General features: G+C 39.6%; 3 protein-coding genes across 3 annotated transcripts; 2 read left to right on the plus strand and 1 right to left on the minus strand.

The window, feature by feature from the left end:
* The first annotated feature begins 11,994 nt into the window (after nt 1–11,994).
* LOC146003372 (pyrokinin-1 receptor-like) lies at nt 11,995–87,128 on the plus strand. Its single transcript, XM_083141653.1, has 4 exons — nt 11,995–12,736; nt 43,556–43,773; nt 75,187–75,399; nt 86,919–87,128. Exons 1-4 carry the CDS (start codon nt 12,046–12,048, stop codon nt 87,126–87,128), a joined length of 1,332 nt encoding a protein of 443 aa, XP_082997779.1. The 5' UTR covers nt 11,995–12,045.
* LOC146003540 (CD151 antigen-like) lies at nt 23,674–40,830 on the minus strand. Its single transcript, XM_083141834.1, has 5 exons — nt 40,771–40,830; nt 37,235–37,423; nt 28,599–28,763; nt 25,813–25,998; nt 23,674–23,819 (listed from the first exon to the last, which is right to left on the minus strand). Exons 1-5 carry the CDS (start codon nt 40,816–40,818, stop codon nt 23,748–23,750), a joined length of 660 nt encoding a protein of 219 aa, XP_082997960.1. The 5' UTR covers nt 40,819–40,830; the 3' UTR covers nt 23,674–23,747.
* Nucleotides 87,129–105,068: 17,940 nt separating the features above from the next.
* Nucleotides 105,069–110,365, plus strand: LOC146003373 (pyrokinin-1 receptor-like). Its single transcript, XM_083141654.1, has 3 exons — nt 105,069–105,816; nt 108,001–108,215; nt 110,240–110,365. The coding sequence occupies exons 1-3, from the start codon at nt 105,069–105,071 to the stop codon at nt 110,363–110,365; spliced, it is 1,089 nt and encodes a 362-aa protein (XP_082997780.1).
* Nucleotides 110,366–144,179: the final 33,814 nt, after the last annotated feature.

Raw genomic sequence — 144,179 nt, forward strand, 5'->3', positions numbered from 1 at the left:
CATATCAAACTTTCCCTTCTATCTGTCCCTGTGACGTAAGTTGCTTCGGATATTGTAACATAGGCTCAGATGTCGTTCAACTCTAATTAATGCTAATGAGAAATGTACCAATTTCTTCTGAGCTTTTCCCTTTGATATCAGAGGCTCGAGATTCATCGCGACGATGAGGATAGGCGAAACTGAAGAAGGAACAAAAAGAAAAAGAAACAGAAAAGAGGACATAAGTTCCTAAGAATTAAGGTTCCTCAGTTATCATTATGTGCAATGGACTTTACATGTGATTGTTTAACTAGATTTACACAATCATAATTGTTTATTGATACATAGATAACTAAGACAGTACAAGTGCATGGGTTTCAGTTTTTAATAGCAGTGTATTTAGGGGTTCATAACTGTTATTATCCATGCCTTCCACACTCATTCTTTTCTGGCACTGGTACTGATTACGAGCATTAGCGACTTATTTTATTTGCTAGCATTTCGGAATGACATTCGAATCTAACAACTAAATATTTAAATCACGGAAGATCTAACACACTGGCCTTAAAGTTCCAAAAGTAAGACGTACAAAGTAGTTGTAGATGTGATAAAGATATAGCCCATGAAGAGTGCAACACACATATCTTTGCCGTTGCGCACGTAACAATTTTCGTTTCGTCTCCCTCTCTCTTAGCATCACGTGTTCTACGCTGCCCGCCAACGCTGCCCGCCAACCTGCTCGCGGTTCACACCTTTCGGCAGGGACGATAATGTGGCAATATAGCACGGCGTAGTGGTTGCTTCTTTCATGCAGTGCATGTTCATTGGCTAGCTAGTAACTAGTGTTGCCAACTGTAATAATGAAGCACTATTTCTGTCACGGAAGGAGAAAGGCAGTTAAAGTGACGGTGAGTTTTGTTGGATTGGAAGCACCATAGTTTTATTTTATACTAAGTATTTGACCTGTTTGACGTTGTGTGTATGTGAAGGTGTGTGTTTGTTAATGAACGTTAAATTCCATAATGCCTCCAGTTTTGTCAAAGTTGAAATCAAAAACCTTGCATAGCCAAGCTCGAGAAAATTCACAAACTGTTCATATTTCATAATTTTGGAATTGTTCAAAAGAAATAAATGATGTGGCTCCATGAACATTTCAACTCTTGGCTCTGGCACGTGTTCTTGTAGAAATTGCATAGAGGAGGCTGTCATTTTTGCTGCCTAATGCGATGCATATTGTTTTCTGTGTTAAAATTGCCATGCTTTGATGGGTGACAAGTTCATAGCAAAAAAAAGCCGCACATATTATCGTCTAAGGCCAATATATATACTTGTTATTGTTGTGGAAGTCGGGATCGTTTGTAAATGTACAACAAAGGCAGCCGACTGTCGCCGATTACAGAGAGGCAATAATACTGCTTAAGGAGGAGTGTTGTGGTCGAATTGTCGCGGTTTGACACGTTCGCATGTTATTAGTTCTCAAAGCAGTGGTAGTGTCGGTCGTGTATTATCTGTCGTTGCAGTTCCGTACCAGTGTAGACGGGTTTTGGGAGTGAACAGTTAGAACGCCACCAGTGCATTAATGCAATGGAAAATAATAAAGTGTTTATTTTGTTTGAAATCACTCAAATAAGGAATCACTAGGAAGAAGTCTTCTTTGCAGCATTTTTGGTAATTGTACGTATGTGTTAGTCCATATTTTGCGAATTTTAAGTCCATATGTATGTAGCTACATACAAAGCCACTTGTTAGTACAAATTAATCCTAGTCCTGGTATAATGCATGACGTTTAAAACTCAACGTTAGATAGACCTGAATTTTCTAATTTTCTTGTACGTAACAGCTGTGCATCGGCGCACTGCAGCGATTTTTTCTATCTGCTCCAATAGCAACACTGCTTCTTGAGTTGTGTCGCGCATCGCACGGCAGAAATATATGTGTTGGGCTCTATGTACCATCACGATTACATACATGATAATGTACGCGTATGTTATGTTTGCATGAGCACTTGAACACTCATGTATATGTTCTAAATTATGTACATATTACATGCACACACACACACACACACACATATTTATTCGAAAAAATCCTTCTTTGATGTTCGAGTATATACACACAATTTACTCTGACACGACGTCTTTCACGTCTGATAACTTTTTTAGATAGTTGGTAACACTGACTCCTAAGGTGTTCCACGGATTGCGTTGAACACAATTGCTGTGCGTGTTGCATCAAACTGGCAGCTAAGGGGCTGTTGGCCACTATGTTGGCCGAAAATGTTCACTGCGCTGTGCGAACACCCTGATGCAAGCGGTAATACTTCTTGCATTCGGCACCAGAGCGCAGCATATACAAGGCATGATTAAGGGGACTCGAGACGGTCTGGACGGTCTGCACTACATAGTTGCACAATGTAGAATTTAATTTTAATTATTTCACTTGATATCGTCGTTAAGTGCATTGTGCGTCGCTGTGTAGCGTTCAATTGCTTGACCCACAGTGAGATTTTTTTTTCTGGTTAATATGTAGAGCCAGTCATCATTCAGGAGCGAGTTCGTGTGCAAATGTATCTATTGAAAACAATACTAGTTAGTGATTTGCCGGAATAGGTGACTAAAGAACACACACTAAACATGTACATTAGGGTGTATCGAAAAAAACTTTTTTTCGAAATGTTAAGGTGGCTAGTGCGGAAAAGTGGCCATTTGTGACCAAAAACATGTCTGATTTTTTTCAGATTTTTTGGAGGTCGTTTAGGTGGCGCGCATCGACCTTGAAGTTTTGATAGTGATTTGGTTATGCAACACGCACAACAATTACACAAAAATGTCATTATTTGGCTATTTCATGACTTTTTTTCTGCATTATGGTCATTTATTGTTTTGTTTATGACAAATATGTTACATTCGTGCCTTAGGGGTGGTTTCGTATGCTGTTTACGTATGCTTTTGGTCAAAAATTGTCAATTTGAGGCTAAAAACTCCATTTTTTCTATTGATGGTTTATAATTGGTTTCGACTTTGTGTTTTATTCGAAAGTTTTCTTTGCCAACCAAGACTTCTTATTTCTGGGTTTTGGTCGGTTATTAAAGCCAGCAGGAGATTTTCAGGATGGGCGAAGAATGCGTTTTGTTGAATGACCCTATTAATCAGATCTCTCAAGTGGTGTGGGAGAAATCGGTCCGTCAGTTATCGATGGTTCCTTCTTGATCCCAAACCACACCGGTGCGTACACCTTCATTATGTAGTATGTGTGGTTTGGGTAGGAACCATCGATAACTGACGGACCCGACACCTCTGGAATTTGATCCACTTGTCCCGATTTCACTATCAAAACTTCAAGGTCGATGCGCGCCACCTAAACGACATCCAAAAAATCTGAAAAAAATCAGACGTGTTTTTGGTCACAAATGGCCACTTTTCCGCACTAGCCACCTTAACATTTCGAAAAAAAGTTTTTTTCGATACACCCTAATGTACATTATTTAGCCACTTATTCGGGCAAATCAGTAAGTAGTCTTGTTTGCAATAGATACATTTACAAAATATATAAATATATCTAAAAGAGACTTGTTATTCTTTTTTCATAGGACAGTTCTTGTAATTAATCAATTCAATGAGCAATGTCACATTGACTGACACTTCAATCATAAGCATCGCAACCGAGTTATTATGGGCGAGGGGATATTCCGTATAATACCCAAAAATCTTACGTACACAAAATACATTTTTTCTAGACTGGACGCGTCCTCCCCTCTGTCCCGCTAACAATGCACTTGCTTCCAATGCTGAACGAATGTCGTTAGTTAACATATATGGTCGGTGTAATAGAAAGTAGATTGCGAAGTATGGTAGTCTTGCGTTGTACATACCTGAGATTGCATGTTATACTAATTAGTTTGCACTAGCCATTACTAATTGTAAATTACGTAATTAAAAGGATGTTAGTTGAATAATAAATTTTGTATTACTTCAAATATAGCGTGATTTTTGGAAGAAAATTGTTGAAAATAAGTTTAACTGTTATTCTCAGTTTTTCAATTGAAGATGAAGTTACAAGGGAGAGGAGTAAATCTCCATTGATTATAACATTTTTATTGTGAACACCCGTATGTGAACCGCACGCGACGCCACTGATTACATAGGTTCTCAAAAAGAGCGAAACGTTTCAAGAAAGTGAGACATAGGAAGAAGAAAAAATATATTACACGAAGAGGTAGGAAGGAGGAGGAATAGAGATAGTGAGTTGGAAGAGTGAGTGAGAGAGGTTATCAGAGAGAGAGAAGGTGAGAAATAGAAGTTAGACACAGAGAGACAATAGAAGAAAAGAAAGAAAAGCAGGAAAGAGAGTGAGAAACAGAGAGAGAAATAAATTTGGGAAACAGGACATGCAGGACAGAGATAAAATGAGACAAACGGAAGAAGCGAGAGAGAGAGAGGGGGAGAGAAAATAGAAGAAAGAGAGATAGAAGGAGACATAAAGATAAAATGATGGAAGCAGAAGAAACAAAAGACATACAATGAGAGAAAGAGCAAACAGGAGAAGTAAGTAGATAGAGAATGGGAGAATAGAATAAGTAAGTAGAGATAGAGCATTAGAGAAGAGGAGAAGTAAGTAGATAGAGAATGGGAGAATAGAATAAGTAAGTAGAGATAGAGCATTAGAGAAGAGGAGAAGTAAGTAGATAGAGAATGAGAGAACAGGAGAAGTAAGAAAAATAGAGAAATAGAAGAAGCAAGAGTGAGAAAGAGAGAAACAGATGAAGCAAGAGTGAGGAAGAGAGAAATAAAATATGCAAGTGTGAGAAAGGGAGCAATAGAAGAAGCAAGTGTGAGAAAGAGAGAAATAGAAGAAGCAAGAGTGAGAAAGAGAGAAACAGAAAAAGCAAGCGTGAGGAAGAGAGAAATAGAAGAAGCAAGAGTGAGAAAGAGAGAAATAGAAGAAGCAAGAGGGAGAAAGAGAGAAATAGAAGAAGCAAGAGTGAGAAAGAGAGAATTAGAAGAAGCAAGTGTGAGAAAGAGAGAAATAGAAGAAGCAAGAGTGAGAAAGAGAGAAATAGAAGAAGCAAGTGTGCGAAAGAGAGAAATAGAAGAAGCAAGAGTGAGAAAGAGAGAAATAGAAGAAGAGGCAAGTGTAAGAGAGAGAGATATAGAAGGAGCAAGAGTGAGGAAGAGAGAAATAGAAGAAACAAGTGTGAGAAAGAGGGAAATAGAAGAAGTAAGAGAGTGAATGGAAATAAGAAAAGAATCGACAAAGAGAGAGAAATGAGAGATATGGAAGAACTAAGAGATATAGATATAGAAGAAGCAAGAGAGAAGGGGAAAAATGAAAAATATAAGAAATGAAACCGACATAGTGAGAGAGAATGAGAGATTTGAAAAAAAATCACCGAAAAGACGAAACACGACGAGTTTCGGTGTCCACGAACTAGTGGTTAACTATGCCATCTTCATATCAAACCTAGGGAGCCTCAAAAATGAACATAAACGTTACGAAAGCACAAGCCACCATTGACCTCTACGACAAAATAGCCTTTCCAAGGATACGCTAGGACGTGTAAATCAACTTGTCCGTTTAAACAGTTGACTCTTGAAACATTGCTATCCACGTGCGGGTAGTTATGCGGCCAAAGACTGCAGTTTCTGGAACATTCTAGAAAAAAGGACACCGGACACGTGCCAGCAAGCGACTACTAACCTACTTCTTTCCGCAAACACACCAGTATCTAAATGGTTTGACGGCTTCGTCTCAAGGGTCGTTCTAAGATCATTCAATCGATAGAAGGCAAATAAATGCCAAAGGTAATGTACATAGAGAGAAAGGATTAAGCAAATTAGCGACTTTCATATATTTTCTTTGTCTAAGAAGTCACCAGTTGTAGTCTGTTAACCGTAAAAGAATGCTAGATGCTCGACTCCACCGTGTATCGAACCCGAGACCCTTTAGTTACAAGACGACGATGACTCTACACCACATGAGTGCATGCAATATAGCCACAGGTTCTAATGGTCACTTGGTTTGATTCATTGATTGATTTGTTGTTTAAAGTCCACTTTATACACAGATAGGCAAATCGGGACTGGACCTATAATTTAAAATGCGATCCGAACCATTGTGCAATGTGCCTCCAATAGGAATCGAACCCGGGACCTCTTGATTTACCAGATGACGACGTTAGCACTACGCCATCGGGGAGGCCCTAGGTCACTTTGCTCTCACACATTTGTACACACAGATATATTCATTCTCTTCTATAAAGGGTGTCCACAAAGACGGCTGTCCGTAGAAATGTTTCTAAGGCAGTCAAAATCAAAGTATTGTTTTCTATTTCGAAATATTACTTCCCCTTCCTATTTCTTGGGTAAATCGTGACGAAGAGGATGAGTGATGAAATGATGATGGGACAAACACAATGATGCACATCTATGCCTTGACAAGGGTTCGAACCTGGGGGCCTCTAGTTTCGTAGCGAGTTACGCTATGCACTCCGCCACGGAGACTGGTTCGAGGAGCGAAAAATTTAAAGAGAGAGAGAGAAAATAAACATTACATAAACAGGTGGAAAGAAGGAGAAGCAATGATTCAGAAGGTAGAATAAAAAGTAAAGGAGAGAGAGAGAAGGAAAATAGATATTACATAAGCAGGTGGAAAGAAGGAGAAGCAATGAATCAGAAGGTGGAATAAAAAATAATGGGGAGAGAGAGAGAGAAATGGAAAATAGATATGACATAAACAGGTAGAAAGAAGGAGAAGCAGTGAATCAGAAGGTAGAATAAAAGGTAAAGGGGAGAGAGAGAGAGAGAGAGAGAGAGAGAGAAATGGAAAATAGATATGACATAAATAGGTAGAAAGAAGGAGAAGCAGTGAATCAGAAGGTAGAATAAAAGGTAAAAGGGAGAGAGAGAGAGAGAGAGAGAAGATAAATTGATATTACAAACAAATAGAAAGAGGGAGAAGTAGTTTTAGTGAGATGGAAGGACGAATTCAAGGTGAAAAATGGACACTATGTCATTATTTCTCCCCTTTCTTCCACTTCTAAATTTTCCGTAACCTCTCTCTTATTGTTTCTAGTAAATCTTTCGTTTTCCTTTCTTCGTTCCGTCCTTCATATCTTTCCTTATTATCGTCTTGTATTTTAATGGTCACGTTTCTTACCGCTCTAGCAAGGAAAAGGTAAACCCTCTGGCCATGTCGTCGAATTTTCACCCCGAAGGGAGAGTGGGCGATGCAATCAGCTGCTTGCCATGCAATCCTGCCCCTGTGTTGCCAAAACTGTGCGATGTTTTTAAACACATCGTCGTCACTCACTTTCAGTCAGTGCCAAATGCTCGTGGCATCATGATGGAGAAAACCGTACACTCTGGCAGAAGCGAAGGAGAAAACAAATGACTGTCTACTTTGGCTCGCTAGTTGGCAGCGGTCTTTCGCTTCATGGCGCGACAGTAACAAAACACGACCATGAAAATGAAGGATGAACTGATGAAATAGCTAAGAGATGAAACATGTACACGGATGTAGAACCTTTTAAAGGATTCGTGCTGAAACCATAGCAGTTTACTAATCTCTAACCACGAAAGGCAGTGAAATTAAGACCTACAGACAAATTTGTAAACATGATCTGATTGAAACATGATTCCGAGAATTAGAAACTTAAATTACAAACAAAATCCATGCTCGGGGCAATAAGGTTTCCGATTCGTTAGCAAGCAATGGTACAAAAGCTGAACACAAGTAAAATTAATATCGCAGAATACAAGTTGCTGAACTCAGTGAAGTGAGCGAAACCTCCCAGGATAATCAAATATTTAACCTAGAACTCGTACTTTCAATTTCCATAGGTTGTGGCCGTTTTCACTTCGCATTCTGTAGCTATCTTTTGTTTTATTAATTAAAGTGGCTTTCTGCAATATTGTTGATAGGAAACATGTAGCAATAAAACATTCCTGCCTTAGACTGAAATACTCTCGCGGGAATTTCCTTTGTTGGAGAGTCGAAACTATAAGAACAATGCTTTGAATGCGTGCGATCTTTTTCATCTGCGCTTTTGCGCTTTTCATAAATTAATTATTAGAGTAATCAGTAGCATGCACACCCGGGGAGATAGGAGGTGAATATCCGTCGTTATCTTTCTCTCTCTTTACAACTATCAATACTTTGATGTGATGGTTAAAATATCTCTATTCCACTAATAAAGTTACATCTTCGCACTATAATGTATAACGTCACTATCATAAAAACTATATTCTGCTTCGTGGATGTGTATTTTAAAGCAATAATAACAATATTTTCACTGATTTGCTCTTCTCTAAACTTTTCAATGGTTCTGCCTCCCTTTCTTCTTCTCTTTACCTCTCTTTCTCTCTATTTTCTTTTCCCCTCTATTTCTATCTCTTCCATTCTGCTGCATAAAAGTTTATTTATATTTCCTTACAATCAGTTGCGTTACAATATTCCTCTCATTCTCTCTCCCCCTGTCTCTCTTTCTCTTCTCACAATATCTCTCTCTCTCTCTCTCTCTCTCTCTCTCTCTCTCTCTCTCTCTCTTACCTGTCTTCTTTCTCTTGTCTCTTTCCACTTCACTTTCTTTCTGTTTATGTCTTCTCCTCTCTTTTATCTTTCCACTATCACTTTCTCTCTTTCTTTTCCTCTCCCTCTCTGTTTATCTGCCTTACCACATATTATCTCTCTCTCTCTTTCCCCTCTGGTTCACTCACCCTCTCTCTCGCTCTCTCTTTTCCCTCTTTTCTCGTTCTCTCTCTCACACACACTTCAATATCTTCTCTCCCCCTCTTTCTTTGTCACTCTTTCCTATCTTTGTCATTCTCTCTTACTCCTCTCGCTTCCATATTTTGTCTCTATCCTGTTTCTTTACCCTCTCACTCTCTTTATTCTTCTAGTTGCCTTCTCTCATACTCCCCTCTGTAGCTCTCACACTCTTTCCTCTCCATTCCTTTCTCATTTTTGCCTCCCTAGTTATTTCTCTCTGTGCTCCTTGTCTCTAATTCCATTGTGTGAAATATGTTCCGAATGCATCTACAATGACGTACTGCCACTTCTACCAGGCCATTCAATCCATTCAATTTCCTGTTTCCTACTCTTTTAATTCCAGGCATATTACAGCCCCGTAATGTCCTTTCCACTCTTAATCGCCTTAACTGTTGAGATCACATTGTTAAATTTAGGTTGACTTTAATGAACCTCATTGTCGGCCTCTTTAAGCTAGAAGGATGTTTTCAGACATTTCGAATTCTTCTCAGACTTCCAGGAAATCCTTGAAATAAATGCGGCCCAGAATGAGTTCGTTCACCTCACATAAGCATCCCTCCATTGTTTACAACTGCTTGGGAAATATATGGAGGGTCCTGCTGGGAAGAAACTACTTAACACGCTTCTTTTGTAGGGCATCGCGAGAGAGGAAAATGGGATGTTTCCTGTGAAGGTATTATGATAATCGATTTCAGAATATCATCAAATGTTCCATCTTTCTCAAGTGAACGCTGTGTATTTATTTGCTTGTTTCGGTCTTTGATGGAGCCTGTTTTTCCAATAATATACTGCCTACATGTTTGTTTTCATTTGCAAAGCTGCTTATCATTCAAGAATTCGCTAGGTACTTTAAAATGAAATCATGAAGAAGGAAATGCAACCGAGGACAGAGATTAAGGTTAAAGGAATACAGAGAGATGTTCGAGAGTAGAGAAGGAAATTTTACAGTAGAATGCGAGAAAGAGATGTACGACCGTAGATAAAGTTGATTGATTGGGTTCATTTTTCTTCGCTTTTCTGACACTTGTGGATAATCACGAAGATAAGGTTGGTTCATAATGTGATAAAATTGATGAAGGGTCACTCATAAAAAAAAACACTGGGCCCAGGCAGGGATTAGAATCCGGGACCCAACTCCGCCATGGATGTTGGCAACCGTATAGAAGGGAATTATAGAGGAGTGAATGCGAGAGGGAACGAAAATAATCATAAAAGTAGAGAGAGAGGAAAAATCGAGAAGGTGAGATAGTGAAAGAGGTGGAAACAGAAAGTGAAAGAGGAAGAGAAAGAGAAAGAAAAATAAAGATATAAATAGAATGAGAGAAGCATGGTAAAACAGAGAAACTGAGAGAGAAGTAGAGGCAGAGAAAGAGGGAAAATAATTAGAGCAAGAAAAGTAAGGAAAAAAGCGAAGAGAAAAAAGGAACAGGAAAGAGAGAGATAGTGTCTATAGAGGTAAGAAAAATAAAAGGGGACAGAGTAAGAAAGAAAGAGAGAGAGAGAGGAAAGGAAATGGTGAGAAATAGCGAAGAGGAATATACAACTAGAGAGAGATAGGAACGGGCAAAGAGAGAGAATGTAAGAGTGGAGTAGAGAAAGTGAAAGAGGGAGAGAGAGAAAGAGAATGGGGAGAGAATGAGATCGAAAAGGGTAGAGAACTAGAGAGTGAGAGTGAGCAAATCAAGAAATAGAGAAACTGAGAGATGAGTATCAATAGTTAGAGAGAAGAGAGTTTCGTTTCCAAATCAGTTACCTTCGGCATCAGATTTCTTGCAAGAACTCCCTACCACTTCCCTGAAAGTAATATCAAACAAATAATATTTGCTTTTCACCTTTCTTTCAATTGTTTTTTTGAGGAAGTATACCGTATTCTATTGCATCACCAGTTTCCCCATTCGAGACTGGGATCAGCCAATCAGAACCAACATTCAATCATGCCGTTCAAACTTTGAGATTACATTATGGGAACAAAATAAAACATAATATTGCTCTACTTTATTCTCTGGCTTTGCTTTGTGAACATTATTGGAATATTTATGAACTCCACTAAGAGTAATGAAATACCGAATGAAAGAAACAGGACTTGATTCTGTTAAAGCTGTTGTGAACGTGAATAGATTTTCTAGTAAGAACGACTGAAAATTATTACTCGAATATTAACTTACACTGCACACGTTTCTTAATACCATACTAGTGAGAAGAGACCTAATTCACTTCCTTGTACAGCATATTTACAAAGGATGCAAAGGATTGTAATATACGTGGATATCAAGGAATTTTTAATATTCTTTTTCCCCCAAGTTTTTTTTATATATTATATTTATCAAATCAGTATTTTCCTCACTAATGCAATCACCTCTTTTTATTACTCTCAATACAGCGCATTCTGATTTTTCCATATATTTTCTCTCTGAATTCATAATTTCATATTTTTTCTTTGCAGGTTGAATGGAATGTTGCAGAGAGAATGCTGTCTTGAGAAGAAGGCAAATATAAATAAGAGAGTTTGAATAGCCATCTGTGTTGGGAAGAAGACACTAATTATGCTGGGGTCCATGAGTTAAAGGTAAAATAAAATTTGAACGGATAATTTTCCAGTGTTGAGAGATGGAAACGTTGAATCTGTAAGTACTGTTCGTGTTATTAGGAGGAACATTGTATCTCCAAGTTCGGCAAAGGTTCGTAGACGAGCGCATTAAATCAACAAGTATTTGCGTGTGTGGAGAGCAAACGGTCCAATCCGCAAGTGGTTACATAGTCGAGAGTAAACGGTCCAATCCGCAAGTGGTTGCACGTGACGAAGCAGAGGAAGCTATCCAATCCGGAAGTGGTTGCAAGGGTCGAACGAGAGGAAACGGTACAGTCCGCAAGTGATTACACGCGTCAAGAGGAAATCGTTCAATCCGAAAGTTGATTGCACATGCAGACTTACTTCGGACCAACGTTGATATTAATCTACAAGGATTAAGTAATTAAAAATAACAAATGTCAAAGCGAGAAGAGCGGCAACACTTTAACAAACATAACACTGTAACAGAAAGAACAATAGATAATTCGAAGTAAGAAAAAAGCAGTGTAAAAACTCGATTCAGATTCCAAGTCATGAAACTGCGAGACAATGCAAACATGGCGTATCTAGGTGAAAACATGGAACAGAACAACACTGCCATCTTTTGGACAGCGAACGAAGATAACTTGACAGAGTCCAATGTTCTGAGAGGAAGCACGTGCGATGACTTAGCAACTGAAGACTTGGGTCCACAGCGGGATCCATTGTTCATTGTCATCCCGATCACGATCATGTACTTGTTAATATTTCTCACAGGACTAGTGGGAAATGTTATTACTTGTCTTGTGATCATGAGGAACAGGTATATGCACACGCCGACCAACTATTACCTTGTCAATTTGGCTGTGTCAGACTTGTTGCTACTGGTGACCGGTATGCCACAGGAAGTGTACTCAATCTGGTCACGGTATCCTTACATTTTCGGTGAACCGTTCTGCGTTCTGCGAGGACTAGTTTCGGAGACTTCGGCCAACGCGACCGTTTTAACGGTCACCGCCTTCACCGTAGAACGGTACGTGGCAATCTGCCATCCTCTGAGGTGCCACACCGGGTCAAAGCTGACGAGGGCCTTCAGGTTCGTCCTGCTCATATGGGTGCTCGCCATATGCTTCGCGATACCGCAAGCGCTCCAGTTCGGACTGGTGTTCAGGAGACCTTGCTTTGGCCCCGATGCAGGGCAGGAAATTGCCGCGTGCGTGGTGAAGAGGATTCTCATCCAGCACTCCTTCGAGATTTCCTCCTGCATGTTCTTCCTGGTTCCAATGACCGTCATCACGGTGCTCTACGTTCTGATTGGTTTTCGTCTGAAGAGGTCCAGCATCACGGCCAGGAAGTGCACTGTCCTGAGCAGGGGAGAAGAGGGCAGCGGGAGGAAGCAAATCCTGACTCCACCGGGGTCAAGACCTGTTGTGAAGATGTTAGGTAAGTGTCCTGTACAGGGTGTACCAGAAGTGATAGCCCAAAATGAAACGGTGAAAAGTAGTAGCAAGAAAGTCTCAGTAAACACTGGGTCGTGAACGAACTGCTTGCGAGATAATTGCGAATGTATAGATAAGGTCCGCCACTGAGTTGATTGTTTGTACCTCCTTGCGCACTCCTAGGTTCCTTTGTTTAAAACTGAACACTGCCGAACATGTAACATACTGTACAGTACAATACTCTTTAGTAATAAAAGTAACAGTAATGTCTAGCGAGGTGAACCTTCTAATTCTGCAATCTTTTAATACGGTAGGACTATGGCATCTCACACGTAAAAAGCACACCATGTTTACAGATAATTTTTGCTTCTACTATCGTGTACTTCTCACCGTTTCAGTTTGCGCTATCACTTCTGGTACACCCTGTGTATTATGCATGTGTATTTTCTGGAGCCTTAAGGGCCTCCCCGATGGCCTAGTGGTAGCGTCGTCGCCTTGTAATCAAGGGGTCCCGGGTTCGAGGCACATAGTGGTTCGAATGCCACTTTAAACTGTAAGTCCAGTCCCGATTAGCCTTACTGTGCTTAATGTGGACTTATAACACCAAATAAATCCAATCAAACCAATCTAGAGCCTTGCGTTACGGTCTAAGGTTTCCGTCCAAGGACAGTTACCTAGAGACTTATTGGGGCGTTGTAATTCCTTACAACTCTATTTTCTCAAGCTATTTAAAACAAGGGGTGGAAACTGCAGTTGCAAAATTTTACAATTAGATTGTTCATTAGGTCAACACAATTTCAATACTTTATTCCAATCCCACATTTTATTAACTGTGCTTGATCTCCTTTGTGTTCTCTCGAAGCAAGACCAGGAAAGTTGACTTTCTCTTGTTAAACAAAGCTTAACATTAAGAGACCATAGGGCAGGGGCAAAAAGTGGCGGGCAACCAAGTAATATAATGAAATGAATAACTGTTGATTTTATTATTTAATTAATGCAAAAATGTTTACTAAAACGGGTTTGGACCAGTAAGGATGCATAGTATTACAGTGTTACTTTCTAAAATAGATCATAGATGTCACCACTTATGTCATGCTTTTCGTAATTTTGTTTCTCAATTATTCTTTCCAATATATCAAATATTCACTGCCATGTTTTGCATGTAGTTTATTGCAAAATAATTTATAACATGTGATACATTGTGCTTTCTTCCGTAAACTGTATTATAAATATACGGGACTATTTTATGTAAATATCTGTGGCATTTCTTTCCTTATGGAAGAGAGAATTCCAAAAACTACGTTATGGAATCGTTGGTATAAATATCATTCATGTGTAAATCATTCAGAGGAAAAGATAACCAGGAAACAAGCACACTTAACTTTCGCAACAACCTATGTAATCGTTCCTTCTTCTTTACTCATACTGTGTAAATACAAAACGCCTAATCCGCACGGTTACTGGTGCTATAGTGTAAATTATACAAATCTAGCCGCTAACTAGTCTTGCACAACCTACCGTTGCGCTTGCGCAGAACATTGTTAAAAGTCTCTGAGGGTGGATAATGCTCAGCGCACATAATTTTTGGATGCGCAGAACGCAGAAATAGCTTATCTTTGTGTCTATCAAGATTTTCTATGCGCAAAATCGTAGAACTCTTTAAGAGTAAAGGAAAATACTACGTAAGCATACAGAAGACTCATAATTGCTGTTGACAGTTCGGAATAGCGTGTTTAAGATCTTGGGGGGAGAATTGATTGATTGATTTGGTGTTTTAAGTTTAAGACTGGACCTACAGTTTAAAGTGGGATCCGAACCACTTGTGCCTCCACCGGGTATCGAACCCGGGACCCCTTGATTACAAGGCGACGACGCTACCACTTCGCATTCGGGGAGGTCTTTGGGGGGGAAGAGATCAAAGGTTCAATTCAATGAATGTATCATAAATTATATCAAGTCTTGTGGTATGACTTGAGGGTATACATGGAGTCCATATACCGGGTGCTTCAGATAAAAATGAGGGGTTACAAACATTTATTTCAAGTAAAGTATTGAACTTAGGTTAATGAAATCAGTCCAGAACGAACGACGAACGCAAGCAGTTTTTTGTACACCTACAAATGTTCAATGTGTGCACCACGGGTGACAGTCACACATCGACACAATAGTCTAGTTATTATCTAACATGCATCAACATTGGCCTGCCGATAGCGCCCATCGCTGCGATGATGGGGCTGCAATTGCAATATCACGTGGCATCGGTGAGACGAATACCCTGTCTTTGATAAAACACCACAAAAAGTCACATGGTCTAAGATTCGGTGACCTTGGGGATCAAAACATTGCATGTGAGTGATGTGAGTGATTTGAGTGTTACCTAGCGGCAGGGATACGAATTCTCAGTTGAACAAAACAGACACGCATAAACTGTTGCTCGTTTGTTCTGGACTGGTTTCATTGACGTAAGTTCAAAATAATTTTTTGTAACCACTCAATTATTTCTGAAACAACCTGTATTTCAGTAGGCAAAACTTTATATATAAAAAGGCCAGATTAGCGAAAAGTATGATAAAATATAGCACATATTATCATAGCTGAGAGCATAAAATATACAAACATCTAGCGGACGATATCATAAAAAATAACTTTAAAATAAAAATATGTGTTATAAAACGTGTTTTCAATAAAGGTCGGTAGGAATGAAATAGGGAAATGTAATTTAGACTGACAAGGTTAGTGGAACGTTGACAATAGAGACCACATTCAAACCATAATTTGGTTAGTTCTCCCACACACGCCAGTTTGAGTGTGAACTGAAATAATGTAAAGGCGTTTTCTAGGGTGTCATGAATACCTTTCAAGCGTTCGGTTTCTTTGCAACAGGTAGATTGTGTGACGGAATGATGAAACTCAATTTTCGATCTTTCAACTTTTCCTCGGGCATAGCTTCCAATGAGATCGTAATGAACTAATGGCCGGTAACACCTTCGCTCTTCCACTCTAGAAAACAGGAAATTGAAGCAAAAACGATCGCCTGGAGGGGGCTGAATTAAAAATTAATGGGTGAAGTGAAATGGGAAAATGCCATCCGAGAGCTAGGATTATGAAAAGCAGAAGATTGCAGCGAGGTTTCTTGTGATTTCGAGTAATTTAATTCCTTTTAAGAGACTTTGCTGTAACTATGTCAGAAACCGAAATGAAAGACGGGGGGAGGGGGTGGGGGGACAAGGCTGGCGTGATGTAATTAAACCAGTTCCAGTTTCGTTCCTCGAAGAAACTAAGGCTCTTCCAGATTTAAGAAAGTCAGTGTGTCAGGTGTATTAAACAGGTCGATATTATTAAAAAAAAAAACATTATTTGTCCCTTTCTATAAAAGCGTAGGAATTAGCTCAAAACCAAGTCAAAATTTGAAAGAAACAAAAATAAAAATGTCATATCAACACTCTCACAGAAGAGCTGGACTGCGTTTCCTTCATGACAATCAAAAATTATCATCGAGAATGTTCGAAAAGGCAGTTTACTGTACCTAGGTATCGGTACCGGATCTACAAATCTTGCCCCGCCGCAAAATATTACCAAAGCCCCCCTCTACCTACCCCCTCTCTCTCTTTCACACACACACACACATGTGGAGGGTGATGTAATATATGACACTGTTTTCTCACACCTGGAAAATGCAGTCCTAACTTTTTCCTGATTAAAGATAGGTTGAAGAAACCTTCAGCGCTGCATTTCCCGTGACATTCTAGCCTGATATGAATGTAGTGTGACTGCCACGCGGGAACCCGAGGTGCGTGATCTATACCGCGTTTGTTAGAACCTGTCCCGTTTCCCGCGCTAGCGATCGCTCGACAGTTTCGGTGCCAATGAGAAACGAGGAAAAAATCGTCTGCTGGGCAGCGAGGAGCGAATGGAAGCCAGAAGAGAGGCGCTTACGTAGACGCTGTTGCGACGTTGCGTATTTTAATTGGCTGCCTGGCTTTGACTTTCCCCAGCACGGAGAAAAGACAGGGACCAGCTAGCGCCGGAACCGGGACAGGTTGTAACAAACGCGGTATAAGGTTGGAATTTTTACGGCTTTGTCCTCGTTTAAAGCTGCTCTACGGCCCACTCAGCCTGAAATCAAATAGTACCAGGGCGGTAAAGGCGGTACTGATCACATCATCTCCAAGATGGCTGACATCGAAAATATGTGGGGCCCACATACCCTGAATGTGCCTTCTTGCACGGTGCTATATGCACAGGGAACTTTAACTTTACATGTTCCTGTTGTATTCGATTCTGCACCCCTGTGTAACTACGTTTATTTTTTCCATACGCATATACGAACCCTCTACTATGTCAATGGCCGAGTGCCCTCTAAAGGCGGCTTACTTGTCTCCGCCCCCCCCCCCTCGCGCTGCGGGGTTTTGCTGTTTGTAGATCCGGCACTGCTATGTATAAGTGTATAAGTTAACTCATGTGGCTGGTTGTATTGTTTTGTGTGTTTTCTGTTGTTTGTAGAGTAGAGTGGTGCAATGTGCGTTTCTCGCTCGAGCGGCAAATAGTTCGCAAGGGCAACGACAGATGGCACACAGAATTGATTGTTCTTCCGCTCGAGCGAAAAACGACCGAACTCGAACCCTATTAGTAAACGTATTTCCGTAATTTGTCTATGGTAGTGAACCCTCAAATATGGATCGTGAAGTAAAAGACGAAGTGAAATTGAAAAAAAAGTGAACTTAATCATCATCTCCATGTTAAAATGCAGTTTTGTGTATCTTACCGAGGTACGTGAAAATGAAATAGATGATTATGGGCTGAAACTGTTTATGCTGACATTTTATGTTTTTCTTTATGTTATTTTATTGTCACATTGAAATTATGTTCCATTGAATGTTAACACTGCATTTTATTATTTCGCAGAATATGATTATCCTTTCCGGTAAGTGAACAATGATGTACACGTACTTCTTGCACTGTGATACGACTATAACACAATTAAGCCTTGTTTCCATGATATGAAAAACTGAATATGCTGGCCAAGGTAGTGATTTATTTTATTTTAAAACATAAACTAAACGTAACGTTTCAACCTTCTGTACAAATGTTGTACCATTTGTACTTTGCACAGAGTCTGAAGAAGACCTTGCTAGAAGGTTGAAACGTTACGTTTAGTTTATGTTTTGGTAAATATCCGATATCGCCCGAACGGATTTCTTCAAATTTACAGGAGAAACTACTTACTGAAATCAGTTTCTGTAGCTTTGTCGAAGTTCTTGGAGGTATTTTCTTTCGCGGAAACTGAAAACTTCACCATAGAATGCTGCAGAACAAGAAATAATCACTTGATAATGTAAGGAACTTGCATTTTCTGTAAAGCGACAACATTATGCCGTTGTTTCCTGCAGATGGCGCGAGCGTCGAAAGTCACGGGGTCTCGCCAGTATTTCCAAACGTTCCTTTTTTTTTACGAGATTTTTTTTAACTATGCTTACTTAACCTAACCCAACCTAACATAACCTTGCCGGAAATGGTCCGTGCGGCTATCGTGAATGGTTTTTGGGGCTATCCGTCAATGGTTCGTGGGGCTATCATGAATGGTTTTTGGGGCTATCCGTCAATGGTTTGTGATGACATAATGAACACGAAAGTAGGTATTTTTCGGTTAAGAAGGTTGAAACGGGACGTTGTCAATCGTTCCACTACGAGCGCAGTACGACCGAGCGTGGGAGATTCGAACGAGTTTAAGCGAGCGAAAGTGGTCCAATGCAATACTCTATTGTAGAGCATGACCAACAAGCGTACATGTAGTTTCAATACTCATCTGCAAGAATAATTTAAATTCCTTCATCTTGACACAAACTCAAAAGACAAATCTCACGATGTGTCATAAGCTTTGGGAGACCATTTTGAACTTGAAAAATAAAATTATTCCCAAGAAGATTGGTTAGCAGAAGCACAATGTAACACCGAGATTATAATTATTATTACCTGTTGACAACAGGAGATCACATTTCATTTATTGTTTATGATGTATCATTTATGTGATCCATACTTTAATAAATAATAACAAAAATTTGTAATTAGGTCTAAACGATATTTCAGGAGGAGTAAACTGACTTCCTTAGGATGTCCCATTTCTGGGGTAAAAATAATATGTCTAAGAATATGTTTCAAAGACATCCCCATTTATTTACTTACAGTTTCACACACAGTACATGACGACCAATTGACGCTGAAACTGCAACAACAGCAAAAACGGTAACAAGATCAAGAAAACGAAGACAGAAGGAAATGGCAAGGAGAAAAATGCACACAGTACTTTGTTAACTAATATATGTGTCCCCTTTTTATTGGAACTGACTGTACACACAAAAAGCAACTGAGGAAGTGATGTCTTACGAGGTTTGGGAATTAATATGTAACCATACATTGAATATTGAAAACATTTGTAAGTTGGGACAATAATATTCGTCCTAAGCAATGAGGGACGCTGATACTTTGTTTTGAACTGTTGTTTTAAGTCCACTTTATGCACAGTAAGGCTAATACGGACTGGACATACAGTTTAAAGTGGGATCCGAACCACTGGGTATCGAACCTAGGACCCCTACATTACTGTTTGACCAGCGATCGGATATCTCCAGTTGGCAAAGTGCCAAGAAAAAAGGGGAAGGCAGGAGAACGCCGTTCGCGGTTGAACAGTGTTACAAATCTGCGAGGATGCTTATCCACCAGAACGTAACTAACCAAAACTGAGGGACATGCACAGAAGTAAAAGATTGTGATTATGACTTCTTTTTAATCACAACCATGCGATTTGTCCTTTTTCCAATTGAAAATAGAAGGATAGTAGGGTAAAGAATTGTAGCCAGTGATGTGCGTCTACGCGTAAACAACGATAGTCTACATTCTACACTTAGACTATTTTATACACGTAGATTACGTAATCTATGTAAACAACATGGCGAAAGGTGATAACTTAGCAAAGGGCGCCGTGGAATTAAAAGAAAATTATACTACCTATCAGTTGCTGATGTGTAAGGATAACTTTTCATACTCTTTCTTCCAAATTCGAACAATTTCTCACCTAGGAAGAAACCTAATGTAGGAAATATTCTAGTGTTTTAGGGAGAAAAGACCACTCTTGGCTCACGACTGCCATCTGTTGTTGTTTTTTTTTCATACTATTATCTTCTTCCATAGTTGATAATAGAAGAGAAGATAAATTTTGTTGTAAATAGGATTCTTTTCATTTCGTTAGGAACCAATACAGTTGAAAATGTCACTTTCCTTTCATGAAACCCTTGAAAATTAATTTTAATGCACTTTAGATTGTCTACGTAGTCTATGTAAAGTACGACCAATGTAATCTACGCGTAGATTACGTATAGACAACGCATGTAGACGTAAACTTATAGTCTACGGCACATCACTGATTCTAATACTTCTTTGTTGCAGAATGCAAGCACATTGTTCACCATCCCTTTGCACGCGCTGTGAAGTGGTTTAACACCAGAACGTTTTGACGGTCCTGCCTCCATCATTGCCAAAGCACATACAGAACTTCGCACACAAACACACTATACAGACACACACACACACACGAACAAACTTCATGTTTCTCCACTTTTTTGTTGCAAACACGCCGTCCCACGGCCAGAGCACTTCCAATATCTTATATGTCAATATTATCCGGTTGGCACCATTGATCTCTTTCCGCACGTGACACTCGCGCTTCAGAGAAGCCGTTCCGCGAACTTCCCCAATTTACAAACGGACTCTGCTACTTCGGTCATGCGCAGAAAACTCGAGAGCTCTCTGATCGCTGGTCAAACAGTACAAGGCGACGGCGTTACCACTACGCCATCGGGGAAGCCGGGACGCTGATTGGGGTGCAAGGGGTGCAAGGGTACCCACTAGGGTGCAGGGAGGTTGCTAAAATTAATCCTCTGGTTACAGCTCCGTTTAGAACCTGCGCTAGATAATATATTCAGCAACAATGCCTGTATATTCGGACCAAAGATGTTGATGCCGTACACTCTATCTTCTTTACTTACAACTAACACCACCAAAAAAAGGTGTCAGAGAGCAAGATGTTTTCCTTTCATTCCCGAATCGTCAAGAAGTTTACCGAGCCGGAGAACTCAAAGGACATAATCACAGAGAAGCTTCGTATCCATGACAACAGGAAAGCAGAGGCGAGATGTACACGTCGGGGGAGAAAAATTGACGTCAGCGGGCACTCAAGGGTGTTATAAATCCTCCTTTCCCTGTCACGGATTTGTCGGCTCAGGAAACTTCACATAAAGAGCTTTTAGGATTCAAACCATTTCCCTTGCAAGGTCAAGCGAGAAAGAAATCAGTTCGTGGTGTCGTATATTTTTTTACTCCTGGCTCTCCAGGCGCGAAAGGCATGTGATAGGTCAAGACGCTGAGACGAGGTAAACACTGCATTTCAATACAGTCCGATGGCTAGATGAAGCAGTGTTGCCAGCTATATGCATATTAACGTACCTCCAAATTTGTTTACCTTGTAAATTAATACTCTGGTCTCTCTTTAATAACGAAACATGCATTATTAAAGAAAATAAATACCTGGGTTGTAAATGAAGTAGTGGCAACACTGTCAAGAAAAGATGACAACACCATGCATATGCTATCAGGCAGTGAGTAATATCAGTTAGAGCCCATGTCGATATGTGAAGTGCCAAAAGTGGTCGGTGCAGCGGGTGCTGTTGCGTATGTACGAGGCTGAAATGAGCACCATTTTCATCACCGCCCTAAAACATGTTTGCCAAAGTAAGACGGCGATTTTGGATCACCAGACATACGGTGGAACATCAACGTTAACAATGACTTTACAAATTGAAAGGATAAGCAAAGGTAAACTGTACTGAGCACATCTCGTAATACGTTAGCAACCGATTGGGAATTTAAAGAAGCAGTGTTGCAAACTTTAGTAAAAAATAATTTCCACATTCAGTAATATTGCTCTACGTTTAAGCAATCACCTGGTGATTAGTACGATGGATTCCCAAGGATGTATTTGAAAACCGGACTAGAACTAGGATAAGTCCATCTCAAGTCAGCAGCGAACGCCCCATGATTGACTAATCTTAATACAGTTAAGTCACAAAAAGTATCGATTTTGTATAATCCAAACATTCGCTGCAATAACAAGATCTTTCGTAACAAGAAGAAAAACACCCTGGATTATTAAGAACAATATTACGACTTCTTATTAGCAAGAAAAAGCAGATAAAATACGGCTAAGAAAGACATAACTATAAGTTCTAACAATTCTCGCAATTTGGTAATTTCCAATACTTAAAATACATCCCCATTTTCGATAAGCAAGAAATGCCGATGTTTAATCTTGAATACTCGTCATCTACACTGTACAATAATTTGCACGTCTGTACCGACTCAAATTTCCTTTGGCTCGCGCTTTTCTGTAATGAATTGGCAATTACAGCTGTATAATTGCCAATAAAGCCAAACGCGCTGTACAAGACATGCGAACTCCTACGCGCAAAAAGTTGGTACAGATTCTCACCGGAAAGAAGGAAGCGAAATGCTTCATCACATTTACCGTTAAACGAAAAGGAATGTCCTGAACCGGAGGCGAAAGACCTGACGAACGATTATGCCCCACCGTCCCGTAATTACCTTTGTTAATTACGATTCCGTGTTCGTGTCATTTAAAACTGACGCGCTGAGATGTTCTACATCCGGAAAGACGACGAGTTTATGGATTGTTTCTGTGGCTTAGAGCTTCAAACAGAGGTTCATGAAAAAGTTAAAGTTAATTTCATTGAATTCCTGTTCGTTGCCAAGAAAGACTGTGGGGTAACTTGTGTCTTTCCTCCCCCAGGAGAAAAGAGAGAGGGGGTGATATCTACCATTGTCGTTAGGTATACACATATTTAAGCGATAAACAGACTTAACAGTGTTTACAGCGCATGGGTAGCATTTGTAGTTACCCAGAATGACTTATTTCCACTATCTGCGCAGACTACCATAACAAATCTTCTTTTCGCGCTTCGGTTCCACGCGTTTCATGTAGTGGGCGTTACACTATTTGATTTATAGAAGCAGACAACAGAAGTTCTGTTGCCACGTTTCTCCGCGTCTCAGTGGGCGTTAAGCTTAGTCCGGCTGAAAAGCTGGAATTTTGGGACGAACGGAGAGATCTCTGTTCTCTTTCAGTGAAGCGGTCAGCTCATTGGTGAGGAGTGTCGAGTAGTTCTCTTACCGCCTTGATTATTGTTCTGATCTAGCAGAACCTTATAATATCTGGAATTACAGATAATGGCTTCTTCTTGTTGTCGAGAGTACAGAAATGTATTTTTCTATTCGTATTTTTGTTACCAGGCTGGGCATCGAACTCTGGAATTCCAGTGGTGAGATTGGAAGTTGAGCACTATTGTTTGCATGTAGAAAAGAAAAAACGTAACTCAAGATGTCTCACTGTCATGAATGGAGAATGACATTAGATAATAGTGGGACGGATCGGATGGTGAGGACGGCGTATGTGAAGTTAAGCTCTTAGTCGGGGTAGGCCATGAACCTGCCTATGAGTCTCCCTGCTCGAAGCTTTGGACGCCATCGTAGTGGCAGATTCCTCCACAATGTCTTCCTGATATGGAAAGTTCAAGCAAGTCTTCGTGTAGCACTCAAGGTGTAATTTAAGTTACTACACGAAGACTCAAATCTTTCCATATCTAGAAGATCCTGGAGGAATGCCTACGTCGACACGTCAACTTTCCTAGCAGGACTTCCCTGAATGTGCCTGGGCTTCCCACATAATATACAATAATCTAGTATCATGTCTTACGGGACGAAGATATATAACTTACTAAAGGAATAGATAACGTTGAGTAGAGAATATACAGTACGGGCAACTTGTATCAGAAATATGATAATCATAAATTATGTAATTCGGTACACAAAAAGTGAAAGTGTAGTACCTTTTATTGCTTCATATTGTACAATAATAAGTGAGTGACATCTATACATATCTACTGGAATCAATTCAAAGATAATTCTTCGCGACGCATTAAACCTCTTTCTATCCCAACACCCAGAATCACCTGCGACATCTGAAAGAGTCAGTATTTGCTATACTACAGAACAATTAAATATTAACTAGTATTTACACACAAAGTTAAGTTAGCATATTATTTCGTTTACGTTTCGGACGGACATCTAGAAACAAGAATCGTCATTGTTAATGTAAAAGTCTAGCCTTTATAGGAAGATCGAAGTTCATGACCAAAGAAACTTCCTTAAAGAACTACAGGAAAAGCAAAATAGGTTTTCTTATCAATCAACATGGTTCTTTCCTATATTTTTTCCTCGTTCTATTTCCACGGTCAAAGGGTCTGTCGTCACGACTTACGATTTGCAGATAAGACGCGGGGGGTCTACTTGTACGTACAATCCTGTATTTCTACATACTTAACATATGGTTGCCAACGGAGACCATCTCAGTTGTGGGAGAACTATGGAGCATATCGTCACATGAGAATCAGAGCAAGTAACTTAAAAATTCAGAGCAATTTTACTCCAAAATTGCTATTTTCGGTTTTCTTTAATCTATCTCCAATTTATTGACTACTTTTCAGAGTCAGGCATAGTCATAACAATACAATATTTCCTCTCTCCTGTAAATTGGAGTCACGTCTCTCTGGTTCTCACACGACGGTATAATCCAATACCACACGTATCTACATTTGCGCCTCGTCAAGGTAACGTCAGATATAGGCACCGGGTCAAGATAAGAACAGAAATAGGAAGAAATAGACATCTGGTCAAGTTAAGGACAGAGATAGGAAAAATAGGCATCTGGTCAAGTTAAGGACAGAGATATTAAGAAATAGGCATCTGGTCAAGTTAAGGACAGAGATAGGAAGAAATAGGCATCTGGTCAAGTCAAGGACAGAGATAGGAAGAAATAGGCATCTGGTCAAGTTAAGGACAGAGATAGGAAGAAATAGGCATCTGGTCAAGTTAAGGACAGAGATAGGAAGAAATAGGCATCTGGTCAAGTTAAGGACAGAGATAGGAAGAAATAGGCATCTGGTCAAGTTAAGGACAGAGATATTAAGAAATAGGCATCTGGTCAAGTTAAGGACAGAGATAGGAAGAAATAGGCATCTGGTCAAGTCAAGGACAGAGATAGGAAGAAATAGGCATCTGGTCAAGTCAAGGACAGAGATAGGAAGAAATAGGCATCTGGTCAAGTCAAGGACAGAGATAGGAAGAAATAGGCATCTGGTCAAGTTAAGGACAGAGATAGGAAGAAATAGGCATCTGGTCAAGTCAAGGACAGAGATAGGAAGAAATAGGCATCTGGTCAAGTTAAGGACAGAGATAGGAAGAAATAGGCATCTGGTCAAGTTAAGGACAGAGATAGGAAGAAATAGGCATCTGGTCAAGTTAAGGACAGAGATATTAAGAAATAGGCATCTGGTCAAGTTAAGGACAGAGATAGGAAGAAATAGGCATCTGGTCAAGTCAAGCACAGAGATAGGAAGAAATAGGCATCTGGTCAAGTCAAGGACAGAGATAGGAAGAAATAGGCATCTGGTCAAGGTAACAACAAAAATAGGAAGGAATCAAAGATTTAGCATTGCAGACAGGTGCCAATAAATACAATAGCATCTTATTATTTCGTTTTAAATGTAGGTTTACACAGATTGAGTAATTTAAACCACTAAAAATCTACTGGGTCGAATTATTCAAGTATACTGCCACATGCAATTTGTCATTTATGAAAAAAAGCATGCTTACATATTAATATCTAAATTTATAAAATGTTCTGCCATCTATTGGCAATCCCAGCCAGCAGGCTGTTATATTTAGCCCCCTAAATTGCTGAGAACATAAGAAACACATTACTTTCCTTACGATTAGTGCATGTTCATATTTTTCTCGACTTAAACACACTCTTACATGGGGGGGGGGGGGAGCTTAAAAGTAAAAGCCCTTAAGGCCCCATACTGAACTCTTAACTTGGAATCATGTATAGCGGGAAGTCGTTCATGTTCAGTCCTGAAACTGAAGTGTTAGATCTATAGAAGTTGAACTTACCTCCAAAACAGTTATAGCAATGCAGAAAATTCCTAGGGTCACGAAACACTGTCCGTAACTGTCTCGAACTATTGGCCAGCAGGGGTCAGTGTAGAGTTTGTCATTCTCTGAGAAGCAGGACACTGGCGGTTCTATTCTAGCCGTGGTCATCCAATCGGTGTAGTTGTTGGTTCCACAACACATAAACTGAAAGAATGACCTAGGATCAGGGCCCGCTTTGGCGAGGGGCAACTGGGACCACTAGCCCGAGGCGCCGTGCGTCAAGAACCCAAATGTACAATAATTGTAATTAAGATCTCGAATTTTTCCACACTTATTGAATCCATGTCCATATTATAGGCCCACGCTAACATCCAGGGGCGATTCTCTGAAGTTAGTATTGTTTTCAGTGGCTGGTGTACGTCGAACTCGAAATGCATTAAATTAAGGTTCATGCATTTTTCGTGCATCAATTCACACAGTTAAACGTGTAGTTTTGATTTCCTTGAAATGATCGTGTCTAGTGGCGGCGATTAGGAGGTGGGGCGAGAGGGGACGTTTGCCCCCTATTTTTTGCCACTTCTGTCCCCGTACTATGCTAAACCTTATCTACGACGAACAGTATACTTTTCTTGTCCCCCCCCAGTTTTGGCACCTTGCTCCCTTCGTTTTTGAACCCATTCGCCGCCACTGATCGTGTCTCAATTGATGCATTTTAGTGCATCACACTGCACAGCAATTGACAAAAGTACCCTTTCTACGTGTAGGCAATATAGACTAGGCGGTAATACATAGACTTGTAAATTATGTAAACATTTGGAGGAGCTTGACAGTGGATGTTCTAAAAATGAAAGAGAATTATCCAACATTTCAATTGTTGAAGAAGTATGAAAAGTACCTTGTACTCTGCTTTACAATTACAAACAATTTTCTTGTAAGTCCAAGAGTGTATTAAAAATTAACGTTTATCTCATTATTGCCACGCTCTTGCTGTCTATATTTCACTTTTTCCTAACAGATGGCGCCCGGAAAATAATGCTGTAAATATGATTGTTCTTATCTAGTTATGAACCTACACGACTTAAAAATGACATTTTATTACAAAATAGTAATAAATTCCTTTCAGTTTCTTTACATTTTCTACGTAAACTGTACGAACTACTTGCAAATGTACTTACGCATAGACAACACATGTAAGACTTATATAGTCTATAGCACATCACTGTGGACATTAAGAAAATATTTGTTAAGCTGTGGATGTCAAAGGGCAGTGCCTCATCACTCCTAATTTTCGAACTACATTATGACGTCACTTCCTATCCTGTATAAATTCGAACTGCGTGCTGAAATCTTGTCACAAAATCGTATCGTGTTTCTACAATTACTAGAAAATAATAATAGATAAGAAACACCAATTCTAGCACAACTGCTAATTTACCCTCATTGAAACCTCGCGATAAAGTTTCTCCAGCGAGGTAATTCCCATTTCCCGACCCGAATTAGTGTGCCGCGTGATAATTCCATGAAATCCAGTCAATGTATGTTGGATCTTAACTCATACCGGCCTCGGATATGAGGATTGTTGTAGAAGGGTGCATTTCGAAAATGATAGCTTGTTCCCTTTCAGGCTACTTCTAAACCTACATGTACTTATATAAGCGTTTATTATTTTGTTTTGTATCACTTCTAAACCTTTTTTTCTTAATTGTTTCTCTTGATGCGAGTGGGATCGTAAAAATAGAGAAAATAAACGACCGTTTCCTTTCGTCCTATTTGTAAACCTATGTGTGTGTGTGTATAACCGTATGTACTTTCTTTTGCATCGCCAGTGATTACATTTTTTGGTAAAACTATCAAAGCCGGGAATTGTCTGTAACTCGTTTATTCTGTAATTGTTGACATTCTTATTCTGCATTGCGAAAGATTGTTTAACAAGGGATTTCGCTTTTTTTAACGAAATTAGTATCTATTGTCGAAATATCGAGTAATTATTGTTCGTTCTTTTCTCGCTTCCTGAACACGCAAAATGGTGGGAAAATCTTGACTAGCGTTGTGTTTCAAACGGCAAAGCAGTGTTTCAACCTTCTTAACAGAAACATTCCCGCATAGCCTCGAAAACCATTCCCGCATAGCCCCAAAAATCATTCCCGCATAGCACCGAAAACCATCACGGTAAGGTTAAGTTAGGTTGCTTTAGGTTGGGCAATATAGTGAAAAAACTGTGTGTTTTGAAACACTTACCGGGGATTAAGTCATCAGATGATCGCAACATCCGGTTCAAGTACATGGATGGAAATGCAAGCAACAGCTCTCGTGCATCGGACGGACATTATTATAGAAAAATACATGATTTAGCGGCCAAATTTATTGGAAAATGCGAGAAAACACTTCTATGACCTTCCGAAATTACACAGAAACTCAATTCCGTAAGTACTTTCTCCTGTAAATTTGAAGAAATCCGATTCCCGGCTTTGATAGTTTTACCAATTTTTTTTCTTTTACCTGTTTGCATCTGTTCCCGTTCTTGATATGCGAGTGGGATCGTGAGAAAAGAGAGAGAGAGAGAGAGTGCAAGAAGAGGATCGTCGACACCCAGTGTCCGGGCAATGCACGCGCGTCCTCCACTTTTAATAAAAGTCAAAAAAATATGCGCTTACATAGGGTCGGGGAATGGGAATTATCTCGCTGGAGAAACTTTATCGCGAGGTTTCAATGAGGGTAAATTAGCAGTTGTGATAGAATTGGTGTTTCTTATCTACTAATAATTGTTATTAGATAAAATTATACTTGATGGAAAATATACTTACATAAGTCTGCAACTCGTCCCATAATTTTCTATCTAGTTTCCTCGACATGGAATTCTTCATTTCCTTGCGGTAGATGTCGCTATGCCGTATCTTGTATTCATAAGCAAGCGCAATGAACCCAGCTACCAATTGTAACATTATTGTTACGCTGAGCAAACCTACAAACTGGAAATAAATATAGTTTTAGCAACAGATGTATAACTCTGGACAGACTTAAAGAAAGTCTAAAAACTATTCTGGATCGTATAACCATCCACGAATAGCCCCAAAAACCATTCACGATAGCACCGAAAACCATCACGGTAAGGTTAAGTTAGGTTGCTTTAGGTTGGGCAATATAGTGAAAAAACTGTGTGTTTGGAAACACTTACCGGGGATTACGTCATCAGATGCTCGCAACATCCGGTTCAAGTACATGGTTGGAAATGCAAGCAATGTAATTGACGAGGGGTATCTACGTGGGTGTCCTTCAGTTTCATCATTTCATCTCTCACAGTCATCGTTCTGATTAACCAAATCGGAATAAAGGCGACGTTAAATAACAAAAATCAAACCAAATAATTTCAGATAGTGTAAAATTCAATAGCATATTTTCTTTCAAACGGGGAACTTGTATTATAGGCTGATCGGAACTGGTCCTACAATTTAAAGTGGTGTCTGAATTTTATTCTCTTTCACCGGGTATCGAACCCAAGACTTCTTGACCACGAGGGGACAGCGTTTTCATTATACCATCGGGAAGACATGCTAACCGGGACAGGACCTACAGTTTAATGTGGGATCCGAACCACTATGTGCATTCACCTGGTATCGAAAGACGAAAGATTGATCTCTTGATTTTCTTACCACTACTTCGTCGGGGAAGACAATATGTAATATCTACTACAAAAACATATAATTATCATCCCCCAGAAAATGAAGAGAGTCCCTTTTAAAATTGATGCGTTTTCTGTTCACATATGAATGGATGACCCCCTCCACAAAGAGAAAACTTTCAAAAGCACACTGTAATGTTAAAAAAAATGCCCCAGACGTAGCATGCAATAATCGCTCGTAACATACGAGTAGCGTATCCCGTGTTACACCCAAGTATCTACTGCACAACGCAGCTCGTGCCGTACAAGAAAGCAATTAAAATTAATAATTGAGTTTTAAGTGTCGTCCCACTCAATAATTGTGCACAAAAACGTCCATATGAATGACCACTCATGGCCATTTTTTCGCAATAAAAAGGCATTTAAAAGATAAAATCGAACGATATTCCACCAGAAGTTTGGGTTATAACATTAACGAATGCCATCAATTTTAAGATTCAGTAGAGTAAAATTTTAAATAGCGTATTTATACATATAATTCACTAAAACTTGTCGCACTTATCAAACCATATTTTAGTAGTTACTAAAGCTAATGTAAAATAATCATATTAAGTTAAGAATAACTTATTTATCACAAACTCAACTCAATTGTTTTAGAATTATAATTCCATTAACATAGCTGAATGGGCAATCGAATTGCTGCAGCTGTTTCACATTTAACTCATTAGATGGCAGTACAGTCTTAGAAAAAAATACCTGGGCCACGGGACGTAGAATTTCGTAACGTCTTAAAGCCTGTTGTTTATGCAACCCAAATAACAAGATATTCGCTTAAGTTTGCCTGGTGATTCTGAGTTCTCGGGAAGGATTGAGCTTTGATAGCATGAGTCACATGACTCGTGCCCCAGCCACAACAAACAGCTGGGTGCTACGATGCCTCCAGAAGAAAATTTCAGGAACTGGTTTCTTGACAAGAGCTACTCGTAAGGAAATACTATTCTTTCAAGTGATATTAGAGTCATTGTCAAGAAGGTTCGCTGAAATTATGGTTCTCATCACAGACCACATGCCACACGTTAATTGTTTAAGTCCAGTTCATGCACTGGACCTACAGATTAAAATGAGATCCGAACCAAATGCCTCTCTATTTGGTATTGAATTCGGAAGCCTTTCATTACATGGCGAAAACGTTACCACTACGACATCGGAGAGGCAATGGAACCCCTTGAGAAAGAGATAAGCGAAAATTGCTACGTGACAAACCATATTTGACCGTAAATTTTAAAAATAAGACAATATTTTGTACTGACAGTTTCGAACCGTGGGAGAGGCATATATTTTTTTGTACCATTGTCCATTTCACGAGTTTATAATTCTTCCTCACCGACACGAGTAACGCGAGTGGTAGAAGAAAAGCGAAGTAAAATAACTGAAACAGAAATAAAAGGAAAAAGCGAAATAAATTTTATTCATAATATTCTGCAGTCACTTGAGTTGCATTCACGGGATGCTACCTTTAAAGAAAGCCGTGGTCTCTTCCTTGTCTTTTTCGCTTCCTTTGTGCTCTTGCTTTCCCCTGTCACGATTGGTCTAAAACTAATTAATGCGACGTTAATTAAACAATCCAAACAACGAAACAATGCACAATCAACTGCACAAAACAACATTCCAAATGTTTTCGAATCGGAAAACAATTGAGATGCTGTAAAATGACTTAAGATGCAGTAATAAAGTGGGAATTCGGTACCGTATAGAATTAAATCGGTAGAGATGTTCGATTTGATTGGATGTTTGTTATTTAGATTTGCTATTCTTTCACTTTTGGCAAATAGCGACGATGAAGATGAGTGATGCTATGATGAAATTGATGAAGGGACACTTACCAAGGACACCCACGCCCAAGTCGAGATTCTAACCAGGGACCCATGGCATCGTAGCGCGCTGTGCTAACCACTCCTCCATGGAGTGGACATTATAGCATATTTTGTGTGCTCAATTGGGATCAATCAATGGAATGAATAGGCATATTATATGATTAATAAATTCATATCATAATACCACGTCATATTATTCGGCACGAAGTAACATCAGAGACATTCAATCTTGCATTTTTGCCTTTCAACTTATTCTTTGAATTCAGGTTAATCACAACAATAAGATAAATTATGAAGCAAATGATAGTGAATGTGGGATATTATTACGAATTACCTGACAGAAACAACATTAAGCAGGCTCGGTGGTCAAGCTCATTAAGTGATTGACATTCGATATCGTCGCCAAAGTTCCCGGGTTTGAGTACCGTCCTTGTCGGGGGTGTTTGACTATTTCGTCATCAATTTCATGTAATGGTCACTCGTCCTTATCGTCGCGATCATCGAACAGGGAATAAAAATTATAAAAATAAATACGATGGTTTTTGAGTTGGTGTTTTTTAAGTCCACTTTATGCACAGCAAGGCTAATCGGGACTGGACCTACAGTTTCAAGTGGGATCCGAACCACTTGTGCCTCCACCAGGTATCGAACCTGGGACCCCTTGATTACAAGGCGACGACGCTACCACTGCGCCATCGGGGAGGCCCTAATAAATACGATGGAAGAGTACTTATTTCATCTCTCACGAAATCTCCTACAAAACCGGAATACATGAAATACATGTATATTCATTCACATACATTTTCGATTTCTATATTTAACTAATCGAGACCGAGAACGGGAGAGCAATTTTCAATTCGACAAACCGAGAGACGGAGAAACTGTCAAGTCTCGTTTCTTCTTGGCACCTCCGTAATCGAGTTGTTCTGTTTGTCATTGGCTTTGTATTGGCAATTATTGTCATTATTCTTCCCCTGCAGGTAAACCATAACGATGAATTATGATGAAATGAAGCAGATAAAAGGGCAAGAACAAGAAAGTCATGCCTGTTCGGGACTCCAACCCAGAACCTTATGTAACGACATTTGAAATTCTGGAGAAGGCGTCCGTGTTTCGCTTGGTTTTCTCTTTCCTCTACTTCTCTTATATTATCATACATGTATAATAAAAATGGATCTGATACGATATGTTGCGATTCATAATTGTGCTGGTTAGATGCTACAGATGTGAACTCCAACCTGAAATATATTATTCCCTTTTGTTTCGTATCTGGTTGAACATGACATTTTCTTACACTGCGACAATTTCTTTCTTAGTTTTGGTTTGGTGCACAGATATGCTAATCTGGACTCGACCTTCAGTTTAAAGTGGGATACTAACCACTATGTGCATCCACCGTGTATCAAACCCGGGATCCACTGATTACAAGGCGATGACGTTATCACTACGCCATCGAGGAGGCTCCATGACAAAATTTTATTCACTTGATCTCTACCATAATTTATTTCAGCATTTACATTTTCGTTTTCTTCTTCTTTTTTATTTTGTTAACTACTCTTATACAACTCTTTTTGCGTCTTCGAATTTCTTCTTGTTTCAGGAAAAAATAATACATGCAGGCTGTATAAAAATCCCCCGTTCAAATAGATAAAACGTTCACTCTCGAGAACTAATTTACATGTTTATCACTAACGTAACCATTAGGAAGGAAACTATTGAAATGTTAACTGATATAACTGCAGATGAAACAATACTTACAGCCACTAACGAAATATCTATTCTTGTGTAGCCTCACAGACAACAAGTATATGGTGAGTCATTCACTCTTGCTGACTACGGGCGAAGGTCACTGAACTAAAGGGTGGTGGCAAGCAAGCAGGCTTCTGCTCTACCAAAGACGAGGTCACGTGTTCCAGTTATCAATGGCGTACGAAATAAGGAGGAACACAGCTATCTGACGTATGTTTTGGTCCCGTCATTGCATTTTATCGTCGTGGCCTTGAAGTTCCCTCAGGGCACTCCTACGTAAAGGCTTCTCAGCTAGAAGGATATCTTCCCCATTGAGTGGAGGAAAAGTGGGTGCGTATTGAGGTCCTTCAACTTTCGTATTCTTTTTCATTTCAGAACCCGTGCTGTATAAAAAAAGGTAAAGTGTTCCCCTGTGCATAGCACCACGCCATGAAGGCGTATAGGGGGTGTGGGGGTAACGCCCCACACTTTCTTGATCCGGTCGTGAGTGAGGGTGATGTGATCAGCATCACGCCCCTGACCGCCTTTACCCCCCAGGGCTGTATCGTCGACTTAATTCAATCTATCCGATGTAGGTTTTAGGTTCTGTTTCTGTTCGGTTATTTCACGTTGTCTTCCTGCTTATGTTATTCGCGACGAAGGTTCTGGATTCGATAATCTGGACAATAACGGGATTGTGTTGGTTGGTTGATTGGTGTCTTAAGCCCACTTTATGTCCTGTTAGGCTAATCGTGAATGGACCTATAGTTTAAAGGGGGATCCGAACCACTATGTTCCTCCACCGAGTATCGAACCCGGGATCCCTTAATTACAAGGCGCCCACGTTCCCACTGCGCCATCGGGGATTGTGTTCGAAACGAATGAATCAAATTTGAGTGATATGATATGCAACCATTGGAAGACTATTGAAAGAAAAGCTATGCGAACCTGCCAGTTTTTCTACTGCAGACAGGAAACCATAAACATGGAAGAGAAGCTTATATTCTATGAAACCTGACGCTATGTGCTCGAATACTGGCTAAATATAATCCATAGAGGCATAGCAACGTTAAACAACCTCTTATATGATACATATAGGTTTAAAATGGTCGAAATACAAAGATTGTGTGCGCCTCACTGATGGCGTAGTGGTAAGGCCTTGTAATCAAGGGGTCTGGGGTACGATACCAGGTGATCGCACATAGTGGTTCGGATCCCACTTTAAACTGTATGCACTTCAGATTAGTCTATCTGTGCCGGTGACTCAGTCGGTAACGCGTCTGACTACCATGCTATAGGCCCCGGGTTCGATTCCCGGCCGGTTCAAGCCCGGGAACTTTTCTAACGTTGGAAGCGGCCCCAGCGCCCACCCAGCGTCGAATGACATGGGTACCTGGGGGAAACCCTGGGGGTAAAGCCGGTCAGGGGCGTGATACTGATCACATCACTCCCACTCACGAACGAATCAAGAAAGTGTGGGGCGGCGTGATGCTGATCACATCACCCCCACTCACGAACGAATCAAGAAAGTGTGGGGCGTTACCCCCACACCCCCTATACGCCTTCATGCCGTAGCTCCAAGCACAGGTGAGAACTTTACCTTTCTTTTTTGCATAAAGTGGACTTACAACAAAATTTAAACTTGCGATAAAGATTATGATAAGGTATTAAAGAATTGGGTCTAACACATTTTTTTATTGTTTACCAATGACATTATTAACTAATATTCTTAATTTCAGTTTCAAGATGAAATCGGCTACGAAATAAAAGGAGTGGGTTCATATTTCTGTTACGAAATTCCACTTTTGTAGTAGACCTGTGCCACACTAAGTTGTGACAATAAACAAATCTGAGACACTTTCAAAGTATTAAATTGCTATCTACGTATTTGGGAAAAATCTTTCAATATAATACTTTTTTGGATGCGTCAAATCATAGTATTTAATTCCTGTTTTAGCAGCTTTAAGAAACCTGATTTTTTTTTGGGGGGGGGTTACAAATGCCCTTTCTGCTCCCGTCAAGTTACGCCTATGACAAACAGGAATTCAAAGTAAAAGACTGTCCCGACTAAATCGGGAGACACGTCTGATAGATTTACAATTGGGAAAATCATAATTAAGTGTGTAGTTGAAAACAACCTATTTTCATATATTGCATGCAGCTCTACTTTTTCTGCAATGTGGATCAAGAACTGGGGACGTGGAGAAGCACAACACTCCACGTAACCAATAGTCACGTGACCCTCTTTGCTTTCCTGTCATGTTGACCTAATCGTGAAACACATTTCTCGGTGTTAAGACAGGCAAAATCACCCAATCATCGAAGGGTGCAATATGTGTTGCCTACCCTCCTGCATTACTTGCTCCTATTAAAGCCTTATGGGGAAGAACTTTTTTCCATGACTGTACATGTTCACGATTTAAAGTGGAAGTTCTTTTATGTAAAAAATAGGCTTTAAAGGAGCTTTTTTTCCTTCCTGGAATCTTGCATTATTGTAATCACCTAACTTAACACAAAATTTTAATAGATGAAATTAAATATACAAATGTTTGTGTGTTAATGGCAAATCTCTTCAGTCAATGCTATTACAGTTTGATGCTTTCACTACGGATTGGCCATTTACGAGTAGACATCTTGAATAACGAATAATCTTCTTATAGCAGTGGTTGGTTCTCGGGAGAGAAATGTCCACACGACAACATCTTTGCAGCAGATGTGTAGAGGAGACTTTATTGTTTATAGCTTTAACGCTCAACAGGAAAATAAGGCTGATTTTGTCACAGACACTGTTATCTTTGTTTCGTAGATTTTGAAACAAAATACTCGTTCGAAATCTAGACTAAATTTGGAGCCGAATCTCCTCTTGAAAGTTTCAAGTGCACAACCAGACATCAAGAAACCGTGTCAGGCTATGCAGGCACGTCCTTCTCACTAGAAACTCTGAGGATTTACAAAAACAAACTCCAAAATTGTGCTTGTTCTTTACTTTTTTTTCAATAACTCTTGCAAAAATATATGAAAATTTGCTTGTTATGTACTCTTAGCATACATGTTTTTCACATTTTTATTTTTGTAACTAATCATAAAGTTTGTAAAACATAGGAACACTAAATAAAATAATAAACGTAGGATTCTAATTTTAATTGTTTACAAACATCTGTTTGCATACAGCCCGAATGCCATTTTGTTCTAGTGCAGATATACGTCTCCAACATATAAAAAACGCCCTAACAAGCATGCAGCCAAAAAAAAAATCCTCAAGACCCACTATTGGGAGATAACCTATGGTGGGGGTTCATTAGACGTTCACTTACGAATAAAGGGAACAATGAGAAAGGTGTTTGAGGACCACTGCTGTATAGGGTATATATTTTCTAGATTGAAACATGGTTGCAGTGAATGTATTGGTGACTGAGAATTGCTGTTGTTGAATGCACAATTGAATCTGCAATTTTTCAGTTCAGATAGGCTAATAGAGACTGGACCTACAGTTTAAATTATGAAGCGAAACACTTAGGCTTGCATCGATACTATAGAGTTGCTATGGAATTCTTACAATCCAGATGTATCCCTGATTGCACGATGTGCTTCGAACCCGGGACCTCTTCATTACAAGGCGACAGGGTTCACACCACACTATCGGGGATAAATTCCTCCTCAGAGTGAAATTCCTAGCAACAATAGACCAGAAACCGTGTCCGAATCCGTTAGGTTGTTGCGCTTATGTGCACCGCCAAAGTCAGAATCAAAAAAGCTCCCGAATATTTCAGTTGCCACATTTCCCGCCAGGTGTGTCGAACGTCGCCCACCGTGGTTTTTGGCTGAGGCGCGCAATACGAAAGCACAAGGTAGATGCCAACCGAACACCATAATGCCTCCACATATTTACTAATAGTAACATGTGATTTCTTCTTTTACAGTCTTTCTAAATACAGTGTTATCGACGAAATGTCCACGTAGCACTTAGTTTTGGTTCGTTCAATAAAGGTCGCCTCTGCTGAGCGTAGCACTAGGGTAAGTTGAAGCGTGCACTTGTATGGGAGAAGTGGAACGCGCTGCAACTCCCCCCATGCCGCTGATTCGGACGATAATGGGATGGGGATTCTGCGGGTGGAACAGGACAGAACAGCAGGTAGCAGCTGCCGATAGGGACACGGTAACAGTTATGGATAAGGAACTTTTAACATTAGCTTCTGCAGCGAAATAGAAGTTCACTCACCCACTGTAGCTTCGGCCTAAACTCAACAATCGCAGCGCAGCTTCCTAGCGCAGCGAACAGGAGCATCAGCCATCCATTGATAATGGTGATGACCAACGGCGAGAGTCTCTCGGACAAGACGATCTCGTGGTAGACTTCGAACTTCGCCAGGAAGTAGCTCCCGATTATCAGCAACACTATCCCAGTCGACTGAAAAGCAAAACAGAATAGCTCCGTTATTAGCAATTCTGTGCCATTCGACTGAAAACAAAATGAAGTGGCTATGTTTTCATCAGCAATGCTCTGTCAGTCGACTGAAAACAAAATAGAGTAGCTCTCATATCAGCAACAGTACGCCAGTCGACTGAAAACAAAAATGAAGTAGCTCTGTTGTTAGTAATATTACATCAGTCACCTGTCAATAAAACAGAGTAGATCTGTTATCAGTAGGGCCTGTGACTTTATGTTATAACATATTTTTCAATTGGCTTCGGATCTGTTATTGGGGTGAGATCTTTACATATCTGATGAAAATCAGCCGAAATAGACAAACTTGACAAAGCATATTTTGACATATTTCACCAATTTCGAGTTTTTACAACATATTTCTTCAATTTTGTTGTAATAAGACATACCTGTATAATTTCGTAATTCTCTCGCACATAATCGGTTATTTTATAATTTTTCTTCGTAGCTTTAGCACAACGGATAGTTCATATTGTCGATGGCAGGATATGGAAATTACGGAGGAAGAAAGGTGCCATTCTTTCTTAGTACAGAACAATAATACCCCACTTTTTTTATCCCGCCGACAATTGATAGCCATGCAAACATTATTGAGGCAAAATGTTCTCTCTCATTGTTGCACGGGAAGTAAAGAAGTTTCATTCTCATTTCTTTGCCTTTTTCGCTTTTCACAAATATCAGTCAAAAGTAAAAATAACATTCGGTATATTACAGCCCTACTCTACTCTATCGGGTATGGGACAAGTTCGAGAGTACTGTTGTGCATATTTTTGACTTTACTGGGAATATTTCTGCATTTTTCTGACATATTTGTAATTTTTCATGACATATTTTCCAATTTATATGACATAATTACATACATATTTTACAGTTTTATAGGACATAAAGTCCCAGGCCCTAGATATCAGCGATATCATTCACTCATAAACAACACAGGTTATAGAATGTATGAATAGATGACTGTAAAAAAGGTAAAGTGCTCCCCTGTGCATAGCACCACGTTATTAAGGCGTATAGGGGGTGGGTCTCACTGCAGAACATGGGCTGCTGTTTTCCTCTGAATACATGAACAAAATTTATATTTACACAAAGTACGTACCTTCTGCTTCGATTTTCCGGTGTTCCTTTTCGGATTACTATTATATTATTCAGCGTAAAAAATGTTTTTCCTGGTACTAAAAGCAACGCATTTGTCAATTCGTTCGCGTCCATATTCTTTAACAACTGTTGCCCTCATTTGTTTCGGGGTCTTCCTATCCGCACAACAGTTTGGCCACCTTGTGTTCCGACGTCATATTCTTTACAGACATTTTCATTTCTTTTGACGAGGAATGCCTACAAGGTTAGGTTAGGTCTGTTAGGTTAGGTTTCATTAGCATACATACATAACCAACATAGTCTTATGTGACAACGGAGGCACCCAGCATTAAATTAACAAGCTTTTTCACGTGTGCTCAAGTGTTGTGCGGTTTCGGGGTCTTCCTATCCGCACAACAGTTTGACCACTTTGTGTTCCGAAGTCATATTCTTTACAGACAGTTTCATTTCTTTTGACGAGGAATGCCTACAAGGTTAGGTTAGGTCTGTTAGGTTAGGTTTCATTAGCATAAATACATAACCAACATAGTCTTATGTGACAACGGAGGCACCCAGCATTAAATTATCAAGCTTTTTCACGTGTGCTCAAGTGTTGTGCGATAAGCTAGACCTTTCGCATAGACATACTATCGTCTGTCATTTCACAGCATTCAAGATGATTCCGTAAAAATGGTTTGGGACTGCACAGGTAGCCTTCCCTTCATTAAAATTTCGGTTATGTTTTGTTATAATACATTATTGATTTGGATTTCCTTACCCTTTTCTTTATTTTCATGCAGGAACGTGATAAACAATGTCGCTTTTTCGATTGTTTCTCCGCTATGCAAACCGTCTAGCATGGACATGTATTTTTCATTTTTTTTCAAATAAAAAAAAATTTCCGCACTTTACAACTTACTTTATTCGATTACTTACTTCAATACCTTTCCAAAAAATTAGGAACCACATTCCTTCTAAGCAGCCCATATTCTGCAGTCTTACCAGGGGGTGTGGCGATAACGCCCAACATTTTCTTGATCCGGTCGTGAGTGGGGGCGATGTGATCAGCATCACGCTCCTGACCGCCTTCCCCCCCCCCCAGGGTTTCCCCCAGGTACCCATGTTATTCGACGCTGGGTGGGCGCCGGGGCCACTTCCAACGTTAGAAAAGTTCCCGGATTTGAACAGGCCGGGGATCGAACCCGGGACCTTTACAAATGTTGAGATATTGAGAGAAAATGTGAGATCAAGGGAAAGAGAGGGAGATAGAGAATAAGCGACAGAGAAAGGATCGACATAGATAGAGGGAAGAGATGAGAGAGGGAGGTAGAATGGGGTATGAGAAGGAAAGAGGAAGACGCAAGACATAGAGCAAGAGAGAGGGAGGAAACGAGAGAGGGGAAGGGAAGTGAGAGAAATAGAAGAGAGAGAGAGATAGAGAGAGACAGGATGGGAGAAGAGCGAGAGGATATGAGAAAGTGAGCAAAAAGGAACAGATGGAGAGAGTAAGAGAAGATTGCACAGAACAGATATGAGGACTAAAAGTGGTAAACGTTGTAAGTGCCAAAAGCGAAAGTGTTGGGAAATCGCATCGTTCAGCACACCAACAGGCGCACACTAGTGACCTCTTTACACGCCCTTTGAACTACTTAGAAGGCTACCAGCCACATTTCACGTTTACCACATTATAAAGCATGGCACATTTCACAGTTTAACGTGGAAAACGGTGTTTGAATTATGGTGGCGCTTACAGCGTTAACCAATTTTAGTCTTCATATGATTGAAAATGAAAATAAGCCAGAGATAAAAATGCAGTGAAACAGCAATTGTAGAACCAGTTGTTGAATCCACATATCTCTTTATTGTAAATACCTTCCTTGAATTTTCCGCAACGCGTGATTCACCTTTACATAAATTATTTGCTGTCTAACTGAGACCATTGTTCCATGCATTGTTGAACCGCGTACCATAGTCCATAACACATGAGCAATTATACAACGATAAGAGAGAAAACAGAACAAGATTTCCTTTCTGACTCTACCAAACAAAACCTATCAAATTTATGAAAACTAATTTGCAAAACAAAATATAGTTATGTTTACGTAATTGCCTACGTATAACCACTCGTAACTCAATACGTGAGAACAACGTAGGGAAATAATATACGTGGTGCAAGCCATAGGGTCACAAGATATACATACGTATTATACATATCTAGCAAACAAAGCACATACCCCAAATAATAAGTTAAGAGCAATAAAAGAACGAGTTAATATAAGCATATTCCCCTGTAACTGCTCCAAACCAGCTTTAGGCTGTTGCTGCGAAACCCAACAATGCGACATATCTACAGTTGCCCTATCTACTGGACAGTTTTGCAAACGATCTAAAAAAACTAAATTCTATGCCTTGTCAGGGGGACCTTTCATTTCGTCATTTTCGTAGGTACAGGAAGACTGGAATAGTACATTGACATAGTTAATCCATGTATAAATATACAACAATTATTACTTAAATTTATACATTAGTCCTGTCCCGCCCTGTGGCAGTGTGGGCTAAGGTGTCAGGCTTCGAGCTTCGGGCTACGAAACGCGCGGTGATTAAGTCTCCTGGGGGAAGGGTAACTAGTTTTCTCCTGAGATTTCGTCCAGTGTGTAGGACTGCCATCGTGACGAAATTGGGGAGCGACGAATGAGTAGCGTAACCCGGTCATGGAAACCTACAACTATAACTGGAGGTTCGTCGTGCTGACCACACGTCACTGCCTGGGCTGCAAGATTTGCCATTACGCAGAGTGCAGAGCTACGGACAGACAAGCCAATCTACTGCACTTGCATTCGAGAAGTAACTGAGTGCGTATTGATACCCGTGTCGTTCTCTTTCGCGCAGTTTTAAGACGAACATGAATCCTGTTTATGTTTTCTTAGAAGCCCCATTATCTCGTTGGAAATCCTAAGATAAGAAGGATGTTTCACAGTGTGTTTTACGTTACGAAATCTCTCCAGCCCGAAAGCAAAAATTTAATTCGTACACTGCCCCTCCCCCTACGCGAGAGAAGGGGCTGTGGCTGTCTGAGAAGATTCTACGTTGCACGAAACATCCACCACAGACAACAGAATTACAAAACATAGTAGGGGAGATTTGAAAGTCGCTCTCCAATTCCACGCGGTAACCATTAGTTCCATTTTTAGAATATAGATGGCAATACTTTCAAAGATATATTATTTGAAGTGAATTTGGCTGTAATTAAACTGAATCCAAGAATGTGGAAAGCAGTTCAATAAATATTTGACGTTTATTATACTTTTTTCTTTCAACTGCAATAGCAACTAATATTGGTTTGCAAAGAACTTTGAGGTTTAGTAAATACCCTACTTTAACTTTTACATTGAGTCCATAAAAGTATAACTGTCAAACCTGTCAACACCTGAAGCGTATTTTTTTATTAAGTGTGTCCAATGAACTCTCGTATTATCACGTATAGTTCTCTTGATTGATCAGAAAATCTGCAAATAAACCCCCACGATATGGTCGTTGTCATGTTGGTTTTTTGTACAAATATAATGTTGTGCATCAAACTCTTCATGCAACACGCTTGAAGAAAATCACTAATTAATTTTTGTTCAAGATCAAATTTGCACAATCCTTCAGAGCATAATTGATTGATTGATTGAGTTGGTGTTTTAAGTCCACTTTATGCACAGTAAGTCTAATCGGGACTGGACCTACAGTTAAAAGTGGGATCCGAACCACTATGTGCCTCCCGCTTCAGGGCATAATATGTACTTTATCATCCTTAACATTTCCAAAAAAAAAAATCGACTGGATTGTTTCTCCCATAAACTTTCACAACACACAGAAAAATCAAAATCACAGATTTTTCAATCACTATGACAGACTGCGAGTCCTGCAGCTGCTTGTCGTCTACATCGTTGATTTGGTGTCAAGTGCATTTGGTGGCTGCACCGTTGGCACTGCGTTCCGGAGCTTTGTACACAGTGTGGTGTATCGCCACGTGCTACGTGCTAACTTATCAAATGAACGTTTAAAGCAGCAGACAAGCATTTGTTGAATCTTTTGAACTTGAACACCGCTATCAGTCTACTTGGTTGAACATTACCTTGCACCAGACAGACATCGGGATACACCTGCACTCCACCTAGTGTCAAAAAGTGCAGCGAACTAGATGGAGCCAGTGTGTCACCCTGCCAGTGCTAGGGTTGCATCCAGACAGTACGAATGGTGCGTTCTGATAAAGTGGTGCACCTCCCTCGAAGATGTGAACCACTTAGTCACAAAGCACCACTGGTTATCTAGTTCACACATACTGTTGAAAATCAACTGTACGGTGATAACAATACCCCGTATTTTTATGTAAGTACAAAATATGTACAAAAATATGTGACAATAATTGATAAAATATGTACCTAAATATGTATTAAGAAAAGGATATGTAACATTAATAGCAATCAAGTGTCCTAGCAATTTCAAGAATTCTGCTAGATATTTTATTTATTTGAACATATTCAACGTAATTTTAAGGACGTAAGTTGTTGAAATTAAAATTTGTATCAAATTCATGAACTCAAAAAAGCACATCAACGTGTACATGTTTAAGAAACCAATTTTGTCAACTATTAATTACTTTTCCCATCGCAAATTATTGTATAATATGTAAATATGTAAGAGCGCTCTTTGTAATTTTCGAAACAAATTGTAAAAAGAAGCATCTACAGAGAACAATCGAATGAAAGGAAACCAATTTCGTCAACTATCAAGATAGGAAAAACTACCGAAATATGTTGTTTTATATAAAGTAAATTAGCAAATATATAAAATATGTAATATGCTGGCAAATATGTAAAAATATGTAACATAAAAATTATGTAAAATCATGTCAGTTTTATAATTCGTTGACATTTTCCTGCTCAAGTTATATATATATCTAGAAATGAATAGAATATGTAATTACATACATATTCTAGTGATAACTGTGTTGAAAATATAACCTTTTTGCAGTTGTTGTTGTGGCGGCGTTCTTCATTTGTTGGGCCCCGTTCCACGCTCAACGCCTATTGGCCATCCACGGATCCAGAGGTTCGACGACCCCTTCTAAGGAAATGCTCAGCGTGTATGACATCATCACCTATTTATCGGGCATCCTGTACTATTTATCAACCACGGTCAACCCGCTGGTGTATCATATAATGTCCCATAAGTTCAGGGAAGCTTTTAAGGTGAGTGATCTCATGTGTGTTTTACTTTGGAAGTAACGACTTACTTATAATTACTTTACTATAGGATAAGAACAGTGTTGGGAAGTAACTAGTTACTTGTAACTCATTTGCATAGAACAGTTACTTCTTTCAGGAATTCTAACTGTTGACTGCCACAATGAAATCAGGTGTTGACTCACCCTTGCCACGATGTTTTTTTTTGTTTCGTTTTGTTGAAAATAATCTTAGCAACAAATAAAATATAATGTTACTTTATTACTAATTATAATTCCGTAATAATTGGCGAGTATCAATATTGATATTAATGGCAACCGAGATAAAATTTTTACTGTATTGCCATGAGTATCAAAATTGATACTCACAAAAATTGGGTCTGATGAAAACTGTTTACACATTTAGTACATTTTAGATATTTCAGGAGAATGATTTTTACATAAAAAATGCGATTTCACAAATAAACAATCACTTTTTTCAAGAATCTGTAACAAAAATTAGATTTTTTTGCTTATGTAATTATAATGATACTCGGTTCCAAGTGCTGGTTGAAATTACAAAGAATTCCCAACAGATAATTGTTATGTAAACCAACAAAAAAATTTTGTCTTCAGTTAGCATAAAAATATTACTTTTGTTTCACTTTATGTAACTCAAAGAAGCACTCTGCACGAAGAAAAATGTTGCAAATATTACATTTTTTGCTCACTTGCTTGCACTTTTTCTGAGCTTCTTTCCTTCCAGAAGCAGCAACCAACTTCTTGTAGCAATTATTGCATTTACTGCGTTTTGGTGCTAAGGAAATAAGATTGTGCTGCTTCTGTTGCGTCTGGGATGGAGATGGCACAATTGTGTGTTTCTTGATAAGTTCCATCACAATACATTGTTTGAAGAAAGTTATTTCCATCTTTCTTCCAGTCACCCTCTTGAACAAAGAAAGTGAGTTGGTTACACTTGTTCCCATTATTATATCAAAGGCTACTCTATACCATTTAAGGCTTCTTCGTAATGCACTTGAATATGAATTCATTTCATCGGCCAGGTCAATCAAAGCTTTGCCTTTATTGTAATCAGCTACAGCAGTTGGCTTCAAAACTGGTCCTCGTCTTTGCTGCACTTAGTGTACTTCATCCCCGTGCTTTGTAGTAATCAGCAGGACGTCTCTTCTGTCTTTCCATTTGAGAACAGTTACCTTCGTTGAACTTCTCAGAGCAATAACCTCACCTTTTTGTAATCTTTTAGTTGTCACTGCTCTTGGCACATACTTCCGATTGGAACGCATAGTTCCCACCAAATGAGTATTTTTTTGTAAAAGTTCATGTGCCAGTGCAATTGAAGGGTATCAATTGTCTGCATACAGAGTTCTACCTAAATGTAGATATGGTTCGGCTAGCTCAAGTACAACTTTACATGATACAGCCATTCCAGGTTTGGCTTCTTTTCCCGCATAAATTTTGTATGCAATAGTATAAGAATCTGCACAACATAATTTGAAAATTTTGATACCATACCTGTGCCTCTTGTTTTTGATATACTGGCGGAACACAATACGACCTAAGAAAGGCACTATAGACCCATCAATGCACATAAATTCTTCAGGTATAACACATTGAGTAAACTTTTGTACCAGTGTTTGTATGAGCCCTTCAATTTTGTACAATCTGCTCCCAGGCTGTGCTGTTGCATTATCTGCACAATGAAACATTTGTAAAAAGCCTCAAATCTATTTCTTGACATTATTTTTGGTACATTGTTATCAAACAGAAGTGAATTGTTTCCAATATGAAGCGATACTAGGCATCTGCACAAGTCCCATCCACATAACTAAACCTAAAAAGTTTCTCATTTCTTCTCGATCTGTGTCGATCCATTTAGTCAAGCAAGAATGTCTTGGCAAATTGTTAGAACTTGAAATTTTTTGCCTTGCATATTTGTTAGTTTCAACAACTAGCAAAACAATCAGATCATTGTCCAAAAATAAACCATAGAAATCTGCTGGAGTTCCATCAATGAGAATTTCAAAGAGATCTGGACTAACCCCAACAGATTCATTGTAGGGATTGTAAAGAAACCGTGCAGTTTCTAACCTGGTCTTTTGGATGACAAGTCAAAATATCGCCGTGACTAGGGTTACCATTATCATCTGATTCAGTATCAGAGTTATAAATGTTTACTGGAGGTTGCAACACTGCTCCTGTAGTGCAAGGACTATTGGCGCTATTATCACTACTGTCTTCGCTTCAACTTGTAGCTACATATGGTGGGTCCAAATCGGAATCATCACCACACTCTATTACGTCGTCACTTTGTGTGTCACTGGAAAATCCTTGAATGACACTTTCTTCTTCTAACATTTGCTTACGTATTTCTGCTTCTTTGTCTTCCATTTTTCAGCACTTCATTTACAGTAATCCTACACAGAAAGGAACCCCCAAGAAACTACCAACGAAGTGAATCTGTGCTTTCCACAGTAAAGAGAACACAAAAGTGGTGCCAAGCAATTACGCTTCTGAGAGCAATGATAGAAATGTATTTTTGTGTTGAAAATTCTGCTCCTTAATGTTAAACTAATGAGAAAATAATGTAATATCAATTTATATATATCTTAGTGTAGAATTGTAATACTGCAACGCTACAGCAATCGTTAAAAAGCTTGAAATTTGTAGAACTGTTTAACGTGAATAAACACCGAAAACTGAGTATCAGAAATGATTGTCAGTGGCAAATAAACATCAACGTGTGAGTATCACCTTTGATACTTGTGGCAAAATTGGCAAAGCAAGTGAGTATCTGTTTTGATACTCATGGCAGTCAACCTGTTATAGTAAAGTAACAGAGTTCCTTTCTTGCAATAGAAGTAACGTTATCAACATTTACTTTTACCGTTATCTTACAACACTTAAATTGTTAACTTGGAAATTTGTAAAATGGGGAAAAATCTAAATTGGTTAACTCTGTTTCCAATCATGTGTCTTCTCTGGATACTAAGGTGAAATAATTTTCACGGAATAGCTTAAGCCAAGGAAACTAGGCTTCGTTGAATGCTAATTATTGTTTTCAGTCCATTTCTGCATTCATTTGTATCTTGGTAGTCGAACAAGGAAGATGTCATTATCGAAGGATTGGATCCTGATGAGCTTGGAATGAATAACAAATTGTTATTTTAAAAGTGAATGAACTTTCTTGTTTCTTTTTTTTTGTTTTTGTAATTATATAAATACAGTAAAACCTCGTTAATTCGGACCCCGATAAGCCGAACTTTGCTTAATCCGGACAGGCAATGTGGCTAGAAGTCAACAAGAGAACTTCCCAAAGAAAAGGCAGTCAACCACTGACGAAATTCTGTTTCCCACAGACATTGTACTGTATTGTATTCTGTCCTTTAAATACACCATAATAAACGTGTTTTGTTGCTATAAACGAAGTTTTAATGCACTTTCTACTGTTCTTTTAGGTTATTTAAGTTAATCCGGACTTTCGTTAAACCGGTCAACTTATCCCCCCATTAGTCCGGATTAACGAGGTTTTACTGTATGTGAAGACTCATATTACGTGCCATAAATATAAATACAATACATGAAAGTGTTCGCATATTTATTTTATTACAATTAATGATCACTGATTGTGTGTAATTTGCGTGCAACAAAATCTCCAGCAGAAATATGGTTACCAGACGTCCGGTTTTTCCCGGACATGTACTACATTTTAGCCTTATGTCCGGCGTCCGGGAGGAATTTGAAAATTATCATAAATTTTTAACGTCAACTAATATTAATTAGGAAAATACGTAACAGAAAAAATCATGCAAGTTACAAGTCTATGGACTGCGCTTCCAAACTCAATGGTGAAATTTATTTTGATTCAGTCGTTGCCCAAAAAGAAAGAAGTTTGTCCTGCTATTAAACAAACGGGAAAACGGAGCAATCAATGAACAAAACGGAACAAAGGTCTAGAAAAGTCTAGAAAAGGTCAAGAATTCTGGATGTGTTATTTTGGTAGACACCCTGCAATTGAACTAAAAACTACCCAAGTTGAAACTTCTGGAACAATTCTAAATTATGGTAGTTGCTAAATATTTGTTTGTCATTACAGGTCATAATTCAAATGTTGAGAGAGTACTTTCATTACCATCAACACAACAGACTCACGAGAGAAATTATTTTTTCATAAAGTCTGCAAAATGTTTAGTATTGCTCCCTATAATTTCAAAGAGTTTGACTGTCCACTCTAACATAAATATATAGTTTGACTAAACCTGAAATTTTGATATAAATTGTCTCCTCTGAGAAGTACAACTTAAATCATGTAGTGAGGGGTGCATTGATTAGTATGATTGCAAGTGTTGAAATTTTGCATTTAAAAATTCATTAACAATTCATCTTTTTAAGACTTAAAAGTGTCATTTTTCAACTACTTTCGAACGTGTTCTATAGAAATATGTATTATTTATTGAGAATGTTTTGTGTCATACATTTATCTTACAGCGATCTTGTAACCCTAAGCAGAAAGTAATTGTACAAGTAACTACAGTTAATTTTTAACTAGCAGAAACTATAAATTAGTTACTTCTAAAAAATGAGTAACTGTAACTAAGTTACTTTTTGAACCAAGTCTCGGTTACTTTTAAATAGTAACTTTCCAAACATTGTGTAAGAGATATGTCGGTTAATTTCCCGCCTCAACAACAGATGGCGGAAGTGCTTGAGCAATGTCTTCCACGTGGCTTCTTGGCGGGAAGTCAAATAAGATATACAGTTAAGTGCTGCTGTCTTCAAGAAATTGTAACTAGTTAGCTTTTAAAATTAGTAACTGTAACTCTGTTATGTTTTCACAAGGCATTTAGAAGTATTTTAACTCTTACATTTCCTTATGTTTTGACATGGAACATCTTGAATCCATGAGTGTGACCTTCAGTATTCTGATTTTCTTGGTCGAATCTTTATGCTAAATGTTTTGCTTGTAGATTTAATAGTAATTAAAAAATACTGTTTTCAGAAAAACAGAAAATGTTAACTTAATTTTGAATTGTAGGGATTTGTCCCTAATTATGTTTGACTATATAACTTTTATTTTTCAATAATTGAACTTGGGGGGGGGGGTGTTCCTTAGGGTATTTCTAATGTTTCTGTATTACTTTCGTCCATAAAAACCATAGAACTAAAATGAGAAAGTACTTCTCTGGTAAGTGAGCAACAAACAGAATGAAACCTATGTGCCTTTCCTGATACAAACTTAGAATCCGTAACATCCTGAACCACGTCCGCTAACCATTCCGCCAGGGAGATTGGTTTTGAGAACACTTGTAACTGTAGACATAACAGCAGGCAGTATTTGGAAGTACGTTGCTTGTTATGCAGTAACAATAACTAGATACTTTTAAAACTAGATAGCTGTACCTGTAACAAAGCTCACTTTTTTGCAACAGAAGTAGGCCTAACATTATCAAGAATTACTTTCACAGTCACCGTACGACATTTAAATTGTTAATTTGACATTTTGAAATGTGTGGGAAGAGATAAATTTGTCAATTCGGTTTGCAACTGTGTGTCTTCTGCGGACGATAAGGTAAAAGGACTTTTGTTGAAACGCCTAAGGCAAGAAAGCTAGGCTTCGTTTCATGCTAAATTTAGAACATCTTTATTGCAATTCGTCATTTCTAATTGCACTAAAAGACTTCAGTGGTTTGCCGACTGGACGAGTATCTGGTTTCGAGCCAGCACTACGGATGGACGATATCGGAAATTTGATATCGCGATATATCGTCAAGAAAATATCGTCACAGACGATACGATATTTTTTCTGTATCGTGATATCGGCGATATATAGATATATATATATATATATCGTCTCCACGATATATATCGCTAAATATCGTGACGATATATCACCGACACGATATATATAGCTAAATATCATGACGATATATCACCGACAAGACATTTAACTCCACAATATCGTGACGATATATCACCGACACGATATATATCGCTAAATATCATGACGATATATCACCGACAATATATATATATATCGCCGCCAAAATATCGTGACGATATATCACCGACACGATATATGTCGATAAATATCGTGACAATATATCACCAACGAGACATATATCGCCAAAATATCGTGACGATACATCGTCTAGTTGATATCGCCTGAGCGATATATTTTCAATATCGCGATACATCGTCTGGACAATAGCCTATAACAACCTAGCAAAGATAACAGGAACCTCACATTACGAAATCGCTTAAGAAATTGAGTTGGCAACATCTCATTTACTCCACGTGGACTTGACAAGTACTATCAGTTCCTAAAACGGACGCTATTGGTGGGGAAGGTTTGAGGGGAGGATCTACTGGGCTTCACGTGGACTTGGCACGTGGTTGTCAGAGGGAAATTGATCTTTCGGAACTATCTTTGAAATAAAGTGGCGTTGGAATCAGGACTCGAACTTTATATTCTTTCCTGGAATTTCTTCAAGGCTGACTCGACTCAATGTCGAAAACAAGGACCGAGAAAGTAATCTTCTCTACTTGTCGAACACTTGTCCCCCTTGTTAGTCGAGAAACAAAAACAAGATCTTAGAGGAGTTCCTAATTAGATACCCTCGAAGTTTCTTAATTGATGATTACTGAAGTGCAGTACAAAACAAAGGATTCTAGCCGCTGTAGTGACAGAATAGAGACTATCCCTAGAGAAAATCGGATGTTATTCTTCTAAGCTGCCGCTGTCAAAGTTCGCTGAACGTTTATTATACGTTTTAGATGTCGTCTCCAAGGGTAGAGAACTTATTTTTGGAATTCTGGTGAAAACGTATGAATCAAGCCTGTACCCAGGATTTCAAAGGGGAGACAACCGAAAATATGGATAAAGGAGAAGATGCGAAATTCCGTTAGATGTGACTAGGGATGGACGATATCGGAAATTTGATATCGCGATATATTGTCACAGACGATACGATACGATATTTTTCTCCTTATCGTGATATCGGCGATATGTAGACTCCAAGATATACATATCGTCAAATATGGTGATGATATATCGCTAAAATATCGTGACGATCGCCGACACGATATATATCGCCAAATCGTGACTATATGTCGTCGTGACGGAATATCGTCTAGTTGATATTGCCTGGGCGATATTTTTTCAATATCGCGATATATCGTCTGGACGATATATCGCCCAACACTAGATGTGACCACCAACGCTATGGTAGTATTGATACTAGAGGAAAAATTGTAAAGTTGCAATATTATGGTCGAAAGTAGAGTACTGCATGGGACCACTTTCGCTCGCTCGTACTATTTCGAGTTTTCCGCACTCGAACCTGCTACGGTCGAGCGTACCACGCTCGTAATGGAATGATTGGCAACGTCCCGTATTTCAGAGCCTAATAAGCAGCATTGTCAACCTAAAACACATGGAAGGAAACCACTTTATGCAATTACAATTCTAAATAACATGTAAGACTCAAATACGATATACAGGGTGTTCATAAAGTCCCGGTACCTTTACATGAAAACAGAGCTTGAAAACTACATGCAATAGAACAATACTGTTGATTGCAAAATGACGGTTTGTTGCAGTTGTGATTGACCAAAGTGACAACACTGCAAGAGATTTGGGATGTAGTATGAGGTCTTCTGGATAGGCATTTCCCTGGCAGGTGGATAGGCCGTGATGGACCTCTTCCCTGGCCACTGCGCTCTGATTTCTTCTTCTGGGGGTATGTAAAAGATTGTGTTAACCTCACTCCAGTTCCAGATCTTGCTACACTTCGAAGAAGAATAACGGAGATACTGGTGATATGCTGGGGCGTGTATGGGCAGAAGGGGATTACCGCCTTGATGTTCTGAGAGCAACTAGAGGGGCGCACATTGAGGTGTATGGCATATAAACGTGGAGAGTCGTAGCTCATTTCGCAATCAACAGCATTGCTCTATTGCATATAGTTTCCGAACTATGTTTATTTGTAATGGTACCGGGACTTTATGAACATCCGTATATGAGAGTATGCAATATCTACTGACGGAAACAAAAAAAATAAACATATGTAAACCCATGCTGACCTTATGTGACAGCGTAACAAATACATGTACATCGGCAAATGATAATCGTATTGTGTGAAATAATAAGATACAGTAGTAACTAGTGTGCGGATTTTGTTCATATGCCCTTCTTTACTCCTTTATAGTAAAACACATGGTGTTTCTAGTATGAAATATCATTTTATAGTGCCTATTTTGCTTAATTGTGCCTAATGCAGTGGCGCAACCACAAAGGGCATTGCCCCCCAACCGTGGACGGAAATTAGTTCTAGGGGGGCAAACATTGAAGGCCAAAGGTAACTGTAGGGGGCAATTACCACCTCCAATTTAAAATTTTATGCAAATAAAAACCTTTTCGTAAAATTTTCTTGCTCACTTCGCTCGCAGTGTACATGCTCGTTTTAGTCTTATCACGTTCAGAGCCATAGCTAGGGGGCGGCGGGAGTCGGCCCTGGACGCCGAACGATCTGATGAAAAAAGTTGTGAAAGACAGAATGTCACGGCGGCCCGTGCAATTATTTACGCCCTATTAAATCAATATTGATTTTAGTCTGCAAAAACATTGGATCTAACAAATGAAGGAAAAATAAACTATATGGATAATAAACCTTTTCGAGCAAGGCCTCATCTCCAGGAAGCTATCAACTCGCGGCAAGCCACGGCACCTAACGACCTGTTGAGTGAGATGAGTCAAGGCAAAATGGATAACAAACCTTTTCCTGCTCCCACAAAAATAGGTAATAATTAGGCTGGGGAGTTCAATGAACTAACCGATCTCTAACTACACACTGGTAATGATCAGGCTGGAAAGTTCATACGAACTAACCGATCACTGATCGAACTCATATAAACTATATTAGTTTCCCTGCACATCAAAATTAGAAATGATTATCAATTGTTTGTGGAAGATTTGTGCACTAGTAGCACAGTAAGTAACATAAGTTCATTTATTCAAAGTTACTTGAATTGCAATATCCCTTGAATTTTTTTTTGTTTAAAGGAGAGAAAATTTTATTTTTCATCACTTGCGAACAATTGTACATCAATTCGTGATTAAAATTATCCGATGTGCCATCTGGTGAGATTTTTAGGAATTACTGTATGTAGGAGAGAGTGTTGCATTGAAGCTGTTCAAAACATGGGGGAATGTGCGAAAGAGTAACGTAAACTGTTCAGTTTTGGCTCTAAATCTTTAAATGAGTCAGAACAAGTTAAAACTTTTTTTAATACGTTTTCACCCCCGTGGAATCAAAGAAATGAAATTTGTAAATAAATCAGGGAAAACAGAATTGACTGATAGAAGACTGGCATGGGAGATAACACTGAAATGCGGAAAGGACATTATGAATAATGGACGAGTCAACTCATTCTATTTTTCGAAAGCTGGTTATGCATTACCATGAAAGTAAAGTTATAAATTGAACTTCATAAACATTTTTTTTTCGAAAAGTCATGAAGCGTCTTGCCTAATGCATCCAGATAAACAATGAATTAGCCCCTCCCCCCCAGTTTTGGAATCCAGTAGCCTCCACTGGATGAGGAGGTAGAGTTGATTCTTGTTGCGCTGAGGTATTACTTAACAGGTCTATCAGTCCACAAAATTTTATTTTTATCGGTATTATAGGCTCATTAGCAGCCTAAAATGTTCAAATGTACTGAGAATGTCCAATAAGTGGGGAAGAGGCGAAAACAAAAAATACAATATCAAAAATGTTATTGGATCTAACATGAGGGAAATGAACTTACAGTACGCGTATGTTTGGCATCCTGATCAATCCCAAAAAAGTGAATTTTCATCAACATCTAAGCCGTGGATATAAACATCAAACCCACAATCCCCCAACCCCCTACGACATACGAAAATATTTCTCGTTTAATCTCTTCACCCATTCGATAACTGGCTGTAATCGGATAGTGCCTTCTAAAGCCGTATTAATTTCAATAATAGAATTTCCACGTTACTTCAATAATGAATGTTGCCAACAAAATTGCATGTGCTGTGTGGTCCCTCCGTCGATGGCTAATCTGAGTTTAAAGCAGACGGTAAATGCGTTGTTCATTAGCCAGTGAATGAACCTGGCTGGTATTGAAGTCCCCCTGGATGTTGAAATCCTGTTGCTTGACTTCCCTACGAAATACACCTAGACTAAACACACTTCTTCGTCTTACCCTCATGTTTAAGCTTGTTCTCGTGGATTTGAGTTGACTGATGTGGTCTGCAAAGTTACCCAAACTGTCTAATGGTATGTGTGTAGTCGGTATCTCGTTACTGAACCCAGGAGAGTGATAAAATGATTGGATGGAAATTGATACAGGGGTATTAACAAGGGGCACCTGTGCTCAGGTAGAGATTTGGACCTGGAGACCTCGGTGGCGAGATCGTTAGTTGATAACTTAACTCTCTCGATAACAGAGCCGGCTGAAGAAGAAGTTAACTAAGCAGTTTGACTTCACATTTGATTTCTTTCTATATACTATTCAGTCATTTTCTTACATTTACTATACGTGTTGTTTATTACTTATTTGTAATATTACTTCTTACTTGTTCACTTAAGTCAATTTATTTATTGTGTTTTTTTCTATGTTCCTTCTATTAGTCAAAGTTTCCTCTGTTGGTCTACGCTTCCCTCCGTTACTTACGTTTCGCTACATTAGTCTTCGTTTCCTCCATTAGTCATCTATTAGACTTAATTATAACACCATTAAGCCTTGTTTCCTGTATGAAAAACTCAATATGTTGACCAAGGTAGAAATTTATATTATTATAAAACATAAACTAAACGTAACGTTTCAACCTTCTAGCAAGGTCTTCTTCAGACTCTGCACCAAGTACAAATGTAACGAGGTACAAAACAGGACGATATATACATATACAAACATTACTCCCCTCCAGACTATTAGAAAGTTGTTCTGGAACATTCTAGCAGGTGGCTTCCCCTTGTCAACTGTACTTTCATCTAAAAGGCTAAACATATTTTCTTCCATCTAGAATGTGGTTGGACTCTTTATCTTTATCTCTGGAGGGGAGTAATGTTTGTGTATATATATATCGTCCTGTTTTGTACCTTGTTACATTTGTACTTGGTGCGAAGAAGACCTTGCTAGAACGTTGAAAAAATAAGTTTAGTTTATGTTTCATAATAAAATAAATTTCTGGAGGTCACAAAGTGGGCGTGCACCGCCTCCCCGGTATTTACGACACTACGATGGTTATGGTTGAATGCTTGATATGAACACATACCTGAAGGTTTAAGTGTCCGGAACATCGGTATGGAGACCGTCTTTTTCGTAGCACGGCCTGGGCTTCCCCCATGGCACAGTGGTAGTATAGTCGCCTTGTAATCAAGGGGTCCCGGGTTCGATACCCAGTGGAGGCACATACTAGTTCGGATCCCACTTTAAACTGTTGGTCCAGTCCCGCTTAGCTTTTCTGTGCATAAAGTGGACTTAGAACAACAATTCAATCAATCGTAGCACGGCCGAACTCTGCACCATATTTTGGCACACTTCGCGACGCAAGTGTGAATAAAACCTTTTCCCGGGCAGTCATGTTCCCCACGTTCTGAAGGGCCTCCAAGAAGTCCCACAGGTGGTTAATCAGTGACACAGGTATTTGTTCATATCAAGTAATCCAACTATTACCATCGTAGTGTCGAAAATAATGGGGTATGCCCACTTTGTAACCATCCTGTAAGTATAATTTGCACCATAAATCCTTATTTAATTGTGGATTTTAGAATACTGCAAAGTATCCAGTATTGGGGAAAGTAACGAACAATAATCGGAGCCATTACGCTACCCACCCGAGTGGTTTATTTTTAATGATTGGTTGATGCGACTTCATTGTCACGTCGGTAATGTGCAGAACTTAATTTTTCTAAAATTAAGACCTCTTTAATTGCCTTATTTCCTTCCTGTAGGAGAGCTTCGGCCTCCCCGATGGCGCAGTGGTAGCGTCGTTGCGTTGTAATCAAGGGGTTCCGGGTTCGATACCTATTTGGACCCACATAGTGGTTCGGATTCCACTTTAACTGTAGGTCCAGTCCCGATTATCATTACTGTGCATAAAGTGGACTTAAAACACCAAAGCAATAATAATCAATAGGAGGTTTTCTTCAAACTGCTACTTTTAAGGTAAAGTTAATCCAGTGCTGGATTCTCAATGTTACCACTAATGATCTGGATTCGAGTCCCGGTCGTGGCGTTTTCTCTCAATAATTTGTATTAATTCTCACCATATCACCTTTTAACAACAAACCAAGAAATAACTGTGTAAAATGATTTCAATCCCTTTCGTAGGACCTTCCAACTACCCATTCTATTTTCTCCTCAGTTGATTACCTTCTGTTTTAGAACATGCCTAAAGGCTACATTTCGTTTAGCAGTTCCTCTATTAATCTATATCATTATTTCAGTGTCCGTTTTAACATAGTGCGAATCGTTGTAATCCTGGTGTCCCGGATTCGATCTTCGTTGAGGTCACTGCGGGACAGGAACCTTTTTTATCGCACAATTTAAATTCGGTCCAAGTTGCGTATTGTTACATTGAAAAAAAGGTTCCTGGACCGTATTTAAATCGATGTGGGGAAAAAAGGTTCCTGGACCGAATTGAGATTCTTTCGAAAAAGAGGTTCCTGGACCGAATTGAAATTCATTCTGGAAAAAGGTTCCTGGACCGAATTGAAATTCATCCGGAAAAAAGGTTCCCGGACGTATTTAAATTGATCCGGAAAAAGGTTCCTGGACCTAATTGGAATGCTTTAAATATGAAAAGGTTATACACTGTCTAGAACTCATTTACGTTTGCTGATTTTCTCTCCCAGTCTGGAATTGAAATTATTTACAATTCCTGGACCAGGGTTGACCGATTAAAAGTTGTTTTCTAAAAATGTCCGCAAGTACGTTTTACATTGGAATGTCACACTGCTGTTGTTGACAACGCTGTTGTTCTCTCGTGGGCCAAGTTCAAAAACTCCCTTGTCGAACAGTTACTGTACATAACGCAGTGGACTATATTAGCAGTAGATGTACTTGGCCGGTTCACAAACCGAAAATGGGGCTCGGTGGGGCTCGCAGTGTTGCTAGCTGCTTATTCGAAAAAATCACCAAGGTTTTTGGTCTAACCTAACCTAAAACAGCAAGGAGTTGGCAATCTTGCTTGAGAGTTCACAAACCGGAAGTGGGGCTCAGGGGGCTCGCAGTGTTGCCAACTCCTCACTCGAAAAAATCACCAAGGTTTTTTTGGTCTAACCTAACCTAAAGCAAGGAGCTGGCAATCTTGCTTGAGAGTTCTGCAACCGGAAGTGGGGCTCGCAGTGTTGCCAACACCTACTCGAAAAAAAATCACCAAGGTTTTTGTCTTGGTCTAACCTAACCTAAAGCAAGAAGCTGGCAACCTTGCTTGAGGCTTGCCTTACAGTGCATAAAGCAAAGTTGCCAACCTACTGGTACTTTTGCCATAGCCTTTTACAAAAAAGAGAGAGGAGAGAGAGAGAGGAGAGAGAGAGGAGAGAGAGAAAGAGGAGAGAGAGAGAGGGAAGAGTTAAACAACCGACAGCTGCCAACACCCTAACCTAACCTAACCTAACCTAACCTACCCTAACCTAACCTAACCCACCCTAACCTAACCTAACCTAACCTAACCTAACCTAACCAGGTCTAACCTAGCCTAAAGCAAGGAGCTGGCAAGTTTACTTAAGACTTGCCTTACAGTGCATAAAGCAAGGTTGCCAACCTACTGGTATTTTTGCCATAACCTTTTACAAAAAAAAAGAGAGAGAAGAGAGAGAGGGAAGAGTTAAACAGCCGACAGCCCACCTACAGCTTTTTTTTGTCTAACCTAGCCTAAAGCAAGGAGTTGGCAACCTTGCTTGAGGCTTGCTTTACAGTGCATAAAGCAATTTTTACCAACCTACATATACTAAACAAAGAGAGCCGGCACTGCCGTAAAAGAGAGAGATGGATGGATGGGAACACTGCACGGGTTCAACGTCATCAAATAAAAATCGCCTTAATGGTTTTTTCTTGTAAGGCATGATCTCTATTTTCTCGCAGTGTTGCCAACTCCTACCTACACCTTTTTTTAGTTGGCAAGGGCTAGAGAGAAAGAAAAACTTATAGCTGGGAACGGTAATGAGCGAATGTGCCATATCGTAATTTTCCAACTCCGGCAATGTTTGTATATCGTGACCTTTGTAAACCTCTCTCGGGGGAACGATGTGCCACACATGCGCGCGCGCGTATGTATTGTAACACAAACAAACAAACAAAATAATAATTGTTGTTTTTTAGGATGCCTGGCCCCTATAACCTCGCCAGGGTGCGTGGTGCCCAGCCAAGAAGTAAAAGTTTTCTAACGGCTGCGGTTATAGATTACCGCACCTCTGTAGAGTTTCACGTGTTTTTTTTTTTCCCCCAAACTTCCATGAAACCCTACAGAGGACCTCCGTAATGCATGCAACGTGTACTAACGACTCTAGTGTTATTTGATGTTGTGATATTTTTGGATATAGAGTTTTATTGTGAGATATAGATAAAAATAATTATGTTTATTATAATATTTTCTTGATGAAGATGGAGAATGTATGTGTGTGTTACAAATACAGTTGCATGCTTTTTTTCTAGTGTGTGTGTATGTGTTTTTGATGTTTCGACAGCATCTGAAACGATAAAAAAAAAAATTTATTGTTAATTTTCACGTGTAAAAAACAACAACAAATTTTTTTGTGCAAATTTTCTGATTGTCTCGTGCTATAGCGCAAAAAAGATATTGTAACTGATAACTAATGAAATTGACATTTGTAACTGATCTGAACTAGTGAAATTCGTATTGTGCCATTGTAACTGATTGTGCTAGTACAAAAAATTTCTTATTGTGCAAGAAAAGATGTTAAAAACTTGTTAAAACTGCTCTGTGACCCTCTCGTTCTTCACGTCGTAGGCGAAGGACTTCTCTGCAATCAGGATGACACTGCATAGGGTATCCTCGGGCAAGGCATCGTGGAACTCGCAGACGACCTTGATGTTGGTTCGATCGTTGACCACAACCTTCTTTCTCTTAGATGTGTTGATGACGGTCATGGGTCTCCGTGCTTTGAACTCGCTGGGCGTGTAGTACATGTCCACGCTTCCCTCGGTCACGCGTTTGTAAGCTGAGAACGCTTCGTAAAGTTTGAGGTAATCGTTTTTGGTCACGTCGAGGTTGTAATTCTCGCGCGGGAACACTTCGTTGCGTCCGTTCTTCAGATAAACGTTCTTGATCTTGCAGTCGTCGAACTTGCTGGAATCTTTTTCCTGATTCTTGTCCCTCCCGGTCTGAAAGAGCACTACGACGAAATCTGGCATGTCGAACTGTATGTTGTTGAACTGCGTCGTCACGTCGAATTCCATGTGACTTCCCGACGCCATCTTCTGCACGCACTGGTAACCGTGAAAGTGAATCGGCACCTGCGGACTTTTCAAGATCTCCGCTTTGTACTTGAGGGCGTAGTTCGTTTCGTATTCCACCACCGGCATTCTCAATTCCATGCTCCGGATGACGCACTTGGCTGCTTCGGGTAGAGTGTTGGCTATCGGCGTGGTGCCGTCCGGACCCAAAGTAGCGTATCGCATCAGTGCGTCGTTGTCGTTGGCCGCTCTTCGAAACGTAACGCGCAGTCCTCCCTTCCACATGATCTCCTTGTAGTCCGAGAAGAAACCAGGCAGCAGACGCATGGGAAAGAGCACCGTGTGACTTCTCGTCGATATTTTGGTCCCGGCTTCGAATCCCCCGGCCTGGTAGTACGCTGCGTCCGTTTTGGATAATTTCAACGTTTTAAATTTTTTTACAGGGTTTATTAAAGCACATATTTGAGGAAAACAACGCCACCCATATATAAATAAACCCCTCAAACTAACACTAATTAGAATTAGCCTACAAAATTTTTCTCGTAAGGCATTTTTTTTTGTAAACCAACAGATCACATATAAATAAACATACCCCCAAAAAATGCGCTCATGAAAAGTTGTCCTGTGTGCAAGGAAACCAAATCAAGCAAACATTTTGCAAGACATTGTCGCACCTGCGTGCCAGGCAAGCATTTGGCTGCCACTGTACTATGTTCCGGATGCAATATACAGATCACAATTGCGTATGTCAAGGAGCATAAGCTTAATTGTCTAAGCGAAAATACATCTGGGGCCCAGCCTTCGACCTCCACCAAGAGGAAGGCAGAAGCAGCCTCCACCAATGCACCACCCACGAAACGCGTCAAGCCTGTGGCGAAAGCGAACCAGACTGCTTTCGAGCGGTTGTTAGAGGACTTTGTCATCACTTCGGAGGGCTCATGCGACGTGCGTAGCTTTTTGGAGAACGTGCAAGCCAAAATCATTTCCATCCTCGGCGATGCGCTTGCAACGCACTCCACTAAATTCTACGCATCGCTACGTTGCCAGTACAAGAAGCCGTCCGATGAAATTTACAGCTTCTGCCACAACACCAAGGCGAAGACGCTGCATCTGGCGGATGTCGACAACCTCGAGGTCATCTACAACCAGTTTACCGATGACCTGGTGGCAAAACAAGAAGAACATCAAGCTAAAGGCTCGGGGGGTTCGCTGTGTGGCGAGCCTCACGAACTGTGCGTCAAACTTTGTAAGTTCGTGCCTCTCTCCGCCTTCAGCTACGTCCCCTTACCACCTACCATTGTGGCAAAGAAGGCCGTCCTGAACATTCAGAACAAAGACGCCAAGTGCTTTCTCTGGTCGGTGCTTGCAGCGTTGCACCCTGTCGACTGGAAAAACCAACCACGCCGAGTTAAACACTACCTACCCTACAAGTCAGAGCTGGAAGTTGCGATGGCTGGGATCAACTACCCGGTGGCGCTTTCGGACATTCGAAAGTTTGAGGTTCGTGCGCGGTTGGCTATCAACGTTTACGGTCTCACTGACGAAAATGCGGTGTACCCCATCCGGGTGAGCAACGTAAAGGATGATGGTGCGCAGGAAATCCATCTCCTACTTATCAAGAACGAGACCCATCACCACTACACCCTCATTCGCTCGCTCTCCCGGTTGGGGTCGAGCCAAACAAGCAAACACGAACACCACATAGAAGTTTGTCGCAGGTGCTTGTCAACTTTTGATAATCGAGAACAGCAGGATTATCAGAGCATCAGAGGTCCCAACATCGCTGCAGAGAAGCTCGCCAGCCACAAGATCTACTGCAATGCCAACGAGCCGGGTGTGGCAGTCTTGCCCAAACCTGGCACTGTGGAGCGTTTCCACATGCACGGTGCCATGGTGGAACATCCCGCTATCATCATCGCGGATTTCGAGGCCTTCCTCAAACCCCTGTCCACTTGCGATCCCGATCCCGAAGTTTCCTCCACCACCCCTTACCAACTCCACGAGGCATCCAGTTTCGCATACGTTGTGGTGCGACGTGACCAGCACATCGCCCCCGAGCCCTACGTGTACCGTGGTCCCGACGCCGCCAAACACTTCCTCGAGAGGATGGTTGTCGAGGCCAACGAGATAGGGAAGGTACTGTTGGCCCCCAAGTCTATGCTCCCACTGTCCCCCGATGATCAGCGTAGACACGACGAGGCCATCGCTTGCCCTGTCTGCGTCAAGAAGTACACCGCCAACAACCGTAAAGTCCAACACCACGATCATTTTAACGGTAGGTATGTTGGTCCATGGTGCAACGGATGCAACCTCATGGCCCGGGACCCGCGCTTCATCCCTGTGTTTTTTCATAATGGCTCGGGATACGACTTCCACCATCTGGTGCCTCATTTTGGGTACGACAACGAGGGAATCAACGTCCTGGCGCAGAACGAGGAGCGTTACATTAGCTTGAGCAAGTGGGTGCGAATCTCAGGATCACACTCTACCGTCGAGCTTAGCTTCCTCGACTCCCTGAGGTTCCTCCCGGCCAGCCTCGATGCTCTCGCAGGGAAGCTTAGCGACGAGCAAATGCTCATTACCTCCGCGAACTTTCCGAACTTGGACGCCGGCCTCTTCAAGCGTAAGGGGGTCTACCCCTACGAATACATCACAGACCCTTCCAAGTTCGCAGAGACGTCGCTACCTCCTCGAGCAAACTTCTATAGCAAGCTGCGAGGCTCGAACATCACCGACGAGGAATATCACCACGCCCAGTCCATGTGGCGCGAGCTGGGCTGTCGAACTCTCGGGGACTAACACGACGCCTACCTCAGACTTGATGTGACGCTCCTCGCCGACGTGTTCCAGACGTTCCGTGCGACTGCGAAGACCATCTACCAGCTGGACCCTGCCTACTTCTACAGTCTCCCCGGACTGGCGTGGTCAGCCATGTTTCTGGTGACGAAGATCGAGCTGGAGCTTCTTTCGGACGTGAACATGGTGCTGTTTGTAGAACGTGCCGTGCGGGGTGGAATGGTCCAGGTGTCGCAGCGACACTCGCACGCCAACAATCACCACATGTCCACCGGTTACGACCCCTCACAACCGTCCAGCTACATCATGTACACGGACGTCAATAACCTCTATGGACACTCCATGATGCAGCCACTCCCCTTTAGAGGCTTCGAGTGGGCTGACCCTTCCAACTTCGACGTCGAAAGCTTCGACGATTCAAAACATGGGTTCTTCGCCGAGGTGGACCTTGAGTTCTCCGAGAAGCTGCAGGATTTGTTCTGCGATCTTCCCCCTGCACCCGAGTTCAAGTGTCCACCCGATTCCAACCAGAAGAAGCTCGTCATGGACTTCGAGTCCAAAGAGCGTTATGTCCTGCACTACCAAAACCTCCGGTGGTTGATGAAGCAAGGGGTTACCGTCCGCACAGTACATCGAGTTTTGATGTTCGAGCATTCTCCATGGTTGAAGCCATACATCGAGCTCAACACCGAACATCGCACAGTCGCCACTTCTGATTTCGATCGCGATTTCTTCAAGTTAATGAATAATGCGGTGTTTGGCAAAACTATGGAGAATGTACGGAATCGCATGGACATAAAATTGGTAACGAGGGAAGCACAATGTCGCAGGCTCGTAGCAAACCCATTATTTAAATCGAGGACCATTTATAATGAGCAGCTTGGTCTGGTGCATATGAGGAAGAGTGAGGTGAGGCTCGACAAGCCAATTTATGTTGGTGCCTCAGTATTAGACCTGAGCAAGCTGCACATGTTCGAGACGTACTACGACATATTACGTCCACATTATAGCCACAACATCTCGCTTCTCTACACGGACACGGACAGCTTGGTGTACCACGTCCACTCAGCCGATGCATACAGGGATATAGTCACGGCACCAGCTTTGGTTAACCTCTTCGACACCTCGGGCTATCCCCAGCCGAACCAGTACGGCATCCTGCCCCGAAACAAAAAAGTACCTGGCAAACTCAAAGACGAGAAGGACGGTGATGTAATTCTGGAGTTTGCAGGTCTTCGCGCCAAGGCCTATGCCATCAAAGCCGAGGGCAGCGTTACCAAGAAGGCCAAGGGTGTCGGCAGACAGGTAGTTCGGGAGCATCTCGCATTCGAGGACTTTGTCGATTGCCTCAAGACCAGGTCGTCGGTTCTAAGAGAAGAACAGCGCATCCAGAGCGTCGACCATGTGTTGACCACAAACAAAGTTAGAAAAATTGCGCTGGATCCCAACGACGACAAGAGGTGCGTCCTCGAGTGTGGTATTCACACATTGCCGTGGGGGCACTATCGCTTAGCAGAAAGCAAAACCTGCAACATATGTCCATCTTCAACAGAAGATTCATAAAAACAAAACAAAACAAAAAAAAATCATGTTGTTAGTTATTACAAAAAAAAAACATTGACCGTATTCTTAAATAACCAGCATGCCTATGAATTTGTTCGGTTTCAAAAAACAGATCATTATGGAAACCATACCAGATCATGAAGTCTTACCTTCCGTGTTACCTAAACTCAACGGTCTGTTGATCATTCACCTCAACAGCATTTGGACGAAACTGAATGACGATGTGGGCAAGATGTTTTATGTTTTTAATAACAATTTACATTTCTACGAAATTCCAATCGACGGGAAACTTCAAATCACCGTGAATCCGGAAAACGCAGGCGAAATCAAAATTTCTACCGGCAAGAACATTTTTCGAATGAAGCACGACAAGATGCTTTCTAACATTACGTACGATGTGTCTGCAGGAGATTATCTTTACATGGAACTCCTCGGAGATTACGACAAACTTATTCCTCTCTTCGTAGAATTACGAATCGTCTATCCTATTATAAATAACCGTTAACCAAAAATGCCTAACGACATTTTCGGCAACACCAAGCGTGTAGACCACGCAGAAGAGATTCTCATGTTGGACATTCGAGTTAAGAAGTTGAGGACCGATTTGATCGCTTTGCAGGAAACCTTAAACAAAAGTTTAGAGTCGGAAATCGCTACGCTCCAAACGCAATGTCTCGACCCCATTCTGAAAATCGATTCCGAACTGAAAACGCTGATAAAAAATTATGTCGACGTACCTTCTTACGACAACGTTCAAAATATACAGTTGAGCGTGGATTCGCTTCAAAATGATTTGGCCAAATTACAGCAATTTCAATCGAAAAATGAAGATTTGGAAAAATTGAAACTCGAAATCGAAGAACGAACTTCCGCAATAGAAAAGAATTTCTCTGAACTTCAAACCGTCGTGAGCGATATAGACGCAGAACGCTTACATGTCGTCGTTTCCAAATTACAAGAAGAATTCACCAGCACGTTGGAAGAAATTAAATCCAAGTTGCAGACTTTGGAAGATACAATGACGAACCTACCATCGTCGGACGAACTGCAGGTCATCGGTAAAAGCGTCGCGAACATAAAAATTCAATTGGAGGCCTATCGAGATTTCGAACACATTCAAACCACCATCGCTACGCTTCAGGCGTCCTTGGAATTGATCAACAAAGAAATTAAAAATATTCACGCTGAAGCGAGAGCGTTGACGAGCATTCAAGACACGTTAAGCACGGTTCAGCAGAAGATCGAATATTTAGAAAATTTGAACGTCGAATCCAATCTCGCTCATTTTCATCACGTACTCGACAACATACAGGGTGATTTGGAATCGTTACGGACGAGCGTACCTTCGAGCGAAGATTTGGAAAAATTGAAAACGGCCGTGACGGCACTATCCGAATCGAGCGACATCAAAAGTTCGTTGAGCGATCTCGAGAGTAAAGTGGCCAATCTCCCCACCTCCAAAGAATTACATGCTTTGAAAAGGAACATATCACGTATGCTGAAACGATTGGAAACGGAAACGGCGAACGTGGAACAGATTCGAGACGAACTTGCTTCGCTGGTGTCGACGCTGCCCACTTCGCAGAGCGTTGCCGATCTTCACATGCAGTTTACCGAGATGCGAAGCATCGTGAACGATCTTACCGAGAAAAGTTCGAAATTGAATCAAGTCGAGAACCTTCAGAACATCGTCGTCAACATCAGAGATCAAGTCGGAGTGCTGGAATCCACGCAGGAATCGACGCTGGCCTCTTTCGGTGCCAAGTTGCAAGAACTCAACGAAAACTACAAGCAGTTGAACGTGGAAGTGAAAATCAAACCGTCGTTTTCTGCCGTAACGGATACCATAGTCGAGCATTTGGTGCCCGTACAAAACACACTGGGTCAGCTTCACAGCAACCTTGTTAGCGTCGATACTAAATTCGCTAAACTGCATTTTCTGCAAGCCATCGAAATCAACAGCGTACCCAATCAACAGAGAATCTCCACGTTCGTCGAAGGTAACAAACTGTACATGTTGCATCCTTATCATCCGTACTACAAGTTTCTCCTCGATGGCACGATTCAGATAAACGAATTTTCGTACTGGTCTCACGGTAGAAAAGCTAGCGTTCCTACCATGACTTTAATATCGAATCGTGGTGTCCAGAAAGCAGGAAACATTCCTCTGGCACGTTGGAACGAAACGCGCAACATATATGAAATACACGAAGACGAAGATCTCACCGTTTTCGACGTGAGTGCCGGCGATAAGCTGATCATTCAAAACACGAGCGAAGTGCCACCCTCTTTGAATCCCATCACGCTTGTGCTTCTCTTGAAACGTAATCTCTAAAAAAATGTCTAGGCAAGCCATCGTCGAAGAATTGCATAAACCTGCACGCCGTAACTATGAACGTTTGGCTGTGGTAACCAAGGGCATCGACGACCTCTGGCAAAGTGACCTCGTGGAGATGAGTAGCGGCAATTTGAAAAACGTGCATAAATTGAACAAGGGCAACAAGTACCTTCTCACCGTCATAGACACGTTTTAGAAATTCGCATGGGCTCTACCTTTGAAGGCGAAAACAGGAACGTGCGTCACGGAAGCATTCAAGACAATTTTTCGCGAAAGCGGTGGCAGACGACCACGGTTTCTGCAAACGGACAACGGTAAAGAATTTTACAACGCCGTATTCCAAAAGTTTATTCAAAAACACAAGATTCGGCATTATTCGACCTTCAGTCACATCAAAGCCAGCATCGTGGAAAGATTCAATCGAACCTTGAAAACACACATGTGGAAACGATTCACGCTTCGGGGAAATTACAAATGGGTCGACATCCTGCCGGAACTCGTCGACACCTATAATGATACGGTACACAGAACGATAGGCATGAAGCCAGCCGACGTTACGAAATCTGACGAGCAGCGTTTAATTTCTACAGTTTACTGTCCAAAGTACACACCCACGACAAAAAAAAAGCTAAATACAAAATTGGAGACCGGGTGAGGATCAGCAAATTCAAACGCACCTTCGAGAAGGGATTCACAAAAAATTGGAGCACAGAACTTTTTACGGTGGTTCGAGTTCTACCTGGAAACCGACACACGTATATAATAAAAGATAGTAGCGGCGAGATTTTGAAAGGAAGATTTTACGAAGAGGAACTCTCTAAAACGAAACACCCCGACACGTACCTCATCGAGAAAGTATTGCGTAGGAAAGGTGACAAACTGTTTGTCAAATGGCTGGGACTTCCGGAAAAGAGTTGGATCGACGCGAACGAGGTGATCTTGTAAGTACGTGGAACGTGGTGAAGCGTCTACCGGATCCGGAAAGTCAAACGAGAAAAAAAAAGAACGGCGAGTTGCTTCCCGACAGCATCCGCTGTCTGATCGTAGGTCCTTCGGGGTGTGGGAAAACGACACTGCTCGTGGACAATTTTCTCCTCGCACCGAATTGGTTAGATTGGAAGAACAGGCACCTGTACGTGTTCTCGAAAAGTTTGGAGCAATCCAAATACCAGCAACTGATGAAACTGTACGATGGTCTGGACATTGCAACGTTCGCCTCGGAAATAAAACCACTTGACGATTGTTGTGAAAATTCAGTCGTCGTGTTCGACGACGCCATCCTGGAAAATCAAAATGAAATTCGCAACTTTTTCACGCAAGGTCGTCACAAAGGAATGGATTGTTTTTACCTAGCTCAAACGTTTTCCAAAATTCCAAAACAGTTAGTGCGCGACAACGCCAATTTCATATGTTTGTTTCGTCAAGATCACACCAACCTCAAGCATGCGTACGATGACTACGTAGGCGGAGACATGAACTACAATCAATTTTCGGAAGGCTGCTCTACTTGCTGGAACGGTGACGATTTCGGATTCGCTACGATCGACATGACGAGGAAACCCAACGACGGAAAATACAGAAACAAAATCAACGACTTTCTAAACGTTGCAACGTTGTGAGAAACGACGTATATAAATAACGTCATGACGAAACGAAAAATCGAAGACGAAAATCTCAAGCTTCGCGATTACCTCGCGAAACGCTTCAAAGGTTGGAAATCCGAGAATCGCGGATTCTACGAAGAGAAGAAACGTCAGGATCAACCCGTGATCGATGCCATCAGCAGTCTAGGTAAAGAAATTAAAAGTGTCACGGAACAAAATAAAAATTTGATTAATGAACTCGTACCGCTCGCAGCTAAAAGTTACGCCGTACCCACGCCCATTTCGAGCATTCCTTCGACGCCGTTCGAACTGAAGGATGCACCGGCACGACGTCGAGCCATAGGCAGCACGTCGTCTTCGGATAAAATCGAGTTGGGACCTTTGGCACGAGACTACCTAAGCACCGGGAAATTCGACAAGGATGAAGTGTTCGGATTGTATCCCAGCATGGAAACCAGCGAAGGCGGCGGTGTGGTGTGGAAGATTGGGAAATCGAAGGTGACCTTCGAAGGCAACGACATTAAAGTCAATTTAGGCGACAAGGATAGTTGGAACAGGTATCCGGGTACGGTGGGACTGTGGGAACTCGTCGCCAAAAAGCAGCCTAAAGATTACACCGACGAAGATTACCAAAGTTACAAGGAAATTCTGATCATGACGGATGCCTTGTACCAGAACAACGACGCCTCGCAGAATAGGGTGAAATCGAGCAGCGGCGAGAAGTACAGGAATCTCATCAAACCGATTTGGAACCAGGTCAAAACAGGCAGCGGCGTCAAACGCTACAACACGTTACCCAAAGAATTCGTTTGGGTGGACGACGTTAGGAAGCTCGTGGACCGATTGTTGGTGATAGCCGGCGAAGAGAATGCAGGCAACCGTAATTTCTACAACGAGAAGGTTGGCATCGTGGACATGATCAGCACGAAACTTTCCAACTTCATCGTGAACGACGACAAGGGCATAGGTTACCTGATCAAAATCATCAACACGCTGCCTCCGAAATTTTGGAACGTGGCCGAAGGAAAAGGACTCGTGAACGACATCATCAACAAGTTACCTTTCGAGATGCATCTACCTGGCTACCAGTACTGCGGACCGGGTACCAAACTCGAGAAAAGATTGGAGAGAGGAGACAAGGGTGTGAATCCGTTGGACGCGGCATGCAAAGATCACGACATCGCTTACAACACCTCGCAGACGGATCTGGACGCACGTCACGAAGCAGACAAAAAATTGGAACACGCAGCTTTCGAAAGGTTCGTGAGCAGAGACGCATCGCTGGGTGAACGGGTCGCCGCACTGTGTACCACCATCGCCATGAACACGAAACAAAAATTGGGGTGGGGTATATAAATAACATACAGTAAAAAAAAAAACATGGCTTGCATAACTGATTTGCCGCACGAACTACTATCTAAAATATTCAAAAAGGTAGTTAACGGAGATGTTAATAAACTTGTGATCATAGCAAGAACGACGCCGGCATTTCACATGGGATGCGAAATAGTTCTCAAGGACCGTCTTCGGGAGATCAGTGGCCTGAGGTGCGGTGATCTCAACATTCTGCTTTCGGCTGCAGGGGAAAAATTAAACGAGAGGTTGGACGAACTGGACGAGGCAATGCAGGGAAGAAGACGGTATACTGATGATTGGTACAAGTCTATGCAGGAGAGGGAAGATATCATTACGCACATCATCGCGTTCTCCGAAGCACGAACTTTCTTCCTCTGTTAAAAAAATAATAATATATATACGTGTCAAAAAAACTTGATATATAAATAAATAATCTTCGGTATATATAAATAACACGCATCGTGAAAAAACAATTAAATTTCTCTCTAACACTTTGAAATTTTTTTTGATATGACGACTGAAAAAATAAGTGATCTCCAAGCATTAAAACAAATGCTAAATTTGTCAGTCGAGTATGTAAAAATTCAGGAATTGGAAGTCGACAAACCTTACACGATAACTTCCGGTTCAATCGTTTCTACCCAGTATGGTCCCAAGGTACGCCTGTTGCTCAACGCACAATACAGTCTATTTTTACCAGATCGATACGCTAACATGTTATCTGACGAGAAGCTATCTATTTTAATCGAGAACAAAACTCGAATTGTGTACAAGGGGACAAAGGAACTTCTTGGCAAGAAAACGAAGCACGTAATAGAATTTGTGTAACGATTGCGAGGCCTTGAAAATATATAAATAACATACCGTAAAAAACTACACAAGAAAAAATCTCAGAATATATATATAAATAACATACCGTGAAAATAACACATAGAGCATCAACATGAAGCCCAAGGGTGTCGTGTACCAGATACCATACTCCAATCTTAAAAATCTAGGTGCCCTCGATGGGTTACTCACCAAGAAACAACGCGAGAAGAAACGTTCTTGCTTGTCGAAAGGACACGGAATGAAATTACTGCTCAGCACACCTCAATTGAAAAGATTGCAGCGTTCGCGGAAACAGCAAAAGATCGGAGGTTTCATATTCAGCATCCCGGCCATCCTGGCAGCATTGGGGGCCGTTGGAAGTTTGGCCGGCGGAAGTGCCGCCATCGCGAAAACCGTCATCGACTCGAAGAAGAACAAGGCCAAGTTGGAAGAACAGAAACGTCACAACCTGGCCATGGAGAAGAAAAAGGGGAAGGGCGTGATGAAAAAGTTTAAAAAAAAGAAACAGAAGCACTCACCAACCGAGACATTGAATCTCTGATCGGACCGTTACAAATCAAACACTTCAGAGGAGTTTTCATGTCCGACTCGTTACCTTCAAGCGTTAAAAGAAGAGAATGCGGAGTAGTCAACTTGGACGGTCAAGAAAATCCAGGCACGCATTGGATATGTTACCACAAAAACGATAATGATAAAGCATTCGTTTTCGATTCTTTCGGAGGTGTTCCACCTACAAATTTAGTTCATTATCTGAAAACGAACAAAACCTCCATATACTACAACGACGAACGCATTCAAGATTTCGGAGACGTGAACTGCGGTCATCTCTGCCTCTTCGTGCTCGCGTTTCTCTCTAAAATAAATAACCCTACGGTCGAAGATTTCCAGAAAGCATTGTGGAACCTCAAACAGCATCACTAGGATGGGCGTGTTCCATCTCACGAGCGAATCTTCAATCTTGAAACTCACGCTGCACGACGACATCGTCTATCCTAAATCCATGGCTCTGCGTGCATTCTACAGCATGTACCTCATACCCAATGTTACGCAGCACAACAACAAAATTAGCGTCGGAAGCGAACACATCGTCGTCACGCCAGGACAATACAATCTTTCCACTTTGCAAGCTCAGTTACCCAAAGGCACATACCTTTCTCAAAATTCGGTCACGCACAGAGTGGAAATCCTATCCGCGACGGAGACCGTGGACCTGGGCACCATGGGAGAACTTTTAGGTTTCGAGAACGACACCAAACTCGAAGCTGGCATCAAGCACGTAGCAACCAACATTCCTAAATTCTTGGCCATAGAGACTCTGAACGTACACTGTAACGTGGCCGAAGGTATGATCACGAAATCTTCGGACGGATTGTTAGGAAGTCACAAGCAGACGGGAATCATAGCCACGTTCAAACCAAGTTCCGAGTTCATGGAACCGATCATCTACACGCCCCCTCTTCGCCGATCTATTTTCCAGTATGTCGCAACCGCATAGACGACATAGAGTTGGTGGTGACGAACGAGAAAGGAGACGTGGTGGATTTCGCAGGTGCCACTACGACGGCCATCGTGGAGATCAACGTATAATAAATAACCATACATGTAAAATGGAGCAAATCGAAAGTTACGAATTGCAATCTTTCCCTCCCAACCGTCGCACGTTCGCCAATCTCAACGAGGCGAACAGGGAGATCGAATACGACGTGGACGTAGGCGATGGGTTCGTTCATCCTCACAGAGCGGACCTCTACCTTCAATTCGACGTGGTGAAGAAGGAAAGCGGAGACGCGTTTCCCGCAGCAGCAAACTTGATACTCGTGGACAACTTCGTGCCTCACCTGTTCTCCCAGGTGGAGGTGAGGAAACACAACACCGTCATCGACAGAATAGATTATCCAGGCATCACGTCGACGGCAGTGGGAACGTTGAAATTATCCAAAACGGACGCAGCATACTACCAGGCCGGGGGATTCGAAGCCGGGACCAAAATATCGACGAGAAGTCACACGGTGCTCTTTCCCATGCGTCTGCTGCCTGGTTTCTTCTCGGACTACAAGGAGATCATGTGGAAGGGAGGACTGCGCGTTACGTTTCGAAGAGCGGCCAACGACAACGACGCACTGATGCGATACGCTACTTTGGGTCCGGACGGCACCACGCCGATAGCCAACACTCTACCCGAAGCAGCCAAGTGCGTCATCCGGAGCATGGAATTGATAATGCCGGTGGTGGAATACGAAACGAACTACGCCCTCAAGTACAAAGCGGAGATCTTGAAAAGTCCGCAGGTGCCGATTCACTTTCACGGTTACCAGTGCGTGCAGAAGATGGCGTCGGGAAGTCACATGGAATTCGACGTGACGACGCAGTTCAACAACATACAGTTCGACATGCCAGATTTCGTCGTAGTGCTCTTTCAGACCGGGAGGGACAAGAATCAGGAAAAAGATTCCAGCAAGTTCGACGACTGCAAGATCAAGAACGTTTATCTGAAGAACGGACGCAACGAAGTGTTCCCGCGCGAGAATTACAACCTCGACGTGACCAAAAACGATTACCTCAAACTTTACGAAGCGTTCTCAGCTTACAAACGCGTGACCGAGGGAAGCGTGGACATGTACTACACGCCCAGCGAGTTCAAAGCACGGAGACCCATGACCGTCATCAACACATCTAAGAGAAAGAAGGTTGTGGTCAACGATCGAACCAACATCAAGGTCGTCTGCGAGTTCCATGATGCCTTGCCCGAGGATACCCTATGCAGTGTCATCCTGATTGCAGAGAAGTCCTTCGCCTACGACGTGAAGAACGAGAGGGTCACAGAGCAGTTTTAACAAGTTTTTAACATCTTTTCTTGCACAATAAGAAATTTTTTGTACTAGCACAATCAGTTACAATGGCACAATACGAATTTCACTAGTTCAGATCAGTTACAAATGTCAATTTCATTAGTTATCAGTTACAATATCTTTTTTGCGCTATAGCACGAGACAATCAGAAAATTTGCACAAAAAAATTTGTTGTTGTTTTTTACACGTGAAAATTAACAATAAAATTTTTTTTTTATCGTTTCAGATGCTGTCGAAACATCAAAAACACATACACACACACTAGAAAAAAAGCATGCAACTTTATTTGTAACACACACATACATTCTCCATCTTCATCAAGAAAATATTATAATAAACATAATTATTTTTATCTATATCTCACAATAAAACTCTATATCCAAAAATATCACAACATCAAATAACACTAGAGTCGTTAGTACACGTTGCATGCATTACGGAGGTCCTCTGTAGGGTTTCATGGAAGTTTGGGGAAAAAAAAAAACACGTGAAACTCTACAGAGGTGCGGTAATCTATAACCGCAGCCGTTAGAAAACTTTTACTTCTTGGCTGGGCACCACGCACCCTGGCGAGGTTATAGGGGCCAGGCATCCTAAAAAACAACAATTATTATTTTGTTTGTTTGTTTGTGTTACAATACATACGCGCGCGCGCATGTGTGGCACATCGTTCCCCCGAGAGAGGTTTACAAAGGTCACGATATACAAACATTGCCGGAGTTGGAAAATTACGATATGGCACATTCGCTCATTACCGTTCCCAGCTATAAGTTTTTCTTTCTCTCTAGCCCTTGCCAACTAAAAAAAGGTGTAGGTAGGAGTTGGCAACACTGCGAGAAAATAGAGATCATGCCTTACAAGAAAAAACCATTAAGGCGATTTTTATTTGATGACGTTGAACCCGTGCAGTGTTCCCATCCATCCATCTCTCTCTTTTACGGCAGTGCCGGCTCTCTTTGTTTAGTATATGTAGGTTGGTAAAAATTGCTTTATGCACTGTAAAGCAAGCCTCAAGCAAGGTTGCCAACTCCTTGCTTTAGGCTAGGTTAGACAAAAAAAAGCTGTAGGTGGGCTGTCGGCTGTTTAACTCTTCCCTCTCTCTCTTCTCTCTCTTTTTTTTGTAAAAGGTTATGGCAAAAATACCAGTAGGTTGGCAACCTTGCTTTATGCACTGTAAGGCAAGTCTTAAGTAAACTTGCCAGCTCCTTGCTTTAGGCTAGGTTAGACCTGGTTAGGTTAGGTTAGGTTAGGTTAGGTTAGGTTAGGGTGGGTTAGGTTAGGTTAGGGTAGGTTAGGTTAGGTTAGGTTAGGTTAGGGTGTTGGCAGCTGTCGGTTGTTTAACTCTTCCCTCTCTCTCTCTCCTCTTTCTCTCTCTCCTCTCTCTCTCCTCTCTCTCTCTCTCCTCTCTCTTTTTTGTAAAAGGCTATGGCAAAAGTACCAGTAGGTTGGCAACTTTGCTTTATGCACTGTAAGGCAAGCCTCAAGCAAGGTTGCCAGCTTCTTGCTTTAGGTTAGGTTAGACCAAGACAAAAACCTTGGTGATTTTTTTTCGAGTAGGTGTTGGCAACACTGCGAGCCCCACTTCCGGTTGCAGAACTCTCAAGCAAGATTGCCAGCTCCTTGCTTTAGGTTAGGTTAGACCAAAAAAACCTTGGTGATTTTTTCGAGTGAGGAGTTGGCAACACTGCGAGCCCCCCCTGAGCCCCACTTCCGGTTTGTGAACTCTCAAGCAAGATTGCCAACTCCTTGCTGTTTTAGGTTAGGTTAGACCAAAAACCTTGGTGATTTTTTCGAGTCAGGAGTTGGCAACACTGCGAGCCCCACCGAGCCCCATTTTCGGTTTGTGAACCGGCCAAGTACATCTACTATTAGCGTGGCGTCGCATTGATCTCAAACAAACCCGTTACGTGTTGCTCCGGCATCCGATCCAGGAACTGCATCCAATAGGAGCCGCCCAGCAGATATCACAACAGGGACAGGTAGTGTTTCCAGAGGTGTTGCTACAACCAAGTGAAGAAACACGCGCGAGAGAATGGGGCTGAATGGAGAGGGGTAACGTAACTGCAGCGTTTGCGTTTCGCCCATTTCTACCTTGTACCTTAGATTCTCGAGGCAGCCAGCATCTGGATTATTCTTTCATGGTCACAAGTGGATAATTGTTTATCTTCAGGTCCGTAATCGATCCAAGTTGCGTATTGTTTCATTTCAATACGGATCTTGGACCCTATTGAAACTAATTCGGGAGAAAGGGTTCCTGGACCGTATTGTTGAACCTGGAATAAAGGTTCCCGGACCGAACTTAAATTGGTTCGAAGAAAAGGTTCCCGGACCGTATTTAAATTCATTCAGAAAAAAGGATTATTGGACTGTATTTAAATTGTCCCGCAAAAAGGTTCCTGAAACAAATTGGAATACGTTACAGATAAAAAAGGGTCTTTACGTTCCAGAACCCATTTACGCTTGCTGATTTTCTCCCCTGGACCGGAATTGAATTTATTTAAAATTCCTGGATCTTTAACAACCCTGCTTTAAACTGCTCACCCAATTTCAAACCTTCTCTATAAAGAAAATTGTTCAGAAATGTGCCATTTCATATCATGTAGAGAACTGGTTGTGATGTTTCCAATTTTATCTTCCAGGATACGTACTTCTGCTTGCAAAATGACAGGAAGCGACTGCAAAGGAGGACGTATTCAATCCTGACACGGTCCCTCCGCTTACACACGGACGAACAATGTGACGCAGCCATCCTATCCAGAGGCTCCAGTCTTCATTTCAGCCGTCAGGGATCTGTGAGGGACATCAGGAAACCTTTCATATCATCGTTTCAACAGGACAGGGTCCAGCCGTCGGTACACTACACGTCCACATGTCTTGAAAACATTCACCAGGAGGCCTTTGCATAGATGTCTAGGATCAGTTCCATCGCTGTATCTTGCCACCGATTCAATAACTTTGGTGCAACTCTTCATTCACTTGGTGCTTGTCTTCAGCCACTCAGCCTTGCATTCACTTACTCTTCCTTATCCCATATATATCACATATCCCCTTATCACATTTCCCACTGATAGGCCTATTTGCCTTCAATATTTCACATCATTCTTCATTCTCTCTCGCGCTCTCTCCATATCAGAGTTTCAACACACTTCCACATACTACTCCAGTATCTAAATCCATAAAATTCAATCTTTCAGTGTTCATTCTTCTCTGCTCTTTTCACTGTCATAGTTGGTATTACTTTTCCACATCCACTTGTCACTCCTTCATATTATTCTTTGTCAATATTGCCCTCACATAATATTTTTCCTAGTTTCTCTTCTTCGTCCATGTGTTCAATCAATTCATAATCTTCACCCTCTCTTCTCGCTACGTATCTTTTCAGGCTTTTCTTGGTCCTGTTTTCCATCAATAATTCTTTATTTTCCATACGATTATTGCTCTTTCTATTCATGACTTCTTATGTTAACTTTATCTTCACTCTTTCCATAATCTTACATATTCTGACTTCGATTTTCACTTTCCACTCAATCTCCTACTCCTATGTCTTTTCTTCGTCCTAGATTACACCATATTGTTCCTGAACTTATGTACACCTATGCCATTATTCGCCTCCCTCCCTTCTGAACAGTGATTTCCAATTAATTTAATTCTTCATATTAATTTCCTTTACTCTAGTAACACTCTTTTCCGTGCCGTTCTTGCATTCAAGAGAAAGAGAAGAAACGTGAAATGATCAAAATTTAAGCACAATTTAAACTGCACAACAAATTTGAAGACATTTTCTGTCCTTTAGATGAAATCATGTGATTTGGAATAAACAAAGGATACAGAATTGAGGTGTTAAAACCGTATCAGTTTTATTGGACAGCCACCTGATGCATTGCTACAAGTATGTGTGATAGGCATATTACAATACACTGCACAGTAAGAAAGCACAGTAACAATACCTACAAACATGACGTTGTGGAGCATTTACGCTTGTACATATCTGTAGGGGTCTCCCTGATGATAGACCAACAATAGTCAGCAAGCATACTGCCGTTCCAACGTCATTTCAAACACAGCAATATCCTGGTGGAACCTTTCCCCATGTTCATCACTGACTGCTCGAAGTTTTTTCGGGGGAAAGCCCACATGTGAGTCCAGAAAGTGTAATATGAGGTACATGTGGCACCCCATGATATGAAATCAGTGCACCATGTCACGAACAGTGACTTCATATTTGTGTGCTTTGACATTACCCATGAATCTAGAACACACCAATTTGAATGCCTGCCATGCTGCATTTGCTGGCTCAGAAGGTGTAGGATCAAACGGCTCTAATCTGTGTGCCATCAAACACACCTTCCGACCTTCGCCTCACTTAAGTGTGGGAAATTCGTCCAGAGGTATCTGAAAGCTTGGCCTTCTCGGCCTAGTGCTTTGACGAAGATTCTCATCAGACCAAGCTTGATGTGTAATGGGGCAGAAATACATTCTGATTGATTGATTATATTAAAATAGCTTCTTCACCGTTGTCGCATCCCACATTTTGAGCTTCTCAATTATATCTCGTGATATGTTCTTGATGCCTGTAGTAGTGGTCAGTGTTTACGGACATAATGATTATCTCTATCCCGACTGTCCCACTCACAGAGGAAGCAACAGTATTTCATGTAACTTCCTTGCATACATCTTATCCTGTCATAAAAGTGTGTGTGCTCCCCTGTGCTTTGCACCATGCCATGAAGGTGTATAGGGGTGTGGAGTTAGGGCCCCACACTTTTTTGATCACGGTCGAAGATGGGGGTGATGTGATCAGCACCACGCCCATGGCCGCCTCTACCCCCTTGAGTTTCCTCCAGGTGGGCGCCGGAGCCGCTTGAACAGGTGGAAAAAAATTATTCTGTCACACCAATGTATAATTTCGGGAATTCATTCTTTGTAACACAGGAGAAACACACTTTCGGCTATTGTACCATACGTTTCTTATGTAACTTTCAAATTTTGAGTTTTTGGCTAAATTACACGTGATACACGGAAATAAATTGCAGATTCGTTTTTGTCATGCACAAATACATTAGAATCACACATTTTCATCTAAAGGACAAAATTCGTGTTGTGCAGATAAGAACATGACTCTTGAAGATTGTAAAGTATGTGTCTGTATGCTTATGCCTGTCTCGAAACTGAATAATAATTACGTGTTTCGTGTTACAAAAAAAATTGTCGTAATGTATCTTTGTAACCATTTATGCTAAACATGAATTCGTGACTGAAGAAAGTAATACATTACGGCAATTGGTTACTAAATATTTTTTATATAGGATGTGACAAGGCAGTCAATATTTTAAGTGTGATTTCTGTAAATGGGGACAACATTCAAAGTTTGATTACACAATAAGTGCAAATGTACTGCCAACAGGGAGAATTGAAAATGCGGAAAGTATAGAGCGAGAACTGTGTGGCCAGTGGCACTGTACCACTCACTAAAACGTGTGGTAAATAGCTACTAATAACGAAAGTAAATTTGTTAGGATTCATAAGGGAAGAAAGCAATTCCTATAAGATGCAATCTCTAAAATAGATAATGATTTCCGCTGGCCAGATTTTTTGTATTGTTGTTGTCTGATATTATATTGTTGTAACTTTTGATTTTGGTGGTAAATTATGGTTCAAAGATGTTTCCCACTCTCTAATCCATATCACTAACAGCCATTAAGATATAGTGAAGGCCGTAAAACATAAAATGTTAGCTTAATGTTAATGATGATACATAAAATATCCATATTATGTGAATTTCTGCCCTTAAAGTTTAAAAATGCACTTTCAAATATGCGCAACAAAAGTTTACCAGCTTGGGCTAAATATATTGACATAAATGTACATATTTAAACAGTGGGTTCCAAAACTAGGGGTGCAAGGTGTCAAACCTAGGGGGGAGCATGGATGGTTTATCTTACCTTTTTAGATAAGGTTTAGCATAGTACGTTGGCAAAAGTGACAAAACTTGCCCCCTCTGATTGCCGCCACTGTGATTAAACCATGTCAAAATACGCCTTTGTACTAAAAGAACTAATATTGTCCATTTTGTTATAACAAAAGAAACAGCATGTGACGTCACAAATTTCAAGGTAGCGAACTCCATATATTCTCACTTTGGTTACTGCGATCTATGAATTATCTGGCAAAAAATCTCTAATTTATAAATCACTAAAGAACACACAAAGCAAATACTACAACAATGATAAGATCGTTTAACAAAAACTGCTAGTCAATTCACAGAGATGAAAGCAAGAGATTGCATAATGGTAGATTTTACAAAATATAACAGCATAACAATGACGTCAATGTTGCACGCCGCCAACAACCAGTTTTGCCAACCCAAGTGGTACCAACTGTGAGACGTCTTAACAAATATGTCACACAGAAATATCATATAACGAAGGGCGAGTTACACTATTACTACGTTTCAAATCAGGGTGTCTACCAAAATTACAAATCCAAAATTCTTGACTTTTTCATGACTTTTTCTTGACCATTTTTTCCCCTTTTTCTTCATTTCGAAATTGAAGAAAATAGATATTTTTATTCAATGGAAAACTGAAAACTGAAGCTGTACTTTAACAAAAGATTTAGACTTGCTTTAATTATTAATGCATGTAAAAATTAATGCTTCAGACTTCATCCTAGATGGGGAATGGCGTGCCCGGCGTTCCCCGGGTATTTACTTATCCCAATCTTGTATTAGACAGGAAAATAATGAATTCTAACTATAGTGTAAAATGAACTTGGAGTTGAACGGCATTGGGAGTGTCACTATTCATCTTAGCGACCCCGAAAACTATGGATTCGACACTAATATCGGTCGTTTTCGATTATTTTTACATGTAACCCCCTTCCGACCCCCATCCCTAGGAGTGCCAGGGGTGTCTTATCCCCACAGTATTTCTTTCCATATTGCAAGTGATATGCATACCAAGTTTGGTTGATATCGCTCCAGGCGTTCGAGAGTTATCGCGGAACAAACACACACACACACACACACACACACGTACATCCATTTTTATATATGAGATTTTAACAAAACTTCACGTATACAAGAATGTAATTCTTAAGAAACAAAGTGAGCAAATCTTAACCACAAATCAATAGAATTTTAGATTTCCAAATTTCCATTTTATCAAATCCCAGCACAGGTAAATAACAATGTAAATTCACTATACTTTAAATTTTGGCAAACATTCTTGACCAGAAGCATAATTTTGTGACTTCTTCTTGACTTTCTTGACCTACGGGTTGATGTCTTGACATTCCTGACTGGTAGAAACCCTGCAAATATCACATTTCTTCATTTTGCGGCCCATTTCAAAGCAAATGTTTTCCCAGAGTAGACCCAGGACTTGAACCTTCATCAAGCCACCTACCTTTAATCCGGGCTTGACAATAATCTAAGGGAAGAGAGGGGGTCCTTGTTAAGTATGGTGCAATTAAATACTAAGTTCATCGTGTAAGAACCAGAGGGACATAACTCCAATTTGAGTTCTAACAAATAAATCAAAGAATGTATATGAATAGATATACCCGTCCAAGGAAGCCTTACCACACATGTATTTAAGATTTATTCTCAGAAATGTGCTGACGATTTCAGTAAATTTTTAGAATTTTTAGAATTCAAGAAACAGATTAAAAATTTCCTAGGTCTTTCTGCATCTAAAATCTACATTCATATCCATCTTGTTGTACATATTATAAAATATTTTGCAGTATTTTTTCGAAATGCGTATTTTTTTACAGATCTATCTTAACCTTCTAGTATTATATTACTGTTAAAGGTGGTGTTTCAATATTGTATAATAGATGTCATATCGTACATAGTAGCTTTAAAATACATAAAATACTTTAAAATACATTTTATGAAGGGTTGTATATTATTTCTTAATTAGTGTTATAAATGCCTGTGTGTGTTTGTGTGCACCCGTATATGTTCAAAGCAATTCAAATATTTCATAAATATACGTGTATTAAAGTACCTTTTAATATATTTTATAATTCATGTTTTCTAAAAATTCTTGCACTTTGTGTTACAATCTCTGTAGTGTTGCCCACGAGACGAGACTTTGGCCTGTCTCGTCTCGTGGAAATGCTGTGAAATGCTGTCTCGTCTCGAAAATATTCGTTTGTCAAAGGGACACATGATCAATCTCGTCTCGTCTCGAATTTTTAAAAGCCTGTCCCGTCTCGTCCCGTGGGCAGCACTAAATCTCTGTGATTCTTAAATTGGATATGTACACATATGAGACACGGATATAAAGATCTGAAATTATATTGCGTAAAATTCATAATATTTGCAGTGAAATATGTATTTATGTTAAATTATGTGAATCATGATCTTCTACTAAATAAACTTTACCATATATTCAACTTCAATGTACTTATTAAAAATATGTGTAAATAAACAATATAATATGCACAGAAACAAAAAATTACATTTGGACATAGAATTTGAACGAGGATAAAATATATTTTTGTTACAGTTAGAGAAATGGAGGACAAGAAATGGTTTTGATTGAAGAAACATTTCAGTGGATCTATTCTACTAGAGCACAGCTCAATTCCCAATTGGTACAACAATAATAATTATTTAATTTGTTAAATTTTGGCAGGAGGTAGAATTATTGAATGGGATGCATAAAGTAACAAATTAAATTATTGATTACAGAATGCTTATGTAGCAATTTAAATATTTTATATCAGCGTAAGTACAGTTCAATTTCTTAAAAACAGGTAACATGTAGGAAAAATATATTAAAATTATCGTGGTTAATATGCCTGGTAATACTTATGCATCCCACCGTGCCAGTTGTTGTATAAGTTGGTTGCTACAGCTGTAGTAGTTTGGAGACAAATGCTAATGTACCAGACCTGACCTGCCCACACTACTTACGTTTTCATCTAACAGCTAAGACAAACTAAACTTTACCTGCCTAATCTATTTACATGTTTATTTCTGTTATTAGATGCTGTAAGTAGGTTAGGCAGGTCAGGTTTGTTCCTTTTAGCATTTAACTCCAAGCTGCTACAGCAATTGCCAGCTGCTAGTGATTTTTGTGTGCCTAGTAGTCAATAATGCCAACAGATGGCGCGATAAAACAAATGGAAACAACTACCGAGGACAACGCTCTCTGGTAGCCAGTGCTACGCCGCAGTACGTGACTGTAATCTGCCGTGCAAGCAACTGAAATATTTTTAAACGCTTTAAAAACTAGTTCTGTGTTCAATATTTCGGTGATGTCTTCAGCTGCGGGAACCTCATTATAAAGTGAAGATGACTGCAAGCATATGTTTGAAGATTTGTGGTTTTCATGGATTGATTTTGTTTATTTAACGACTCATTTCCGCCATTTTTGGCTAATCGCGACAATGGGGATGAAAGATGATAACACTGGTCTACATATGAAAAAAAGATTTCTGCTGACTTAGATATTTTAACTGATTCTATATAATTTGAGATCGCTGATTCCAAATATGTAGTCAGAGAAAGTGTATCACGTCACAATTTTTCACAAATCACATTTCAAAATTTTCACAATATTATAATACTGGTCTAAACTCCAACAATTTTCCATATAGATATCTGCACATAATGAAATTTCTTCTTCTGCTGACTTACATATTATAACTGATTCTATATAATTTGAGGTCGCTGATTCCAAATATGTAGTCAGAAAAAGTGTATCACGTCACAATTTTTCACAAATCACATTTGAAAATTTTCACAATATTATAATACTGGGCTAAACTCCAACAATTTTCCATATAGATATCTGCACATAATGAAATTATAGGACTATACATAAGGTGGCGGAGCTGATAACAGGTATTAAGTTGCATTGTTTGACAAGTCACATTTCAAAATTTTCAGAAAATTATATCCGGCTACATTCCAACAGCACTTGCAAAGAGAATGCGACGTAGTCAGATGTTCATGCAGAGTATCACGTCACGTTGTTGAACAAACATACGTTTCTATTTTCTCAATAGGGAGTTCTTAATGGACAAAAAGTTTAGGTAATTCCGGCAAATTGATCAATTTGTTTCACGAGCACATACAGTAAGCACCTGATGCCTGTACTTATGCTAAACTTAACATACACCACATAATAACACAACATGCGTACCTACTTAGGCAAAATGTTTCGTTTCTTTGATTTTATGGAGTACGTGACCTCAGGAACGTCACGCTGCAAGCACCAGCAATAGTCGGTCATCATGTTTTCATTTCATCTCTCCTGATATCGGTGGTCCATGGTTTTTATGTCTTGGTGGAAGCGTTCGCCCTGTTCTTCACTTACGGCACCAAGATTGGACGGAAATACTTCTAAGTGGCTGTGCAGGAAGTGAAGCTTGACACTCGTATTTACTCCTAACTTTTGAAACGTCACCAACAAATTTTCAACTAGAACCTCGTAGTTGTGCACCCTGAAGTTTCCAAGAAAGTTTGTAATGACATCAGAAAAGGCACACCATGCATCTTTCTCTGTGCGGTTCATTGTTTGTAAGAATTCTTCATCTTTCATTAGCATCCTTATCTGAGGACCATCAAAAATACCTGCTTTTACTTTCTCAGGCGTCAATGCAGGAAATTTTGAGCAAATGTATTTAAAGCAAGCCCCATTCTTATCCAGAGCTTTTACATACTGCTTCATTAATCCAAAATAATGTGCAGTGGAGGAAGTAACACTTTCTTAGGATCAACAAGCGGCTTGTTCTGGATGTTTTTCGCCCCGACTTCAAAGCTTTTCCTGGCAGGCCACAGTCTTCGTACCCAATGTTCGTTGCTTGCTCGACTGTCCCATAAATACAAAAAGCATGGATATTTCGTGAAACCTGCTTGTTGACCAAGTAACATTGAAATGACCTTGAGATCTCAGCACACAAGCCAACTGTCATTTGCATACTTTTTTCTTTCGAAGCAGTTCTTTCATTGTTTCGTAGCTTTCCTTCAAATGTACGGAGTGGCCAACAGGAATGGATGCTAACTTATTGCCATTATGCATCAACACACACTTCAAACTCCTCTTGCTATCAATAAAAGCCTCCATTCTCCTGCATTATACGTACATCCCATAGCTTCAATTAGTCCCTTCACATCTGTACAATAGACATATTCTTCGTCCCTTTGAAAATATCTTAATAGATGCCTATCTCTGTCCAGATACATGAAGGTTGTTCCAGACGCTAACATATTTCTTTCCTTCTTTTCTACACAGTTCCTGCATACTTTATGAGGTGCCCAGGATTTATCTTGGTCACCCAATTTAATTCCGAAATATGCACTATATGCTTTCCTTACAAAGTTAGTAATATTTGTCCTTTGTTTTGAGGTTAACAATGTTCAAATAACTGATTTAGATAATAATCACTATAATATTCCATGTGCTGCCATCTTGTGACCTCTTTACGGACTACGTTGTTTCATTACTCTAAATATACATCCCTAATATTAGATAATTTTCTATTTTCCTCCGAAACCTGACGTGATAGAAAAAAACGGATTTCGGTTTTGGATTTACCACCCTCGAATTACTAAAGAACAACCATCAGCCTCCAGTCAGCAAAATGGACGTAGACCAGTGCATGAAATGAACGAAATGTCAATCAGAAACGTACGAATATAGACGACACATCACAATCCGCGACAGAGCTTCGTTGGCCTGCAACATTGTAGGGCGTACTACGTGGAGGTGAGACTGACTTTCGGGTACCTTCACGAAAGGTCACCCCTTACAACCCCGGCTTGTTGATGGTAAAATCGTTTAGTGCAAGAAACATTTAACTGTTGTTTTACTGTTTTAGAGTTAGTTATGAAACTTACAATATTCACGGTGAATCGCAAAGCTGGGAAATTATTCCCATAGTGCAACACTTGTCATTAGGTGATGTCCTAACTCAGGAACTATGACGAAAGTTCCCAATTCGGGAACCGATATTTTCACGTGGAATGTTTGTAGTGGAATGTTCCCAACTCGGCAAGCGCTGCCTCGAGAGAGAAGGGGGAGAGGTTCTATCGTCACTGCACGTTATCCTGAAGTACTACGTACATTATATATATATATATATATATATATATATATATATATATATATATATATATATATATATATATATTATATGCTTTACGGGCAGTTTTTTCACTCCTCCAATATATTTTGAGTATATTGCAGATCTTTTGTTTGTATGTTAGGTTATTGTAGGTTAGCAGGTATGCCCAATAGGTAGAGGCACATATTTTTGGTAAATAAAAAGCAAAATTTCAGTATAAAAACTGAGTCAATTTTGGGTTCAAAAGCGGTAAATAAAATAAAATATCGGTATTATAGCGGTGAATAATCACATCAAAAGTTGTATATAAAAAGACATTTTGGTTTTAAAATTGTGAATATAATCCTAAATTTGATTTAAAAACTACACTTATTCTACAGAATTAACATTTCACTTCTAATAGCCCATTTATGTATTTATCCGAGTATTAAGTTTATTTCTGTGTAAAGGAGTCAATTTTTGTTTCTCCAATATTAACAGCAAAATTATTCAATTTTCCGGGAATTGCATAACTCTCAGGATAATTCAGAAGGTGCCCCGTCAGTGAATAAACCCTAAATTTCGTGTTTAAGTGTTAATTTCGCTTTTTACAGTTCATTTCGCATTATTTCGTGACAAAACTGGTCACAAAATGCATCTCACACCTTCCAAAAACATGAAAAATTAACACTACAATGTGTTTTTTCAAATTTCGTTTTTTCGTCAAAAATGAAATATGCATGCCCCTACCAATAGGGTACAGTGGGGCTATTCCGCCCATTTCAACTTTAAACCTAGGTATAAAAGATGCATTGAAACATTTGTGAAGAAATCGATAGTTATAATACAATAATGATACCTTAATTAGGAACAGATTACTATGCATAATAAGTGAGAAAAGTAATACATACTCTTCTTATTAAAGATATATTTGAGGAGTGCAGAAATCAGAATTGACAAAAAAGCGAGCCTATTTCGCCCAGCACGCTTTTGCTGCCTCAATTTTAGACGGAGTTTTGTTAAGGGGCAAACCAGTTTCGTAAACATTAAAGATCAGGTGAGGCTTATCACAAATGCCAATCTCCTCACACAGATTCCCATACAACTTGAAGAATTTAGTGACAGCCAGCTTAATTGTTACTTACTCGTGATTTTGATAATCCTTCCGGTTTTCTGAGAGATATATAACTTTTTCCTTTCAAGAATCCGGAGAACCAGTCTTTACCTGCAGTCATCTTACCGTGAACCAAGGATGTCATTTTTTTAAATTTTTTTATTTATTTTTGCATTAGTAAATGCTGGTCTACGAGCAACCTGTTCTATGCTCTGTTTTTTCTCTCAGTGCCAGATCAGCGTTTGAAGCCCTTACTCGATCTTTAAATGTGGAGGACGGAATTCCAAACAACGGAGCACCTACCTCCTCTCAGACTTCATTCATAATCTCTTCGGACCATTTAGGAACGAGCTTTTTTCTGCTATATGTACGAACCATCTGAAATGAGAACTTGAAACTTGCTTTTGACAATTTTAGATGGATAATAAACCTGGATAATAAACCTTTTCCTGCTAACACAAAAATAGGCAATAATTAGGCTGGAGAGTTCAATGAACTAACCGATCTCTAACTACGCACTGATAATGATCAGGCTGGAAAGTTCATACGGACTAACCGATCACTGATATTCGCCCAGAGTTGGCAGTCGGAGATCATTTACGTAAATAATTTTCGTGAACGGAATAGCCCTGTATTTACTGTGCAAAATAATCCCAACTGTAGTAATTGTATAAAACCGCCAACTAGGGCGGTAACGAAGAAAGCGAACAAATTTATGCACACATAGGGGAGAGTTGCCTATATTGTACCTCCTCCTAAGTCGTACCACTGCTGGATTTCTCTGACCCATGCCAATGAGTACCATCTAGCGGCATGTATTGAAAGGTCTTCAGTAGCGAGGGAGGCAATGATGAAAGTTGGTGTTTGTGCTCGTGTCTGCTAGTTGCTAGAAAGATTTGAAGGTTTTAGCAGTGTGTGACGTAATAATTGCGTCGAAGGCGTAAGGAGATACACGTCGAACGGTGAGTTTGAAGTAACTGATCTTTAAGTGCATGCTAGAGGTAAGTTTCGGGAGCATGTTGACTGCGAAGTTTGTGCACGAGTTTTCTTTGTTAGGAGACCAATGGCGGGAATAAGGAGAGAGTGCCGGTTGCCTAATTTGTACCACACGTTGGATTCCTATATTGTACCGGTACAATATAGGAATGTGCGATAAAAGTGACTAATGGTCCGTATCCCAATTTTATTTTTCAGATGTATACGAAACGGACGTACGGATCGTGGACCACAGACGAGTTGGAGATGGCCATGGCTGCATTCAGGAACGGGGATTGCGGCATAAATGAATGTAGTCGACGGTACGGCATCCCAAAACCCACTCTGAAGAGACATCTAGAGGCCAAAAATGCATATGCGAATGAATCTGTGAAGCAAATGGGTCGTGGAACTGGAAAAGGAAATTGAGAAATACCTTCTTCAGATGGAGAAAAGTTTCTTTGGCTTGTCAATACCAGATGTTAGGAGGTTAGCTTTCGACATGGCGAAAGCAAATAATTTGTCGCATAATTTCAACAAACAGAAACGAATGGCAGGTAAAAAGTCGTTCTATAATTTCATGAGACGACACCCCACGTTATCTGTGAGACAGCCAGAGCCAACATCGTACGCTCGAGCCAGGGTATTTAACAGATGATCTGTTAACGCTTTCTTTGACATATTGGAAAAGTGTGTAGATTCAAATGGACTGGATGGCACAATACTTTATAACATGGATGAGTCGGGAGTGACCACTGTGCAGAAACATATGAGGAAAATAGTGGGAATGAAAGGGAAGAAGTAGGTCGGAGGAACCACGTCAGCAGAGAGAGGTGTCACTACAACTGTTGTGTGTTGTGTAAACGCCTCAGGACATTACCCATGATCAGAGAAGAGAATGAGCGATGCCCTGAAGGTGGGCGCGCCACTTGGAAGTGTGGTGGAAGTCTCCGAGAGTGGGTACATGAATTCGGATTTATTTGTGAAGTTCCTCCGACATTTCATCCAGCACGTGAACCGTTCCACGGAAAGGAAAGTTCTTTTGCTACTAGATGGCCATACCACCCACTCTAAAAATCTTTAAGCTCTGACTGTGGCCAGAGAACACGGGATAATAATGCTGCAGCTTCCTGGGCATACAACCCATCGACTTCAGCCTTTGGACGTCGGTTTCTTCTCGCCACTGAAAAGGTACTATGATGAAGCCATAGAAACTTGGATTAGAAGCAATGTCGGATCTGCAGTAACCCAATATCATGTGTCCCAGCTATTTGCACAAGCCTTCGGTCGTGCATGCAGTTCAGCTGTTGCAGAGAGCTGCTTCAAAACGTGTGGCATCTGGCCAGTAAACCGTCACGTTTTCATAGACTCTGATTTTGCTGCAGTTTCTCAAATTTCTCAGGAACCTACAGAGGTAGTCGATCAGGATCAGGGGGCTGTCGTAGCTCCTATTGACTTGCCACGATCAGTGACCTGCGCAAAGGTGACCCCAGCAGAAATAATCTACTCGGAAGAGATCCCAGCCAGCTGTAGAACTAACTGCTTCTCCATACAAAAGCCAGTTGAGTAAAAATAAAGTTGAAAACGCCTCATCCCGACACCACTGCATCTTCGGTTCTGTTCGAAGCTCCTTCTACGTCTGGTAACAGACGAGGTACAAAGAAAACGAAGAAAACGTGTCGACCGAAAACTGAACCAGCATCAAATAGAGAGTCAATATTCCCCGATAACAGCACATCCTCATCCACTCTTGCACATGAACATGCAGAAGATTGGTACTGCAATATCTGCGATGCATGTAGCGTGGAATCAACGACTCAGTGTGTCCAGTGCAAACTGTGGACCCACGATTCATGTTCAGGAGTAAAGAAAAATGCTGTGACTTATATCTGTAGTAGTTGTGAAAGTGATGTGTGATTTACTGCTCCCAGGCTATAATATGAAAGTGTAGGCCTAAGCAAATTTCATATTAGTAACTGAACTTCCAATTATTATCTTTTCATTTGCACATTAACTTGTTATATTGAATGTAGAAGTTCTCATTTCAACTATTAGCTTCAGTAAATATATTCTGAAAGATTATATAAGAGCCTACATGTATTACTTCTTTACTTTGACACTGTTTCTGTGATACTTTTTATCCGGTACGAAATAGGAACCCACTGGTACAAATTAGGAGCCCAGTTGCCAATATTGTACCGTTTGTTCTTTTCAAATAGCTATTTAACATATTTTGAATTCACTAAATGAATTGTAACTTAGTGGTGTTGCATAAAAGAGTAAATTTTATTTTAGTAATGCAATAGTGAATATTTAATATTTTGTCGACAATCGTCCAAAAATTGCGAAGTGGTACAATATAGGCAACTCTCCCCTACAATGCACAACCTGTGCTCTAATAGCTTTAGACAAATGAATTAAAATTTCGAGTTATTGTGCATGCCACACCTTATGTTTGCAGGCTCTATTCTTCAACAACCTCGATATTTCATTGCAGTTCACTTACCTCATGAGATTCGATTCTACGATAGTACTTCTGTCCCATCCCTAATATAACACAAAGCACTGCAGCAACGTACATGAGACACAGTAGGAAGACCACGCTTCACGCTGAACAAAACAAAAGCTCTCCACAGAGGCAAGGTATGGCGTTGTGGCAGTGCCGCAACCACAGGGCGCCATTGCTCCCCCCCCCCCACACACAACCTTAGTCGGAAATGAGTTCTAAGGGGGGCAAGGGGGGGCAAATATTGACGGCCAAGTGTACCTGCCGGGGGGCAATCACCACCCACAACCTCAAATTTTATGCAAATAAAAACACTTTTCGTAAAATTTTCTTGCTCGCTTCGGTCGCAATGCCTCCTTTTCTTCGTCTTTTCAAGTTCAGACCCGTTGTTAAGTGCCGAACGATCTAAATGAAGATAAGCTGTAAAATTGATTGATTCATTTTTGGTTTTAAATCTAACTTTACACACAGAAAGGCTAATCGGGACTGGACCTACAGTTTAAATTGGGATCCGAACCACTGTGCCATGTTCCTCCACCGGGTATCGAACCCGGGACCCCTTGATCACAAGGCGTTCATGTTAACACTACACCATCGGAGAGGCACAAAAGCTGTAGAAGAGAGAATGCATTGGCGCCCAATGAAATTACTTGCGCCCTATTAAATCAATATTGATTTCAGCTGAAAAATTTCCTTCCTCACTTCGCTCGCATTATATCTTTGTTCTCTGTAATGCATTGTAAATTACCAGACAGAGAAATAAGACTTTTCTTCATTGGTTTTGTTTTAAATGCATGAACAATTGTTTTGAGGAAAGGTGGCGTGCACATATGAGAGACAATTTATGGAATATTGTATACGCACACAATTTAGTGTCCACATCGCTCCATGTTGAATATATGTAAATTATATATCGTGCATGAAAGTTATACATGTTAATGTAAAAAAGAATTATATTTGGAATGCATCTATCAAGCATTTTCTGTCTTTCAAAAATAGTTTGTGTGCTTGTTTTCCATTATTAATGTGAAAATAATTCAAATCGTTTGTTCGAACACAAATGCTTTAGCACGAACTTCTAACCTCTTTCTGCATAATTTACAAGGGTAATAACGTCTTTGATACTACTACTACTAATAGTAATAATAATAATAATTTTGGTCCCGGGATCGAATCCAGGCTTGTACATGGATCTTTCATCATATCATCACTCATCCCCAAATTTTGCCAAAAGTGGCACAATAAGTGAAGTAAAATAAAGCAAATCAAAAATAATTATATAATGACAACATTATTATTATTATTATCATTACACAGGCCTGCATGGGTTTGGATGACTCACAGATGACTGTTGTCCCTGAATAATTTCAGTATGCTGATTCCAAAAAATGAAATCCATTTTTACCCATTACGTTTAGTTTCTTCAGAAAATTGCAATATTATTTCACAATAAAATGTATAATTTCATGATTTCCTCAGTAGATGGCTCTGTTTAAATGATGATAAAATATTGGTTTTCTAGAATGCAAATCCTCCAATTTTGAACTATGAATGCACAAAGCAGTAAGCATTTAATCCGCCTTCTATCTTCACAAGACATATTGACATGAAAATTGTAAACTTTGATTACACAAGTTCCATTTTCAAAATCCCTGATGAAAATATCCTTCACAAAACGTCCAAAACTCAATGTTATAATGTAGTGGGTTGATTGAATTTTATGACGTGCAGAAAAATCCTGATCTAGGGAAAAATCCTGACGTGATGGTAAGAAATTTATGTCATATCCGTCATCAGCATTAAAAATACTTCCAGAATCACCTATTGGTTTGCAAACATTCGAAATTTCCTTCGTTTAAAATCATTTTATTGCGTTCTGTAATAGGCGTAATGGAATGGCAAATATGATAATTTTGATTGTGAAATTGTGAAAAATTCTGAAGTGATACGAAAAAATGGATTCATTTCCGTGATTAGCACTGAAAGTACTTTCGGAATCATTGATTAATTTGGAAACAACCTAAATTTCTCTTGCATAAATTCTTTTGATGCGTTTGTTGCGTTAGGTAATGCATGTTATGTAATGTCGAATATCAGAATTTTGATTGTGAAATTGTGAAAAATCCTTATGTGATGAGAAAAAATGGATGTCATTTAAGTGATCAGCATTCAAAATACTTTCAGAATGACCTATTGATTTGAAATCATCCGATTTTTTTTTAAAAAAGCAGGCTGGTGTTATTGTTCAAAATAATAATAATAATTATTATTATTAGCATTATTATTTAAAATAATAATAATTATTATTATTATTATTATTATTGGTACGTTTATTTTTGTACTCCCCCCCCAGACAAAAAATTGTGGTTGCGTCTCTGCGTTGTGGCCACATTTCTCATTTCGGGCAGAATAGCGCCGTGGGTGGAATAGTCCCGCTGTACCTTATCAACTATTTAGAACTCCTATTCAACCTTCTCTCGAGGTAACTAGTAGGGGTGTTGAGAATATACGGGCTGCTTCAAAATTATGTGAACGATTTCAACTCCTTATATTTTTTAATTTTTCTTCCAAATTGCTTTAAATTTTACATATATTTCCTAAAACTGTCCAAGTTTCTTTGATAAAATTTTGAACACAGTATCTCACAAATATTCAATGTGAGCGCCCTTTGTTACCCTGCATACATCAATTCGGTAATCCAATTCTGCCGAGCCCCGTTTCAACATGTTTGCATCAATAGTTTGCACTGCAGCAGTAATGCGCTCTTTCAGTTCATTGACAGCTGCAGGTAGAGGACGTTTGTACACAATGTCTTTAGATGTCCCCACAGAAAAAGAATCACAGGGGGTTAAATCCGGCAATCTTGGTGGCCAACGTAGTAACTGTTGATCATTTTGAGTACATCGCCCAATCCAGCGGTCTGGCAGTCTGTAATTAAGGTAATTTGTAGTAAGCATGTGTAGGAATGTTTGTCCAGTCACAGTTTCTTCGTGAAAGAAGTACGGACCGTACACTTTGGTTGATGAAATGGCGCAAAACACATTAGTCTTCGGTGAATCACGCACAACTTCAACGATTTAACGAGGATTCTCAGTCCCCAAAATGCGAACATATTGCTTGTTCACTCTTCCTGTTACATGGAACGTAGCCTCATCACTGAAACAAAGTTTGTTCATAAAATCATCATCACCACTGCATAACTCTAGAAATGACTCACAAAAATTTTTGCGGGACGTGTGATCATTAGGTGTTAAATGTTGTAACAACTGCACTCGATAGGGATACATCTTTAAAAGGATACGTGCCAAACAGTTGCTCGAAGCATTGATAGCTCTTGACTCACTTTCCTTGTAGACTTTTGGGTGTTGCGTTGAAAACTAGCTCAAACTCTCTCGACATCTGCCTCAGACGTGGACAGTCAACCGGACGATTTTCCTTTGCAAATGCAACCCGTTGTCTTGAATTTATCATAGCACTTACGTATGGAGTTCTTGGATGGTGGTTCTTTACGAAATTGTGTACGAAACTCACGCTGAACACTAACAAGAGACCGACAAACGTGAAACTGTAAAACGCAAAAAGCTGTCTCTGCACCACAGGCAGCTTATCTTGGAACTTATCACCCTGCCACCTAGTGGAGAAATTTGGAACTACTACGACCATTGCAAACAAAACTCGAGGATATGGTTGAAAGTATTTACATAGAACTTTCATTGTTGATAAAGTTTTATCGCTCCTGGAATGGTTTCTTATCGTTCAAACCATTTTGAAGCACGCTGTATTGGACTGAATTATTTAACCGGTTCCTGAAATGGCACTGTTTTGATTGGAATTCCCATAGTTTCTGAGTTGGATAGCCCTGAATCGGGAATATTGTATCTGCCATCTTTTGGTGACTCGAAGTCATCTGATTGTGGAAGGAGTACATGGTACGGCTTTGAAGTCTATTACCATGTTTTCAGGTAAACATGTACACTGATTACACTGCTGTAATCTAGGTTTTTGTGAAGTGTATTATCTTTGAACTGCTTACTTTAGTTGAAGTTGCTGAACAGACAATGTCGATGATTGCTAGCCGGCCTCCGTGGCGGAGGGGTTAGCACATCGCGTTATGATGCCAGGGGTCCCGGGTTCGAATCCTGTCCTGGGCATGGATGTTTGTGAGTGTCCATTCATCAATTTCATCATGTCATCACTCATCCCCACCTTCACAAATTAGCCAAAAGTGGCACAAAAGGCGAAGTAAAATAAAGCAAATCAGTCGATGATTGCTTACATTTTCGAGAGCATCAACAGTGGCAATGACGGTACGACTTCGAAGGAAAAATAAATAGAAAAGGGGCATCGCAGAGGTTTGACAATTGGCACGTTCTATGCAGAATATTGTTTTGGTATGCCCTCCGTAGTAGCTATAAGAATCTATTACCAAGAAAAAAATGATTTCAGATTTGTTGCATACTTAAAATCTTAACAAATGATTATTCTGAATCCCTTAAAAGACAGTATTACATACAATCTATTGCAGGGGTGACCAATCCACGACACGTATGTCTGTACCGGCCGCATAGTCGCCATATTGTATTCATTCAATAATGAATGAAGCGTTGTTAACCAATGAATGAAGTGTGTTGATACTTAAGTTAAATTACATGTAAGAAATTTGTTATTTCCAGGAGGCTTAGCCCTGCTCTTCCCCATGACCACCGCCGCTCGCCAAACCTTTTTGAGTTTTTATTTCAGTTCACTTTCTGCACAGATATAGAATAATCGACTAACACTCTATCCCGGAAATATCTTGAGCAATGCCGCGCATACCGATAGAGAAGGGGAGAAACCGAATAGGCGGAGCGAAGCAGTACGCGCTTCTGCGAAGGCTGGTGACTTCGGACGCATTACCTCTTCCACGCAATCCCGTTCCCTCCCACGCGTTCACTGGACGAGCCGTTCCGAGTCACTACTTGCGCAGAGACTTGCTTTCGTTCGCTCGGTCCAGAGATTACCTGGGCAGAGTATACGGTTTAAAGTGGGATCCAAACCGCTGTGTTTTTCGTTAACGTTAATACGGCCGATTGATTGATTATAATAAATTATTGATTTATGTCACTTTTGGCTAATCACGACGATAACGTGCATACGGAAAGTATCCGTTGGGGGTCCGTTCCAAAATTCATTTCCAAAATGTATCCTATGCTAAACTTTGTTTGAAATATTAAGATATATGCAGTACCATGTCATTCATTCTCTTTTCTGTCTTTCTTCCACTATGGCACCAAACGAACGTGGGGAACACGGTCCATCTAAATACGAGTAGCGGACTTCTGACCACGAACTTCCGTGTTTATCTAAGAATTAGTCTTTTGTTTGCAAATCTACAGACTTCCGACATGGGATTTCTGCAAGCTGCAAACAAGAAGTATTTGGAAATGTAGCTACATGACAAAGTTTTAGGACTCTCTTTCTACAAAAAAATATTTCTTAGTTTCCATTGTATTAATCATTCATATGGTTTACTGAATACACAATAAGGATATCCTTATTTTGAAGGAAGTGAGTGTGCTGACACCTGTGACGTCTTTCCTAATCTATCTCTAATAAAAAGAAGATTTGTAGAGGAAACATATTAAAAATTTGGATGATTCACAGACGGTTTTGTAAAACAGAGTCCAGAATGAGACGTATCCTTCGAGACTTGTCGAGGGAGGCCGAGAACGAGACATCTCTGTAATCGAGATGAGACAGACTGGTTCGAGATATTGATGTGAAATTGAAAAATTTATGTAAACCAAATTAACGTTAGTCTGCTGCTTCTTCAGACATACGACGTGGATATTTTATAGATGAATCATACTTATGTACTAATAATAAGTACAGGGTGGCTCAAAAGAACGAGAAATTTTACAACGGAGATTAATAAAAGAGAACACATACATTTGAAACATTTAAAGAAGCCAGTGAATAGTACAGAGTATCTCATTGTTGAATTTCATACCGTAAAGTTATTTCTTGAAGATGACAGATGTCTCTGCGAAAACATTCCTCAGTCTGCGAGAGACGTTGTGCATGACGCGACGTAATATTGCAACAGGAATATTGGCAATGTCCTCTCGTATTCTGCCTTAAGTTCTTCTGTCGTAGCAGGTCGAGTACGGTAAACGTCGCTCTTAAGATGACCTCACAAGAAAAACTCACATGCTGTGAGGTCAGGCGATCTTGGAGGCCATGCAATGTCACCGTTCTTGTAATATGCTTAGACCGAAAAGGAACGCTGCACACCACTCCACGGCTCCAAGGTTACTAAATGGCAAGATGTGAGCAGCGTTGTTCATGTCATTCAGCACTACCAACCTCCCAAGGTTGACAGGACACGATTAAAAATTCCCCGTTCTTTCGAATCACTTAGTACAAAGGCAATCCATTAGTGCCAATTGTGAGTCTCTGTTGTATGGTTGCATAAATGTTCAGGATAAATCCATGTGTCTCTTATGCCTTCCTGGTGGTGACGGTGATGTTCTACCTTCATGGAGATCACACTCTGGAGTCTAACCAATTCTGTTCACAAGATGAGGTACGTCTCGTCTTCGTACTCCCACCACGATTCGAACACGCGACTTCCACGACAAGAACGGTTCGATACAGAAAGGCATTACCTCATTGCATTTGCTCTAGCATCCATTTCATCGTCATAATTAACCCACAAGGTAGAAAAGCGACGTAAAATAGTCGAAGTAAAAGAAAAAATGAAAATTCAATAGAAGTGTTGCCAGAACCTCTCATAATCTCCTGGAGTTACTGTGTGAATTAAGCTCAGACTTGTGATTTCATTTCGGCTGGAAGTTTCTTTGGGGAGTATGCAAATTTGTGTGCGATACCAGTCAGTAAAAGAAACTAGTTCTTTGCTGTTGTAAGTAGCTTAGATTTTTTCCAACCTAGTTCAAAAATCTTATGATTGATTAATTGATTTGCTTTATTTTACTTTGCATTTGTGCCACTTTTGGCTAATTTGCGAATATAGGGATGAGTGATGATATGATTTTACAGCTTAACCATTGAAGATTTTATGCCTTTTTTTGCAAGAATGTGGGGTGCAACCATTATGTGAAGCTCTTTTTTTCTTAAGACAATAATTGTGCCAATATTATTGGCAATTAAAAATTATTTTTTACTAAACTGACTTTTGTCTAAGATTAGGATGCACGGAGTACTCGTGAATATACTACGTTAACATTGAACAGAGTCCAAATCGAAGGATATCATTTCTTCTCGACAGCTCAGCAAACATTTTTCCGGTGTGAAAAAAAAACTTAACACATTAGTAGCCATTGATTTGTCCATCATGGTCGAAATATTACGGTTGAGAAATGTCTGAAGTGTTGCCAAGTATGGACTTACAAAATTTAATCTTGTGTGCATTGCCCCCCCCCCTTCTGAGATTCCTGTTAAGAGTTAATGTAATTCGAATGCTAAAATTTTAGAGATTTTTTAAATCAAAAAGTATTGTTTCTGTGTCTTACAGGCTGTAAGTTACAGCAACTATTATTATTATTATTTGAAATAAAGTTACATTTATATAAATGTATGTATGTATGTATGTGTGTATGTTTGTTCCGGCATAACTCTCGAACACCTGGAGCGACTTCAACCAAACTTGGTACACATATCACTTGCAACCTGGAAAGAAATACTGTGGGGGTACGACACCCCTGGCATCCCTAGGGTGGGGGTGGGAAGGGGTGATATGTACAAATAAAAAACAACCGATATTAGTGTGGAATCCATAGTTTTCGGGGTCGCTAAGATGAAAAGTGACACTCCCAATGCCGTTCAACTCCAAGACACCTCTGACACCCCTAGGGGTGAGGGTGGGAAGGGGTGACATATAAAACAACAGATATTAGTGTGGAATCCATAGTTTTCGGGGTCGATAAGATGAATAGTGACACTGCGAATGCCGTTCAGCTCCAAGACACCCGTGGCACCCCTAGGGGTGAGGGTGGGAAGGGGTGACATGTAAAACAACCGAATATTAGTGTGGAATACATAGTTTTCGGGGTCGCTATGATGAATACTGCAATTCCCAATGCCGTTCAACTCCAAGTTCATTTTACACTATATAGGGTGTCCAAAATGATTACCCTGATTTCATAATGTTCTTACTCTTTAGTGATTGCACTGATTTTGATTTTTTTCTTGCAGATGCGATGGACCAATCGTCCAGTTTTTCTGGCTGTGTGAAATTAATATTCAAGTTCGTCACTAGGAGCGCTGCTGCTCTTTAATCTGAAAACGTTGCTTCCACACACATAAAGGCTCAGTGTGTCGTGAGACGAAATCACCAAAAAAAGGTGCAACGGAAGTTTCAAAATCGCTATTGGTGATGCAAGGAAGGTTGCGCGAATGTTTTCAACAGTCTCCGCAGATGTCGATGGTCATCCAGCACTTTTCCCCTTTTCGACTGTGCCTATTTCTAAATGTACCTGTTTCTAAAAACTTTTGCATCCAAGATTTTATCAACTTCACATCTGGTGGTTGTTTTCCATAGCGTTGCACCGTTTTTGGTGATTTCTTCTGTCAGCCACACGACACACTGGGCCATTTCTTGTGTAGAAGCCATGTTTTCAGATTAAACAGCAGCAGCGCCCCTAGTAACGAACCTGAATATTAATTTCGCACAGCCAGAAAAACTCGACGATTGGTCCAACGCATCTGCAAGAGAAAAATCAAAATCAGTGCAATCACTATAGAGTAAGAACATTATGAAATCAGGGTAATCATTATGGGACACCCTGTATAGTGTAAAATGAACTTGGAGTTGAACGGCATTGGGAGTGTCAGTATTCATCATAGCGACCCCGAAAACTATGTATTCCACACTAATATCTGTTGTTTTACATGTCACCCCTTCCCAACCTCACCCCTAGGGGTGCCACGAGTGTCTTGGAGCTGAACGGCATTCGCAGTGTCACTATTCATCTTATCGACCCCGAAAACTATGGATTCCACATAATATCTGTTGTTTTATATGTCACCCCTTCCCACCCTCACCCTTAGGGGTGTCAGAGATGTCTTGGAGTTGAACGGCATTGGGAGTGTCACTTTTCATCTTAGCGACCCCGAAAACTATGGATTCCACACTAATATAGGTTGTTTTATATGTCACCCCTTCCCACCCTCACCCTTAGGGGTGCCATGGGTATATTGGAGTTGAACGGCATTGGGAGTGTCACTTTTCATCTTAGCGACCCCGAAAACTATGGATTCCACACTAATATCGGTTGTTTTATATGTCACCCCTTCCCAGCCTCATCTCTAGGGGTGTCAGAGGTGTCTTGGAGTTGAACGGCATTGGGAGTGTCACTTTTCATCTTAGCGACCCCGAAAACTATGGATTCCACACTAATATCGGTTGTTTTTTATTTGTACATATCACCCCTTCTGTGTCCGAAGAGTTTGCGCGTCAATGCGATGGAAGATTATAAGCCAATTTTTGGACAGATAAAAAGGCGTGGGAACGTTTATGCGGCGCCCACGATTGTGTCCTGAAATACGGTAATTAAATTCTGTGATAACCCAAATTCATACACAAAAGAACTATCGAATTATCATCACACGAACGTGACCACATTTCCATTGCCAAGTTCAAACTTAATGCCCACCTATCCTACAGTTCCTTGTGAAAACTGTGTCAAGTATGAGCACTATGCCAGGTACAGAACTGCAATGCTTACTACTCAGCTCGTGAGAGTGATCAGTTGCTTCTATCATACACAACGCCGGTCTCCGTTGCGGAGTGGTTAGCACATCGCGCGTCGACGCCAGGGATCCCGGGTTCGAATCCCGGCCTGGGCATGGATTTTTGTGAGTGTTCCTTTATCAATTTCATCATATCATCGCTCATCCCCATCTTTGCAAATTAACCAAAAGTGGCACAAAAAGCGAAGTAAAATAAACCATATCAATCATACATAATGAATTTTCAGTTACGTTCATGTATTTGTTACATAGTTAAGATGTGGTATATTATATACTTTCAATTATCTCTAATGGGGGAGGGGGCTCCCGTTGGCGCAATGGTAGCGTCGTCGCTTAGTAATCAACGGGTACCAGGCTCGATTCCCAGTGGAGGCACATAGTGGTTCGGATCCCACTTTAAACTGTAGGTCCAGTTCCGATTAGCCTTACTGTGCATTAAGTGAACTTAAACCACCAAGTGAATCAATCAAATCTTTAAGAGGGATAAAAACTAGGGATGGACGATATCGGAAATTTGATATCCCGATATATCGTCAAGAAAATATCGTCACAGATGTCCAAATATCGTGACGGTATATCGCCGATTTCGTCGGCGATATATCGTCAAGATATTTGGGCGATATATACTGTGTCGGAGATATATCGTCACGATATTTGGGCGATTTATATCGCGGAGACGATATGTAGCCTACAATACATATCGTCAACATATCGTGAAAATATATCGTCTAGTTAATATCGCCTGGGCGATAGTTTTTAAGTAAAGCGATATATCGTCTAGATAATATATCGCCCAACACTAATAGAAACATCCCTGGCAGGAATAAAAAAATATTTCCTTTGGCCTGTGATAAAATATTTTGTGAAGGGGAAATCCCTAGCAACCCCTCCCCCCATCCTCCGCTAATTCGCACACTGCCTGGGGTGTAAATTTCTGTATCATTTCCTCCTGCACATCTGTAAGGAAACGAAGCTATTCCTCCCCGTAAACACTTGCAAAACGTGCTGTGCTGGAAGTAAATACAAGAGAGAAGAAGGTGCATAACCACATTCAATCGATTAGATAACGCTCCGAGGACTTTCCTCATCCGATACGGAAGTTCCTTTTCATTTCTTCAGGACGTGTCGTCACGACGCATTGCTTCGTGTTGATGACACCGAACGCCATTCAGACGCAGTCGCCAGTGATCTATCAGCTCCATGAGACTGTGAAAACCAAAACTGGCTTCATCGAGCTACATCACCTAAAAGACTCGAGCTGTTCGAAGCCTTTGCAGCAGATCTTGCTACTTCGGTCTGGCTTATCGAAAAGGTAAGAAGTTCCTTCTTTATTGTCCACAATATTCCATTAAAACAATTCTTCCGGTAATTTTGGGAGTTATAGTCTGTTCGCTCTGTCTCTGGAGCAGGCGGACGAAAACAAGTCTCTGCGCAAGTACTGAAGCGAGACGTCTCCGCCAATGAGCACGTGAGAGGGAACGGGATTGCGTGGAGGAGGGGAAAGCGACTGCAGTTGCCAGCCTCCGCAGCAGCATGTACTGGTTTGCTCTGTCCACTCGACCCCCCTTGCCCCAGAGATAACCTGGACAGAGTATAGGGTAGTAAAATTGTCGAACTGTATACCAACTTTAATGCTAACACGCACACTGTTTACACAACTTCACTCAGAATATATATTCGACAGGGAGGTCACAAAGTGGGCGTACCCCTACTGTATTTTCCACACTACGATGGTTGTGGTTGAATGCTTGATATGAACACATACCTGATGGTTTAAGTGTCCGGAACATCTGTATGGAAGCCGAACTCTGCGCCCTATTTTGGCACACTTCGCGATGCAAGTGTGAATAAAACCTTCTCCCGGGCGGTCATGTTCTCCTCATTACGTTCTGAAGGGCCTCCAAGAAGTTCCAGAGGTGGTTAATCAATGACACAGTGTGTTCATATCAAGTAATCCAACTATTAGCATCGTACTGTCGAAAAGAAAGGGGGGTACTCACTTTGTGACCACCCTGTACAAGAGTCGTGGCGGTGATAAGGGATACGACGTGTGGATTGCAGTTGCTCCAAAATTGCTTCCACTTTTTTGTCCCCGCACTATGGTCTCTGAATGCTAAGAATTGTCTGCCAAGAGAGAGTAACCTTTCCATGCCCACCAACTGGTCTTGTCACCCAATCATCGCAGCCGCCACTGTACAAGAGCACATGAAGAAAAACTGCAAGGTTTATCACACACTGCAGTCTCAAAAGATTCCGGAAAGTGAACGCCACGTTTCGGAAAACGTTAAGGAGAGATCATGTTTAGCACCAATTAAATTTGAATGAAATAACTTTCGCAAAACATACCATTCATGGCAGAATACTAATGAATATACCAGGTGGCGGAAAAGTCAGTTTAGCCATACACAAATTCAAGTTTAGGTAACAGTTCGTTATATCGGAGATACATTTAAATCGGATATTTTGTGTTTCGCATGGTTCGTACTTACCAATTGTGTATTGCGGAACATAGTTCAAGGTGCCATTATGCTTTTTACACGAAAACAAACACAATTTTCCACATATAGAGTGTTTTTTTTTTATTCCTTTCTTCGCTTCCGGAATACACAATATGGCGGGCATATCTTGACTCATGTTGTGGGTATGCAGTGTTTCAATCTTCTTCACCGAAAAATACCTACTATCGTGTTCGTCACCGGTGGAAATTATACATTATGAACGGGTAGCTGACGATAGCCCGGGTAGCTGACGGATAGCCCCAAGAGCCATTGACGGATAGCCCCACGAACCATTCACAGATAGCCCCACGAACCATTCACGGATAGCTCCAAGGACCATTCACGGATAGCCTCACGAACCATTTCCATAAAGGTTAGGTTAGGTTTGGTTGGGTAGGGCAAGCATAGTAAAAGAAAGAAGAGTTTGAAACACTGACAGTAGGTTACGTCATCGAACGTGCGGAGCATGCAGTTCACGTACGGGAAGCATGGGAATTGTGCATCGGTGGGATATTTCTTTTGAAAAATATATGATTTGCCAGTCAAATAGATTCCACGATGAAAGAAAATACCTCCATGAATGTTGGAAAGCTTGGAGAAGCTCATTTCCGTAAGTAGTTTCTTCTGTAAAAATGAAGAAATATGTCTCCGATATAACGAACTGTTACCCAAGTATATACACAAAATTCAAGTACACATACAAAATACAAGTAGATACACAAAATTACAGTTTCAGTGGTTTTGTTCAAAGTGTCCTCCATTGTTTGCAATACATTGTGTGCAACGATCAACAACAGAATTGCAAATACGATGCAGTAATCTTGTATCATTGTTGATGACATGAAACGCATTGATAATTGAGGCTTTCAGTGCATCCAAATCTGCCGGTGATGATGATTAATATACCATATCCTTAACAATTCCCCACAAAGCAAAATCGCATGGCGTCAAATCACAAGAACGCGCAAGACAATCAATGGTATCACGGCGTCCACTCTTCAAATGTGTCATCTAACAACAAACAACCACACTACAACAAGCCATGAACTCAACTGTCGACAAAAGAATAACGTGCACTGTTGCCAGTGTCACACGACAATGCTACCAACCGTATACCGAAACAATATTACTTAGCACAAGAAGCACATACACTATTGTAATACTATTATCAATGTGCTTTTTGGGTAAACTGACTTTTGCGCCACCCTGTTATATCCATTTTTGGAACAAATGGGACATATTACAACAGAGAAGACATTTTAAAACAGTGAAAAATGCATTTTCATGATTTCATTTGAACGGAATAGACACAGTGCAGCATGTGATTGTATTTTCTTTTCTTTGTGACATCGCATTTGTGATTCTCAGTTTGAACACTGTTAATAACTTTAATAATACTGATAAGAACACTAAAAATGAAAAACTTTGGGATTGAAGACCGCAGTACTTCCGTTGAGGAATAATGACGAGTTTTAGGGCTGTTTGTCTACTGGAAAAAAATCCACGGTGCCTCTTTTGAAACGTCGCAAGAACATCTTGCACAAATTCTTAAATTAGCATTATTTTCAGCGAGGCTGTTTTTTGCAACCATATCTTCAAACAATTTCCGAAGCTTATACTCAGTGTGCGCATATTAAGCTTTTTGCTTTTCGGGGGGGGGGGAGATGCCCACTCGGTGACGTATTTGTGATTTCATTGCGGGGAACAGTCCTTTTTGGTATGAAAATTTGCATACCGTCAAACTTCGCACAGATTTTGGCATATCTTAATGTGCCCTGCAAAATCCGGAACACTTTGTACTGAAGGAATACGAAATAAATTCTAAAATATTATGGGGGGCAAATACGACAGCATTTTCGTGACGAAGTTACCCCAGAAAATGGGGGTAACTTAGTCATCTGTGCTTACGTTCCTAGCAGGTCAAAATTACCCCCATGAAGAGATAAGATCGTCATGCAAAATGGTATGCATTACAAAATATATCCTCTTGTCAAAGTAGTGATGTTTCTGTGTCTTTTATTCTTATTTTATTTTTTTATTGGTTTTAAAACACTGAAATCTTACAAAGCACAATGCACTTGCACATAACAAACTTCCTCCCTTGATGTCCGCTCCACAACTGCACGTGTGTGGCTTCACACTCCCTTTGTGCCAACAGCATGTGACTCCTACCGACATCTATCGGTCTCATGAAGAAGTTACCCTCAAAGACGGTTACCCCGTTTGACGGTATGTTATCTGTTGGTGAACTATAAGATTGCCTTGCAGTTGTGTAAGTACAGGACATTAAATCTTCTGATAACATTTACATGTAATTTAGAAATACTTAATGTATTTACATTATAAGTAGCCCCTACTGACAAAACTTGACAAGTATCTATTGTACGTTCAAATAAATGACGGTGTGCGGCGAGAAATGTGATCTACCTCCAACGAAAAACGCTGACGAAATTAACTCTACTATCGACTGCTTCAGGTTTTCATAGTTTATTTAACAATGGACAGAGCAAAGGCGCTAGACTGGGAGCTTTTCCTAAAACCTCTACACCCGACGACAATAGACTATATAATAATAGAACTTAAGACAAGAAGTAGATACAACTGTTTCAAAGGATAAATAACTGATAACTGTTCCCGAATGATTTTTAAGTACTGTTTCTTCCATAGTTAAGAAATTATTTCATTCCATTTTCTGTGTGTTCATGGGGGGTGGCAAACATCCCTGGGGTAAAAAGAAATAATTTTTAAAATATATTCCAAGATCCACTCTTTTCACGGTTGAGAATGATTTCAGACAGGTTGTCGGTTAATCAGTAATTTCCTTTTGAGGCACAAATCAAATTATTAACACATCACAACTTGCATCAACTCACTTGTGTAATATTGAATTTTTATCAACAACATTTTGCAAAAAAAATATTTATCCATGTTCGAGATACTTAACGATTTCCTCTCTAAATAATATAGAGAATGTCAATTTTGAACAGTCACAATATGGGGCCGTGAGCCCACTGTACCCCCCCGAGGATTATGCTGATTTTTTTAAATCCACAGATTCGATGTCTTACGTAATATAAAATTGGTTCCAGAGCGGAAAACACAATAACGGAAATGTTTGATCCCGAAGTATGGTCAGCGTAAGTAAAAACCTACCATTTTGAAGTACGTTCATCGCTTTTTATTAGTAAAATCAGTTTGTATGCACACTCAAATAGCGAAAGAACACGTAGAAAATAACTATAAGTTCCAAACGTAACAATGCTAACCTAACGACGTAAAATTATAGCTACTGTTGTGGAATGTCGTGTTGGATGCTATATTCACTTGCGCGAAGTCCTCGGGTTATTCTGCTTCATGGTAAGGTAACAGACGTACTTTACTTCAGAATAACAATTCCACGAGCTAAGAACAACCGAAAATGTTCATAAACAACAAAATCTTCATAAATCATGCAAAATATTTCAATTTCTTGAGGGGGTACAGAGGGTCAAGGGTATCACAATAGGTATTCACACCTTGGAAAAAACCCTGTCCACTTACATTATGCTCTTTCTTTGCAGATCACATGACCACTTCTGAGAGAGCGTGATTGTCCATCCATAGACATTTTTCACCATGTTCGAGAACGAATATGAACTGGTTTTCTACGGCGATGTCCGAAATATAAACTGCACCACAGACCACAGATTCGAGTCACGTGATCCAGACGGACTGCTGATCCCCATAACTGTCCTGTACATGTTGATATTCCTCATAGGGGTGACTGGAAACGTAGTCACTTGCATGGTCATCCGGAAGAACAAGCACATGCACAACTCGATGAACTACTACAGGTTTAACTTGGCCATTGCTGATCTCCTGTTCCTATTCACTGTTCTTCCTCTACTCGTAGTCTTCCTATGGGCTATAGAAGCGAGCTCGTCAGTAGCCAGGGGTTTCATCAAGACTGCAATCATCGTGCAAGAGTCGTCATCAAACGCATCAGTGGTGACCATCATATTTTTCACGATAGAGCGCTACTTCGCAGTGTGTCATCCTCTGAAGTGGCACACTTCTAAAAAGTCCACAAGGACCTTCGTCTTCATAGTCATAGCATGGTTGTTTGGGATTCCGTTTGGAGTCTTCGTCTCCATATGGGCCTATGTGGTGGCGCACCCGATCCTAGTCTATGCTTCCTGCGACTATGAGGAGAAAGGTATCATCGGTTCGTTCGAGGCAACCATCATCCTATTCTTCCTGGTGCCCTTCCTCATCATCACTACTCTTTGCGTCCTGATATCTCGTCGCTTGAGGCTGCCAAGTTGGGCCTCTAAGAACGACAAGGAACGTCAACGGAAATCGAAGAGCATCTTCAAGGTGTTGCGTAAGTATCCAGATAGTACAGAAAACCTACTGCAAGCTTGAAGCAAACTTGCCATATCAAATTAACTAAAAATCAGCCGATCAGTATCATAACTCTGTGCTCCTACTCCGTCTGAGTATCAAGGTCACTTGGTTGTTGATAAGCGCTCTCTCCATGGGCGTCGGAAGGGGGTGTCGAACGGGCCAGTCGACCGCCCCAATTCCCCTTGGAAATTTTCAGTGTTCGTTTCAAGTTGCAAGAAATTCAGAAAGTTTGTTGTTTATATTATTAATAGCATAAATAAAGTTCACTTGGTTAGTATTCGAACAGAGTAATCAATGTTAAATATGAGGCCTCCCCGATGGCGCAGTGGTAGCGTCGCCGCCTTGTAATCAAGGGGTCCCGGGTTCGATACCCGGTGGAGGCACAAGTGGTTCGGATCCCACTTTAAACTGTAGGTCCAATCCCGATTAGCCTTACTGTGCATAAAGTGGACTTAAGACACCAACTCAACAACAACAATGTTAAATATGCATTAGATTGAAAGAATGAGTGAAAAATACAGGAACCAGGTTATAGTTTCATATTCTACCGTTTAATCCAAGGAATAAATGGTTTCACAGTTTTCAGAATTCGGAAAATTATAATTTTAGATGAGGTCACACATTGTTCAAGAAAGGACTTTTTAAGTTAGTTTATATTGTAAGACTTGCAAAAGTTAATAACAAAATACAATAACTGCGCATTTCAGAATAGTAACTATGAAATGTAGAATAATTAATGGAAAATAGTTGTGCTGGATATGCACTCGGCTAGCGGGTCGAATAGCATGATAATAAAAAAAACGATAATTAACAAATTTCGTATAAAATTTATTTAATTAAGTTATATTATTAGCTTATAAAAATAATTATAACCGTAAAAATAATTACTATTTATTTTACTGCTTTAATCGAAGTATTTCAATGTTTATAATTAATGTAAGCTTCATTTCAACCTGCACGAAACTGCTGGTTGATCAACATTGCCTTGGAAAATATGAGTATTGTCCCTTATATCTGCATCCAAAAGATCCGGGAACTTCCCAATTTTTTCGAGGTACTTTTGTTTCTCTATATCACTTAAAAATTTGTGATCCAATTTGCATCCATTCTTTTATAACAACATAAACTCGAAGACAATCTGTATTCCACTTGTTTACATAGGAACTTGGCCAAACAAGAAGTTCCATCCCCCCCTTCGACAATCCAATTGTCAGATCGATTTTTTTTGTTTACTCAGGAACATCCCCCATAGCATTGGATTTTTCATGATAAGGATTGTTGCAGTTAGCCAAAATTGTCAGAAATGCAACATAAAATATAACAAACAATGATAAGGATTGTGACAAGAAGATTGTGATGTTTATCGTACATCTATGTCAAGATGAGATTTCGAAGAATACGTCGATATATTGCGCAAACCTTACAGAGGAAAATCCAATGCTATAGAATAAGTCAAAACCACGTGACAACTTTGTTTGGACTCAACCGTACTCAGTGACGTCAGAGTGGGATCTGATCCACTATGTGCCTCTATCGAGTATCGAAACCCTTGATTATAAGGCATTGACGTTGCCACTACGCCATCAATGAGAACGCCTTGAACTTCAAAGGAGAGCGTGCTGTTTTGTTTCAATTTTTATGAAAGGGTCTCACTTATCGCACACCGTATTGAACACCGTCGTCTACTGACGTCAGCCATCTTTGTTTGGTTAGTTCTGTTAAGTTTAGTTCTCTTAGCATAAATACACTGCATGACCAAAAAGCTCATATTTGTACAAGGACTCTAAACCTAAAATGGCTTGCCTAACAAGTGACGTCAGTATACGACGGTGTTCAATATGGTGTCCGAAAAGTGAGACTCATATGAAAATGAAATGTAACGTAATGAATGTTACGAAAGCCACCAATTAAAAACTATCATAGTTAGTCTCGCGCTCCTAATTGTTACATCTTGGTTTCTACCAGCGAGGACAGAGAACAGGGGCGGAATATTTAATAGAAAAAATCAAATAATCGTCAATATGAGGGTAACATGACATTTTGATGAAACTATTTTAGAATTAAGTATTGCATATCCCAGTGTGTATAATCCACATTATTTAACTAACAGATTTACACTTCTGATTCTTAATTTTAACAAACTTTCTCTTTCTTTTCCCAGTGTGCATTGTCGTAGCATTCTTCACTTGTTTGGCGCCGTTTCAGACTTATCGCGTCATGAGGGTGTACATGATTCGCTTGGGGACACCGTCCAACGCAGTTGCTCAAATCTTCTATCTTATGAAATACATCTCAAGGATCTTCTACCTGTGTTCAGGAGCTATAAATCCAATACTCTACAATGCTATATCCAAGGACTTCAGAGAATCATTTAAGGTTGGTACACGAATAATAAAGTCCGTGCTTGTATAATGATAATGTAATTCAGTATTTCCTCTGTATTACACATACACACAAACATGCACACATTATGTGTGTGTGTGCGTGTTTGTGTGTGTATATATGTATGTATGTAATTAGTGTACACTTTTGAATACGAACTTGGTAATTAAAATTCGAATTAAAAAGTGTTCATTGTATATGTGCGTGCGTGTGTGTGTGCGTTGTGTTTACGGGATAGATACAAAAAGCAATCGAAGTTTTATATCCGAACGCTTTGCTTTTGGCATTTGGCACCCATAAATGTCTATGAAGCTCCAGAAATCCCAGACGATGGAAGATAAGGTAGTTTGAAATAGGAAACAATTTTTGTTTCACACGTTTAAGTTTAATGTAGATTTGTGAGTTTGAGTTGGCAGAATTTGAAAAAACTTCTAGATAGCGACGGTATGATGTATATGGCTCATTCGGTCAATACTCTCCCTAAAAGTAGATAAAAAAACTTTGTTTTTTACCACAATAGTATGACCTTTCAGCACGCCAGCGCTGAAGGCAGTGTGGCCAACTTAAAGAAAGTTATGGTGGAAGTGCGGATAATTTTGACTTCCCCTCGTATATTAATGTAAGTTCTGCACTTCAACCTTCCGCATACCTTTTCCATATTTTTCTTAAGGAAAGTTAGCTAAGTTATGATGGATGATATCAGGTCACTTAATCATTTTTTTTTATTTTCTCTAATATTACATTACGTTATGTATTTTTTTTACCCCTTCTGTTTCTCTCTCTCTGAGTCTCTCCCAATAGAGTTGCGTAAGGAGTTAATTCCACATCCCTCTGTCAAGGAGATCCTTCATATTCTTTTTTACCGCCTCTGTGATCTTAAAGAACCTCACTCCAGTAACGTAACAGGAACTTATCCTACCACCTCATAGTTTTCACAGACTTTCTTGAGAAATGTATTAGAAACTTGCCTGGCCATCCCTAAAGTCTTCACAAACGTCCTTGAGAAATGTATTAGAAACTTGCCTCACGAAGTCTTCATTCTTCACAAACTTCCTTCAGGTATGTATTAGAAACTTATCTTACCATCTTTATACTGTTCACAGACTTCCTTGAGGTGTATATTAGAAATCTGCCCACCATCTCACTACTCTTCACAAACGTCTTTGAGAAATGTGTTAGAAACTTGCCTCACGAATTCTTCTGTATTCACAAACTTCCTCTTGACAAACTTCGTAAAGTAATGAATTAAAATCTTGGCTCAAAATAGAGCTGCACTTACGAAATTCTCTTGAGTAATCCAACACAAACTTGTCCAAAACTACACACTTAACAGCTCGTTACGCTCTAAAACATATGGAACTTAATTGCCAACAAAAGCAGTATAACATTCTATTCGGTGTAACACAATACCTAATCGAATGTTAAAGACCACCATACTTTGTGCAGTTTGACAGCAAAGTGTGTAACAATAAACCAAAGATGTCGCCTATTCCGCAGTAACATCGAATGGGATGTCCTGTTGTCACCACTCTAGTAGTCTTCACAAATTTCCTTCAGTAATGTAACAGAAATTTTCCCTATTTTACCAAGTAGATCTTCATGAAATTCCTTGATAAATGTATTACAGAAAAGCCTCACCCCTTCGTGAACTTCCTCGAGGGTAGTATGTATTACAAACTTATTCTACCACAGAGGCGACCTATAATTCTTGAAGCTTTCCTGGCGGCGAATATTGAAGAGGTTTTCTCGGGCAATCAGCCAGGTGATTTCAGGACAGATTTTCCGAGATTTCGAGAGCTAACGTCACTCTCATCTTCAGGGAATGAAGATGAGAGTGACGGTAGCTCTCGAAAGCTCGGAAGCCTTTCCGGAAATCACCTGGCTGATTGCCCGAGAAAACCTCTTCAATTGTTCTACCACCTCTGTTCTTCACAGAAGTCCTTGAATAACTACGAATTCTCCCTCAATTTACTTCTCTCAATTTTCATATGATGATCGTATTTTATTTTGAATTTCAGAAAACACTGCCAATCAAGTATCTGGAACGATTCTGGAATAAAAAGAGCATCACCACCCCACCATGTTCTGACCCTGAGGGGTCGAACAAACGAACCCAGACAACGGACTCGGAGGAAGCAGTGTAGTAGCATTTCCAGTGACATTCTGAACTTGAACATCGTCCATTTTCATAGTGAGGACCCTAGTGGAAAAGTGATCTTTGGAAAGTGTGAATAATGTAAATTTTAACACATTATTTATCGGCAAATGGGAATCTCTAGTGCGTAAACTCTAAGACCTGTGAATATGCGGTTGGCGCGTAAACTGTAAGAGCATGATATACTTTTCTCTTTCCTTTGGCAAGGAAAAGCCTTTATGAGCACGCTATTTCTTGGGCTTATATCGATCATTTTAATGATGTTCATCCAAGGAAAGTGCAAAACAGGCGAGCTCATCGCTAGTGGTACTTGAACATTGGTTAAAGAATGATGATGCCACATGTGGATTTATTGACTCTTGGGATTATCAATTTTCACCTAGTGAAAAATATTAATGTACCTTCAGATGATGGACAAAGACTTATAATGTTATTATATGGTTGAAAAATATACTTCCGACGAGCACCAAAATATTGTTTCTCTTTTAAGTCAACTATATGCTCAGGTAGCGGGACTGGACCTATAGTTTCAAGTTGGCTCTGAATCACTTTTCAATGAGTGGATATCGAACCTGGGACCCCTTGATTACAAGGCGACAAAGTTACTACCACGCTATCGCGGAGGACGTACATACACCATAGTGATCAATAAGGTGTGTGTGCATGTGCATATATGGACCTGGAATTCTATGTATTTGAAGTGAGTTAACAGTATGTAAAAATTTCATTATTTTCTGTTAGTACAAAAATGAATCACATTATTACTTGAGTCTCACTCAATAAAGTGTACCCGCTAATACTAACTATCGAAACTGCATATCATTACCAAATTGGTAAAGGTAAATTTCCCAGTGAACATAACACCGTGCCATGAACGCACATTTCCCACACATTCCCACCACGCTCCAGCCGCCTTTACCCCCCCCCCCCGCCCGTCACGATTGCGCCCGGGTGCCCATTGATTTGAGGCTGGGTGAGACCCAGAGCCGCTATATGCGGAGACGAGGCCGGAGAATTCTGACCTTAGATCTCCCACACCGAAAACTTTCTTTACGAGATGAGTCTCGTCTCCATACTCTCTCCAGTGTTCTAATTCCAGATTTTTCGGAGAAGAACAGCGGGATTGAGAAAGCAGGCGGTCCAATAGCAAGCCATAGTTTACATGTTTCATTGTTGAATTTGTCCCATCATCTATTACATCAGGACATCGTCCAGATTAACCCAAAAAGGTAGAATAGTGACGTACAATAATCGAAGTAAAAATAAAACCGAGAAAATTCAAATGTTAGCAGAACCAGGGTTGTTAAAGGTACAGGAATGTTAAATAAATTCGATTCCGGTCCAGAAGAGAAAATCAGGAAGCGTAAATGGGTTCTGGACCGTAAATAACGCTTTTATCTGTAAAATATTTCAATTCGGTCCAGGAACCTTTTTTCCGGATCAATTTAATTACGGTCCAAGTTCCGTGTTGGAATGAAACAATACGACACTTGGACCGAATTTGAATTGTGCGAGAAAAAAGGTTTCGGTCCCGTTTGCGAAACCCAATAGAAGCCATTAGAATGCCTGGAGCGCTATTTCCTTGCACACTCATCTGTAAGGAATTACCCTTCTCCTCCATACAAAGACGGCAAAACGTACCGTGCAGCAAGTAAATACAAGAGAGAAAAAGGTACACAACCACCTCTCAATCGATTAGATAGCATTACGAGGATTTTCCCCCTTCTACGCGGAAGTTCCTTTCCATATCATGAGGAATATGCCCATTCTCTTTGAAGTTCCAGGAAGTTGCTTACTCATATTGCTTCCTGTTGGTGCGATATCACTTCAGACACAGTCGCCAGCGATCTTTCAGCTCCAAGAGACTGCGAAACCAGAAACCGCCTTCATCAATTTTAATCACCTACAGACTCGAGCTGTTCGAATACTTGTATTGACGAGTCTCACCGAGGAAAGAGGTAAGAAGTCAGTTTCTTAAAAATTAATTTTCATTCGTTATTCAAGTTGTTCAGTGCTGAAGACTATCAATAATTTTGGGAGTTAACTAACTCTCTAGCCTCCTTAAACCCGAAGGTTTATGGCTGTAGTAACACAAGCCTTCCATCTGTCCCTATCCTGGGCAATATCAATCCAATCTTTTTCATCCTTATCGACTTCCTTTAGGTCCATCTCAACGTTATCCCTTAATCTTCGTCTTGTCTTTCCTACAGGTTTCTCCAAAATAGAGTCCTGTAAACTCCTCTTTCCTCTCCCATTCGTGCCACATGGCCTGCCCACCTAAGTCTTCTTGATTTAATTATTCTAATAATATCTGGACATGAATACAAATTATGTACTTCTACATTATGTAACATTCTCCACTCATCCCTTTTAGGTCCAAATATTTTCTTAAGGATTTTATTTTCAAATACTATCAATGTACTGGTATGTTTCTCTTTAAAGCAAGGGACAAATCTAATTTAATTTAATTTAATTTTTTGGAGTGAGGGAAGAAAATTTGAGAAAATGTAGACCAACACTCTCACGCAGACTGTTTCCGTAACGTTACTGGAATCACACTGTATATTCTAGAAGAGTACATAATTTAAAGATAGAGTATCACAGACACACAAACATACAAACCATCAAATGCTGTACATGACCAATATTGTTCGCAAATGACAGACGCCATCAGACGTCTAATTATGCCCCTTCGATCATTTCTTACATATACAGTATAAGTCATACAAAAGTTGAATTGCGGAAAAAAATAACGTTGACTTCCCCCATTGATCAATTTATAGATTTTTCTGCATGGAGTAAACTGACAATATTGCAAAAATATCTCATGCAATTTCTCATACGGTTTTCATGTTCTAAGCGATCAAAATGTTTGTGGCGTAACTTTCGAAACACTTTAATAACGCAACCCTGTATTTTTGGGAAAACATTTAAAATCGATAGGTGATTCTGGATGTATTTTGAATGCTGATCACGAAAATGACATCCAATTTTTTCCCATCACGTCAGGAGTTTTCACAATTTCACAATATTCGTCATTCCATTACACCTATTACAGAACGCAATAAAATAAATTTAAACAAAGGACATTTTGGTTGTTTACAAACCAATAGGTGATTCAGGAAGTGTTTTGAATTTTGATGACAGATATGACATAAATTTCTTCACATCACGATGGGATTTGTGCTGAGCTGAATTATCAAGTTCAATCAACCCACTACATTATAACATTGAGTTTTGGACATTTTGTGTTGGTGGTATTTATGAGGGATTTCGAAAATTGAACTTATGTAATCAAAGTTTACAATTTTCATGTCAATGTTTCTTATGATGAAAGAAATAGATTAAAAGCTTAATATTCTATGTCTATTTATAGCCATTATTGTAAGACTTGTATTGTAGAAAACCAATAATTTACCGTAATCTTAACAGAGCCATCTATTGGGGAAATTATGGAACTACACATTTTATTGTACAATTAAGGCAGTTATATTGCTATTTTCTGGAAAAACTGGACGTGATGTGTAAAAATGGATTTCATTTTTTGGAATTAGCATGCTAAAATTATTCAGAGAGAACCGTCATCTGACCAATGTTGACCGGTAATGAATTTACTAAACAATAATTAATATTAAAGTTTAAATACATCTGTTAAAGGATGTGTTGTGTTGAAGATAATAATTAAATATTATACAGGGTGTATCATAAGTAATAGCGCAAACTGACACAGTTGAAAGTACATGATAATAGAAGCAAAAAAGTCTGCAAACGAGCCGTTTTCGAGATAATTGCAAATGTGTGGATAATCTACATCTTTAAGTTGTTTTATTAAACTGTCATAGGAAGACCCAAATAATTTTGGCTCATAACTTTTCAATGGTGCATTTCTGGACAGGGCTTCATCATCTCAGATTAGTAATTTGGTCAGTCTCCATCCACTTTGAAAATTTGAATCAAGGTCACGGAAACACCCTGTATTTCTCTAATCGCACAAGAAGGAAAAACGTTCTGTGTCGTGAATCATACGTAGGAAAGAAAATTATTTTCTGCAAAAATCGGTGATTAATAATAACAGGAAAGTCGAACGTTTAGTGATTAGACTTCTGAGTTTCCTTCATCCACCCTTTAGGATTAAAGTTATTAACTGGGCTGGAAAGAAAATAGGTAAGAAGGATATTTCTAGGTGAGTCACTCAACGGATCGTAAGCAGGCATTGGTTGACAAGCGTTGGCGTCACGCGGAGGAAGTTCTTGACAAAATATAAGTAGAATTATAACAGCGTTGGCATTTCATAGGAGGATCGGTACAGAGAATCTTATTATACAGGGTGATTTAATAATTTGTAAACAAGTTATGGAAACAAAAACAAATTATAAACCTTTGTTCCATGGGCGTCGGCAGGGAGGTCAAACGGGTAGGTCAACCCCCTCTGGAAATTTCCATCTACTTTTTTTTTCAGTATATGGCAATTTATAAACGAAGCATTTTATTTCACCTCACTTTGCGTAATTGCTTAAAAATGATCGTGAGATATCGAATTTGGTACGAAACTTTCATAATTTGCAACATTGAATGAAACACTGTTAATTTGTAACTTTCACACGTACCGAAGTTTTTATACTACTGCGTTTGCTGCTGCTACTAATGTTCGAAGTAACTATTATTTAATCTTGGTTGTAACAAGTACTATATATTATTCATATAAAAAACTTATTGGATGCTAAAATAAAATAAAATAAAACTGTTACTACTATAATAATAATAATAATAATAATAATAATTTTAAATACCGATAATGCAATCATTTTAAAAATGAACCCCCCATGACAAACTTCTGCGTATGCCACTGGTCTGTATCACAATATTTTTGAGGGAAGGGGGCTGTCCTCGTCATCTTCGATTCCACCCTCCCCACAGGCCGACCATGCTACGGAGCTGACCATGCTTTGTTCCGTGGAATTAACAAGGAGAGCGAAAGCGTGTTCATCTTATCTAGCTTTCTTACCGAAGCGACAAGGGTTCATGTGACACGAAGGTTTCATAATTTTCACACATACTTGATAATCGACAAGCCACATGTGCACCTTCGGTCTGAGACCGAGGTGACACGATGCAGAATATTGAGAAAACGGCCCAATCCTAGCGACGCGTGCAGCTTGCTGTGTCTCTTCGGTACGAAATGACGCGTTTGTTTCTAAACGTTCATTTCCAAGTGATGTATGTCGCTTGTCCATTCAGTCTGAAGGCTACCTTAGTTGATACGTGGAGACGGGGCGGAATGAAGTAATCTTTCTGAAGGGGGATGTCAATAACTTTCGTAAAGTATGTTCATATTTTCATAGCATGTTTACAGGTACACAGTGTGTACATAGAATAATCGAAAAGGGTCACACAAGTAATTTTAGTTCTATTTCAATATTACTAATTGCGATTAAGCTATTGCATGAAATGTGTATTCCGCCATATTAGCCGAATATAAGAACACACTACATGCAGAAAAATTTATATTTCAGAGCTGCCATGAAAACATCTGAAAAAGATTGTGGAAAAACACTAATTCGCACTCTGATGTCAGAAAATTAGCATTTTTAATATTTTTTTGTCTGGCAAAGACAGATGTAACGCATGGTGTCTTATTTCGATTTTTTTAGTGGTGTCCCATCAATTCATTATGGTCGTGGTTAAATATATGTATACATACACAATATTATATTATATTATATAATAGAATATGAATTGAGAGAATATATGTATTTATATTTTTGTTTTATGAAACTTTTCTGCTACTTCTGAACACCTGCGACGATGGGCTTCATAGTGCACGTCGTATCGTATCACAATTTAACAGTTTGCTTCAACTTATTTTCAATTATCATATGAAAGACAAACAAAGAAGAAGATCTCTCCCTAGCAGACATTGTTACTCCTAGTCTTGGTAGGAAAGCTCAGGACGCAAGGACACTATGTAATCACCTTGGGGAAAGAGTGTCCACTTACCCTATGCTTTTTCTTTACAGATCACATGTCCACTTCTGAGAGCCTCATTGTCTTTTTCTCATAGACATTCTTCACCATGTTTGAGAACGAATTTCAGCTGATTTTCTACGGCGATATCCGCACCATCAACTGCACAACAGATACCATATTTGAGTATCACGATCGAGGAAAACTGGCTCATCCCCATAACTGTTTTCTGTGTGTTGGTATTCCTTATGGGAGTTACTGGAAACATAGTCACTTGCATTGTGATCCACAGGAACAAGAGCATGCACAACTCGATGAAGTACTACAGGTTTAACTTGGCCATTGCTGACCTTGTGTTCCTCTTTTGCTGTCCTTCCTCTACTCATCGTCTTCCTACGGACCATCGAAGCCACCTCACCAGTAGCTAGAGGGTTCATCAAGACTGCAATGATCGTGCAAGAGTTGGCATCAAACGCATCAGTAGTCACCGTCATCTTTTTCATGATAGAGAGGTACTTAGCCGTGTGTCATCCATTGAAGTGGCACACTTCTGCTAAATCCACAAGGACCTTCGTCTTCATATCGGTATCATGGTTATTTGGAATTCCGTTTGGAGTCTTGGCCTCCATCTGGTCCTATGTGGGGGCTTATCCGATGGTTGCCTATGGTTCCTGCAAGTATGAGGAGAATGGTCTCACAGCCACCACTGAGTTGTCTAACATCTTCTTCGTTCTGCCTTCCGTCACCATCACTATTCCTTGTATTCTGTTTGCTCGTCGGTTGAGATCGCCGATTCCGGCCAGTTGGAACAACAAGGAACCTCAAAGGAAATCGAAGAGCATCATTTAAGGTGTTGCGTAAGTATAATAGGCTATATAGTTCGCTACAACTTCAGTGAGGTGCGAAGGGGTGCTTACGCACCCTTAGTTACAATGGAATGGGGGGCTGAAATTTAACAAAGAATGGAAAGGAGTGTTAGAAAAAGTGGAAAGGATGAGAGAAAGGAAGGAGGAAAGAATAAGGAAGAAAAACAAAGAAAGAAAACAGGAGGGAAGGAGTCCAGGAGACAAGGAATCTGTATTTGTCCAATAGTAGAGAAATTGATAAGGCACAGATTCTCAACAGGTACCTGTCAGGAGAATCCACAATCAGGAATTCCTGACAGGAAATGTCATAAGATAAGGACTGGTGCCTTCGTGTTCTTTTATGTATGGACCATGTGCTGGTAGTGTATATGTAAGATGATGGTTGTATCTTACATCAATTTATTGTGAATATTCGTCTGAAGAAGAAACTGTTAGAGGGTGAAAACGTTACGTTTTTACGTATATTTCTTATACTATAAAAGTTTACCTTGGTCAGCATTTTGATGTTTTATCAAGTGTAAGCAGAATTTATATTTGTCAAATAACAGTAATATGTTTCTGGTTCTTAAATTTAATAAACGCTTTCTCTTTTCTCGTAGTGGCCATTGTGGTGGCTTTCTTCACTTGTTTGGCGCCGATTCAGACTTATCGCGTCATGAGGGTGCACATGATACACTTCGGAACACCATCCAACACATTTGCTCAGGTGTACTACCTCCTGAAATACACCTCTAGGATCTTCTATCTTGTGTCAGGAGCTATAAATCCAATTCTCTACAATGTTATATCCAAAGGTTTCAGGGAGCTGTTTAAGGTTGTTATACCGACACTACACTCCGCTATTTTATTATATAGAATTTCAGTGTTCTATCACTGCGTGTGTGTTGATTTAAATCCACTTTACTGGACCTACAGATTAAAGTGGGAACCGAACCACGATGTGCCTCACACCGGATATCGAACCCAGGACCCCTTGATTAAAATTCTACGAGGTTACCACTACACCATCGGGGAGGCCCTTTTGTGTGTGTGTGTGTGTGTGTGTTATTATATACAGCTGAACCCCGATTTTACGTTACCGGGTTTGACACATTTTCCATTATGTTGTTTTTTCACATTTATTCACTGATAAATGTAAAATCAAGGTTACACCGCTGCGTAAAGACGCGCGCACGCACGCAGACACACACACACACACACACGCGCATGTACATAAATAAGGTCATTTAAGACACAAAAAAATTATCATCTTCGCCCACTCGTATACATTTCTGTGTTTTTGGAGGTGGTAGAATCCGAACGGGATAAGATATTCATTCATCAGGTCTCTCATTTGATATCTCTCTATATCTCTCATTCCCCCGGCTTCTTATTCTCTTCCTTCTCCCTACACATACGGACGTGAGTACATCTTCTCTGCCCTTTTTACCTCTCTAAATGTTATTTTATTTTTCCCTTCATTTTTTGTCTTCCTCTACCTCTTACTTTTTCTGTCCCTCTGTCTTCATACTTTGGGGTACATATACCTATCTAATACTTGAATATCACTGCACCACTTCAAACTTTAAAAATGTATTTGTGTAATGTATTTCAATCTTGTTCGACACCTCACTAGTATTCATAACCTACCTTGAGTAATCTCTCTCCCAATCATTACATATTGTTATTTCATACAAATGTTTATCTTATATTTCACACGTTGTATTACAAAATAATTGCACTTACATCTACTGTACTAACATAACTAATATATATTTATCTTTATAATATATCTATGTTTCACTAAGAAACTACTGTAGGTACTTTAAATGTCCTTGTTTAACATTTTCATTATTTGTTACTTTCATTTACACTCCCATCTATTGAATAACACACATACTACGAACACAAAATAAAACAGCAACTACAATTATAAAAAATAATATTTACAGTTTTAGGTATAAAAATGGTAACGTATTTCATTTGTGCGCCTATGTAAGCAATGCGTGTTATGGCTACCAGAAAAAGGTCTTGTAAAAATAGCCTTGTAATCAAAATACACAAACCAAACAATGTTCATACTTATTACAATACATGCAATATAAATAAGGCACATAACGGAGAAAACGGGGGAACCGGTATATTCGAAGCAAAATACGTCCTAATTTATATTTAAGGTGCCAGGACTTCAGCGCATACCCTCGAATGTAAGTGGGTGGAGGATGGTTGCATCCCCTTTTTTATGCACTTCTTCTCATTACTTTTTTCGGTAAATTTCTCGTATCTGACAAACGGCTGAAATTTGCTAGTTCATTTAATTTGAATATTCGTACTTACGTATTCTGCATTGAGAAACATTCCTGAAGGTGGCATTTCACTTATTTGACGGAAATAAGCTCTATTTGCGACATATCGAGTAAGTTTTCTTAATTTCTTTTTGCCTTCTGTAAGACGCAAAATGACGGTCACAGTTTCACTACCGTACTCGGCATGCAGTGTTTCCACTCCACTGAAATCAAAAATACCTACGTAGTCCCACAAACCATTGACGCATAGCCCCACGAACCATTTCCGGTAAGGTTAGGTTAGGTAGGGTCACGTTTAGGTTACAATAATTAAAAATTGGTTTAGAGAAAATATGCGTAGCCCCACACACCATTATCGCATAGCCCCACGAACCATTGACACATAGCCCCACAAACCATTGACACATAGCCCCACAAACAATTGGCACATAGCCCCACGAACCATTTGCGGAAACGTACCTTCTTCAGTTACAAAAACACTTGTTTGGAAACACTGACCGGCATTACGTCATCACACACAGGCTACATCCACCTGGAAGTAAATGGATGCAAAAGCTTTCGTGCATCGGTGACACATTTATATCGAAAAATAGATGATTTACTGGCAAAATTCAATGAACGATGTGAGAAAACACTTCCCCGAACTTTCACATGTATAAAGAAACTGCATTCGGTAAGTAATTTCTCCTGTAAATTTGAATCAATCCGTTTGTCCGATACGAGAAATTTACCGTTTTTTCTTATTTTTTATGTGATTATTCTTATTTTGAATTTCAGAAAACGCTGAAACTTAGTGCCTAGAACAATTTTGGAACCTAAAGTACACTGCACTTGAACATTATGGTGTGAACTAAAACTGCCGCAAACAAAGAACTCAAACAAATATTGTTAAAGGGATTTATAATGCTATAATTTATCTGAAAAACAGTATTTCTGTCTTTTTTCATAGTTGCGACCCTAGAGGCAAAGTGATTAAGAAATTGTGAACAACAACAGTTCATACATAGTGGTCTTAAGTATTTATCAAATAAAGCGAATTTATAGGATTAAAATATGAGAGCTGGGAATATGCGGCTGGCGACAAGACGTAGCAGAATGGTGCGAGTTTTTGTTTCTGTTTCTGCCGACCATGCGGGTGACGTCAATGTGGTTCCCCCTTGGCCAGGCAACGATTGGTCATTTCCATTTTCACGTTCCATGCCGCAATGGCCTTGTACTGGGGGTGTTAAGTGACTTATTGAGCCACCCTGTACAACCATTTTCGTACACTAACGTAGCCCTGGCGTCTGGACTCGCAACCAGAATAATCCTCAATGGGGCTTGGATTGCATCTTGTCCAAGTATGGACACGTTCTTTCAGTCAAAAGAACTTGATTATTTAACTACTCGTAGCATTTACGTGATGCCTCTCAGGGTATTGGGTAATAATATCTCTGTTCGTTCGTCAAATAAACAATCAAAGTCAAGTTTTCACTAAGAGAAAAGAAGTATATATTACTTCTTAGCAAAAGATACAATTCATTTCGTTCAAAGAAATAACATATTTCTATAATTCAACTTCACCACTCTTTAAAACTCAAAGCCTGAACTAAAAGTCAAGACAAAACACAATCGTACATACAAGATATGTACATAAAGGTCAGTTACTATCCTGACATTATCAGTGATAGGTTTAAATATTAAATACCATAAGAATTACAAAATAAATAACAGAGATTAAGATAATAACAACGAGAAAGGCAATTAATAACAATAAATATTAGTGCAATGGGAAATGTCGTGTCAGTTGTGATTGGCATTTCCTACTTCCAATCTATTATTTTCATCCTCATCTTCGGGATTAGCCAAATGTGGCAGAAAAGTGAAGTAAAAAATCAACAACAACGAGCGACGATGCGTATGAGTGATGAATTGATGAAATGAATGAAAGCACAAACACAGTGGTGCATCTACGTCTTCGCCAGTGTTCGAAACTGGGTCCTTTTCCATGGTAGCGTATTACGCTAACTATTTGGCTACGGAGACTGACACAAGTTTTTCTTGGTGATCTACATAAATGTTTTAGTTGGCTGCAATAAAAGTAAAAAAAAGGTTTAGTTGTTATTTCGTGTTTCGGAACAGACTCAATTATTGAATCGTTTTCATATTTGTGGACAATCAAGCAGCAGACAGGACTAGAGAGAAAAATGTGATTTTTCTACTTGAACCAGAGCATAAAAAGGGCTGGTTCAGTGCATGCATTTTGCAAAGCATGCATTTTGTTCTTTAATGCAGGGTTGTTAAAGGTCCAGGAATTGTAAATAATTTCAATTCCGGACTGGGAGAGAAAATCAGCAAACGTAAATGAGTTCTAGGCAGTGTATAACCTTTTCATATTGAAAGCATTTCAATTAGGTTCAGGAATATTTTTCCGGATCAATTTGAATACGGTCCAGAAACTTTTTTCCGGAAGAATTTCAATTCCGTCTAGGAACCTTTTTTCCCACGTCAATTTAAAAACGGTCCAGGAAAACCTTTTTTCAATGTAATAATACGCAATTTGGACCGAAATTAAATTGTGCGAGAAAAGAAGGTTTCGGTCCTGCAGGAACCCAATAGAAGCCATTTACACTTGCTGGCTTCCTCTCCCGGACGGGAATTGAATTTATTTTCAATTCCTGAGCGTTTAACTACCCTCAGATTGTTAAACACCCAGGAACATTGTAATGGGTTCTATTGGCTTCCGTAACAGGACCCAAACCTTTTTTCTATCAGAATTTAAATTCTGTTCAAGTTGCGTATTCATTAATTTCAATTGGGAACTTGGACCACGGATCCGGAAAAGAGGTTCCCGGACCGAATTGAAATAGTTTAGATATATGGAGGTTCTTTAAGGTCAAGAACACATTTACGCTGTCTGATTTTCTCTCCTGGACCGGAATTGTATTCATTTAAAATTCCTGGACCTTTAACAACCCTGCATTAAAGAACAAAATGCATGCTTTGCAAAATGCATGCACTGAACCAGCCCTTTTTATGCTCTGGTTCAAGTAGAAAAATCACATTTTTCTCTCTAGTCCTGATTGTCCACAAATATGAAAACGATTCAATAATTGAGTCTGTTCCGAAACACGAAATAACAACTAAACCTTTTTTTACTTTTATTGCAGCCAACTAAAACATTTATGTAGATCACCAAGAAAAACTCGTGTCAGTCTCCGTAGCCAAGTAGTTAGCGTAATACGCTACCATGGAAAAGGACCCAGTTTACAACACTGGCGAAGACGTTGATGCACCACTGTGTTTGTGCTTTCATCCAATATGTACCTTCGAAATTTAATATTAATAAATTATGGTATAATCATAGAGAACATGAGTTCGATTATGTCTACGCTTGTTGACAAATATAAAAGGTTGATTGTAAGTCGATAATATTCACTGGTGGGAATTCTTTTGTGTGTAAGGCGAAATGGGATGTCACGTTTCGCCTTAGAAAGTTCGTGTCACATAAATCATTTGAAATTGTATTGGGGGTAGGTGAAAACTATGCACGTTAAATTGGCTTGTTTAATGCACTCAAACCTTGAATTAAGCGCGAAGTGGAAGATTTCCGCCTTAAATGTCTACTTATTAGCTACGGGGCAGCTATGCTATTCGAATGTACAGATACAACACAGATACAACACTGTTCCAAATTATGCGAGTTTATTGACATAATGTGCAAGCACAATTAGACTACATAAAGAAAGATTGTTCAATGATAAACTCGCTGAAATAAATATTGTCTGATCACTTGGGCCAGTTTGATTGATATTAGTTTAACTAATTAATAATAATGAACTAAATCTGTCTTTTGAATGTCAAGTCACTTCTTCACGTAGTATAGACGAGAAAGATGATGAACAAAATATAATTGAGTGAGTGCGTGCAAGATCGGAACTTAAAACATTACGGAAAGTACTTATCCTTCTCCTCCATATCGTGGTTCATCGGACACCTTCACAAAGTGTCTACCTTGAGGAAAACAACTTCCTCCTGGGTCTGAATCCAAAATGCGTTGAAGGGCTGCGAGGTTGCACCGAGGCTTCCTTATTACGTCATTGCGTAACCGATTCTATTGACCTCTGGTGGCAAAATTAATAATGATTCCATCAATCTGGCACAAATGAAACAGAAATATAACAAACTAACGGCTTCCCGCGCACTACGGTTCATAAAACGGGATAAGGCGAAACGGGATAAGGCGAAACGGGCCGTAATCCCTTTTACCCACTCGCATATGTATTATATACAACACTAAACATAGTAAATTGTCCAAAGAAGACCACCTGAATATTGTAAGGTGAAATGATTTATTTCAGTTCAAGTAGGCTAAGATGCAGTAATTTTCATTAACAAATATATTGAAGTGGAAATATTTTGATTAATTGAAATTTTCCGGTGACCGAAATGGAATATGCTAATGAAAATCGGCACTTCCAAATTAGAGGGAACTAAGAGATTCCATTAGAACCAGTCAACTAAGCTTTTATATTTGTCAACAAGCGTAGACATGATCGAACTCATGTTCTCTATGATTATACCATAATTTATTAATATTAAATTTCAAGGGTACATATTGATTAACGTATAAAGTTTAGAAAAACATAGAAAGCTATTTACGAATAAAGTTGTGATCGGAGCATCGACTTGTAAAAAAACGAATTTTTCGGACCGTGGGTTCACGAAGGTTGAGAACCACTGTTTAGAAGCCTATTGCAATGCGATAACCAAACTCCAATTCGGACCTGACACTATGGAGAAGTGGTCACGAAGAAACTCAGTCCAATTAAATCCAACAAAATCTTGCTTCATGTCCACAGGAACTCATCCTACCCTTAAAATCCTCACGGAAAAGTGCTTTCTCCTCCAACTCTCTGCGGTACATCGCTAAGGGAAATGGATTAATGCAAAAACCTGGGGATTGTGCTCGATGAAGTCAAAGTTATTGTGAAGAATTGTATGGGAAAACTTAAATATTTGTTTAATTTACAACATACTCTGAACGCCAATGATAATGATCTTCTTATGCAACCAAAAATCCAATATGCTGACCAAAGGGCGGTGGTGGAGTGGTTAGCACAGCACGCTACGACGCCAGGGGTTCCGGGTTCGAGTCCCGGGTAAGGCATGGGTATTTGTGTTTGTCCAAATGAAAAAAACTGAAAATTGAGATAAACCGAAAAATGAAAAACTGAGAATAAGCTGAAAAATGAGGAATACTACCGCTTAGGGGTATTCCTTTAAAAAAAATATTTAAAAAATAAATAAAAGAAAGTCGGTAACGCGTCTGACTACCATGCTCAAGGTCCCGGGTTCGATCCCCGGACGGTTCAAATCCGGGAATTTTTCTAACGTTGCAAGCGGCCCCGGCGCCCACCCGGCGTCGTATAAAATGGGTACCTGGGGAAACCCTGGGGGTAAAGTCGGTTAGGGGCATGATGCTGATCACATCACTCCCACTCAAGACCGGATCAAGAAAGTGTGGGACGTTACCCCCACACCCCCTATACGCCTTCATGGCGTGGTGCTAAGCACAGGGGACAACTTTACTTTTTTTAGGAGAATTTCTTTATTTTAAAACATAAACTAAACGTTACGTTTCAACCTTCTAGCAAGGTCTTCTTTAGATTCTGTACCAAACACAAGGAAGCCAAGGAAATAGACAAGAAAGGGGAAGAAGACACAATGAACTGGAATGGGAGACTGAAGATAAACAAAGATTGTAAGAAGGTGTTAGAAAGAGTGGAAAGGACAAAAGCGAAGGAGAAAAGAAGGATGAAGAATGAAATGATAAGGAAAAAGAGCGTGAGATAAGGAGTCCAACCACTTTCCAGATGAAAGGAAATGTTTATCTAAATTGCCTGTCACGTGAAACACAGTTGACAGTAGAAGTCCACCTGCTGGAACACCTGGAAAGGAATGTTCCTGATCAAGAATTTTCTAATAATCTTGGGTCTGGAGGGGAGTGATTTTTTGTGTGTGTGTGTGTGTGTGTGTGTGTGTGTGTGTGTGTGTGTGTGTGTGTGTGTGTGTGTGTGTGTGTGTGTGTGTGTGTGTGTGTGTGTGTGTGTGTATCTTTTCCTGTTTTGTACCTTATTTCATTTGTACTTGGTACAGAGTCTGAAGATGACCTTGCTGGAGGTTAAAACGTAACGTTTAGTTTAAACTTTAAAATAAATAAATTCTGCCTTGGTCAGCATATTGGATTATTAGTTATCATGGAAACAATACTTAATTGTGTTATTCTTATGCAAACACTACCCACAGTAATATCTCCCAGGGCCTAAACTACAAACTTCAAAAACTTCAGAACTGTTGTATAGAAAAGACCATGTATCCCGGTATCCAGAAAATAAATATCTTGGTTAAATACATATATGCAACAGATGAAAGTACTTACCACTCACCTTGATGCACACACGAACTTCTTGAGAACGGCTCCCCAAAATACGTATCCCATAATATCTGTTCTGGTAGAACTGCGGTCGAACACGATATCTACAACAAACAAAATCTTGAAATACTAGCACACAAAAACCTCCACCTATATTAGTACAGCCAATCTAGTTCGTTGCACTTTTTGACACTAGGTGGAGTGCAGGTGTATACCGGTGTCAGGCTGATGCAAGGAAATGACATTCAACCAAGTGGACGAATAGCGGTGTTCAATTTCAGAAGATTCAACAAATGCCTGTCTGCTGCTTCAAACATTCATTTGATTAGTAAGCACGCGGCACGTGACAATTAGGGTGGAACGAAAAAAAAATTAAAAAATCTCATAGTGCGGAAAAGTTGCCTTTAATGTAAAAACAACAAAAATAAAATTTGATGGTAATCGGAGCATGTCTTGAGGTTCCGCAAGTACGATAAACTTTCATAAATTTGAATTTTTTTGCTCTTTTTCAACCTTTTTCTCTAGTTTCTTATTTGCGCCACTAAACCCCAAATCCAAAAGTTCGTACTTTTTATGCCATTTTATTAATAGAACAAACGTTTTGGGGAGGGGGGTTATAAATTTAATGTTTTAGTAATTATTTTTTTTATCCTCACCATTAATTTAAAACCCCCCAAAAAAACGTTTGTTCTATTAATGAAAAGGCATAATTGTACGAACATTTTGATTTGGGCAAATAAGAAACTAGAGAAAAAGGTTGAAATAGATCAAGAAAAATCACATTTATGAAACTTTAACGTACTTGCGGCACATCAAGACATGCTCCGATTACCATCAAATTTTATTTTTGTCGTTTTTACATCAAAAGGCAATTTTTCCGCACTATTAGATTTATTTTAAAAAGAAAATAATTTTTTATCGTTCCACCACCCTAGTGACCATACACCACACATTAAACCGCTCCAGAACGTGGTGCAGACACCAAATGCACTACTTGACACCAAATCAACGAAGTAGACGACTTGGTGTTGCACCGCGTAACCAACTAGACAAAAAGTGCAGACAACTACACGGGCTTATTGACTAATATTATTTGCCATTAAAGTTTTGAGAAAAACTGAAGAACTTACTATTGATCCAACAACTACATTAACCTACATTAATCTTAATAATTGCACCTGCACTTACACATCATATAACGCATAACTATAACCCCCACAGTACAGGGTGTGCAAAATATATTGGTCCATATCGTAATCAATAAAAGGAGTTTACCTGTCTCGTGCACTAGATCTATCCAAATAGCGAGTCCACAGACTAGCACACACAGAATGTCTATTTAACTGGTTACGATAAGTTTACGCCGAATAACATCTCCCTGGTCCCTTAATCGTCAGAGTCCAATAACTGAGTGTTCTCCTGAACATTGAGCAACAGACTCACACCTAACTTGGTGCCAAGATCAACTCTTTCTTCCCAGATCCAAAACTCAACTCTCTTCTCTCGCTGCCCAAAACAACAACTGAGCCTCTCTCCCAAAAAACACACACTCTTAACATCTCTCTCCTGCTCTAAGCATTAGTTCCCCCTTACTTAACTTCTCCTCCCTTCTCCTCTTGACATTCAAAGCTTCCAACAATGCAAAATACCTCCTACCTCAGTTGACACATTCTTGTCTTTTCTACAGAGTGACTGAATTACTCAGGAATGCTAAGGATGATACAATATTGTAAGTCCATAATATCATCAATAGTAAACAGAAACATTTGAAAGAGGAATATTTCCCATTTTACACAGGCCTTAAATGCAATCGATTGCACGACAGATGCACAGTTCCATTCTCGCCAAACCTACTCAAGTATGCCTTGTGTGACATTTCCGTTGGCTATGTCGATTCATCTTCTTAATTCTGATATTATCGGTAGAAGTGAAGTAACATAAACATTCTCTTTGATAAAACCCCACAGGCAGAAATTGCACACTGAGTCCAATCGCAAACTCCACACAAGACATGTTTGAGAAAGTTTGGCTAGAATGGAAGTACCGCCTGTCGTGCCACACATGGACCACGCATCCAACGCATGTAAGGTCTGTGTAAAATGGCAAATATTCCTCTCTCAATGGTGGTAATATTACGTTCTTCTGTTCACTGTTGGTAAGAAAGTGGCCTTACAAAATCGAACAATATTTTATGCACACCCTTGTATAGTATTACAAGAGTTAAATGGAAGTCTTAAAAGTCCAATAAAAATTGTAGGGCAGACTGTATACAGCTCAAATTTATACGAGTTATGAACTGTTAATTACAAAACGACCTCAAGGCTGTAACACTAATCAAGTGAGCTTCAAAACGCCATTTTTGTCATTTTAAAGATGGCGTCTCCTGTAAACACTTGCGCCAGTGAAGAGGAGTGGTTTCTTGCCCTCTGTGAGCTTAACACTTACAGAAATTTCTCGGCAAATGAAAATTCAATATCTCCGTGCATGCTTACCACACCAGCAAGTTTACTAATGGAGGTGAAAGTTCAACAATGGCCTCAGCTAGCAGGCAGATGGGTGGAAAGGACTTCGCGGTGGCTCATAAGTACCTGCACGTGGATCCCCAAGGACTTATTCTTCTTAAGATATACAGGCACTAACTCAAAGTTTAGAATTCAGGGTTATTAAAAAAGAAGAGCAGATTTCAAATGTTTATTTCTCACGAACTATAAAAGATAGAAACACGTGCCATACATTAATGGATAGAGGAAGGTTCAAAGTTTTATGGTTGAAAGTTTTAATGTTTGCACTCAACATGAGCACCATGTGTTGTCCGACAAACATCAAAACGGTACTCCATTTCTTGCCACACACGAATTAACTGCTCCCTAGTAATTGAATTGATAGCTACAACAATTCGATGTGTATTGAATGGAACTAGTAGGCAGTATTCTAAAACTTTGAACCTTCCTCTATCCACTGATGTATGGCACGTGTTTCTATCTTTTATTTCGTGAGAAATAAACATTTGAAATCTGCTCTTACTTTTTGAAAACCCTGTATATCAGAAATGTATATATATTTGCACCAAACTTGTGCAAAAATACAAACAATAATGTAATATATAAGGAAAAAACAAATTACTGTTTTCATCTTGTACTAATTACTTACTACATAATTTTACTGCACAGTATAGATACTACTCAAGGTTCTATTCTATCATTGTATAACCTTATCATTATATTTATTGTATTATCGTGATCATTATGTTTTCCCATGCCTCTTATTGATTAATTGTATTTGTGACAAGGGTTGGTTGTAAGACCAAAACACGCCTGCTGTTTCTCATGAATAAATGGATTTGTGTCATTAATGAAAAACTGTGTTTTTATGCAACCTCTCGCTTGTCACACACTCGTGATGCTCATCGATAGTACAGGGGGCTACAAATGTACCATTCAGTTGGCTTAGATATTGTATATGTTTGCCGTCCATTCGCGTCAGGGGCAATATATAAACAATCTGAGCATATAGTTCAACCGTCTCTCGAAATAATTATTTACTTATTAATGATGTGGTTACACTTGGCTACACTGTGTTTAGTAGACATATAATATTATACTTTTCAATAAAGAGTGTTTTAAAAGTTGCGCAACCCACACTTTGAAAATGTATATCACGAAAACCGTATTAAATATTTACACCGGGTTTGCTGCATTATAAAGCCTCATCCATTCAGATATTTTTCAATGCTTAACATTATGAATTTACTCCATACAGAAAAATTAAATAAATTAATGACTACCGGAAGGCAGCGTTAAAGTTTTTCCAGAAATGGACTTTTGAGTGAGAAAACTATGTAAGAAATTATCGGAGAGCCTTAATTAGAGGTATGATTACTGACGCCATGTAAGTCTGTTATTTTCAACCAATAATGATCATGTGCAGCATTTGATGGATTTATTACTGGTGATTTTATGGTTTGAGTGAAAAAGTTCTATTTTTGGGACATATCTCCGCAGCTGGCAACACTATCAGGTTGAAATTTTGTTCCCAGACGCACGCAACATGTGCCTAAGTATTGGCCATACATTTACAAGAAAATCAAAATCATAATTTTGAGCCGAAAATTGAGTTTTATGTGTAAATTTCCATGCACCTGGCAACCCTGCCATTCCAACACAGCAGGACGGGAGCTTGTTACGAAACTGTAAGGGCGAGTCATAAATACCGCTTCTACACGTCTACTATTTTTATTATTATTACAATTTGGACATTAAGTGCTCTGATTAATTCACCAAACTATTCATGTAGGCTATCACTGGGTTAATAAAATTATCATTTATTAAGTAAAGCAATTACAATATTTTATAAACATTGTAAATTTGCTAAAAACATCTGAGAATTGATCTTCAGCACTAAATACCAACTCTTAACAATATGTGGGATCATTGTTGGTGTTTAATATTGTTGATTTTTTTATTTTTGTCGTCGGAAAACAGACACAGTCTGACAACAATAGTAAACGCAATACTGATGTGTCACACACAGTACACCATACTCCAAGTTTTCTTTTTGGATGGAGCGGTACCTCTTGGAACGCATGACGATTTTTAGCGGACCATGTTCAGCTGTTTTGGTAGCGCAGTGGTAGCGTCGTTGCCCTGTAATCAAGGTGTCCCTGGTTCGAAACCCGGTGTAGGCGCAAGTGGTTCGCATCCCACTTCAAACTGTAGGTCCAGTCCCGGTTAGCCTTACTATGCATAATGTGGACTTAAAACACCAAATCAATCAATCGATTATCATGGTTTACGCATGTCCCCTTCTGCGGCAGGGGTTAAATCCGATGGCGACCACTTCTTGTTTTGTCTGTTACACTTCCGGTTTCTCGAAATCGACGCACTAGTCGTAAAACAGTTGCTTTGTGAGGTACAGCAGAAGCAGGGTATTTTTCTTGGAAAACCTCTTGCACATGAGTGTAACAATGAGTAGTAAAATACTCTTGAACAATGTGCACGTGCTGCTCCAATGAATACGTCATGCTGAATCAACAGTGCACTCTAGAGGCGAAGTGAGAGCGAAGAAAATTCAGGGTAGCCGGAGGCAGCCTAGGATTCTCTCAAGAGTCCAATTTCGGTACAAAATCATGATATATGATTTTTCACGTAAATGTGTGGACATTACTTAGGCACGTGTTGTGTGCGTCTGGTGACAAAATTTCAACCTGCTAGTGTTGCCAGCTGCGGAGATATGTCCCAAAAATGGCACTTTTTCAATCAACCCATAAAATCACCAGTAATAAATCTATCAAATACTGCACATGATCATTATTGGTTGAAAATGACAGATTAACATGGCGTCAGTCATCATACCTCTAATTAAGGCTCTCCGATAATTTCTTACATAGTTTTCTCATTCAAAAAACTGGAAAAACTTTAACGCTGCCTTCCGGTAGTCATTAAATTATTTAATTTTCTGTATGGAATAAATTGATAATGTTAACCATTGAAAAATATCTGAATGGGTGAGGCTTTATAATGCAGCAAACCCGGTGTAAATATTTCTTACGGTTTTCGTGATGTAAATTTTCAAATTTTGGGTTGCGCGACTTTTGAAACACTCTGTAGAACAAAAGATCTCAGTAAACATGGGTCTGCAAACGAGCCGTTTTCGAGATAATTGCGAATGTGTTTACAAGCCGCCACTGACTTCAGTGTTTGTAAACGTCGTCCTAGTTGGTAAAATGCTATTAACACAGTAAGAAAAGTCATTCGAGATCTCATTGCTTTTATTGACCATTCTAATTACTTTAACAAACGTTAGTAAGCTACATGTTACAATTACTGTAGACTCGTACCTGTTAAAGGAGCTGTTTAAAGTGTAACGCGCAAGGAGTGAAGCACTCGGTGTTTACAAAATGCAATCAGTGACGGCTTCTAACCACACATTATTAGCATTTTACCAACTAGGACGACGTTTACAAACAATGAAGTCAGTGGCAGCTTGTAATCACACATTCGCGATTATCTCGGAAACGGCTTGTTTGCAGACCCATGTTTACTGAGACTTTTTTGCTTCTATTATCGTGTACTTTCAGCTGTGTCAGTTTGCGCTATTACTTATGAGACACCCTGTATATTACTTGTGGAATTTTTTAGATAGCTGTGCTAACCACGTCGCCACTGAGCCAGGCCAAATATGTTGCGGGGAAAAGCCAATTTTGCCTTGGCCTATTTCATTAGTTCATCGTCACGATTAAAGAAACAATGTAAGAAGAGGCGCAAAATAATCGATGTAGAAAGATGAAAAGCGTTAATGCAATTAGTGTTGCCAGAGCTTTATCAGCTCTCAATCAGGAAGTTCAATTTTCTTGCACGTACATCTGGGAGGAAATCATCATTTTCCTCCCTGTAAACAATTGCAAAACGTATCCAACTGCAAGTAAATACGAGAGAGAAAAAAGGTTCACAACACTTTTTAATCGATTAGATAAAATTACGACTTTTCCTTGTTCTTTACGAAATTTCCTTTGCCGATCATGAGGATGTGAGGATCCTCTATGGAACCCCAGGAAGTCCCTTCGTCACGACGCCATTGTTTCCTGTTGATGACACGAAGCTGTCTTCGGACACAGTCACCCCCGTTCATTCAGCTTCAAGTGAGTGTGAGGAGCACACCATCATCAATTTTTCATCACCTGATGACTCTAGCTGATCCAAGCCTTGGTAGACGTTGAGCCTTGCTATTTGTATTGAGGAGTTTCGCCGAGGAATCAGGTAAGAAAAAGTGTTTGTTTTATATTATTTTTCATACTATTTCTACTTACAATCTCCACACAGATTTTAAATGCGTGTGAAGGCTCTCAAATGTGGATTAAGGGCCGGGAGACCCGGTGTACCCCCTTGGTTAGTACCAAAACCTTGTTACATTTTGTTAAATAAACACTTCACATCATAGGTGTAGTTAGGACTTTATATTTGGGTGTGCACAAATAAAGAAAAATGAGGTCTTGTACCTTTTTAATAGCATATTTTGCAACACAATCACTTGGCTCTTTAACTGCACTGATGTTTGTAAAGGAATATAAATTCACTAAATGACAGTGTTGGAAATTTCTGAATATATGTAGTAGAAAATCAAATTGCATAGAAATTACACACCCACAAAATGTTCATAAATGCAAACAAATACATCAAAATACACGTCATCTATAACAAGAGACGTCTGTCAAAATGTACAATGTTCTTAAACTCATCAATAACTTCATTTACATCAATAGACTAAGCTTTTTCCTGTTCCACAAATAGCAAGAGCAGGGCTTCCAATCTATCCTGCTTCCGAGTTCCTTTTAATTTAGTTTTAACTTGGGTAAGCTTGAAGAAAGCTCTCTCTCACACGTTGAGCTTGTGACAGGTATAGAAGAAAGGCACTGTAGTACAGAGTAGAATGCAGTAAATATCTTATTTCTCCAATGACATCGAAAAACTATAGACACTCGTTTCATCAGCGTTAATGCACACGTTTGTACCAAGTAATGACATTTTCAACTTCTTACAAACTGCAGCTTATTTTCTCTGTTATTGAAATATCTGTCTTTAATTCTCTTTGAATTGCTCTAGGCACACCCGGCACACCCCGTAGCTACGCCTATGCTTCACATATAAAATAATCATTTCGTACAACCGTACAAAACATACACCATTGCTTCGCTACATTAAAACAACAAAGTCACAGAATACAAAATCTAAAGTTAAATCTGGCCTTGATGAACATTCAGCCACCTTTATAATCTTACTCCTCACAAACTTTATTTCTGATTATGCGAGCATGGCTATTTGTTTGTTTGTTTGAGTTTATTTCCAAGCTCACTTTATTCACAGAAATGCTAATCGGGACTGGACCTACAGTTTAATGTGGGATCCGAACCATGATGTGCCTCTACCGAGTGCAGCGTGGTTATTTGTTGTAACAACAGATGGATTTATTGTTGATAACAATTAATTGAAGTTAGTGCTAAGCGCACACGGTCTCAATCGTTCAACAATGAACAAGAAAGAACCGGACACACCTCGTCTCAAAGCATCAGCCTGACTGGCTCGTGGAAGAAATTGCGCAACCACAGGTGGGGCAGGGGGGCATTGCCCCCCCCCCCCAACCTTGATCAGAAATGAGTATATGGAGCAAACATTAACGGCAAAGTGTACCTGCAGGAGACAATTACAGCCCAGAGTTTCCAATTTTATGCAAATAAAAATAATTTTCGTAAAATTTTCTTGCTCTCTTCGCTCGCAATGCCTGCTTTTCTTAGTCTTGCCAAGTTCAGAGCCGTAGCTAGGGGGCGGCGGGAGACGGCTCTGGGCGCCGAACAATCTAAATGAAAAAAAGTTGTCAAATTGATGGACAGTTTTTTTTTTAGTCTACTTTATGCACAGAAAGGCTAATTGAGACTGGGCTTATAGCTTAAAGTGGGTTCCGGACCACTATGTGCCTCCACCGGGTATCGAACCTGGGACCCCTTGATCACAATGCGACGATGTTACCACTACACCATCGGGGAGGCACAAAAGTTTTTAAAGAGAGAACGCATTGGCGTTCCGTGAAATTATTTGCACCCTATTAAATTAATATTGATTTCAGCCTGCAAAAAAATTGGATCCAAAAAATGTCTTGCTCGTTTCGCTCGCAATTTACATTTGTTCGCCGTAATGCATTGTAAATCACCAGACAGGGAAATAAGACTTGTCTTAATTCATTTCGTTTTAAATGCATAAACAATTGTTCTGAGAAAATAGAGCATGCACATTTGAGAGACAATTTATGCCATTTTTGCTGTTGGTTTATTGTGAGATGGATGAATTTATGAAAGAAACTTTGAATAAGTACACAATTTACTGTCCACGTCACTACAAGTTGCATATACGTATCTCAAACTATTGTGCATGAAAGTTATGTCAATGTAAAAAAAGAATTATATTTCGAATGCATTTATCAAACATTTCTGATAGTAATAATAATGTTGGTCCTGGGTTCGAATCCCGGCTTGGACATGGATGTTTCCGATTATCCATTCATCATTTTCATCATGCCATCACTCATCCCAATCTTCGCAAATTAGGCAAAAGTGGCACAAGAAGCGAAGTAAAATAGAGCAAATCAACTTTATCATTATTATTATTAACATTATTTTTATTAACATTAGACCTATTATTATTAAAATAATAATTATTATTATTATTATTATTGGTACGTTTATCCTAGTACTTTCCCCTCCCCCCAGACAAAAATTCGTAGTTGCGACTCTGTGCAGGATTACTAACCTTTGCAGAAAACATTACTCGCAGCGCACGGAATACAATCCCCAAACAGTGACGGCGATTAGGGGGGGCGAGGGGGTCAGTTGCCCCCCAATTTTTGCCACTTTTGCCCCCGCAATATGCTAAACCTTATCTCTCAAGGGAAAGTAAACTGTCCTTGCCCCATTTCTGGACCTTGTCCCCCCCCTCGTTTTGGAACCCAATCGTCGCCACTGCACCTCAACATATAATCGTGTTTATAGAGCTGTGTAGTTACTTTTCGAACGCACTGTACATTGTAAATTTATGTAGTAATTAAAGCTAAGAGATTACTGTTATTTTGCATTATGAATGTATTAAATAAACACATACTTACAATAAACGCGTTGTATAACAGTAACACTAAGGTATTCTTAAAATAAGGCTAATATTTTTCGTCATGCAAACCGTATGTATAAATAAGGGAGGGACAGGGTGAATTGTAGGGGAAATCCACCTGGATTCAACACGAAGCACAATCTTACAGAGATGCTATTAGAAAACCATAGCTAAAGTTATGGGCAAAAACTGCCTTGAGTTTCGTTTTCAAATCTTCCAAAATGAAGGCTGTAGCACAAATATGAACAAAAAGCAGAATACAGATAGACTTTTCACCAATACCGGATATCGCCTTCCGTGCATGTGGAACCCAAGATCTATGAAAAGTGGCACAAGACGTTCAATATGTGACCTAACCACCAAAATGTTCAGGTTCGAGTCCCGGTCTGAAAATGAGTATTCTTCGTGACTTACCAATATCATGTAAACATCCGGACCTCCGTGGCGGAGTGGCTAGCACAGTGGGCTGCGATGCCAGGGATCCTGGGATCGAATCCCGCTCCGGCTTGGTTGTGTGTGAATGTCCATTCATCAATTTTATCATTTCATCACTCATCCCCATCTTCGCAAGTTAGACAAGAGGCACAAAACGCGAAGTAAAATAAGCTAAATCAATCAATCAATCAATCGAACCCGGAACACCATGCGTCGTAGCGTCTGTGCTAACCACTACCTCACGGAGGCCGAATTTTTCAACAGGTATTCCTTTAGTGTACTGTTATTTACATATAAAGATAATTGAAACTAACATGCGTGAATAATTCGTTTAGAAATCTATATTTGAAAAAGAAAAATGTGTTTTGGACCGTCTTGTATGTTTTCTCATAAATCGACAACAAATGCAGCGTAAGAAAAACGGACCATTCAGAGAGAATAATTTTTCAAGGGATTAAATTATTGCCATACAATATTTGACAGCATGTTATATTTCTCTAATCCCACAAGAGTGATATATTCTGTGTCTATCGTGAATCATCTCTATAAAAAAATATTTTCTGCATAGATCGATGATTAACAACAGGGAAAGCGAACGATTTCTCATTAGATTTCTGAATTTCCTTATTCCGACTTTTCCGAAATAAGTTATTAACTGGGCTGGAAAGGAAATGGCTGAGACGGATATATCAAGGTGAGTCACTAAAAGGATGTTAAGCAGCCATTGGTTGATATGCGTTTGCGTTATGCGGAGGACGTTTTTGATTAAATATAAGTGGAAGTATAAAAGCGTTGAAATTTTTCACCAGGATCGGTACAGAGATTTTTAGTACTCAAGGAGTTGTTACACAAGATAATTCCGTAACTTCATAATAAGGTAATATGAGCCAAACAACAGGATTGTCAATATCGTTGCGTGATAGTTTCAACGGGAGTGGAGCTGTGCTACTCTTCATCAGCTTTCAGACCGAAGCGACATGAAGTGACAAGTAAAAGAGAACTTCCAATGTATATAAAAAAAGTTATCTGCGCATTTGTGACCACCAGGCCAAGGAGACACGATGCACGAGTCTGAGAAAATGATACAGCTATAGCGACAGCCCACATGTGCAGCTTGTGGCGTTACATGCGTACGATAGGTTTCTTATTTTCGGAAGGTTTGCCAGTGGCACTGTTGCTTATTACTTCAGTATAAAAGATACCTTAGTTGCTACACGGCAAAGGGGTGATCATTTAAAGGGAAATCAAGTAACCTGTCGTTCGATACATTTCTAAACTCTCAAGACTTCTTTTAAAAACAATCCCTTGTCGAAAGGTTGCCAATTATTTTCAAGTCTTATGTTACAAGGGATGTTCTGCAATAAACAATGGTCACACAAGAACTTTCAGTTCTATATCGAATATCACTAATTGACATACCTGTATGTATTCATCTTGGTAAAAGACTGTCCACTCACACTATGCTATTTCTTTGCAGATCACATGACCACTTCTGGGAGAACGTGAGTTTTCTTTTCCTTGACGGCTCTCACCATGTTCGAGAACGAATACCAACTGCTTTTCCATGGGGATATCCGAAACGTGAGCTGCACTTCGGATAACAGATTTGCATCACACGATCCAGACGCACTTCTCATCCCCATAACTGTCCTCTATGTTTTGATATTCACCATGGGAGTGATTGGAAACATAGTCACTTGCATTGTGATCCATAGGAACAAGAGCATGCACAACTCAATGAACTACTACAGGTTTAACTTGGCCATTGCAGACGTCCTGTTCCTCTTCAATGTCTTACCTTGCCTCATAGTCTTCTTATGGGCGATTGAGTTGAGCTCACCAGCCGCTAGAGGGTTCTTCAAGACGGCAGTCGCGGTGCAGGAGTCGTCATCAATAGCATCAGTGGTGACCATCACCTTTTTCTCGATAGAGAGGTACTTCGCCGTTTGTCATCCTCTGAAGTGGCACACCTCTGCTAAGGACAAGAGGACCTTCGTCTTCATAGGCATAGCATGGCTACTGGGGCTTCCTTTTGGAGTTTTCTCCGCCTTCTGGTCCTATGTGGTGGCGCATCCGATCCTGGTCTATGCTTCCTGCGACTATGAGGAGAGAGGAATTCCCGGATCTTTCGAGTTGACTATCATCCTCTTCTTCCTGCTGCCTTTCATCAACATCACTGTTCTCTGTGTTCTGATATCTCGTCGCTTGAAGCTACCATCTCGGGCAAGCTGGAACGACAAGCAGCGTCAAAAGAAATCGAAAAGCATCTTCAAGGTTTTGCGTAAGTATGACAAAGTTCACTTCAACTATACTCCTTTCAGTGGTAGAGCCACTTAGACAATGGGTAATTAAAGATCATTCACTGACTCATGTTGATGCGTCTTCTTAAGGCACTACAACTTCATACATATTGAATGGTTTGGCCTTCCCAACATTATCGCCGTCTGAATACTTGTCTCTCGTATCTCCACGTTTCGTCAGAGATAAGTTGAAGACATTATCGTTCTCCTTACAAGTTAGTGCGTCACGTCCCGAAGCGACATATCTTGTTGTCGAGTGGTGTGAATTATCAACATTAATAAAATATTTACGTTAATATTATATTTAAACTCCACATACGACAAAATTCAATCAGATCTCCTGCAATGTCTGTGCAGTTGGACATAGGACAAAATAGTGATATCTCTACATTTTTCCTCTCCTGGGACATATTTGTCCACTTTCTTATTGTCATGGTTTTCAAATCTATTATTTGCCTAAAGCTCGTGTTCCAAGTTATTTCAATTTATAGATTTCTTTCGTTAATCTTCCATAGGCGTCCAAACCATCTTAACCTTTCTGATTTGATGACAATTCATTCGGTATAATTTTATAGAGTTCTTCATTAGTTCTAATTCTTCCTGTACCATAAGGTTCTTTCAGAGGTCCATATATTCTTAAGATTTTCCTTGTAAATATTAAAAATCGATTACACATACATATGTGATTGATTACAGATCTCATTATGGTATGATAAAGTCTCAATTTAGCTGGTTTAGTTAAAATTTACCTTTTAATAAACATAAATTAGCAAAAAGAATGATATATATTGCCAAAATAATTATCTCTCTAATTCCTTCCTCCATTGTGTTTCCTCTGTTTATTACTGACCCAAGTTCTTTAAAGGATTTCAATTCCCCTATTTGTTCTTCGTTTATAATTAGTTCTTAGTCTATTTTTACTTTGTAATTAGTCTACTTTCACTTAGTAATTAGTCTACTTTTACTTAGTAATTAGTCTAATTTTACTTCGTAATTAGTCTACTTTCACTTAGTTATTAGTCTACTTTCACTTAGTTATTAGTCTACTTTTACTTAGTAATTAGTCTACTTTTACTTAGTAATTAGTCTACTTTTACTTAGTAATTAGTCTAATTTTACTTAGTAATTAGTTTAATTTTACTTAGTAATTAGTCTACTTTTACTTAGTAATTTGTCTACTTTCACTTAGTAATTAGTCTAATTTTGCTTAGTAATTAGTCTACTTTTACTTAGTAATTAGTCTACTTTCACTTAGTAATTGGTCTAATTTTACTTAGTAAATAGCCTACTTTTACTTAGTAATTAGTCTGCTTTTACTTTGTAATATTCTACTTTCACTTAGTAATTAGTCTACTTTTACTTAGTAATTAGTCTACTTTTACTTAGTAATTAGTCTACTTTTACTTAGTAATTAATCTACTTTTACTTTGTAATTAGTCTACTTTCACTTAGTACTTAGTCTACTTTTACTTAGTAATTTGTCTACTTTTACTTAGTAATTAGTCTACTTTTACTTTGTAATTAGTGTACTTTCACTTAGTAATTAGTCTACTTTTACTTAGTAATTACTCTACTTTTACTTAGTAAATAGTCTACTTTTACTTAGTAATTAGTCTGCTTTTACCTCTTGCACATCGAAGCTATTTTGTTTTCTTCGCGTTAATTATGAGACCTATTTGCAAAGCTTCATTTTTCAATTCTTCAAATGTTTCTACTAAATGTTTATTTCGTTCTTCCTGTTAAATGACATTTGCTACACATTGTTTTAATCTAGTCCATGGACGCTATTAGGTCAAAAAATTTTGGAGAAAAGTTAACCTTACGGACTATTAGATTAAAAATGAAATCTTCCTGTTTCTTAGTTATGAATCTTATGAATTAAGTTTTATTTCTTACATGTCAGGTGGAATAATTCAAAAGCCTGACACCATAGGACAACTTCTTTATTACTTCAGATAGTGAAAAAGGGAAAATGTACATTTCAATCTAATGTGCCTGAATTTTCAACGTAGAATGCATCATTGAGGCTGTACATTGGTACTAGTCTCAGTCATAACAGAAAATGTCTTGTAGGTAAATTGAGAATAGATTACTATAATTTCTGTACATGGTACAGTACAGTTTTGCGTACTTATATGAAAATATGCGTATGATCATTTTATACCTCATGTTACAGTTTACACTGATTCCTATAGAGAAAACAGTTTTCCGCCCTACGTGAATTAATATGTACGCTATGTTTAAATACACAAAATATGGAAAATTACAAATGTACATATTGAAAAACATGAAAAATGAAAGTACTGTATATAACTATCACATGCGAATGAAGCAATGAGGAAGTTCTTGAACATCAAGTTGCAAGTTTTGATTTAAGTTCACTTTTTTTGCACAGGCAGGCTGATCGGGACTGGGTGTACAGTGCCCCCACCGGAGACAGACCACGGGACCACTTAATTATAAGGAGAGGTCGTTACCACTACGACATCAGGGAAAACGCTCTCGAAGTTTTTCTTACTTTGCTCGAAATATTAAAAAGAAATGAACGATCGGAAATAAATCAATTTTAAGAAAAACTCTCAACTCGCATCCCTAATCTTGGCACCACCTACGAGATATAGATTGATTGATTGATTTAAAATTTTTGGGTTCGTCAGTAAGCATGGCCATTTTGCACCCTTCAGTGTTCACGGGGGAGAATCCCCTTATCTAAAACCCTTACCGCGAGATAGAAAATGTGAGAGTGTGATTTAAAAATTAAACTTACGTCAATATTGGGGTACGATGATATTCTATAGTGTCCTTATTTTAGAATTACATATTGCATAGTACAGTGTAATTGGAATCCCTATTATTCAGTTAAAACTGTATATTTATCAATCTTAAATTTAACAAACGTTCTTCTCTTTCTTCCAGTCGCCATCGTGGTAGCATTCTTCACTTGTTTGGCGCCCTTTCAGACTTATCGCGTCATGAGGGTGTACATGATAAGATTTGGTACACCGTCGAACACCGTTGCTCAAGTTTTCTACATCATGAAATACACCTCCAGGATATTCTATCTGTGTTCAGGAGCTATCAATCCAATCCTCTACAATGCCATATCGAAGAGCTTCAGGGAGGCGTTTAAGGTTGGTGTAAAGACAGTGCTTTGTAGTGATATGCTATTATACACAAATTAGGAAACGTAAAATCGTGGTTTCACTGTATATACAAACATACTTACACAAGTGTGGAAGTGTATATATATATATATATATATATATATATATATATATATATATATATATATATTACAGTGAAACCACGATTTTACGTTTCCGAATTTTAAATTTTCCATACATCTTACGTTTTTCACCTTCGTCCTAAGAAATGCGTTCCACCGTATGTACAGTATGTGTGTGTGTGTGTGAGAGAGAGAAAGTAAAAAGTAAGCCAAGCTGTATTTTCGTAAGCTTTGTTTGCACAGAAAAAACTGGTTTGTTTGGAATTACCAAAAAAGTTTGGTTGAGCTATTTGGTTATGCTTTTTGTTTCCGATAACCAAATGTTGCTTGTAATTACTAAATAATTTTGTTTAAGAATACCAAAAAATTTGGTCAGACGAAATATGGTACTCGTAAACAAAATGATGCATATGTAAGTAAAGAGAAACAAAACGTTTGGTTTAATTTACTATATGTGCGTGAGCGTGCTTTCAAATTTGAAATAACGATTGTCCAGTTTCGTCGAGTGTAGTATGAAAATCGTTTGTCGAAAATTGAAACTCATGTAGATAGATAATTTCTCGAAGCGAGTCTTTATGTTGTTGTGTAACCTAATATTCTGAAAAAAAGCTCAGAATATACTTACTTTATACTGAGTTTCCTACACCGGCCGCTAGATGGTTCTGTTAAAATGTGTAGAAGAAACATAAGTTCTTGGACACCAAATAATGGTATGTTTGATTATAATCATAGTGAAAAGTTGTGCTTTAACACTCTTCAAAAGATAAGTGAACGTCAAAGCTACAAATTAAAAAAGAAAATGTACTGCAGTGAATAAAAGTGAATCTCCCATGAGCAACCTCTTTGATTCTGGACATAAAAGTAGAAGCTAAGTGTTTCGTAAAATAGGGAAAACAATTCAATCCATTAATAAAACACTCCAAAAGGCCGTAGACTCCTTTATTCGCTGGTGCAACCAATGGAAACTATCAATAAACTCTTCAAAAACTCAGGCAGTAGTTTTCCTACCTCCCCACTGTCGCTCCAAAATACACCGAAACCTCAAACTCTTGGAGATTAAAATAGAGGGGAAACGCATCTTACCTTCAAATCACGTAACATACCTTGGGGTTACCATAGATGAAAAACTGACCTGGCGCCCACACTTAGAAAGGATAAAGAAGAAGGTAAAGAACCGCCTAAACCTATTATGGAAACTGGTGGGTACATCTTGGGGATTACACCCGACAACAGTCCTAACCACCTACAAAATGTTCTTGCGCCCAGCCATCACTCACGGGCATATTGCTTGGATTGACGCTTCTGCCTTCTTCTACGACCAACTGGAAATCTTTGAACGGCACGCATTTAGATTGGCTTTCCGGATTAAATTACTTTATCCAACAGCACTACTGTATGACAGAATTTCCTTCCCGACTATTTTGTATTGCGTCGAGAGCCATGATATCCGAAAACCCAGTATTCTGGAATACCATTCATCTTGATATCCGACATGATGCAGCACCTACACATATGTTTACGCCATTACAACACCTGCTCACCATGTATTCATGTTATCTAGATGATCTAGACCCACAGAAACACGAGTACGATATATATCATCCATCGCAGTTATCACGCCATATTTATCCCACCACTACAGCCTAAGCAGTACCAACAATACTCCGACTCCAAATATCGAAATTCATATTTACATTCTTCTCAACCAAGCCCAAGAGTAAGTTTACACATACGAATCACCAATCTTAAAAATCAAATAAAAAAATATCGCAAAAAAACAAAAACGCACCAGAAACGGATAGTTCACGTGAACTTTCTATTCTGAATGTGTATTATGACATCAGTTACTTTCTTAAAAGTATCCACCCTAAGTAAAATTAGCCAGATTATAACATAAGTAATTATGAATAAATTATTTAATAAATCGTTTGGTAATTTTGACTAAATTATTTGGTTTTCCTAAACAAATGGGCTACATTTTGTTAGATTTACCAAAATATTATTTGGTTTTGGTAACCAAAAGATTGTTTACGACAAACAAACTTGACCAAATCTTTTGGTACTGGTGAACAATTGTTTGGTTGATGCCTATTAAAACAAACGATTTGTTCACCACTACCATTTTTTTGGTTAATCCAAACAACTGCGGTCTTGATTTTCTGACGTTGCCCACGATGTGAAAAACACGTTCGGAATCAATTACTTTCTTGCGAGCTACTGAAATCCAAATGACGGAAAATGAGATCGCTGGAAATAGAAAACATATCTTCTCGGCCCACGCTTTTAAGTTTGTGTGTTTCTGGAGTCAGTAGAATTCGAAGAATTACATTAGGAAAGAGTTACATAACTAAGGAATAAGACTTTCAATATCTCAATGATTCAGCCATTCATTCATTTGCTTTCTGCCTCTTCACTCCTTCTTTCTATATCTACGCGGGCGGGGTATATCTTTCCTCCCCTATCTGCCTCTCTGTGTATGTAGTATGGTATTCTCCTTGTCTTCCTCTTTCTCTACCCTCCAGTCTCTCGAGTCCTCTATATACGTTTGTCATTTTTACCCCATCAGTGTCTAGCTATTCTCATCTCTTTGTCTTGGTATTATTGGTCATATAGAACTACAAACTTTGCTTTAATGTTACCTCAAGTTTTCCACTTCAACCTT

Source organism: Lepisma saccharinum, chromosome 20, assembly GCF_977018435.1.
Source record: "Lepisma saccharinum chromosome 20, izLepSacc3.1, whole genome shotgun sequence".
Taxonomy (NCBI): Eukaryota; Metazoa; Arthropoda; class Insecta; order Zygentoma; family Lepismatidae; genus Lepisma; species Lepisma saccharinum.

Bases quoted from the DNA above. Each gene is read 5' to 3' on its own strand.
- LOC146003372 (XM_083141653.1), top strand. From the start codon at position 12,046: ATGTACTTGTTAATATTTCTCACAGGACTAGTGGGAAATGTTATTACT. The intron at 43,774-75,186 runs GTGAGTGATCTC...TTTATCTTCCAG, and splicing joins AGTTCAGGGAAGCTTTTAAG to GATACGTACTTCTGCTTGCA. The intron at 75,400-86,918 runs GTACACTACACG...TTTATTTTTCAG, and splicing joins AGGACAGGGTCCAGCCGTCG to ATGTATACGAAACGGACGTA.
- LOC146003540 (XM_083141834.1), bottom strand. From the start codon at position 40,818: ATGCTTATATTAACTCGTTCTTTTATTGCTCTTAACTTATTATTTGGG. The intron at 28,764-37,234 runs GTGAGTGAACTT...ATTTATTTCCAG, and splicing joins TTAGGCCGAAGCTACAGTGG to TTTGTAGGTTTGCTCAGCGT. The intron at 23,820-25,812 runs GTAAGTTCAACT...TGACTCTTTCAG, and splicing joins TTGCTATAACTGTTTTGGAG to ATGTCGCAGGTGATTCTGGG.
- LOC146003373 (XM_083141654.1), top strand. From the start codon at position 105,069: ATGTTCGAGAACGAATATGAACTGGTTTTCTACGGCGATGTCCGAAAT. The intron at 105,817-108,000 runs GTAAGTATCCAG...TTCTTTTCCCAG, and splicing joins GAGCATCTTCAAGGTGTTGC to TGTGCATTGTCGTAGCATTC. The intron at 108,216-110,239 runs GTTGGTACACGA...TTTGAATTTCAG, and splicing joins ACTTCAGAGAATCATTTAAG to AAAACACTGCCAATCAAGTA.